This window comes from Lutjanus erythropterus, chromosome 4 (assembly GCF_056507025.1).
Source record: "Lutjanus erythropterus isolate fLutEry1 chromosome 4, fLutEry1.hap2, whole genome shotgun sequence".
NCBI classification, from domain to species: Eukaryota; Metazoa; Chordata; class Actinopteri; order Lutjaniformes; family Lutjanidae; genus Lutjanus; species Lutjanus erythropterus.
This window is the reverse complement of record NC_139320.1, coordinates 36,015,093-36,122,630: the sequence shown is the minus strand read 5'-3', so window position 1 is coordinate 36,122,630 and position 107,538 is coordinate 36,015,093. Positions and strand designations below refer to the sequence as shown.

General features: G+C 39.0%; 3 protein-coding genes across 4 annotated transcripts; 2 read left to right on the top strand and 1 right to left on the bottom strand.

Annotated features, from left to right (window-relative positions):
- The first annotated feature begins 22,796 nt into the window (after positions 1-22,796).
- On the top strand, positions 22,797-28,303 carry LOC146328807 (extracellular calcium-sensing receptor-like). Its single transcript, XM_084716506.1, has 10 exons — positions 22,797-23,406; positions 23,600-23,903; positions 24,554-24,640; positions 24,753-24,860; positions 24,978-25,148; positions 25,238-25,711; positions 25,816-26,046; positions 26,148-26,271; positions 27,272-27,744; positions 27,827-28,303. Exons 1-10 carry the CDS (start codon positions 23,060-23,062, stop codon positions 28,265-28,267), a joined length of 2,760 nt encoding a protein of 919 aa, XP_084572632.1. The 5' UTR covers positions 22,797-23,059; the 3' UTR covers positions 28,268-28,303.
- Positions 28,304-44,504: 16,201 nt separating this feature from the next.
- On the top strand, positions 44,505-47,204 carry LOC146328806 (uncharacterized). Its single transcript, XM_084716685.1, has 4 exons — positions 44,505-44,508; positions 45,222-45,386; positions 45,494-45,600; positions 47,076-47,204. Exons 1-4 carry the CDS (start codon positions 44,505-44,507, stop codon positions 47,100-47,102), a joined length of 303 nt encoding a protein of 100 aa, XP_084572811.1. The 3' UTR covers positions 47,103-47,204.
- A 13,383-nt stretch (positions 47,205-60,587) lies between these two features.
- Positions 60,588-105,941, bottom strand: LOC146328805 (neprilysin-like). 2 transcript variants are annotated; one of them, XM_084717821.1, is made up of 23 exons: positions 105,457-105,941; positions 99,190-99,366; positions 96,947-96,982; positions 94,489-94,650; positions 78,217-78,297; positions 77,706-77,801; positions 77,481-77,599; positions 77,316-77,384; positions 75,326-75,460; positions 74,641-74,742; positions 74,402-74,538; positions 74,140-74,233; positions 71,216-71,344; positions 67,124-67,222; positions 66,954-67,031; positions 66,630-66,733; positions 66,206-66,264; positions 65,925-66,044; positions 64,292-64,425; positions 63,817-63,882; positions 62,848-62,943; positions 61,682-61,758; positions 60,588-61,502 (listed from the first exon to the last, which is right to left on the bottom strand). In XM_084717821.1, exons 1-23 carry the CDS (start codon positions 105,497-105,499, stop codon positions 61,403-61,405), a joined length of 2,313 nt encoding a protein of 770 aa, XP_084573947.1. In that variant the 5' UTR covers positions 105,500-105,941; the 3' UTR covers positions 60,588-61,402. The 2 variants fall into 2 exon arrangements, with proteins under 2 accessions (XP_084573947.1, XP_084573948.1); XM_084717822.1 differs by lacking the exon at positions 105,457-105,941 and adding an exon at positions 100,422-100,594.
- Positions 105,942-107,538: the final 1,597 nt, after the last annotated feature.

The window sequence follows — 107,538 nt, the reverse complement described above, 5'->3', positions numbered from 1 at the left end:
GTGAATATTAGATAGATAGATAGATAGATAGATAGATAGATAGATAGATAGATAGATAGATAGATAGATAGATAGATAGATAGATAGATAGATAGATAGATAGATAGATAGATAGATAGATAGATCATTTTCATTTAATGCTGTACTTGGATAAGGGAATTAAAAACAACAGTGATGAGACATCTTAAATATAATCATGTAAGCTGACTTGTCTGTCATTTTCTCATTTTCTTCTTTTTTTCCAAATAAATCTGCACTGGTAAGACTGTAAAATTTAACTGCGTACATCATAGAAATTGCAATGTAAAAGTATGAAAAAATATAGTTTGTCTCTTTAACACGTTATTTTCTATCAATTTATCCCACATATTGCATCATTTTCAGATAATGCTGTACTTGGATAAGGGAATTAAAGTTACACTTTTGACAACTTATCAAAATAAACAATTCAACACACATGATTAAGCAAGTCATTGGACCATGTGATATTTAATTTGGTGTTATTGTTATTTTTCAGTCAAAGGGATGTTTATTAGTCAGCTGATAAGCCTCTTAATCCCTCTTTAATTAAAAAGAACTTCTTGTTTTTGTGTTTGTTGAAATGACCATGATTTGCACCTCAGGCTCTTCCCACTCACAAACATAACAAACAAACCTACAAACTCCCTTTAGAGTTCAGAGTGTCTCCAGCCTGCCTCCACACCTCCCCTCTAAGCCTATGCTGGAAACTTCCTTTCATTACTGTTGCATCATGATCCTCCTGAGTACGGTGCCCTTGTGCCCAAACTCTGAAACTTCTTGACCATGATGTTCCCTTTTGAACTCAACAAACTTCAAGAAAGAAAGAAAAAAGGGAGAAAAGAAGTACTTAACATTTCTATGCTTTGGTTTTGAAAATTTGAAAAAGGCGGACAGCCAAAAGTTGTGAAATGAAGAAATGTATGATATAGTATATAAGACATATCGTTGTCCTTTCAACTGATGTCTAGAATTAATTGAATATCATTTTCCCCATCAGACGTTTCTTTGTGTTCAGTTCAGCTTTGAGTACAATAATAAAGCATGTTGGTGCAAATATACAGACAAGTACCCCATAACTGGAGGATAGAATAGCAAAAAAAGCTTTGTTGAAATTATCAGGTAACTTTCTAACCAAAAGGAAAGCACAAAACATAACACAACAAGGACTATGTATCCTAACAGCCCAGAACACATATAGACAGTTCAAGGGGACACTCAAGAACAATCTTCTTTTTATAGAGTTTCATATTTTTAAAAGTTAGTGTGTAAGATTTCCAGGAATCTATTCTTAGAACATGGCAGAAATGGAATAGAATATTTATAAGTATATTTTAACTGGTGTGCAATCACCTGATAATAAGAAATACTGTCTTTTCATTTGTATCTACAGAGGGCGTAGGTCCTCCTCCACGGAGGCAGCCATGTTGCACCGCAGTGTCTCAAAAGTAGCCCAGAACAGACAGACCAAACATGGGCTCTAGACAGGGCCTTTCAGTTTTTTAGAAGTTTTGCAGCCACTGTAGGTTCTCCTACATGCTTGGAAGAAGACGGTGAGGCAAGGTGTTTGCAATGTGAAATCTCACAACCTAGACACTACTAACTGCTACACACTGGTCCTTTAAAAGACAAGAGATTGTTGCTTGTCAGTCATAGTATGCAAATTACAATTTGTATGAGAGTGAGGGCCAGAAAAACAGAGTCTCTGCTGTGCAGGACCAAACAACTTCATCACATCACTGCCTGGAAGTGTTGCTTTAAAGGCCATTAACAATACTATTGTTTTGTCCGAGAACAAAGATGCAGAGGTCAAAGGTGATGCAGAACACTGTGCATCACAGTATGTTGGAGCACTCAGAGGGCCGGCCGATGAAGGTCAGAGAACACAGGAAACACAGAGTCAAGGAGAAGAGCAGCAGGAAGCTCAGCTCAGAGTTGTTGGCCTTCACCAAGGGAGTGACTTTATTGATCAGGAATAGAGAGGAAAATAAGGAATGAAATAAAGGAGAGAACTCTCACGAAAATCTGATGGTGTTTTGTGCTGTCTGTTCTTTGCATCAATCAAAGTTTGCACTGACTAACATACTCTTTATTACACACAGCAACAGTCAAGGCCCTAAATGGACATTTAAAATAATGTGACTGCAAATATAATCATGGAAACTGACTTGTTTTTCATTTTCTCGTTTCCTTCTTTTTTTCCAAATAAATCTGCACTGGAAAGACAGTAAGATTGAACTGTGTACATCACAGAAATTGCAATGTAAAAGTATGAAAAAATATAGTTGTGTTTTCACACAATGATCATCTTTATTAGTGTTTAATTATTTTGTCACTTTAACACATTATTTTCTATCAATTTATCCCACATATTGCATCATTTTCAGAGATATCTGTACTTGGATAAGGGAATTAAAGTTACACTTTTGACAACTTATCAAAATAAACAATTCAACACACCTGATTAAGCAAGTCATTGGACCGTGTGATATTTAATTTGGTGTTATTATTATTTTTCAGTCAAAGGGATGTTTATTAGTCAGCCGATGCACCCCCTAGGCCCTCTTTAATTAAAAAGAAAGTCTTGTTTGTGTGTTTGTCGAGATGACCCTGCCTTGCACCTCAGGCTCTTCCCATTCACAAACACTTTAACTAACTAACAAACTCCCTCCAGAGTTCATAGTGTCTCCAGCCTGCCTGCACACCTTTTCTCTGAACTTACACAGGAAACTTACTTTCATCACTGTTGCATCATGATTCCCTGAAGATATCTACTAGAAAAGTTGAGGCCTATGTCAAGACTGCCCAAACTCTGATACTTCTATTTGACCATGAAGTTGATTTTTGAACTTGACAAACTTAAAAAAAACGGAAAGAAAGAAAGAAAGAAAGTAGGGAGAATAGACCTTACCTGAAGAACTGATACTCATTTGTGCAATCTGTTCTTTACATCATAAAATGGGTTTAAAGGTGGCGCTGAATAAAAAATATTACATAAACAACGGGTTTAAGACGGTAAACTTTTATTTGAAATAATGCAACCACAAATATTAACATGATAGTATCATGATTGGGTATGAAAGAGGCATCCTTGAAAGGCTCAGTCATTCACAAGCATGGATAGGGCAGGTTCATCGCTTTGCATAGTCCAACAGTTTAGAGATTTCATCATCTACACCCCATAAGATCATCAAAAGATTCAAAGAATCCCAGGAAATGTCTCCACGTAAGGGGTGAGGCCAAAAACCAACAGTGAATGCTTGTGACCTTTGACCCCAGAGGCAGCACTGCATAAAAAACCCACATGTTTATTGGAAGAGTAGTATTACATGGGCTTGGAAACACTTTGGAAAACTGTTGTCAGTAAACAGTTTATTGCTGCAACTACAAATGCAATATACACTTGTTTTCAACTATGCAGTTCACATATGCATCCCGACACAGCATGGCTGCCTCACATAACCTGCGCCCATTTGGAGCGATGGTTGCAGACATCCTCAAGAAATAACACTATAGTGTTAGTGTTATTTCTTGCCTAAGATTCTACCATGCAAAGTGAAAGCCATATACTGTATCAACATCAACCAGTAATGCCACTGACTCCTCTGGGGCCCTGAGCTCATCTGAGATGGACCGATGCAAAGTGGAAAAATGCGTTGTTGTCTGATGAGTCCACATGCCAAATTGTTTTTGGAAATCATGGACTTTAGGCTACAGAGGAAAAGGACCACCCAGACTGTTACCAGTGCAAAGTTCAAAAGCTGTCTGTGATGGTATGGCAGTGTATTACAACCAATGACATGCGGAACTTGCAGGCCTCATTGATGCTGAAAGGTACATATAGGCCTCAGGTTGTCCAAGGACATCCCTGTTTATGTCAGTAAGATAATGCCAAGACACATTCTGCGGTGTTACAACAACATGGCTTAGTAGTAAAAGAGTTTGTGTCTGGCCTTCCTGCAGTCCAGACCTGTCTCCCATTGAAAATGAGTGGTGCATTATGAAGTGCAAAGTACGACAGCAGAGACTGTTGAGTACCTGAGGTTGTATATCAAGCAAGAATGGGAAGGAAACTCACTTTCCAACGTAAGTACTTAGTGTCCTCAGTTCCCAAATACTGAACATTGTTAAAAGAAAGGGTAATCTAACACACTGGTGCTCCTGTCCTAATGTTGGTACATGTTGCAGGCATCAGATTCACTATGACTGTATATTTACAAAAAACAATAAAGTTAATCAGTTTGAACATGAAATATCTTGTCTTTGTACTGTATTTAATAGGTCGAAAAGTATTTGCAAATCATTGCATTATGTTTTTGTCTTTTTTTTTTCATTTTTATATTTTAATACAGCGTTTAACTCTTTTGGAACTGGTGTAACTGAAGCTTTAAATATGATTAAAATATGTTTATTTGTTTACACAGTGGTCATCCCCATTAATGTTGAATGACTTTAACTTTTAACCCTATTTTACCTTCTACATTACATCATTTTAGGAAGTTCTGTATTCAGATAAGTTCCACTTTTGACAAGTGATCAAAATAAACAATTCAACACATCTGGTTAATTAAGTCATTGGACCATGTGATATTTAATTTGGTGTTATTGTCATGTTTCATCCAAAGGGATGTTTAATAATCAGCTGATATGCCTCTAAGGCACACTTTAATTAAAAAGAAATTGTTTGTGTGTTTTTCGAGATGACCATGACTTGCCCCTCAGGCTCTTCCCACTCACAAACAAACTAACAAACTCCCTCCAGAGTTCAGAGTGTCTCAGCCTGCCTCCACACCTCTGCTCCCAACTTCAGCTGGAAACTTCCCTTCATTACTGTTGCATCATGATTCCCCTGAATACTTTGCCCTGGAGCCCAAACTTTGACACTTGTGTTTGACTTTTATGTTGACTGAACTCAACAAACTTTTAAAGTAAATTAATGAAAGAAATAAATATTTAAATCTCAAGTTTCTATGCTTTTGCTTTTTAAATTCTACAGTGTAATTTCTCAAAGAAAAGAGATTTTTATTTATCTATGTATTTATTTATTTATTTATTTATTTATTTTGCATTTTGAAGCACAAAAAGTGTGTAAAACAGGGATGGCTAGGCAGGAATATTTAAAAAGCACAATTTATCAGGCCTGCCCAGGTTCTGGGATAACGTTGATCCAGTCTGCACAGAATATCAGCATGCTGAAGGTGATCAGTTTAGCTAAATTGAAATGATCAGATATTTTTCTAGTCAAAAAAACCAAGGAATTCCATGTATCCTGTCACAGTCCAGAACCATGAATGTGATCCCACAGCACACTCTAGTGTTATCTTATCTTTACAGTGTTTTAGATTTTTGACAGAAAAGGCAGGGTGGATTGTCAGCTAAAGTTTGTAAATTTCGGTGTATGTGAGTCTCTGCTGTGCAGGCCCAAACCACTTCATCACATTACTCAGAAGTGTTGCATTAAAGGCCATTAACACAACTATAATTTCCCAGAAATAGAACAGATACAGAGGACACAAATTAGGCTAAATGTCATAGGCTAAGATTTACCAATATAAATAAATAGATAGATAGATAGATAGATAGATAGATAGATAGATAGATAGGTAGATAGATAGATAGATAGATAGATAGATAGATAGATAGATAGATAGATAGATAGATAGATAGATAGATAGATAGATAGATAGATAGATAGATAGATATTTGTTTGTTTAAACAATGATCATCCTTCTTAGTGATAAATGATTTTGGTTAATTTATTTTTCTACCTACATATTGCATCATTTTCAGATAATGCTGTACTTGGATAAGGGAATTAAAGTTACGCTTTTGACAACTTATCAAAATAAACAATTCAACACACCTGATTTAGCAAGTCATTGGACCATGTGATATTTAATTTGGTGTTATTGTTATTTTTCATCTAAAGGGATGTTTATTAGTCAGCTGATGTTCCTCTTAAGCCCCCTTTAATTAAAAAAGAAATTGTTGTTTGTGTGTTTTGTAGAGATGACTGTTAGTTTATGAAACACTTCACAGCTCTGCAGAGGAAAGGTCTTTCGGGAGCTGATTTAGTCGGAACACATGTGGTAAAGAGCAGGTGCCTCAGGCTTGACCATGGCTTACAGCTCAAACCCTTCCCACTCACAAACAAAATACACTCTAACAAACTAACAAACTCCCTGTAGAGTTCAGAGTGTCTCTAGCCTGCCTCCATACCTCCCCTCTCAGCCTACACTGGAAACTTCCTCTCATGACTGTTGCATCATGACTCCCTTGAGATCTCTACTGAAGAACTTATTGCCTTTCTAACTCAACAAACTTCAACAACTAATTAAAGAAAGACATAGAATTAAAGTTTCTATGTTTCTGTCAAATTGTCAAGACTCATAATGTGATGTGCTGAATTTTAGTCAGAACACATGCAGCTAGAAGTCAAATTATGTCAATTCCAAAAACAGACCATACAGTTTAGGTTTGACAATAACACTACAATTAATAACAAATGAAAATGTTATGAAACAGTGTGTCCCAATACCCATACTCCCATTCTATTTAGTATGCCACTTACAGATTTAGTAAGCCCAAATACATAGTATGTCGAATGCCGAAAATACCAGGATATCCTGTTGCGTTTTGCAGTATGCAGGCCAGCATGCTTTTTTGTGCTATTTTGACCCACAATCCATTGTGATGGGTGTATGAGCAAGAGGGTCAAAGTTTAAGGCACCATGTTATGAGGAAGTAGTGTGTCCCAATTGTATGCATACTGCATGCAACAGTATATACATTGTAATGGCAGCTGCAGTACGTACTAAAGGTAAAAAGAAAAAGTATCTGATTTGGAATGCAAGTATATTTTAAAATAAGTGATCAAAATAAGAGACCATTTTAAAAATGAATAACATTTTATCGCATTTGAAGCACAAAAAGTGTGAAAGATGAATGAATATGTATAAAAAGCATGTGGGTCAGCACAACGGCTGAGTGGTTAGCACTGTCAGCCTCACATCAAGAAGTTCAAATTCAAAAAGGAAGAAAGGACGCAACCCTGTGGCCTAAGTATCTGTATGTTCTCCCTATACTGTGTCCTGCTTTCCATGTAACAGTGCATTAGAATGTTAATGATGATCTATGTGACATGGCCAGAAGTATGCAGTAACCTAAATATTACACCTGTATATTGTATGACTGGTGAACACGTTGTTCCCAAAACCACGGGCACTAATATGTGGCAGCAAAAGGCCACTCTTCTGGGAAGACTGTCCACAAGATTTCTAAACTTGACCGCAGCATTAGTGAGGTCAGAGACTGGCACTGGGTGACGTGGCCTGACATGTGGTCATCCCAGAGTTGTTTGATGGAATTGAGGTCAGGGCTCTGTGTAGGTTTTTCATACCCACCTCTAATGGACCTGTTTTTATGTAGGATAAAACATGCTGAAAGAGGAAAGGGCCTTCACCAAACTTCTGCCACAAAGTTCAAAGTACATTATTGTGTAAAACTGTGATTCCCAACCCCAACCAGGAGTACCACCTTGAGTGGTAACACAGCCATTGCCAAGAGGAAAGATTACTTAGTTTGTTTTTTTTTTAAAAAAACAAGAAATAAATTGTATTTAGATAAAACTGTTTGTGCTTGGGTGGTAAATCAACACAGGTAGTCAGGTAGTATGTTTATTATCACAGTAGCCATGAACCAGTTAAAAGAGGCCAACTGCTCAGGACATACATGAGTCAGTTGTAACACCTTACCATAACATGTTGAGATTGAAAGCAAACTATCTCTCAAGCAAGCAGCAAAGTCAAAACAGACAGCTAACAGCAATGGATAAAAAGTTATAGTGCAGTTTCTGCAAGCCATAGGGTATAGGGGTATGAGTGCAAACTTGCACAAACCCACTGGAAAAAAGAACAAAATGTTAACTTTGTAACATTTTTGTCATAATAGTCATAATGTTCCATGTCATAATTAAAATTGAGGGGACACACATGGACACACAATCACAGTCTTTGCTTTGGAAACCGGGCATAGCCATATCATGGACAATGTTGCCATCTCCTGGAAATATTGTGCAGTTGCTGACAAGCTGTAATAAGGGACAAGATGATGATGTTACCCCTAATGTTGATGCTTGATGGTTATAATAATGATAATAATAATAATAATAATAATAATAATAATAATAATAATAATAATAAGCATGGCCACAAAATTCAAGGTGTAATGCCATTATTTAGAACCAGTGTTTGGTTTGTCTGTTCTGGGCTGCTGTAGACAGGCAGTACAATATGGACCTGCACCCTCTCTAGATATAAACAGTTCATTCTGAGATAATAACAACAAGATTCTTATTATCAGACGGTTTTCCACCGGTGAAAATATACTTATAATATAGTATTATATTAAATGTCTGCCATATTCTGCCAATAATTCCTGTAAATTTTACACACTGAACCTTTAACTGGAATCAGTAAAGAGAAGGTAAATGTAGGCTAATGTGATGATAACTAGTTAAAACCACTAAGAGGCCTTGCTGCTCCATTCTGAACCACTTGGGCCAAGAAAGTAAACTAAGCACAATGCATCATGGGAACAAAGTGCTGCTGAAGATTAATTGTTGAGATTTCTACAGACCAAGTGCAATGTAAGAATGCGTTTAATGCAAACTACCAGCTGTTATGCAGGGCCTATACTGGCTCTAGGTAGGGCTTTTCACGTTTTTGTGAAACAGAGTTTGGTTTGTCCATTCTGGGCCACTGTGGAAACAGGGTGCTGCACTGTATTGAATTCTAGAGTTACACATAGAGAACAATGCATTTTGTCACTGTCACTCACCTGGGTTGCATTTATGACAGTATAAGGCAACAACAATGTGCTGATTCTTACTTTTATATGACAGCAATCTTCCACTTCAACCATATTCTGACAATAAATCACTGAAATTGTTGCACACTGGTCCTCTGAACTGTGATCAAAAGGGCTCTTTATTACAGGTGTAAATGGTTTTAAACCTTGTTGTGACCTTGATGTGAACCCTGGTGTTCAGACAGTTCATTTGCTATAGTGTTAATGACTGCTCTTCTTAAAACTATTTTAGACTGAATGTTTTGTTCAATAAAATGCTGAAATAAAGGTTACCAGAGGACACGTTCTGCACTCTGCACAGCCTTTCAGCTGAGTTTAAAATGTTCTGACATTGCTTCTGAAATCAAAGGATGACATTATGGGACCTACAGAAATAAAGAAAGAATCTGATGTGAAGTACTACCACTAACTCTCAGAGGGAGTGAAAACTTAAAAAGCACACAGAGCTTTGTTTGTCAAAGACCAGCAGAACCATAAGGACTTTTGTAAGGTCATCTTTTGTGATGAGTCTTTTCACTTTAACCAGAACCACCTGGCTGTCTGATGATTACATGGGCGCATGGAGAGGCCCACAAGCTGGACAGTCCAAATATGACATTTGGCAGAGGATTTCTCATGACACACACCTTCATCTGTCTGAAGCTGTACGAATTTAACAACATATGATCAAGGTGCTTGTAGGGGAAAAGGTGTCCAGACCAAGTTTCCCAACTCTGGTGACCAGGTGCCACAGCAGAACAATTATGTGTGTCATACAGTAATTACATCAGAAGTATGGATGGGGTAACATTCAGACTCTGTTTGATCAATCCAGATGGACTATAAACCCCACTGAAATGTAATGTCATCTAACGGACATTAGAATTATAATTCAATCAACGAAGCTACAAGACATTTTACCTCTTTGGCCAGAAATGTAAGACAGTCAGCCAGAAGGGCCTGCTCTCCAAACTATGGTTGGAGAGCAGGCCAAGGTACATTAAAGCTGTAATAAAAGGTCTGGGCTTTTTTGCCCAAAATATAATGTTGTTAAGCCTTATACTATGTTCCTTTCTTTAAAAAAAAGGTTGTGTTATTATTACAATTATGACACACATTACACATTGTACATAACATGTTTTGTTGGTTAGGTTTACTTGGCCTACACTCACCATAGATGAGTATGGTATTTTAAAGCTAAATGATATGATCACACTGTAAAAAAAAAAAAAAAAAAAAAAAAAAGGTTTCTGTTTTAACTTAAAAATGTAAATGTCTGAGCGGCCTTAAAAACTGAAATTGACTGAATTTGAAAAGAAAGGTTGAGGTAATTTGTTGTGATTCGGGAGAAATGAACTTTTGTAGTCAAATAAACTTGATATGAATTCAGTTGTTGAATTAGTTGAAGTTAGAATTCAGTTGAATTAAGTTGGGCTGACAACTCCTCTGTTACACTGACAAATACTAGGAATTTGATTTTGTTTTACATCCAACTCACCATTATTTGATGTGTTGTAATTATTTGGGTGCTTGAAAATTACCTGGTTGCAGCTGTTTGCAGCTCACTTTTCACATCAAGTCATTTTTGAAATACACATTTATTGGGATGTTTCTAAAACTCAAATATTCAACTTTTTCTAAATAAAATAAAACTAAAAATGTATTTTTATTTTTTATAAAGGGAAAGCCTTTGTGTTTTCCTTAAGCAGCTTTTAACAGTATGGGGAGTCATAGTATGTAAAGACAAGAAGCATCTTTTACAGTAAAACTATTCATTGCACTCAGAGTTTAAAGGATGGCACATTAGAATTATATTTTATTCTCTCTAATATCAAACTAATTAGTGTAGTTGTTACTGAATAATGATTCTGCTGTAGTCTTGTTAATTAATGTGAGCAGCTTGTTTTGAAAGAGGCAAGATCACTTTCCATTAAAACTCAAAATTAATTAATTTCCAGAACAACACCTGCTGAGCGTCTGTTTCACAGCCTCAGGCCAGATGTCATCATTCTTGTCAGAAACACTTGCTTGTCTTTGCTTGCCCAGTCGGCCCATTGTTCCCCACTCAGCCCCGTGGGTAAAACGTAAACTGGCAGGTTTAGGATGATGCCAATGACAACACCTCCCTTCAAGAGAGTACACAATAACAAGTTTTCCCAAGTGTGTGCTGCATGTCAGTGCATGTTGTTCTTCATGACTGATTAAAATTGAAACAACACTCTGTGCTCACAGGTTATTCCTGAGTTCACAAGTTCACAAACAAGTCACCCCACCCCACCTCCAAACACACACACGTGCACACACACTCATGCTTAATTCCTTTCCATATGGTGCATGTCCCAAACATTTAATAAAGTCTTTTATTGTTTTATCTATATATATATATATTAAAAGGACAGGACTAAATTATAATGTGATCAGCAATTATGCTCTAAATAATAATAATGATTTTACATTTTATATGTATAGTGCTTTTAAAGGTACTCAAAGACAATACATGGCAGAAAGAAAAAAAGATAAAAAAAAAAAAAAAAACTCTGTAAAGACAATGCCAGCATAAAAACAGCAACAAACAATTAGAAACAGTAGAGGGAGGGGTATGAGAAATAATGAAATTAAAATTATAAAAAAAATAATAAGAGATCCTAAATATTTAAACTACCTGCCAGGTTAGCCATGGATGTCCGCTTTTACCATTGGGCTTTATGAACAGATATGTTTCTACATTACATATCTCAAGCGGGGCCCGACTAATACCAGATTTTTTTAGGTAGATGCAATACCAATATTAGGGTGTAAAAAAATCCGATAATGATTTATACAGAATATAATACACAGAGAGTGAAATATATACATACATAAACACATTTTTTGCAATGATCTCCCAAAGATTGCACTGAATGCTGGATATTTTAGTTTAACAATAAACTTTATTGTCCAAAATTATACCAGGACATTGAAACAGTGCACTTTCACCAGTATTAGTACTTAGTCATTATAAATAACTATAAATTAAAAAAAAAACCTAAGTAGAGTAGAATATATGTTTATATTAAACCTGAATTAAGAAAAGGGAACAAATATACAGAATACACAATGCTGCCTTTAAAGCTAATAAATACAATCAATCTGCTTTATGTTCTGTTAAAAAAGAACATACTGATACAGCTGTGATAGAGCAATATACCCACAGGTGGGACAGGAGACTTTATTTGGGTCACCAAAAAATAAAAGACTGCAGAGGAAATTCTGCAAATTTAAAATTTATATCTGCAATACACCTTTTATAAAGCACTTAAAATGTGTATATAGTTTTCCTGATGAGAGGAAAAATTAAATAAATTCTGCCTAAATGTCCTTATTTTGTCTCATAAAACAATAAGATGGCTTGTTAACTCAGCCTAATTTCTCATTTATAAAATATTTAACATGTATATTTCTGTAATAACATAGTCAAGATAATATAAAGTAATACAGAAATGGCAGTAAAAATTGTCAGGAACATTCAATTGCACAAATTAACTCTTGCCAAGGTTAATTAATAAGGCCTTTCGTAAACTGGGTCATGATGGTTTGTCATTTTAAAAAAGTGGGTCTCCAGAAAAAAAAGGGTTGGGAAACACTGTGAAAAAGAATTTCCTTTATGACTGAAGCACAACGATCTCTGTGAGGTATCCTAAAGCTATTTGCCTGTCATTTGTGGCAGTAGAGAGACAGACAGGTTATATGAGCAGGGAAACCAGGATTGCTGCATACAACATGGTATGCGTGTTAAGCAGTGGGCCACCAGAACTCCACTTTTATGGCAATTTTGTAGGACAAAATATTGGTGCTGTTAAAAGAAATTCCGAAAAGATTTCATTTGAGAACAATCAAATGTAGTTTGTCACACTCTGACCATCAAATTCACTGTCGGATGATGTAGAGCCATGAAGTGGACAAGATGTGATGAAATAAAAATTCTTCTGGGTGAGAACTGGAGATGACCCCTGGAACACCCAACCAGTAAAAAATGAACAAAGAGTCCAGACAAATATAGAGATGCACTCAACAGACCCATAGAACCAATCATCCTCCTGGAAGAGTAAGCTCAAATGGCTTGTGGAGGATCAATACTTCAAAGTCAATTTGCAGGTCTCTGGTTAGATCAACAGTATTCTTCAGTAGAAAGAACACAAGCTGTAATTGTAGAGGCCCTGTCCAACATAAGATGTTAGAAAGTTAAGACTAACCTGAATGAACAGGACAATCCCTCCAAAACTCCAAACTACCAATTCTAAAATCAAAGTCACTGGTGGCTAGAGGTGTGTTCAAATCCAACAGAACCCAGTTCACTTTACACCAATATGTATATTAACGGTGTAATTTTTCATTTCAACTACTGTGAACTGCTAAGGCATAATCCTATGGTCTCCTTCCATGGACGTGCCTGGAATAGCAGGTCTCTGAACTGGATGCCTGAACCACCACAACTGAGCAGCAGATCCCCTCTGGATATATGAGCTTGGCAGACTTATCCATGATCCATAATTTTGGCAATTTATATCCATAATTTCAGTGCTTGGGTCATTACCCAATAAATCAAGTGTTTTGACTTCAGGCTCAGCCCGTCATCTCTGTATCATGACTGTCTGATTCAGCACACTCATTATTAGGGACCCACCCGAATACAAGTAGATTATTTGGGACTGTACAAATAATGTGATGAAAATTAATATTTCTTCTACCTGAAGATGCTCCTTATTATTTTGAGGGAAATAAGTTTGTATCTACCATCAGTGTTGAGTGACCTGCAGGTGCCTTGTAGTTCTGGCTAAATCCACTCCCATGTGGTGATTTCCACATTTGCTTCATGGCTTATTGTCATCTACCTCTCAGTGAGGTGTGTGCAACCTTCTTGATGTTTATGACAATTTTTGTCACAGCTGCACCTCAAAATGTTATAAAACTTTGAGGCGTGTTCAGCACAGTAGGACAGAGAAGCTGAGTGGACTATATGTTATAAGATTTACTGAGAATGGTCTCACAAAGAAGCAGATTGTCGAGAACTTTGCAATGCACAAGGTTCACAGAATGCTATTCAGACGGGTGACTAGAACCACTGCATTGCCTACCAACGCATCATTATGCTATGCTATAGCTATGCAGTGCAGCACTCTTTGCCGTAATATGTGTGCACTAAAAGAGCAGCGTTCATTGAACACGCTCAAATTTTTGGTGACCAGTGAACTTGCAACTAATAAAAGTGAATGCAAGTTTTGTTCACTCGTGGGAGAGATAATGGTGCCCACATCATCAGCTGATTAAAAAAAGTGTAATCGCAGCAGAGAGACAGTGATATAAATCAATGAAGTGTATGAACTGGACTGCAGGATGGAGTCTGTTAACAGTCAGAAACAGACAAATAGATTCACATCATACACTCATCTCCAAACATCTGTACCTATGGAAGATCATTTCTGCCAATATGATGAAAAAACAAAGATCTAGTAAGTCATTATAATGAGTCCAAATGTCTCAAAATAAATATTTATTTATTATAAAATATTTCAAAATATTGACTGTATATCTCAAAATAAGGAGAAGCATTGTCAAAATGACTTACATACTAAGCAATTTTTTTGAGATATTTAATCAGAATTTTAAGATATTAAGTCATTATTTTTGGAAGGTTTCTTATTATTCAGAGATATTGACTCTTAACTATGTAGTAACTTTTAATATAGGGGAGAAAAGGGACAATTGTAACATTTTTTTTTTTAATTTAACTCACAAACAGCTTGAAATAAAGTAGTCATTGTTTGGTATGAGAAACATGTATATAGGCACTAATTAATAATACCAGTGACAGAGTGTTAACATTGCCAGTCACTGAGGGCTACTTTTATAAAGATTGGGAGCCATTGAACACTGGAAAAAAAATTATTAACCATATTGAGTCTCAGATAAAAGCTCAGCTCAGAATAATCACATTACTGCTGTAGTATATATTAAGTTACTTAAGTAGCTTAAGCTATTTTTCTAATGTCTCAATTATTTGAATTGACTTAAAAGTAATTTTACATTTACAAAGAAAATAAATACAAAATATTAATTTAATGCACCATTTAGTATAACATCATTATGTAGACTCAGATGTCCCTAGTAAGAGGAAGTTCTATTTGAAATTAAATTTAAAAAACAAAAACGCAACATAAGAAATTAAGGTTAACTAGTTCATTTTTGGGGACTGTGAATTCAAACTATGAACATGAACAAGTGTAATTAATTAATTAATTTAATTTAATATTTTATGAAGTGAACTATGAGCTAGCTCTTTTGAAGTTTTAACTTAAACACACTGTGTGTTTGTGTCTGCAGCTACTGTGAAGTTTATATCATTCAGACATCTCAGTGTTTGCTTTTTTGGTGATGTTTCATTCTGCTGTTAAAGTGGCAATTATTTATTTCTATTGCCAAATATTCCTTGCGCATTTCAGCAACGTCCATAGCTCTTTTAATTTAGGCCTATTGTTGTTCATACGTCTTAAACAGAGTTTGGTCTTTCTTCATGGTTAATGGTAGTGAAGCTATGTGAGGATAACTGATGTAATTAATAATCACTGGCATGCACAGGCTGCAAAATCTGTTTCTACAGATTGAATGTATTGTCAGTTTGGACATCAGGGCTTGGTGGTGTCGTTCCACTAGTTGTGTTGGATTGTCATTAAATGTAAAGACACACACACACACACACACACACACACACACACACACACACACGTGTGGTAGGTCTGCAACATTACATCAACTTGAGAACAAGCTGAGTCACTGACGATCTCCAGTTTGCCACTTGACCTAAATGGAAGCAGTAATCAGCCTGGTTGGTTTTGAAAGCCATTCGTTCTAAGGAATTATTCTGTTCCATGACCTCACAGATGATATCACAGGTAAGATATTGTTGGCTAGTGAGCTTGTTTTGTGACCTCATAGTTGATGTCACGTATTGCTGCTACTGCAGACCTGTGGGGGAGCATCCCATCGACGTGAGAATGAGTTGAGTTGCTGATGAGCTCCAGAGTTTCCCACTCTGACTTAAATGTGAGCGTGCAAGAAGAAGCCTTGGGGAAGCTGGTTGGTTGGTTAGTTGACTCAGTAGCAGTAGTTGTGCTATGCCTCCTGTACCATTGATTATTTTACATTTTGCACGGTTGGAAAGAACTACGACAAAACTGATAAGACATCTACTGCTCAAAAAAATTAAGGGAACACTTTGCGGTGTGTATGGCCCCCACATGCCTGTATGCATTCCTGACAATGGCTGGACATGCTCCTGATGAGATGGCAGATGGTGTCCTGAGGGATCTCCTCCCAGACATGGATCGGGGCATCAGTGAGCTCCTGAACAGTGTGATACACTGACACATAAAGTCCGAGACAATCTCAAATAGACTGAGGTCTGGAGAGCGTTAGGGCCAGTCAATGACATCAATGCTTTCATCATCCAGGTACACACTCTGACTGGTACCACCTCATGCTATCAGTAACGGTAAGGGCACTAGCAAAATGCACAACTGAGAAAAATCAGTCAGGAAGGATAAGGAGAGAGAAATGGTCTGGGGCACCATCTGCTGAAACATTCCCTTTTTGGGGGTTGTCTTGCCTTTGCTTCTCCTGTCCACCCGTTGTCGCTTTTATTTGCACTAAAGCAGGTGAAGCTGATTCACAATCACTTTCCCTTTATGACATAACAGATCGATATCCCAGAAGTTTAACTGATTTTGTGTCATGCTGTGAAGATTAAGTATTCCCTTCATTTTTATGAGCAGTGAAACAAACGGTTGTATGCAATCTAAATGTCTAATATATTTTCACTCTTTAAACAAATTTAGCTGACCATATGCAAACTGATGACATCATAATGGGGTCACATGACAAGCTAATAGTGTACAGTATATGACACTATTTGTGAGGTCATGGAACAGAATAATTCCATCATCAGAACCTTTGATTAGCCTATGAGGAGCTGGAGACACACTGGCTCCCTTAGGTGGGATGCTGCCGATCCACAAACAGACACACACACACACACACACACACACACACACACAAAAAAAAAAAAAAAAAAAAACATTCCACCATGAAAAATAGTTCAATTTTTAATATTTATTCAGTCTCCAACTGATATCTCATTATAAAACATTTGTAAAAAGATGACGAAGTTAAACTAATCTTGTAAAAAAAAAAGATAAAAAAAGAAAACAATGCAGGGCAGATAGTCAGTCTTACTTTATAATAATGGAGACTTGGGATGCCCTAACACATCAATAAATGCAAACACAGCATCATTGAAATAATTCCATTCTAATAAAGAATATTTTTACATCTTTACTATAAATAGTTTCTATTTCTAATGCAAACAGAAAACATCTTTTTTTCCAGTTTCTTACTGTAATGTCCCCCAGTTAAAGGGGTTGGTGACGGCTCAGTTCATAAAACTTAGTTTATTTAAAAATAAAATAAAAAGACAGACAGATGAAAAGCACATTATGAGAATGTGGAAATGTATTTCATGAATTGGAAATTATTATTAGGTTAGAAAAGGGATAAAGTTCCTCCTGTGCCTTCCAACTCTGCATTCTTTCCGGAGGATCCGTCAGGAATGTTTAGGAGTTCCTCAAAGTGTTCCTTCCACTGCCCAACAATATCCTCAGTCCGGGTGAGCAGTTCTCCTCTCCTGAAGGAATCAGCCAGCTATGCCCTGCCTCCCCTTCCTCAACTACTGATGATTTGCTAGAATCTTGCTCAGGGCAACTCAAAGTCCTCTCCATGGCCTGTACCTGGACTCCTCCCATACCAAAGTTTTTGCGACCACAACATATTGTTTGGTGCAGCTTTCTCTGAAATATTTGGGGGGAATACAAACCAAATGTTCTAAGCAAGAAGCCAACAGGTATTACTGGAAGACTGTCATTATCCAACATACACATGCTGACCGGGAGCTTGTTGTCCTCAAGGAAAAATTAATCTGCTTATGGCTATTAAAACGACAAAGGCAACACAAGAAGATGTGCTCTGTCCGTTGTTTATATGCAGAGAGATATCTCAATAGGGAATATAGCTGTATTATGAGGCCAATGTGTCCTATCACACAATTTAATTTACCTTCCCAAAATATGCAAAACCCTTCCTTCCAAATTATGGTAATGAATACAGTTTCCTCATCTCATTCTCGAGAAGAGACGGGGTTTATACAAAGTCTGGGAAGTTTATAAAATGCTTACTTCTAAGCATTGCTTTCAAGGTTAGGAATATGCTCGAATTTGAATATATTTTAATATATTCACAGAAAACACTTGATTTTCAACATAATCTGGGATCTATTTTAGAAAGCAGGTATAAGAAATTCTGATCCTAACTCAGAGCTCTGAGTTAATGGACCCTGAGAAAAAACAAGATGAAGAGAAGAAAAAAGTTTTTAGCTCCAGAACAGCAGATCAAAATTAATTCAGTAAACCCTGAGTATGTTCCCTTGGAGGGGGAGCGAGTATGTGAAGTGCTGACCAATATAAAAAACTTTACTGATGATGTTCTGTGGTTTAAACTCTACAGATTAAAATATCTGTCACTGCAAAGGCCAAACAGACAGAAGCTGGTCTCCTCCACAAAACCCATTAATGAAAGTCATGATGAAGAATCCAGATGCTGCCTCTCCTCTTCATCTCCTCAGTGTGTGTCAGTGTGAAGTTTGCTGTCTGCTGTGGTCTGAAACATCCTCACTGTTGTAAATTGTCAGAGTGAAACATGTAAATGATCCTGCTGCCTTAATACAAAAACATGAATATCACGCACCATTTCATCATTATATAGACTGAGCTGAATAAAGGTGTGGATTTTTATCCTCAGAGGACAATATTTTATTAAAGAAATAAACTATTATTAACAATAAAACTAAATAAATAAATAAATGCATAAAAATAAGAACCTTTTCCTAAAATACTGCTGGTTCTGTGCTGTTGGAATTTTGAATCTGAAGCCTGCGGTACACCTCAGAAGCTTCAATGAACTTTTCTTTTGAAGCTTTTAGTGCATTTTGGCCTTAATGTTAAATTGAGCAGGTCACTACGATCATCTGTGCCTGATGGACTTGGGTTTGTCATGTTATTAGTTCAGCATTTTTTTTATACCAAATAAAGTGCCTGTAGGGGATTCCTTTGAGGTACATTTAATAAAAAATTTAAAAAATTATGATTAACTACAGACAGTCAGGCAATTGATCGTGATTAAATATTTTAATCGATTGACAGCACAAATGTATATATACATATAGACTTGATTGTAAACTCACAATTTTATCCAGTAATAATGTGTTTGGTTAAAACAGGAGCAAATTCAAATATTGTCACTGAAATGTTGTTAAAGCACATTTGGACTGAACACAGCCTGTTAAAAAAGAAACTCACTCTCAAACTATCTTCTGCAGCTGCACCACAAACCTGCTGCCTCAGAAATGTTAAAATATCAACTCCAGTTCCAAATGAATTATGTTCCATCAGTGTGACCAATCACATCACGAGAGACAGGTAATAGTAACTGATCCAACAAAAGTGCCCCCTTAGGGGGGCACCAAAAATAACAGGGGCTTCCCAAGGCTTTGTCTGCTCTGAGGTGGGCAAAATTATTACATTTGCGTGTTAACTAAAATCATAATTTATGCAAAAGAGTGTATGGCTTCAGTCAAAAATAGTAAGCTACTTAACACACTACACCTCCGTGGTCTATCAAGCTTTGTGATAATGAATCATGATTATTCTTTTGGTAAGCATGAGTGTGTATAAGCCTGTACTCTGTTGGGTTGTCAAAAGAAAAAATGTTATATTAGAAAAGAGACATTTAACCAAAGGGAAAGGTTCTAAGACTATAAAGAATTTAATGTACAGTAAATCTTTAGAATTAATCTTTTATTCTTTTAGTGTAAGTGTGCAGGCTGGAGGGGCTCAGCTTTTTGTAGATACAAGTAGGGAGGGCGCCAAGGAAAAAAGGTTGGGAGCCACTGCTTTAGATAGTCGTGAGTAAGAAACTTACGTCCTCTGCAAATTAATGTACTTCAATACACGCTTTGACATGGGGGGAATGAATGAAGAAATGAAACAGCGTGTCTGGATCTATAAGAGGGAGGAGACAGAGAGAAACTCAGGGTTTGCTGAAGAAAACCTGCCAGTTAGCAGGTTATGTTCACAGAGTCCGTTTCCATGGCAACATACCTCTCTCTCTGGAGCTGAAAACCCAGAGTTTCACTCATCTCAGGGTTAACAAAGTCAGAGTTTTCACTATACCCACAGTACACAATCACTCATATAAACCACAACCAAAAAACAAAACAAAAAATATTTCAAATGTAACAACATCATATTTATCATTCGTAGCTATTCCTCTATTGATCCCTTACTATGGGAATTAGTTATTGTTGTGAGTATAAAAGAATTTACAATTGCATTTATAGTAACGATTTGGACAGTTTTGGTTTAAGAACCTTTAAAGTGCTTGAATTTTACTCTTAGACGGTGCTTGGACCCTGAAGAGAGATCTGGAGATATTTCATCACAATAATAGTTTTTTAGAGGAAAATTAATAAAGATATCACAGGCATTTTGTGATCTATCCTGCTTGAGCACCTGTAGTGTAACATCCTATACTTTGTGCAAGAGGGCAATCACTTTCAAACTTTCTGTAGTTTCTACTTTACACAATGATCTCTACATGAAGAGCCATACAGATCAGATGTTTGTACAGGTGAACCTGCTCGGCCTGTCTTTCCCTGGGCATCAGTGTTGAAATGAAAAGCGCAACATGCACAGTGGTTTCCTAGTTACAAAAACTCATGACAGCTTTCAGTGTCTTTTCACATCGCTGCAGATCTGATAACGTCATTTTTGGCACGTGTAACATCTTGTCGGGACCACTAAAGCAAGCATAAATCAGGCTTCAGATTCCATGTGCTCAGACACAAGTGTGAACATGTTTCAGACTCAAAACACTGCCACTGATGCAATCTCTGTGTTTGGGACATTTTGGAAGGGCTTCTTTTTCATCAGGCAGAATATACTTAAGAGAGAGAGTTTTGACATTGGGTTCTGGCGAAAGAATATATGCATCACATATTTTCCGACAACAATGAAACTGAGCAGTATAAGCAGACTTGACAAGAATAAACCCTTTTATATTTCATTATGCAAAAAGGAATGAAATCACCCTAACTTTTCTTTCTTCAGTTCACTGTATTTGTCTGAACTGTCAATATTTCATTTCTTCTTCCTTCTTGCTCTTCTCTGCCTGTCTCACTGTCTGTCTGCATGTCTCAAGATAAACTATTTATTTATGATTATACAAACGGGATGTATAACCAGTTAATTTAGATCTCTATAACTAAATAACCTATGCTTTAACTCAGCATACTCACTATACCTCTCTGTTTGTATCTGTATTTCTGTCTTTTGCCATCTGCACATTCAAGGGCTTAATAGAATATAGGGAAACATCCAATACTCAGGGGCTTTAATTATCCTGAATCACAATTCCCCATGGACAACTGGGATACAATTGCAATCTCTTATTGTTCACTTCTAATCAGCTTGTTTTCAGAAACAATAAGGTTGACCACTTTCCCCCTGAGAGCATAATATACTTTGAGTCTAAGATCTTGTTAAAGGCTTAAAAGAAAAGGAGACAAGTGTATCACAATACTGAGCGATCTGTCTTAGGGCACCTCTGTCCTTCTGCTTCTGAGCGTCACACAGGGACATATTAAGTGAATAACAAACCATACATGACCCGAGGCAGCACAACATACAGCATGTAAAAGTTTCTTTGCTGTACAATCTGTGATGCTTTGTTTTGTGGCCTGTGGGCATTTTCATCATAATGATAAGCACAACATCCTAATGACTCATTAATGGCACCATATCTATCCTGTTTAACCTGTTTAAGAATAAGACAGAGCAGAATAATGACAGACAGTTTGTATTTCAACATTAAATAAAAACTTTAAGACTGGGTTACACCAGCAAAGATTGATTTAATCTAAAATTAGTTCTAATTAGAGTTTAGAAAACCAGGTTGAAATGAATAAATAGTTTTAAATTAAACAGAACTCTGTTGCACAATTAAAAACTAATCTCGGTTTAGTAAATCAAGTTTAAATGATGTTTAGTGATTTTAGTTTAATCAAAATGAATACATTTTAAAAAGAATTTCCAGTGTTATTGAGACCTAGTAAGAATAAAAGAGGGGAAAAATGTGAACTCTTGTCTGCTCTGTATTTTTGAACAAAACCAAATGTGCCATTGTTCAGTAGCTACCTAAAAGGTTAACAAAATGTTCCACTGTTTTCTAGCTGGCTAAGACCCAGTCTAAGACAAATTTAAGGTGAAATTACTATGATTTTGAAGCAAATTACTTACTCTGTAGGTCAGGTAACACTACAATATATAATATACTCACAGTATATTAAAAACTGCTTACTTTCTGTAATGAACCTTATGTACCCTTATGTCTGTTTTCCTCTCCCATAGGAGTTCACTGTGTATAAGTTTTGTGTGTGTGAGAGAGTGTATTTTTGTGTGTCAGTGTGTTTGACAGGTATGTAACTTAGTTTAGCAGCCCCTTGTGACACAGGTCTCCAGCCTGCCTCTTCACATCACTGAAGGATGAGTTAGGCCTAGTCAGGCATGACATTGTGACATGACACAGCTCATGTCTTTCTCCATTATGGCCAAGTGCTGCTTCTCTTACCTTGTTATTGTTGTTACTGTGAAACTGGGGGCTCTTTTTCCATTGACCACAAGCCCAGGGGAAGTGAATTAAATCTGACAGTTGTGATATGAGGCATGGAGTATATATAGGCTTCACGACAGCATCTCCTACTTGACACTAAAGACTGTATAGCTCGTCTGTACAGTGTTACAGCAATGAAGATGCAGCACTTGGAAGGTGTTTGCTGAACTTGTATTAGAAATAGAGCTTTCTGATGCTGTTTTATTTATTTGTTTGAGCTACAGCTTATTTTCCAGTGCTGACTTTATTGGATGTTTTTGTAGATACTGTTTTTGTTTGAATGGGGTCATAATGTGCTATTTTCTGTGCACTAGCTCTGGCAAATTGATTGGTGCTTTGCCAGCTTATAGGGTGCTTGTTTGGATAATTATTCACTGTTTTTATGGGCTATCCAGACATCTATGACTTGAGCTGGTATTGTGTGCACAAACATTTGATACAAAGCCAAGGCATGAGAGAAAAGATGAATCATTTTTGGATCAGATCAGAGCAGAGTATTCTACAGAGAAGGAGGAAGCTTGTGTTTTTGAGTCTCCTATGGTGTGCGATTTTTCTTCCCTCCCATCAAGACCAGAGCCAACAATGCAAAATAATCCCAGGTTCTATGCCCCTGCCTGTGCTGGAGAAAAAGGGGGACATCATCTTAGGGGGACTCTTCTCCCTTCATGACATGGTGGTGGAGCCCAGTTTGTTCTTCACCTCCACACCTCCTCCCACACAGTGCACCAGGTAAGCCATTTTTAGCAAGTCCTCAAACTGCTGCAGCTGCAAACTTGTTATTAAGCAACTGTAATCTCTGCTTACATGACCAAATGAGGCACAAATCTTGCTTCTCCAGTTATATGCGTAAGTGTTAAAATAAAGTTCTTTTTTGCAAAGCGTCACATTTACATTTCAATGTTTACTTTACGTCTTATTCCAGATTTAACTTTCGGACATTTCGTTGGATGCAAACTATGATCTTTGCCATCGAGGAGATCAACAGAGATGGCAAACTCCTTCCCAACATCACACTTGGATATAAGATCTATGATTCATGCAGCACACCCCATCAGGCTCTGAGGGCTGTCATGGAGTTAATGAGGAGTGAGAGGGATTCATTGGCTGAAGGAGAGATACTGAGCGAAGGCGCCTGTCAAGGGAGCGTACCAGCAGTGATAGGAGACGGAGGCTCTACTCAGTCTCTCGTAGTGGCCCGTTTCCTGGGAGTTTTCCATGTGCCACAGGTAATTTAGTCATTGCTATTCAACTACTGTGTACCAGTAATGGGCTGTAAATGTAGGTGTGTGTGCATTGCTTTTAGCAACAATATTTTTCTTGTTACTACCACTGAGGTGGGTCAAAGTTGTCTAAAATTCAACATATGTTGGCTTTGATATTTGAGTATTGTGAATTAAAGGCATTTTCATGTAGATGCCCTGTTATTGTTGATAATAAATGTAGTCTGCAAACTATTTCAGTTTGGATCTCTTGTCTCTGGGTAGCCATAGTGCCTGGTAGATGAGTATATTTGTAAGCTAACACTATGTTTTTGCCAACAACGTAATAGCTACAAGTAAAGGTGGTGATGCACAGGTGCAATATGGGTGTGGGCGTCAGAAACTCTACCATGCATCCTGGTGTATGTAGGTACTCCTGGTGTGGCCCTGCAGGCAGGAGAACTCAGCTTTCATGATCATTATAGCACACATCAAGGGATGTATTGTTTCAATTGACCACATTTACCATCAACAGTGACTGGATATTCACATGAATGTGCCAAATCTTCCTTTCATGTCTAATCAACTGATTTAAGAATCTTTTAATGTTGGACATTGGAAAATGTTTCTTCGAGTAGTTCATTATTAAATTACCACTTGTGTTCTCCTCCATTCAGGTTAGTTATTTCTCCAGCTGTGCCTGTTTAAGTGACAAAAACGAGTTTCCTGCCTTTTTAAGGACCATGCCCAGTGACTTTTTTCAGGTTTGAGGCAGCCGACACAGTTATGTTACTGACAATTTGATGTATCTATGAAATACAAACGATTCTGAAATGATCTAAATGACTGTCTCTTTCTTTCTCTTACTTTCTCTAGGTAGATGCATTAGTGCAACTTGTCAAGCATTTTGGCTGGACTTGGGTGGGTGTCATTGCTGGGGATGATGCCTATGGCCGTGGTGGGGCAAACATCTTTGCCGATGAGGTGGGTCCGCACACAAATTAATAAAAATTTAATCAGAATAAATTGTCATTTTGTAATTTTCAATACATATCTTATTGGACATGAAGTTGTCACGTATCTCCCCTGTTGCTCTCTTAGGTTAGGAAGTTAGGTGCTTGTGTTGCCCTCCATGAGATCATACCTAAGAACCGAGCACAGACTGCCATTTCATCGATCATTTCCAAGATCCACTCCTCCGGGGCTCGTGTGATTCTAGTGTTTGCTGTGGAACAAGATGCTGTCGCATTGTTTGATGAAGTACTCAGGCAAGTTTGGCATCTTTAATTTTTTAATTATACAAGTTTACTCAGTTTGAATTTCTCATGTGTTTGTCATCCACATGTCTTGAATTTAGAGAGGGGCTCACTGGGATACAGTGGCTGGCCAGTGAGGCTTGGAGCACAGCTGCTGTCCTTTCCACCCCCAAAAAGTATCACCACATCCTGCAGGGTTCGATGGGATTTGCCATTCGGCGAGCACACATCCCTGGATTGCAAGACTTTCTGCTTCGCTTGCATCCCTTGAGCCCAGATGCCCTTGAAGATCCTTTCCTGGTACCCTTCTGGGAAGAGGTGTTTCAGTGTAGCCTATCTGCACAGGCTGAAGGTCAGGAACGTAATGTTGTGGGTAAGCCTCCATGCTCTGGAGCAGAAGAGCTGGGAAGTGTGAAGAATATCTATTCAGATGTGTCACAGCTAAGGATTTCCTACAATGTCTACAAGGCCGTATATGCAATTGCCCATGCACTCAAGGCTCTGAGAAGTTGCGTGAAAGGAAAAGGGCCATTTCCTCAGCAGGCCTGTCCAGACACAGACAATATACAGCCATGGCAGGTACCATACCAGATTAATAAAAGATAAAGTGATACAACAACATTTTTTTTTAGAGATTTTGGTGATATTACAAGATGATGATGTGCACTTTTTTTTCCGTATAGCTACTTCATTACATAACACAGGTAGAATATGTGAACTCATTTGGTGATGAAATCAAGTTTGATGAGAATGGTGACCCTGCAGCCATGTATGACCTGGTCACCTGGCAACTGACACCAGATGGAGAAATAAAGTTTGTCACTATTGGCAAATTTGATGAGACAACCACAGTTGGAAAGCAAAAACTCCATATACAGGAACAGAACATTGTGTGGAATGGCAACCAAACCACAGTAGGGATCTCAATTGAATAAAACAACTGGATTGCAAAATAATATTTTTATTATGTAACTGTGTTTTGGCAAATACAGTGTGTGTTTCCTCGTTTGCTCAGGTTCCCTTGTCAGTATGCAGCAGCATTTGTCCCTCAGGTACCCGGAAGGCAATCAGACCTCACTTCCCTATCTGCTGCCATGATTGTGTGGTTTGTACAGCTGGGGAGATTAGCAATCAGACTGGTGAGGAAAGGCTAACTGCCCACAATGTTTAAAAGTCTGACTTACAGTTGCAACAGTAAAGTTCTGCAAGTGAGAGCCATGTAGGTCCCACTGTTTACCTATGGTGATTTCAAGCAATAAAAATCAGTGTCTTTGGTGTTGGAGGTAATGTTTTTGGCAACACATATGTGAAAAATAATTGAATTTATGTATGCAACCTAGTCAGTTGTCCCTACTGACTGTTGCATTTAACCTGAAAAAATATGGTGCTCATCTCCAACAGTGAGAGATGGGGAGGTGTAGGATAAATGTCAGTCTCAATGCTACAATGTGAATTGCATGTTCCAATTACTGATGACAACATAAAGTATCTACAAGACAAAGATCAGTATTTTTTCTGTTATTTTTAGATTTTAGAATTACTGGCGCTCCCAGGTGCTATAGTGAAATATAAAGTGGGCGCTCTAGGGTGCTGTGAAGTTTAGAGAATTTTTAACGTAAGGATGAAATGTTAATTAACGTACCTGGCAAGTCACAAAACTATTGACACTGCATATATCAGTAAAATGCTCACTGACATATTTCTTTTGTTTCTGTCAAAATAGGCAATCTTGCAATACTATCCAGATGGGGTGACAACAACATTATTCTAAAGTCAGCAGTGACATGAAACATGATTTTTGATTTAACCAAAATGAAAATCTTTCCTGAACCTTGACCCAAATGCTTTTGTTCCATAATCCTAACCCAAATCAGGATATTTCCTTACCTTAACCAAAGTGTTTGTGTTGAAGGAGTCCGGATGCAAATCCTGGACTGTGGTGTTTAATCTGAGTACTTTATTCACCCAATATCCACCCCAACCAGGTGGACTCCAGTGCATTAAAACCAAAGAAATGTAGTCACTGCAGCATAATTAACATAATGAAAATAATTTAGCCATATACAAATGTAATTTTTAGGAGGTAGGGTTTGATAAAGCTACAGTATAGCAGCTAAATACTTCTCCTCTTTCCTTTAGATGCCATAGAGTGTGTGCGCTGCCTGCCAGAGTTCTGGTCCAATGCTGAGAGGACAGCCTGTATCCCCAAACAGGTGGAGTTCCTCTCCTTTAGTGACACTATGGGCATCACTTTGATGGCTATTTCCCTCATTGGCTCCTTCTGTACCTGTGTCGTGGTCTTCATATTCTCCTATCACAGGACGACCCCCATTGTCAGAGCCAACAACTCTGAGCTGAGCTTCCTGCTGCTCTTCTCCTTGACTCTGTGTTTCCTGTGTTCACTGACCTTCATCGGCCGGCCCTCTGAGTGGTCCTGTATGCTGCGACACACAGCATTTGGCATCACCTTTGTCCTCTGTATCTCATGTATTCTGGGGAAAACTATAGTGGTGCTGATGGCTTTCAAAGCTACACTGCCAGGCAGTAGTGTCATGAAATTGTTTGGGCCTGTGCAGCAAAAGGCAATCATTTCCTTTTGTACACTCATCCAGGTAAGGACTTTTTTATGTGCTTTGAATAGATACGGGTGCATTTATTCCAAGGTTTGATGAAGAAATATTTCTTTCTATGCAGGTAATCATCTGTACAGTATGGTTGGTTGTTGCGCCCCCAACTCCACGCCAACTGATGCCACGCGAGAGTGCCATTGTCATTCTCTTGTGTGACGAAGGTTCACCTGTAGCATTCGCTCTCGTCCTTGGCTACATTGGCCTGCTGGCCTGCCTCTGCCTCCTCCTGGCCTTCCTGGCAAGGAAACTTCCAGACAACTTCAACGAGGCCAGACTCATCACCTTCAGCATGCTCATTTTTTGTGCAGTGTGGGTTGCCTTTGTTCCTGCTTACATCAGCTCTCCAGGGAAGTACTCCACAGTCACAGAAGTTTTCGCCATCTTGGCATCCAGTTATGGACTGCTGGGCTGCATCTTTGGACCAAAGTGCTACATAATCCTTCTAAGGCCAGCAAAGAACACGAAGAAACACATGATGTCCAAAGTTGTCACAGACAAATTTTAGAAGATCATCTTTATGTACATTTTATGAAGTTATTTTTTTGTCTTTTATTTTCCAGATAAATACAATATATCCAAAATGTGTCACTCTATGAAGAAAAAATGTAAATAAGTGGTGGCAGAGATGAAGTTGTTAAGCCTCCTGTACTTGAATATGAACATTTCCATTTCACCACCAGATGGTAGTAGTGTGCTATCAATGCTACCTTCTTTTTTCTGTATGCCATTTTCACTCATATTCTACAGTAAATTCTTACATTTGGTGTACTTCAGTGGTTTCAGTTTATGCATTTATTTGGTGGTGAACACTCTTAGAAATAAAAATGCTAGCTAGAACCATAACCCTATAGGAGAACCCCTGTCCGTTCCTGGTAGAACCATTTATAGGTACCATTTACAGGTTCTACTCAGAGACCTATTACTCAAAACCTTTCCACCTTCTATGGGTCCTGCTGAAAACCTTTTAATATCCCAGTGGTTTTATCTAGGACGCACTGAGGAGGTTATGCCAAGATTTTTTTTTATTCTACGGGTTTTATGCAGAATCAACCCCGGGGGACTTACTCAGAACCCTTTGATATTGCAAGAGTTTTATCTAGAACACACTCAGGTGATTCTACTGAGAACCTTTTTATTTTCCAATGGTTTACAGGGGTTACCAAGAACCCTTTTATATTATGTTACAAAAAACCTTTGACAAACCCTTGATGAAAGAGTTCTTCAGGGCTTTCCACCATCCTTGACAATCTCTTCCTTCTAAAAAGCATACTTATGATTAAAATGATTCTCAGTGGAACATTTAGTCTCACAAAGAACTCCTTTGGAACCCTTATTTCTAAGAGCGTAGAAATAGCCATAGGCAGTATAATCATAGAAAGAATATTAAAAAAAAAACAGTGCACCATCAAAAGAGGTGTTCTAATAATATGAATCTCATGTTTCACTCCCATGTTCAGGACTTTTAGGGGAAAAAATCATGGTCAGTCAGTCAACAGTTTACAGGAAACATGAATCAAACAAATGGTTTCGTCTTTCCAGCAAGACTCCTTGGACGTTCTCAGAGGGAACTGTGAAGGACAGCTTGTTGCTAGATCTGAATGGGATTTGGCAGCAGTGTCCACGCTTTGACCTGAGATAGAATGATGAGGCCCAGAGTTTCTGAGGTATGCTCTGTGGAAATCCCAGCTGTCATTGGTTAATTAAATTCCCATACTCCAGAGGCCCGTACATATAAACATCACGCCTGGCTGTTCCGTACAATAACAAACAAAAACGTCAGACATTTTTTTTCTGTTCTCCACAGCTGCTCTCGGGCTAACATTGATTATCCACCGCTGATTGATCTGTTGTTCCTCCCAGGGCAGAGGAATAAATTGGAAGATGGAGAAACATAGGGTCTCTGACGTCCATCATGGACAGACGGGAGGAAAAGGTGTCAGGAGGGGCAGATGGACAGCAGTGCTTTATTGACATTGTATAACTCGATTTACATTTATTCTACTCTTCTTACCATTTACATTTCAACTTGTCTGTCCTCTCTCATGACAAAGATTACCATAAGACAGTGGACAGATTTCTCTTCATACTGCACAGCCCCTCTTGTTTCATTTCAAAGATTGATCCTTCAGATGGTAGCACCAGTTGCTGATTGAATTAAAGAGAACAGATCATCTCCACTGGAGGATTAAATAATTTGAATGAGAAAACTCTTCAATAAAATGAAGAGGCCATCCAATTGCAGGCACGCAGACGTGAAAAAGGAGTGTGTCATGACTGTGAAAAATATATTAAAAAAGCAAGTGACTGTAGAGAATAACTCTAGAATTCATAGAAATCCATTCCTAGAAACATTGAAAAAGGCTAAGTTGAGATGTGATGTTCGCTGACAGTGTAAAAGTAAACACAGGAGGGGATCTCAAATATGTAAATGTAATAAGGGCATGACTTCTATTCATGTACAGCTATTTACACAATCTTGTCAGCACTGAGCATGCACAAACACTGACCAGATGTTTTCCTTTCATGAAAAAAAGACAGAGACACATGAGGGTTTACCTCACTGAAGAAAGAGGTTAAAGAAGAAAAGGACGGCAGATAACACTGATAATTATAACAATAACTCCACACCAAAACTATAACGACAGTGGCAAGCGATTTGGCTGGGATCACTTTTAGAGCAATTGATGAATGATAGAAAAAAAATTATCAATCAAAATGAATCTGAATTTAATAAGTTTTTAAGAAGAAATATGCAAGTCCCTATTGTTCAAAGATGAGTACTACAGTCCAAATAGTAAATTTGAGTCATACTTAGTATATTAAAGAGGTTGAATCCTTTTTTAAAACATGATCAATGGTTGAAGCAAGTTCCCTCCTCCCCAGGCTTGAAGCTCAGGCTAGATTGTCTGCTTGCTGCACACAAAGCCTAAAAAACAGGAGCACAAGACAAGTGCAACATTATATTTTGACTTGGACAAGCAACTATGAGTCCTATGTAATAAGTTGACCAGCTGTTTATAACTATCAGTTGTCTGTCGATGTAAAGCTACGCCTGCTTATCCTAAAAACAAAAGTGAACTGCTCTGAAAATACACATTGCAGAGTCTGAATTCAGTGACTGCCTGCCTTATTGCCTGACAGAATCAATTTATCAATTAATTCAACCGTTATAAACATCAACTCCTTCTAAAAGATTACTGATGATTTCTTACAACTCATGAACAAACACTAACTAATTCAGTGAATATTTTGAATAAATTTTAACTCTAATAAATGTGAAACAGGCAAGCAAAAGTGGACGTTCCAGCTCAGAACAGAAATTTCAAAGAAGAATATGCTGGTTGTAGTGTTGCTGCTGTAGACGCTGGTATTTCAACTTAGCATGGTTCCTTAATCTCTTATCTTATCTATCTATCTATCTATCTATCTATCTATCTATCTATCTATCTATCTATCTATCTATCTATCTATATGATTTAGTACAGTAAATATGCGACATATTTCACCTTTAAATTTGCTTAAAACTTATTAAATGCTTAGGCTGCCAATTGCACATAGAAAAAGAGACATTCTGCCAAATGGTCTTTGGCTCTGATTTATTTGGTTGTCATGACCTGATGTCCTCTTTCATGGCCGAATGCAGTCTAATTGATGTTGGCTCATTTGAAAGTTTTAATAAAATTTGTCTTCGGAGGATGAAAAGTTTTGCAACATACTGTTGGATTCTCCTAACACCTCTCATCTTTGAAGAATTTATTGTTTACTTCTTGTTTCTCTGAGCAAAATACAGCAATAACAGGTCATCAATATCCATTTTCCTAAGCTGCCGACACAGCTGGGGTGTGCAGGGCATGCTTGGTGCCACTGTTTACAGAACATTATCATCATCAGTGTGGATGCTCACATTGTTATTGTTATAGTTATCGGTTGTTTGTTATTGGTGTGGACAGGCCTTAATACAAAATATAGTGCCAAGAATATGAAGTTGTGATATGATATCCTGGGGTGAAAGGAAGTGTTAGCAGTGATTGGGCTTGAGATTTAGGGATGGATAAAATAACACAATGAAATGCAGCAGCTGTGCAGAAAATATTAACTTGGTGCAGCTTATAATGTTTTGCTTATTCTGACAGTATCAAAACTGTTGCTTCAACTTAATAGTCAGTTTTGAGGAAGTATTTTGTCGAGCTGTTAAGCAGATATTCTGTTAAGTGCCGTTTAGTCGGAGTTGTTAACAATCCACTTGTGATTTCTACTTAACAGTTATGCTACTTGACACATTTTTTGCAAGTTTTCAAGGCAACTACCTGGCAGAGATCTGATATCTCTTATATGGATTGCTGATACATCAGTCATAAAAAAATGGTATACAGCAAGCAGAAAGTTAAGAAAAATATAGGTAAACAGATGAGAAAAACATTCACAACTAGACGCTCAAGCAAAATACAAATAACCAGATATTTGTGCAAAAAACACCACAAACTATCTAAAAAATGACCATGAAGTTGAATCAATAGCTCATTAAAAGCCATTTATCGGAGCTGTAGGGCTATTACATTTCATGAGGTACAGAATTTCTGTTATCGTCTCCACCTTCTGTAAACACACCGGTATTACTGATCACAGCATTAGAGGAGATGATGTAGCATGATAGATGTAGGATTTAAAGGAGTAAGGTCAGTGTGCATACCATGTGACTCTGCATAATGATTATGTAAGTTGATTGGATGATACATGCCTTGCAAAGATTGATGCCATGACCTGAATTCTCTTTTCATGATGATGATGTCCCTTTCACCACAATCCACTGGCTGGCTGTAATTTTTCCTTCTTGAAACCAGCTCTTTTCAGGCAGCTTTTTCTCCAACTTTCTTTCACCTATTATGTTAGTGAGAGCCAGTGTCACAGAAGAGATGGGCACCATAGACACTGCAGTCGAAACTAATGGTCTCTGCAATAATAGCAGCATTCACTGGGGCCCATGTGGTTGCCTACATTATATAGGCCAGTGATTGATCTGAAGGTCTCAAAAATCCCCAGAAATTGAAGTGGCAGTAGTGATGATGGCTTTTTTTGATATGTATGAGTCACTTTGCTGATCTAATTAGGCAGTAGATCCATGTTAGGGTGTTCTAAAATGGGAAGACGGATAAAAAATGTGTTGACAGAATGCAATCGAGAGAAAGCAATACAGTTTCTCACACTGAATAATGTGTGAGAGGGAACAATTTTCACAACACAAACACTCGCATATCTGCTGTCTGATGAGTGAATGTTTATGGTGGACTGTCAGGGTGGTACCACACTAACTCATGAGCTGATAATATGATGAGATGTTTATTTCTATTTATGCAGACATAAGCAGCTATTTTGCCACAGTGCATTCAGTAAGATTTAATAGCTTAGCTTCTGTTGTTGTTGTTGCTCTATGTGTCATGATAGACACGTTGATAATTAAGCTAATTCTGTTTTCAATCTAATTTAAAGGAGAAATCTGTAATACACTGCCTGGCCAAAATAAAGTCACAACCTGGATTTAACTCAGCAAAAAGGTAAGAGCTTTCCACTGGAGTGATTGATATGTTTCAACTGGCAACAAGTTTTTTAACCCTAACTGATGCAGTGTGTAGCTTTTCATTTTGTAAACAACCATGTCAGAGGACATATCCTGTGGTTGTGGAAAAGATGTTACTCACTTTCAGAATAGTCAAATTATTGACCTGCATCAAGCAAAGAAAAGAACTAAGATTGATGAAACTACAAAAATTGGGTTAAGAACTGTCTAATGCATTATTTAAACCTGGAAGGATAATGATGAATCATCATCTTTGAGGAAGAAATATGGTCTGAAACACATCTTGAATGATCGTGATCAGAGATCACTTAAACATTTTGTGAAATTAAATTGTAAAAAAAAAATAACGAACGAACTAACGAAATATTAGAGCGTGTGACTTTTTTTTGGCCAGGCAGTTTTTATTTACTATAATAAATCATGCAATGACCATGGTATGTCACCAGAGATTTCCATACTGCTTCATACCTATTTCTGTTTGCCCATTTTAATTCATTAGAGTTCAGATGTGACTGTTTATGAATAGTAAGAAATCATTAATGAGTTTTTAGAAGGAGTATATGTTTATAATGGTTATATTGAGAAATATGTTAATGGAGTCTGGCAGCAAGAAGGCAGTCACTGAACTGAAACTCAAAGAGTGTGTATTTTCTGAGCAGTGGGCTCCTGTTTTCAGGATAACGGGCTTAGCTTTACACTGACAAACAAGTGACAGTTATAAACAGCTGATCAATTTACAGTTTTACAATTGTTCTCATTTCTTATTGTCAAATTACAATGTTGAGCTTGTCTTGCACTCCTACAGTGTTCCTGCAGCCTGCCTGAGCTTCCTCGAATCTCAGTTAGAGTGGGCAGGGGGAAGCAACTCACTTCAACCATGGACTATATATGAAATAGGCTTTCTACCTATTTAATATACCAGGTATGGCTCCAACTCACTATTTGGACTGCAGTACTCATTTTTGGTTGTGCACTCTCTTTAAATTTCCTCACCTGTTCACCATGAGGTGTTGGTACTTCCTGCTATCTGGTGTCATCAGGTGTTTTCTCAGTCCTCAGAAGAAGAATAAAACACTTTAGGACAAAGATACAGAACAGAAAGCCATCACCTGAGGCCAAGATGGCAAAAGTACTACCCAAGAAAGCTAATGTATGTGGGCACATAGGCCACCCAGACGGTACAGAGGATCAGCATTCTGAAGTTTCCTTGCTAGGAAGGCCAGGAGGAGGCTGAGACAAGCCAGCAGGCCAGTGTAGCCCGGAGCCAGTGAGAATTCCACCACAGAATCCACAGCACATTCAAGATTGATCGTGGGTCCCCAGTTGTCCATGACGTCTCTTTTGTAGGCTGAGGTGGAGCCAGGGTCAGCCACAGCACACAGATCAGCCCCCAGGAAAATAAGGTTGGGTCAGGGAATGGAGGGGGAGATATGTTTAAAATATAAAGAAAATGAAAAATTAAGCAGACATCATGAACAGAAAAAAAAAAACAGTAGGACCTTGAACAAAACATTGAATCTGTATTTGTTTAACTGAACCTGTCCTCATATGGAGTGGAGTTTGAGAAAAATAGAATGTCACAGATAAATCCCTATGGTAATGATGAATAACATCAAAACTGCTGAACATAGAATCACCTCTGCTGGAGTCCATATGGAGATGCAGAACACACATAATGCATCAGGTTCTCCCCCAGCAGCATGGAACGAAAGGCCACCACAACCACGGCGTGGCTCAGCAGGCAGGACACAAACAAAACAAATCTGATTCCCAAGAGCGTATCAGCATGCAGGACCACGTAACTGGCTGTCCAGTGAATGACACAAAAGAAGCACAACTTGAGCAGCAGCAGGAGCATGAAGCTCACCTCTGAGTCATTGGCTCACACCGTAAAGCAGAGGAGGGATTTTGAAGTAAGGAGACAGAAGGATAAATTACAGCATAGTGTTGGATATGGTCTGTTTTAATTTAGTTAATAGATCAGGAAACTGCAATATCATTCCACCATTATTCTCTTCACATGATGAAACTACAATGTAATACTCTCCAAAATGTGATCCAGGATGGTGCTACGCTTTACCAAAGGTATATGTCGGTAGTAAAGGAAAGAGGTAAATGTGGCGGTTGTAAGTAATGCCCCAAGAGCAGAGATGATGGAGAGAATGATTCCTATGGTGTTATTTGAAGAAAGGAAATCCACTCGGTGGGGCATGCAGACTGAGTGGTTCAGTGTTGTGCATGAATGTGCTCATATATTTAGTGAATTTTGAGTGTCATTCACTCTTGAGAGATGAAGGCACTCATGTCATCAGCTGATTGTTTAAAGGAAACTGTGATCACAGCACAGAGAAAGAAAGCATAAGAATATGGACAGAAATGTTGATGTTATGTATTAACATTGGCAGATCATGCAGCATGAAGTGTATGAACTACACTGCAGACTGGAGTCTCCGTTACAGTGATAAACAGTCAGATAGATCCATATTATATTCATTTCTCTCCTTGTCTTCCTCTTTATGTCCTTGCAGTTCTCACACATCATGGTGCATTCAATTAAACTTTGAAAGTCAGAATTTCGAGTTCCCTGTTCTAAATTTCAACAGAATGTTGGTGTTCAATTTTGCTGTCTGCTGCTGTGTAAAACACTCTCAAATTGTTGTAACTTATTGTTAATAACTATTGACATAGGTAATCTTGGCCATTTACATGAATAAAAAATCATGAAAAAATGCACCAAGTAAGAATGTCATTACATACTCCAGCATCCCTGGTTGGAGGTTCTATTTCAAACTGCATATTGAAAAAAAGGGAAGACACGAATATGAATTAGTTCATTTCTGGGACTGTGAACTATGAAAGTAAACTGGTTAATTTCCTCCCTGTGAGCTGAACTTTGAGCTAATATATAGTAATATATTAATATATAACATAAATTCTCTGTTCTGTCAGGAAAAAAACACCTCAGACTCCATACAGTAAATGAGCCTGGGTCAATGATGGGTTTTCCAATCAACTGCTTACATGCAGTAGAGGAAAAGTTATTGTTCAGAAATTAATTGGTCGAAACACTCTGTTTTGTACCTGTTTTGTTGATAATTTCTCCCTCAGCACAAGGCAGACAAAGCAGCACACAGGTCTCCCTTTCTGCACAGCTTTTCTGATACTGTGAGGACAAGGACTGCTGCGCAGAGACACAGGCACTTAGGATCAGGTAATATAGTAATATTATAGTAATATTTCATCATAAACTGAGAATTCAGAAGCAAAGACACTCACACTGGGTTTGTGAGTGAGTAACAGAGGCTTACGATTAAAAAAAAACAAAAGCCAAAATACATCCCTTATTTTTGCTGCCTCCTCCCCAAACCACTCTGTCTATGTTCATGTGAAACTGACCCCTGTGAGGACACAAACTGGCCAACAATGACATACTCCATTGTTCCCTGAGCTGATACAAACCAGTTGATGATATTGTACTGCATCAAAGTTAATCCATTCCTTCAAAGGTTCTGTAAAGTTCATTTCACTCAGGTATTTGGCTATCTAAGAGAAACTGAAAAGATAACATTTGTGGCATCTAAAGATTGCAGAATTTTATTTACTTACACAGGCTGCAACCTCTGGACATCAAAACACTGGCCTTGCAGGAAGGGAAATTTTCAATGTTCACACACCAGCATATCTTGTACATATGCACACAGCCTTGTAGACATAATTGATCATTTTTTTTTAAACACATCTGTGCGCACACACCCTCCAATACCTAGAAGTGACTCTTCAAGAGAACAGATAAGCATATTTAAAATTTAAAGACAAGGGTATTGTAAATGAAATGAGAAATTGAAACATTATATGAATGAGGATTCAATTAATAGAAAAATTGCTGTTTTTTTTAATCAGTTTTGTTCACAGCTTGAACACAATGTCCCTTGCAGGCCATCAGTAAAAGGGAATCCAACAGTGTTTCCCAGAGTTCCTTCATGGAAGTGTCAAGTTCGGGTGAACTCAGGCTGGGATTTACGTGAGCCAGAAAGACTCCCAGTTCAGGGATAGTCCAGGGAAGTCCATGCTTTCAAAGAATAAATCTTATGGTCCCAGCCAGTGAATGTTCTGGGTGTCTGAGACAGTACAATACATAACCCAAGCCTGATAGCAAGCTACTGCTTACCTGTTACGTTCTGGTGGACCACTTCTTCATACAGAGCCTGACAAAAAGACGAGAAGCAGAGGTGTATCATGTGCCTGACAGGGTGCATTCAGTCTTTATAATCTGTATGCCAGAATAATGTAAAATTGAAAGATCAAAGTTTTAGTAATTGAATTACCTTTGTTTCCTGATCGATAAGAAATGTTACCGCAACTCTGAAGTGGAGTTCTGGATGGCTTCAACAATCCTTTGCATTGTAATCTTTGGATAGTTCTTGGAATGTAAAAGAGAGATATTAAGAATCAAAAAGACAGCTGCAGACACAAAGACAAAATGGAATGGAGATAATGAGAAAGAAAAAGAGTGGGTGTTGTGACACTTTTAAAATGAGGCATGACACTAACTTTGTAATCACTTCACGGTAGGCAATGTACACCTCATTTCCTGAGTGTGTTCATTAGCATCTGAATCCCAAATTTGCCCAAGTCATCATCTGCAGACACCAGCTCCACTCAAGTCCACCCCATCAGGCACAGCAGCTCAGCCATGGCTCACACTTGTGCAGCATCACTGGGCAGTGTACGAAAGAACAGCAGGTACTTCCTCCACTCAAACAAACAAAGGAGGCAGAGTGGCTCACCTATGAGAGCAGTTATTTATTTTACTGATAGACAAGGAGACAGAAAGACAGGGATCACACCAGCCACTATGCAATTCAACAAATCGACACATTGACTCATGAGTGCTCAGTAATTACTACATTATTACATAGATACTCATGAAAATGGGAAGTTATAATGGATGGGACTGTGGTGGCCTAACACTTGGGCCATGCTGCCTGCTTGTACTAAAGTCCAAAGAGTTTCAAAGAGAAAAAAAGACCTGTAACCAGGAAGCAGTGTGATTATTTCCCCTTTGTTCAGAGAGAGGGAGGTAGGGTGAGAGGAAGAGAAAAAAGCCCAAGAAAAAGAGGGAGCATTGGAAAAATACTCCCTTGTACCCAGTTTGTTCATGTCTGCGACATATTCAACAGACACAGATGCTGAAACTGTAGTGACAGGTATCATGTAGCTGATGTGATGTCGATATGAGTGTCAACAGGTCATTTTCACTGATTATTTCTACAGAGAACTGCACACATCACACAGAAAAAAAAGATGAGATGCTGTGTGTCTCTAGATGAAGCCTGGCTGCAGCCATCTGTGCGTGTGAGCTGCGCTGCTGCAGGCGCCGAAATAAAACAGGTTCTACCACACACTGACACCGCTCAAGCAGCCAGTGTGGCCCGGCCATAAAGGCTAGAGAAGCTTGTGATCAGGAGGTTGTCAGTTCAACCCCTGGATCAGCAGGATAAATGTGGCTGGGGAACCTGAAAAAACATTGTTGTTGCCTCCCTCTTATCTTACCTTACCTTATCTTATCAGGGTGTTACTGTAGAGGACAGGCTTCTTTTAGAAGACACTGTGTGTGTGTGTGTGTGTGTGTGTGTGCGTGTGTGTGTGTGTGTGTGTGTGTGTGTGTGTGTGTGTGAGAGAGAGAGAGAGAGAGAGAGAGAGAGAGAGAGAGAGCATGCACAGTTTTGATGCTAATGCAGTGACAAAATCTCTCCACAGACATATTCACACATAGCAAAATACTGAAAACAGCTTCTGTGGTAGCTCACACCACAGTAAGTGGCTCCAGGACCACATTTTGCCTTGATGACACACACACACAGATTCAAAACAATTATGAGAACTCAGATATGAAAACAATACCAGCCCCGCTTTCATGACTGGTAAAAATGAGTGACAGTGAGTATGAAAAACAGAAATATAGTTGAGTTATATATAAGTAATCCCAGAGAGAAACTTTAGCCTCTGCATTTGACCTGTCTTAATTATGTAGGAGCAGTGAGCAGCTACTGCGCAGTGCCTTAGAATCAGCTCAGATTTTTGAGGCCAGTGTTCGTGTCAAAGGGATTGCGGGAATTTCTCTAATACCTAACATTCATGGCTTTGATTTTGGAAAAAAACAGGAGTAGCCAGAGGAAACAAACCTGAACGTAGAGAGAACTTGCAAACTGAACACAGATGGCTGAACCTAGTAGGGTGGGAACCCATGAACTAACCCAAGAGATATATCTTCCTGTAATACGGTATTAGAAGTACTTAGCAACAAAACTAACAAACACATGAATCATTATGGTGGCAACACATCAATCATCATCACCATGGGTGTATCAAACACCTCAAGGGTGTGTGCATCACCAGCAAGGGCAGCTATCAGAAGGGACTGACATACTACTAAGTTTGGGTTAACAGTCTTGTTAGTAAGAGCAGAACAGTCAACCTACTGAGTTAAGAGACTAATTACAAAATAAAAGCAAGTCAAACATGCAATGCAATCTTATATTCTTTGTACTTTTGTGACATATTTATGTAGTGTATTGTTTCATATTGTATTGTAATGTGTTGTATTACTTATTCAAGCACTGCAGTCAACATCAGGCATTCATATGTTATAACCTACCCAGGGACTACAGATGACAATTAGCTTCTTAGCTAACTCCAGCACATTTATATGGAAGTGTAAACTGCAATATTGATGAACATGCATTGTCACTGTTAAATAGATATGTGTCTCGTCGCACCCAGGTGAGTCCTGTCCTAGAGAATATAGTGTGAAATTATAACTAAATGTGAATTAAATTTCTAGACTTAGTTGATGCACTTTAAAAAAAAAAAAAAAAAACATCCTTTTCAGTTTTCCTTTTCAGTTTTGATTAGCTTTAGGCATAAAAGCTATTTGGTTTTATTTTTGCATCATAACTGCTTTAACCAACCAAAACTACTTGGTTATATTTAGGCAACATAACTAATTGGTTAGGTTTAGACAACAAAACAATTTGCTTAGGTTTAGGCAACATAATTATTTGGTTAGGTTTGGGCAACAAAACTATTTGTTTATGTTTTGGCAATATAACTAATTGGTTAGGTTTAGACAACAAAACTATTTGCTTAGGTTTAGGCAACATAATTATTTGGTTAGGTTTAGACAGCAAAACTACTTTTTCAGGTTTAGGCAACGTAACTACTTGGTTGAGATTAGGCAACCAAAAGTACTAGGTTATTAAAACTACTCTGTTAATCAACAAAACTACTTGGTCAAGTTTAGGAAAAGGTCATAGTTTGCCTCTGCCATGAGGACGTTGCAATTTACACATTAGGTACAAACTGCATTGTTGGCATTGTTATACACACCCAGGTGCAAATAGCATTGGCCATAAATAGATTTTAAGAAAACAATTGACTGTGGGCATAGGTCTACATTCAGAGTTTGTTAAACAAACTTCCTGTGCAGTTGCAAAAGCCATGGCTGATAAGAGAATAGTGCTCCCTGCTAGGCAGGTATCAGCTGCCAGATAGCCAAGAGTGAAGTTGGGTAGGAGGTCTGGGTTTTTGGTATTCCTCCACTGCAAAGATCATAGCCTGAAGCTAGTGATAAGCTTCCTGGTTAAAACTTGAGCAGGTGAGACCCAAGAAAATAATAGCAGGGAAGAAGAACATCAGAAATCAACACACATATGATGACAGAAATCATTAAACATACCCCTAGTTCAACTAAAAATGTTAAGGAACAGAGAATCAATTTAATTTCAAAATGTTACATCAACACCAACATCAAAATGGCATCAACCTTTTCACTCTGAAATTCCAACTCAAGCTGCGGTGCCTTCACATAAACAGGGAACAGGCCCCTGAGCACTACATCTCATGCCTGATAAACAATACCTGGAACAGACTTTACCATCAGCTGGCAGGGCTCCAATCCATAACCCCCCTGGATCTTCCCAGCAATGTGGCGGAGGAGCAAAGCACAGATATGCATCACTTGGAAGATAGAAGCTCAGCCAGGGAAATCCAAATGAGGGACAAAGTATAAACAGCATTGATTAGTTCACACAAGTTATTGCACGTAAATGCAGCCTAAAATAAGTAAGCAAGGCCCAAAAAAACGCAACATTCTGCAGAGAGAATTTGTAACTTCTGTATCAAATTCTCTTTTCGCTTTTGTTGATGAAACACAGGGCAATCTAACAGTTGTACATGTGTTATTTTTATTTTCTGCTCAAAACACAAAGCCATTTCTCAACTCAGTAACAGGGATGGATACGCACTTTGAGCAACAGTGGTTGTGTGTTCTCTCTCGCTACAGCAAAGGAAGGAAAAGGAAGACGATGCATTTGATACACAGAAATCATTGCCACATGGGAGGAAAATCAGATTGTGGCTTAGCAGGAGAAGAAAATTAGTTTGTTATTGAATGTAGAGGATAGAGGCTACAGTAATTTGGAGTTAACACAGTAATAGAGCAAAACCCAGGTGTGTTTATTCAAATCGCCAGGGAGAGACCTTATTTCAAAATAGATGTTGCAGTTGTAATTTTATTATCTTAATGTGAGACACTGCGTGTGTTATGAGCAACAGCCTTTCCCTCATCTGCAAAAGCACCTGAACAAATTTAGGATCTTTAATGGTCATCAACAGCCACACTCTTCAGTGATAGCAGGGGTTGGGTAATTCCATGTAATCAGTTTGACCCCATATCTCTCAAATCTCACAGTACTAATGATGGGCTATATATGTAGGCATGTGAGTGTGCTTGTGTAGATGTACAAATAGATTAGAGAGGCCTATTAAAGATGAAAGGGGTTAGAAGGAGAAAGAGAGAGCTGTCATTTTCAGGAGCAGACCCTGTCAGTGACAAGTGTTCATCCAATTACACCATGAGTGTCCTTTCCTTTCCCTACTCTCTTCCCTTCCTCTCATGCATCCTGTGCTCTTCACTTTCTAGACCACCTGATCTCTCTCTTCCTCTGCTCCTCTCCTTCAGCCTTTGTGAGTCCTTGAATAGTCTCCAGTAATTACTGTTCCTTTCCTCTTTTCTACTCTCTTCTCTTCCCGTCTGCCCTCTTCCTGGCCTTTAAAGGAGTAGTTTGACATTTTGGGAGCTATGCTTATTCAGTCTCCTGCTGAGACTTAGATGAGAATGTTGATAACACCACTCCCATATCTCATATCATTCAACGACTGTCTTTACATGCTCATGAAAATCCTAGTTTTGAGTTTAATCCTTTTTTTGATCACACTTGGAATATGAACATGAAAAATCTGTCTATTCATATCCCTGTTTACATAACATTATCCAGGTTTCTGAGCGTCTGCCCGCAGATGTGCCACTATGTTCTGGGCTAACAAAGAACGTTCAAAGGTCTATACATGTCACACTATCCTGGTTATTGGATATCCTATCCTATTGGAGTGTTCTAGGTTACTGGTTCTCAACTTGGGGGTCGGGACTGCCAAGGGGTTGGCGAAATAATTTCTGGGGGTCATCAGATGGTTGTGGGGAAAAAAATAAAATAAAATACTGTGGCCCTCAGTGCTTAAAATGATAAACCAGCACAGAAATGAGAATTACCAACATAAACCACCATGTCCTGAACAGACAAAACACTAACAAAAACTCAATCTAGCACTAGGCGTAATGGGAAATAAGGCCATGTTTTAGGCTAGGGAATGGGTTTTACATTACATTCCCCTGAATCAGTGACAGATTTCGCTTTAGAATACATTTTGTGTGTTTGTGAGAGTCAGAGCAGTGGTCTTCACATTTCAGTCTCCTGGGCAGACAGGAGTGGGGGTTGCAATCACCAACCTGATTACTCTGGGGGGGACATGACTTGAAAAGGTTGAGAACCACTGTATTATTGTAGTATATCCAGGTTTCTCGGAACTGGGGAAAAGGTCTTATTCGGGTTTTTGAAACCAGAGGGCCATACTGCAAAGGAAGCTCAACACAGGTAAGCTTTCTTAGCATGAGCTGGCTTGACAAAACCTAAAACCCCAGTCAAAGATAACGGGTATCACAACGTTGGATATCAACTTTATTTGTTAACCTAAGCTTTCTTCTTCAGGCCCTATGCGTACTCACATAAAAAGGGGCATTTGGTGTGCGTTTTGACTCTTCTTTCACACAAAGTAAAGTGATCGCGAGCCACTTCAGTGAAAGTGATGAAGTTATTATAGTGGAGAGCTGTAAAATTTTTAAAAATATATTGTATCAAAAACAACACTGTGGGTGCAAATAAGGCAAGAGAAGAACGCTGTCCAAAAATTATTAATTGACTGAAAGCGATCTTAATGCTGCCATTTTTCTCTAAATGACAGCTGCACTTAAAACCATTAGACTTGAGACTGCATATTAAAACATGATACTGCTAGTCTGACAATGTCCCACAATAAAGGGTAAATAGAAATCACTTTGGTTTTTGTCTAAATCAAAGTTAAATGAATGTGACTGAATATTATCCATGATTACTAATGTACACTACCAGTCCAAAGTTTTAGAACACCCCAATTTTTCCAGGTTTTTTATTGAAAATTATGCAGTTTAATGTCTTATTGTACTCTGAAATGAAAGCATAGAACAAATAAACAATTGAACTTAAAAATATAAATCATGGAATCAATTTATAAACCAAAATGTATTCTAAACTTTTGACTCATCAAAGTAGCCACCTTTGGCAGATATAACATACTCCAAAAACTCAAATACCTAGGAGAGAAGTGCACATGTAAACACAGTCAATATGAAGCTGCAGCTCACTTAGCTTATTTTCGCATGAATACTGAAAACAGGGAAACATTCACTAATTAATATATTATATATGCAGTTACTGCCCTGGTTGCTAGGCAACCCGCACAGGAAGTTGTAGCTCCCAGACAAGAAATAGTCATGCATGTAACCCCTTGATTTATTTACACTCAAACATTTTTGTATACATTATACAAACAAGATAAAACATGTCAATGTAGAGGTGTTGGTAGGCTGACCTCCACGTCATTATACTAAGCCAAGCTAAGTGGCTGCTGCCTGTAGCTACATATGTATCCTACAGACATGAGAATAGCATCAATCCAGAGACGATAATAACTAGTGGATGGAGTCACTGTTTTGTCACCCATAGGAATTTAAATGGGTGAGTTATGTAAAAATTTAGCCCATACACTTGTCATGACAGAATTTAGCTATAGAGACAAAAAACGTTGGCTGTATCAGGCTGTAAAATGTTTATTTCTCCTCTAAATGAGGGCATTTTTATATGGGAGTCTATGGAGCTTGACTTGCTTTTGGAGCCAGCCTCAAGTGGCCATTCAAGGAACTGCAACTTTTGGCATTTCCGCGTTGACTTCATGTTTTAGCACCGTTCTTATGTAGCCCACTTGGCCATAAAGCAAATCAAATGTCAAACATTTCCTCTAAAGCTTGTGTATGATTTAATTTAAGTACCCAGCTATTAGACAAGACCTTGCTCAAAAACAGACAGGTCAAAATTCACATAAGACCCTTCAGCTATGCTCTCATAAAGCTGAATTTTGATTAGATGCTGTTCACTAAATTGAATTTTATTTGTTTTCCTACAGCTCTGATATCGACCCATATTGACCTAACTGAAGAAGACCCAGCATACTCTCTAGAGACAAAGTTGCCAGCCCCAGCTGCAGCAGCTCTTCCAGGGGAATACAGGAAGAGGATCCCAAGGCCTTGCACAGCTGGGACCAGGTCCACAGAGAAAAGGATGTGACGGGAATGGCATCACGTCCAAACGATGAGAGAAAGAGTTAGGTTTCTGGCAGTAACATATTGCTTTTTGTGAATTTTGAGGAGAGAAGTAGAACTGTCTGAGGTTAGATAAGACATATGAAGGACTCAGGATGAATTTAATTCCAAGTCCACAAGATTTGTTCCACCCTGCCCTGCCGGATTCTAATGTCAACTCATCACAGCATGGAGCCTGGCGTTGCACCCATCACAACAAGAAGATTAGAGCACAGAGAGGTGCCATGTCCAAGAGAGGTAAGAAGCCCACATTCCATCCTGAAGATTGAGGCACAAGTTTAATTCAATAAATCTTTCCACATCCTCCCAACAATTTGTTATTGTTTCTATATTTGTCTCTCTAGATGTGGGTCCAACAGCTTCGTCCCACAAACTCTTCTCTGTTCTGCTGATCGTGGGATGGATTGCTGCCTGCACAGCAGTTGTGTACTTTGTCTTCATTTTTGCTTGGGTACTTGATTCCATCTCTAAAGTATAGGATATGCTCATACATGTGTCAGTATATGAACAATACAGCAGGTGTCTATCACATATAAAGATGAGTTTGTGTATGCTGAAATGTATTATTAATGTACTTTTAGCCATGCTACCGGCATGGCTCTGTGGATTACAATGTTGGTCTGCCAGTCGGTCTAACACTTTGATTCAGACTGAATATCTCAACTATTGGATGGATTGCCTTGAAACTTTGTATAGACATATATGAGTACCTCTGTGTGTAATTCTATCAATTTTGGTGATCCCCTGACTTTTCCTGTAGCATCATTACAAGGTTGACATTTGTTTGTACTTGTTGTATTTCCTGGCAACTGCATGGATTTGCAAATTTGTCATTCTAGCAGCCATTCAACTTTGGCAATCCCTTAATTTTTATGTAGCATCATTTTCAAGATCGTGTCTAGAAGGGTGAGGAGTGATCATTTTAACCCAAACCATGAATTTTCCTAACCCTAATCAGGTGAACATCACTGTTCCTAAGTATAGTCTCACAGAGCTGCCAATATGGCAGCAGACTTTTAGTCTAAACAAAAAGTACTGTGCATAAATGCATCATTGAAAAGATTTAGGGCTTTAATGCTTATTTTAAAAGCTCATTCAACCTGTTCTCATCCCAACTCACCACATACCATGATTTGTCAGCCTCCTGGGCTTTAGCAGCTGTATCTGATGTGGCCGGAAAGCCATTTTTTACACATGCAATGCAAATGAAACTCTTATTGTTTGCGTTACTTTAGGATAAGACCATGTTTGGGGTTACTGTAAGACCGTTACATTACATATGTCACGTAATGTCACTTGTGCAACTCGCAAAATCAAAGTCACATGGCAAAAGTCATACAACATTTAATTACCTGCAAATTCTAGCATATTAGTTTTACATGCAACACATATCCCTGTCTCCTTGATAAAAGTCCTGTGTTCGTTGGATCCATCCATCCATCCACCCCACTTCCTCAGTCTGTGGATCCCTTTTTATACTACGTCAACAGCCCAGAGCATCTCATACAGCCAAGGATGGATTTACATCGAAGCCACTTGCGAAACCTGTCGCATCACTTTCAGCTGCTAACGGGTAGCGTGCATGTCTGTGTGAGTTGAAGAGGGGCAGGGACAAATTGTCTGTGACTAGCTGGGAATGAGACTGAGCTGGCTCATTACATACAGGTTTCTACATTGGTGAAAAAAGCTCCAAAATGTGAGCACAAAGTGCCTCCAGTACCAGTTTTATTTCATAAGGCTGCATGTACAGTGCGTGCACTCCACTTCAATCCTTCATTCAGTGGTTGGTAGTCAGTGTAAAGCACAAAAAAAGTAAAGAAAAGCTAGTCAATACGGCTCATTTTTCAAAACTTACCAGACAGATTGCAGCCCCAGCCAGTGTGTTTGTTCGACTAATGTAGTTTGATTTCTTTCTTTCTTTGGCAGAAAAGAGGTGTGCGAGGGAGAAATTGAATTCAACACAGAAATTAACTTCTCCTTCCAGAGGACACAGTGAAGAAAAGATCAACATTATGCTCTGATATTAACTTTCTATTAGATACATGCTGTCAGCTATTTTTAGACATGTGGAAATGCTGGTATGAAAGTGAGCAATGGATCTCTGTCATGGTCCAGTGGTAATGATGTTTAGCTCTGAGGAAAGTTTCCTTTGACATGAAAAATTGTCTGTCCTGTTATGAATTAATCAAATAAACATATTTCTGCATTTTGTACTCTGATTTTTGTAATACATCATGAAATCTATGCAGTTAATCATAACTCTTTTAGGCATCATGGATTGAAATCCAAGACCATCAAATCGACGTTCTGATGAGCTTTTTCTGTGAACACTGTCAGATGTATTACATTTTTGTGTATTCAGGCTGCTGCACTTTACTCAGCAGAGCATTTCAGAGCCAAAGAAGAAAAAAACAACAGTGTTTTGTAACTAAGAGGTAATAAAGTGAGGAATGGATAGCTTAGTGTATGTGTGTTTGCGTATGTGTGTCCTCTGTGTATTCATGTCACACTATTGGGCATCACAAATATTGGGTGTTAGGACTGGCAATGTCGTTGCCATGGCTACTACACGTCTATCTTTTATTTTGAGTTGTCCTGCAGTCTCATAGGATGGGAAGACAAAAACAATGGAAAGAAAATTGGGTGGGGAGCTGCACTTTCTTAAACACTTTTAATTGTTATGTGCAGCGATGGCCCGGGGGGGGGATTTGCTCATAATTTGTTTTATTAAATGTGGGCACTTGATGAACTTGGTTTTGGCACATGACTCTACTCAAGATTAAAGCTAAAAAAACTGAGCACAACCTCAAAGATTTCAGTCAGTATTTAACAACTAATGTTTTGCCTGACATGTCAGCTCATAACTTGCCATTACAGCTGAGCCTCCAAATCTGTAATAGTAGCACTGTCAGCTTTAAAGAGCATTTTGAAGTCTGCATTTAATAACAGGGAATTAGATTGTCTGGTTGTTAGTGCAGGTTGTGCCATATCCACTTTCCAGTAAGCAGGAGGTGTAAGCCTTATAAGCCTGCACAGGCCAAAGTAAGCCTGTGTCATGTTGAACATGTGCACCAGATGCAAACATCAGTTCAACAGGGTAATGAGGTTGAGATGGAAACTTTCTATACCACAGCAATGCATCGGGGTTAGCAGAAACATATGTGATGCAGCAAACGCTTACACACACGTGTTCATGCAGGAAAACATGGTAACAGAAATCACTCTCACTCCTACATATGCACGTACAGGTTTGTATTGAACACACACGGTAGGCTTGTCAGCAGTGTCAGGTTGTTTGTAACTGGTAGAATAATTGTGTGTTTACTTCAGTAACAGCAAAACAGGACCTCTCACTGCCACACTCACCCCCTCCCAACCCTCGCAGCCTGCCTCAGTTTGGCATTTCTGTCCTCAAATAGATCATTATGCAGGTACACCACATGCTGCTGTGTAATAAGATGTCTTCCAGGTGTGGTGCATTAACTCTGTGTGTTTACTATTTACACTTCATGTTTATTGCTGTGCTGCCTGCATGGTGGAATGCACTCGTATAGTTAAAATATGGAAAATACGTGATTGTGACCCAAAGGTGACAGATGTTCCATCCTAAGATGAGGCTGTCTGGGTGTAACAAAATGTTTAAACAACGACAAATAGTACTGATAAGAATGCATTTAATTTATGCATAATTACATTGTTAAATAACTGTAATATTGAAAATGTAACAAAATAATAAAATATGTGCTATAATATTGTTTTTTTTTTCATATTGTAATAAGAATGAATGAATGAATGAATACTTCATGACTCATCCCCCGTAAACCCATTATCATCAAACAGCACAATACAGCATCACTCTAGCAAAGACATAAACATGAACATTATTCCAACCTCTCTCAAATATCGCTCTGAAGGATTTCCCACAATCCAAACGCACAAGCACAGCCCCATGACCACAAAGCATATGATAAAAATCTGAAATTTGACAAAAACAAAAAACTCTGCATCCATTAGTTCCAAGCACTGCACTGTAAAAAATCAAACAGGAATAGAATCAGCTAATCTTCTCTCTCATAAGCACAAGCAATTTTGAGAACACTTTAGAACTTCCAAACATCTGGCTTTACGTCTTTCTAAAGAAACATAACCAGCATATTATTCCAGCATGTGTTGTCTGAGAGTTAAAACTCTCACAAGCCCCTTATTTTTTATAGTTTGAAGAAAACATGCATGAGGAAAATTTGCTGTTTGTCTCTAATACATTTTAGGATAAGCTATGATTGTTTCTTTTCACAATAATGAAAGCACTGTGAACCCTGATGAAGGTTAGTATTGAATTCAGCTCCTAACCCCTTACACTTGAAATGTAATTATTTCTCTCGTAGCAGTTTCATATATTGTTTTTGTACCAATCCTGGAAAAAGTATCTCCAACAGAAGCAGCTGACTCATCATACTGAGAAAATGAAAAGAAATCTAATTTGTTAGTAATGTTCACAGTTAGACTGAAGATTTGTTGGTTTATCTTTATGTCTTAAGTTTACTGAACATGTTTTCTCAAGTACAACTGAATTATTATTATTATTATTATTATTATTATTATTATTATTATTATTATTATTATTATTATTATGTTTATTTGACAAAAAAAAAGTTAATGTATTGCAGATCATTTAAAAATTACCTTAATTTGTTGAAATTTCACTTAATATTTTAAGGCAGCCCAGACACAAACTTTTTATGTTTAAGTGAATAGTTTATTTTTGCAGTGTGTACCTTTGACAAAGTTAATAATTTGGACCAATAGTTCATAGTTCAAATAAAATTCTCTTATGATACTTTTGTCCTCCGGTACCATGCTTTAAAAAGAAACTCAGAAAATACAAAAACATTATCAAAAAGCTGTTCAATTATCATCTCGATTCTGAATACTTATCAAATCTAAATTAGGATCAGGAACTCTTTCCTTTTCCTTTTTTCCTTCCATGATTTGTCTGAAATCATGATATAAAAGATGGTACAGAATAAAATCAATTTCATTCTCCATCTCATTTATTTCACAAAATTCACAGATTCTTTCACCTTCAGCTACAACTTCCTATCTTCTTAACCCTAGAACACTAACGTCGGGTGATTTTCACCCACACGATTAGAGTCACATGATTTTCATTATGATGCTGCGGTCTGAGTTGCATGGGTTCTTGGGTAGCTTCAGCCTGCTCACTGACGTCATAAAAGGTAGGCATGTTTCCCTGCTCCCATCCACGGTTTATTCAGCAGGCACTTGTTTGGGTGATTTTCACCCAACGTTAGTGATTGAGAGTAAAATATTTTTTGGGTGGATTTTACCCGACATTAGTGTTTGTGTATAAAATCAGATGATAACAACATTCAGGTCTGCCATATTTTTGCCCCATATCACACACAGCTGTCCTGTCACAGTCCTGTCACAGACTTGGTGACTTTGGCATGCCAACAAGTAAGTAAGTAGCTAATGTTCACTTACATTAGCAGTCGTTAGCTAGGCACCTGCACCGACTGTATGTAAGGCACAAGGTAAGTTGACGTGGTCCTGGAATTTGTGTGTAACCCTTATTTAGTGTAATGGTTATGAATAAATATTACTTTATGGTAATTTCAAATGAAATTCATATGTTCAAAAATAATTCATAGTCAGCTGCTCATTTTTCCCCACTCAAAAAATGCATTTTTTTGATCATCTCTTCCACAGTTGTCAGTGATGCAGGGAGACTGTGCCTTCACCAGACAAGGCTCACATGTCCCAGGAATGGATTAACAGAAGAGCAAGTTCCCAGTTCCATTATATTTTTTTTGAGGAATTTTTTGTTAACGAGACCCTAATTTTTCGCTAATTTTTGAGCCTTTTTATAGGGTCCCCCCATGATACCTTTTTTTTGGTTTGTGAGATGTTGTATTATGGAAAATAGAAGAAAAGTGCTTCAATTTGCCATGTATTGTTGTACTTTAATGTATTTTGGTGAGAAATATTTTTTATTGGGTATATTATTTCGGGTAAAATATACCCGTCGTTAGTGATAGTGTTTCTAATTTTAACGTTAGTGTTCTAGGGTTAACTGTGTTAAGACGTATATGTGGTACACTCTTCTGGTACATCAAATATTCCTGATGCTCATTCACCCCCAAAAGACGACCATTTCAGGGGGCCACAGGATCAGAATGACTTTTCATTCATTATTTCTGTGTCCTTCGTTGTTGTTTTTTTATTGCTGCCCTGGCATTTGGTCCTTGTGCCCCTAAAATGATGAAATTACAGGCCTGTTTCACACACTTTGTACATTGTTAAGTAAGACTTGCTTCAATAATAATGTGTTGTCAAGGTAACAGAGGTTACCTAGCAAGCAATTATGAAGTAATCCAGCTTGTTCTAATGAAAAACATTTCAACTAAAATCAGTAATCATCATTACTTTCTAACCAGCTTGCCACATTAAAAGTATCGTGGCTATGTTCAGTTTGTAGACATGACCTTTGAACATCCAGGCCTAATGCAGGTCAGGTGTTAACAGCAAAGCTAGGTCTCATTCAGTTCTATACTTGTTATTTTGCAACCACAAATAGGGCCCTGCATGTGAATCCGATGCTCTTCCTTGACTCACAGGAAATTCTCACGTTGGTTATAACAGTAGCTTTAGGCCAAATCCAACTGTGCTTTTAAAGAAAAATCAATAAAAGCTTAAAATAAATTCAGATACCAAAAGCCACAATCGGAGTAATGTGATTTTGTTGTGTAACTACCAGTGTGCTACATTTTGATGTCAGGATCAAGAAATTAAAGTGCAAAGGGCTTTCTTCAGATGATTAAAACACTGGAGAAATACTGCATTTTTGAACATCTGTCTATTTATGCTTCTATGATATAATTTTAGTCAACTGTATCAGTGCAGTTGTGTAACAGTGCAAGAAACTACAACTACTGCGCTTATGGATTATTTGGCAGGATCGTTAAAATGGAAAGCAAAAGGGATCATGTAATCTAGAGGATCCCCACTGAGTACCGCATGTCAAAGAAGTGGCATTTCCCATTGTGACAGAAAGTGTGTTACATCAGCTGAACCAATTAAGTGCTGTGACCTTCATGCCAGTCCCGAACTTGAGGCAGTTAATTAGAATTGCATAGTCAACATTGCACTTAGATGTAAAAGTAATGAAACTGATCTTTCACCTGTCGGCTGCTGAGAGAGGATCAATGGTTGCTTTACTGGCAGCAGCCTCTGTAACTGCACAACACCCATGATCAAGAGGATTTCCAGATAAATGTTGTTTTGATTGATCAAAGTAAATGGGTAGTTTGAAACAACTTCTTATAATCATTAACTGTAATTACTGCAATTTAAGTTAATGCCGCTACTTGTAGGGGTGTGGTTGAGCTAGACTGCATGTATAGCTTTTTCCACATTGCGTAATTAGACAATAAAATGATGTTAGTGAGCTGTCAGTACCGGTGCATAAGTCTTAAAGTGTGTTAGGCTTTGTTAGGCTAGGGTTAAAAATGCAGCTTAACCTGTGAAGAAGAAATGAGAACCAATGCAGGTATCAACATGGTTTATAGTTGCTATTTGAAAAAAACAAAGTAATCTGTAATCCGTTTAAAAAAAAAATGGGACCTCATATTTAACTTTTGTATTAAGTCAATCACCTCAGGCTCATCTTAACAGCACAGATATGTTCAACAACCACAGGATGTCACTGTTTTACATTAATTACAGAGTGAGCACACACTGTATACCTTTGTGAAGGCTCATGCAGGAGATATAAAGTGTATATTCTCATAAAGATCTAGTATAACTTCCAGTTTCTAGATTAATATGAATGGAAATCATTTTGAAAGGGTTCATCATTAATCATCACTGTAGTTTTATATTTTGGATAGGGGTTTGGTCCTTGAATGTTCACGGATCATTTTCAGCATTTATGATGTAGATGTTGATTGCTTATGGCTCACTGTGTAGCCTCTGGTAATATCAACATTTTTAATATAGTGTATGTACTGTAAATCTGAGTTACACCACTAGGTGTTCAGTTTGTCACATGTTTCAAATACACAAAACCTTGTCACGTGTCAAATTAGACACATTAAAAGGATAGTTTAGATTTTTTTGATGTAGGGTTTTGTGAGGTACTTCAGTCTACAGTTGATGGCGGTCAGCACACCCCGACTTAGGAGAAGCAGAGAGGGGTACCAGCAAGGAAGCTAAGCAATGAACCGCTATGGACAGGGTCAGCAACAGAAGGTATTTTAGCCCCTTAAAAAAAGGTCCACCATCCTCCACTGTAGGTCATACACAGACTGTCCTTCCTCAAATAATCTGATCCATCCTTTTTTAAAGGTCTACTGTTTTCTTTTGCTGCCTGTGTGCTCAGAGAGTAAAAACTGTGTTTGAAAAATGTGTTTTTAAATGGAAGGAATCATTTAATTTATGTATTAAATCACAAATACCAATAACAAATGTGCATAGGATAGAACAACTCTCTATTATACCAATGTCTGAAAGTGTATTGGTGAAGCTGTGGCAATTCAAACTTTTTAAAGACAATTCTGCCTCTTTAAAATCAGAACAGGAGGTTATCAGTGGCCTTTAACAATGAGAGCTCAGTGAGAGTGCACTTCACAATAAGAGCTCCTTTCAAATCAAGTGTGCAACAGCACGTTGCCCACTCTAATTGCCTACCTGAAACTCTTTCTCACTTATGATCCTAATACACGATGTGCACGTGTATTTGCGTGCGTGCACGTGTGCTTTTACGCACATGTTCTTTGCAGGTGTGCATATGGTGAGTGTGCACACATTTGTGTGGTGCTCCCCTTTCATACACCTCCGTCACCACACACTGCCCCAAGAACTGCTGCACACACACTGACAGGCATTCCAGAGGCCGCATGCCCGTCCCCCCCACACACACACATACCACCGGACCCACTGTTAGGGTCGCCCAAAGGGCGCATGAAGGAAAGTTGAGTCGTTTTATGACTGGAGGGCAACGCGGGGGAGCAGAACTTTGCATTGAGAGAAAAAACAAAAGAAGGTCCAGCATGGGCGACTTTCTGAAAACTGCTTTGGAGGTGCAGCGGTGTTAATTTTGTTTTTTTCACTGACAGATATATTTTCATTCTGGTCATGCTTGTCACTGTCATTAACCATAAAAGCTCCAAAGCCCCCATGCCCCATGTTACTTGAGGATAAAACCTCACCCATCTAAGTGTAAAAAAGTGCAAAACAGCAGGAACATGCTGAGGTGCTGTAATGTTAGCTGTGATGTTAGCAAGCATAGCTGCTAATGACAGGGAGGGTGAGAGCACGAGGAAAGTGGGTGGTGTGAACCAGTTATCTGCCAGAGTGCTACCAGCCAGCAAGAGTGAAAGGGGAAGCCAGGCAGTAAATAAGCAATTGAAACTGATATTCAACTGAAAACAATACCTGAATGAAGGGTGGGAATGCATTCAATCACACAGGCTTATTTTTATACTTTTACTGTACATGAAATAAAGTATAAAGAATAAGTGACCAAATGAATTTTTGGAAAAGTTGTAAGAAAGGCAGCTTGTAGTTGTAGAAACCAAAAAGTCACTACTGACAGGCATTTTATAGGTCCCATTGGACAGAATTATTTCAACAAAAATTCTAATTAGGAACAAATAATTTTCTAAAAATATGATACACTTAATGATATCCCACTGTATATATGTGAAATAAATTTATAAGTATGTTTTTATTTACTGGCTTAATTTACTGTCTAAAAAACAGATGAAGCTAAGCTAAAATTATTAAAATAAAGATAAAACTTCTGATCACAATTGTTGTTAATATGATGAATTTAATGTCATTTCATCATATATAAGCTGAAATAATTTCATGGGTAAGATTTTTTACTGTCTAAAATAATGCTCTACAAAATGGTTAAATTGCCCTATGATGATGCTAAGATGACTTTGCGTATTTATGAAATAATCTAATGGCCCAAAACATTTGTGCTGTTGCAACGTCACACAGATGGGCACGTCTAATTTGATATTTTTACTATGAAGTGACACCTCAGCCATTTGGTAAAGGCCTGTATTTTGTGTGGTCTGTTAAATTAAAAAAATAGTGATTGTGGTGACTGACGGGAAAAAAATGCAAAGAAAAAATGTATCCATGTCTTTTTTTTTTAAGGATGAGGACATTATAGTGTTAAAGCAAAACTGTCAGACTCTGCCACACTGGTGACATTTTCTGGAATGCAGAGAAAAACCTCAAAATGTTGCTGATCTTCTCCACCAATCAGAGGTTGCGTATTCACATGAGAGTTGTTCAGTTCAAACAATGTGGCGTAAACCACTAATAGGTTGAAATGTGTATATATTGTGGTACACAAAAAACAAATAAAATGAAGGTCAAGAACTTCCCAGCTTCACGCTTGTGTATTTGTACAAATGTGTATTAGCCCTGGCCCCTCTTGCACTCCCCCATTCCTCAAGATATTTTTGACACTTGGCTCCAGAGTTCAGCCATATTTCTGATGCTCCTACTTGGCACATCCTGGCCTACACATCCTGTGTGTTATAATTCTCTTTGGCCCTCTCTTTTAGCTCTGAACTTCTTGAAGTTTCTGCCTTGCTGCCTGTGTATCCCGGACTGTTTGCCTCTCCAATTTCAGCCTGGGCACAAGCCATCCCCATGCCAGGAAATGTGCTTGCTGGTTCACTGCAGCATGGGGTCTATTTACCAGTAGGCAGCTTGGGAGCAGCCATAAAGATATTGCACATTCATTTATTTGCATCGTGACTTCGCACATTAGCCCCAGTGCTTATAGGTCCAATTAGTGGGAAAGGAGTTTGGGCTAATGCTCTGTTTAAATTAACTTATTGTTTTTTTCCCCATCTCTGTGGAAATTACAAAATTAAACTAAGCTCCATAACACTGATACTCCCCTCAAGTCAATAATACTGTAAGTATTGAGTGAAACAGAACGTAGAATCATGTCTATAGTTGAACTTTCTTTAAAGCCTCTAGAAATATGTCTTTAAATAGTAATAATGCAAATATGATATCAAAGTTTAGTTTCTTATTAAGCATCCAAGAGCTGTGCGTGAATAAATTTTCATAACTACTAGAAAATGTATTTCAAAAAACAGCGCACTTTGCTGTATTTCTCAAGACTGTGTGGGCGTGGCTGATCGTGTTTTGATTGACATCTCACACAGAAGTCACAACATGGAAACTAAGTAGCAGTAGTCGAACAGTAGCACAAGTATTTTAGTCAGCTTAAAAACCTTAAAAATGTCACTATCTATGTCACTTTAAGTGTATGCTATATTTACAACATTTTCAACACTTTACTTTTAGCCTTTTCCAAAGTGAAACTGAAGCCATGGCCTATGCTTTCTTCAAAGCCACCACTTGGACTAAAGCAGCATTTTAACTTCTCAGAACACAAGAGTTGTTGCACTATTGCTGCCCCAGTTGGTTAGTTTATTTGTGTTATTTTTGACTTCAGTGTTTAACGCATTGAATCTAAACTAATGTTAAATACTTGCTGTGGATTGAGGCAGCGGTAAACCAGCAGCTCCTGTATCCTGTGAGGTGAAATGAGACTCAAAGGAGGCTTGGTGCTTGTGAAGAGAAAAACGCGTTCGCATCCCAGCTTGTCATACACCAACGAAATGTCTCCACCCCTCGGCATCTCATACTGAGGCAGAAGGTACCCATTGGCTGTAGTACCTGACATGTTCAGAAATTTATAACGCATTAATAATGTTGTGAAAGGGTCACGGTTTGGTTAGGTTTAGGCACCGAAACTACATGGTTAGGTTTAAGATAAAACCATTGTTTGCGGTAACCATGGTTGTGAAGTCACATGACAATAGTCATGTGTCACTGAAGTAACTCAACACCAAAATCACATGACGTACATAATTCACTCGTCCAAGCGCTCCATGCTCGCAACATGGAAGTCATGTGATGCACATAATGTTATATACCTTACAACTTTTAATAATGTTTTGTTTCACGTGGAACACAAATCCTGGTCTCCTGGGTGAAAGTGCACTTTTTTGATCCGTTCACCCACCTCACCTCTTCAATGTGTGGACTTTCTCCTTGTTTAATACTACATCAACAGCCTGTGGTGTCTTACAGACACAGACAGGTTTACATTGAAGTCACTTGAAAAGGCTGCTGCGGGTAATGTCCATATCTGTACGAGTCTCAGAGAGGTGTCGGTATCTGACAAGTTAGGAGTGTGTGCTTCAGTTCTCCATCAGAAAAGCCTGTCTGACAGCAAAGTAAGGCTGTGAAAATATCCTAAATATAGGGTGCACAACTAATTTTGATTTCTGCTTGATGGTGCATGACAACCTAGGAACTGACTTTTGAATTGAATTTGAATTTAATTTAAGACTAACTTGCAGTACTTTTTAGATTCTTACAATTATGTACATGAGACCCTAAATTACAAGGTTAAAAGGCTACTGTTGATTGGAGTTTCCAGACACTTTGAAAGCACTGCAGGCTGCACTCTTGGTAAGTTGCACTGAAACAGCTGCAGAATTTCAGCTTTTTCATGTACAACATATTTTTTTTTTTTTTTGTTTAACAGTATTTCTGTATGCAAGTCTCTGAAGTCCAGAAGAAAACCATTAAGTTAACTCAGCGGGACCAAGATATTCTGTACACTCACATTCTCATGCAGTGCACAATTTATGTCCAACATTAAAAAACACTCATAATTTTGAGGCTCTGCTAAAAATAGCCACCAATGCTTGAGATCAAACACTACTTTGTATCAGATTTAAGAGCTTACATTTCTATAGAGGCCTGATTCAGACGCTGAAACAACACATGCACACACACAAACCTTGGAGGACTACTCGCCTGCAGGCTCAGCATGTTATTTAAAGATTTATTTTGAAAGAAAAAAAATGCTCCTCAAGATGATTATCCGTCATTATTATAAAGTATCTAAATACAGGCAACTGAGGTATATCTGTCTTTCTACAGGTGGAGTGTGACAGAGAGAGAGAGGCAGAAAGAAAGAATGCCTGAGGGAGTGAGCGCCAGTGACAGAGAGACGGAAAGCTCGCACAAAGAAATGATGAGAACAAAACATGGGGAAACAACGATGCATAAAGGCTGGACACGGAGGATGTTGTACACAGAAGAAGTGGTCTACATGATCATGGAACATCATTCATTGCACTAATTTATATATAAAAGGCAAAGGCAAAAATGTCCACAATTAACAACCTTGTATCACAGCCTCATTTACATTTTAACATAGAAAATAAAAACAATACAAAACAATGAATCCTAAACTGGAGTCCGCTGACTTGATTCAATCTTCCACATTCATAAAAATGCATGCACTTTTTGAAAAGGTCATTAGGCTCCGGCGAAGTCGGCAGCTTAAAAAAGATAAACATTCCTTTTCAAAAGCCAAATTATTGTCTGTCAATTGAATTTAATTTCAACGTGTAAAAGAATCTTTAAATAAAGATGGGTAATATTTCACACTGTGTGATAAAATCAAGATCAAACTGAGAGATGGCTAACTTTTCTTAAAGGAATAGGTCAAGATTTTTTCAAGTTAGTTGAGAATATTGATACTACTCTCATATAAGTCTGTTAAATATAAAGCTACAGCCAGGAGATGGTTATCCTTGCTTAGCATAAGGGACAGAGCAAACAGCACAATTAAAGCTTGGAAATTAAAGTGGAAATAGACAATTTTCAACCCTTTGAGGCGTGATACGTCAAATAATTGCCACAAAGTTCTAATTTTGGGGGTAATTCAAGTGTTTATTGGACCTTTAAAAAATCTATATAATTTAGACTGTTATTTTGTTTGTATACATATGTAAATGTTATTTTTACATTAACGTTTACAGTAAGTTTATTAAAATTAGCAAAGATTTTCCTAACAAAAAATGTGCCAGTTACCACACGAAGGCAGCCATGTTGGATTTTGCACTCACAGGCCAGCTGCTGCCTGCCACCTGACTCATGATCCACTAAAGGTCAGAAGACATGTCTCAGATTTCATACAACAGCTTTTTCATGGTAAATGTTGATCATATTGATGGTGTAGAGGTCTCAGACACTCATGTATCATGTATGATACAAATAGCGTTACTTTTCATTATGAGATAAAATGTTGGTTGTACAATGTATTGGCTATAGAAATAATGACACCATCCGCTTTTAGACTGGTTCCCTATAAGCCTCGCTTTCACCATCTGCCACTGGGTGTGATTTTTTTTCTGGGAAAATGATGTCTCTGTTATAGACTACATAAAACACTCCCAGTGCTTTCTAAATAATTACACTCCACATCAGCCCCAACAGCAACCGTTGCTGTAGTTACTTGTTTGTGCAAATTTATAGGCAAACGTAACTCAAATTATATTATTATTATGCGACGCACATCATTATAATGCCTTATGCCTATTCCCAAATACAATATAACATTGTGACAATTTCAATGTAGCTTTCCAGTGAACAAGCTTCTTTTTTCTCTGTTATTTCAAAAGTATTGTTGATTTTTTTTTTTTTTTTCTTACAGAATTAAACTGATTCAGAGCAAACAGAAAGCAATCTGGTGTTGTGTCCATGTAGTAGTATTTTTCATAGCAGGGTTCCACAGTTGAGGAGTAAATTATGTTTAGGCATGGCAGAGTAAGGCATTGTAACACAGCACCAGTTGTCTTTGCCACAGTGGCCCAACAATAACACCACACGGAAACACTGTAGGGGGCTACAGTTGTGTGTTTCCAGATTATTTTATATTTTGCTTGCTTAATCCATTGAAAAATGGAAGGGTAAAGACTCCAAGTCTTTAAGTCTTGTCACCACCATTAGGTTGCCAGGCAGCTGGCAGAGATTCCAGAAAGTCATTGCTTCCATCCAAGAAACAGTCCAGCACATAACACCCCATAAAACCTCATGCTGTTGTTATTAAACTTTAGTTTTTTAACTTATGAGAGGTAATGTGGGAATTGATGAGCTTTAGACATGCTTGAAGGCATTTTTTTTACCTTTGGAGACTGCCAGCATAGTTGTTTCTAGTATTTATGCTAAGCTAAGCTAAGCTAAGTGGCTGCTGGCTGTAGCTTACATACATGAGAGTGGTATTGATCTTCTCATCTAACTCTCCGCAATATGCAAATAAGCATGTAAATGTTTTCATTTAATGTTGCATTTTCTTATCCTTTGTTCTCTTTTGAAAACTCATAAATGCCCTTACACAGAGCAGCACAACAGATCATGTAAGGCATACCAGTTTGCTTGACAAACAGTAGGCAGTGATCGAAATGGAAAACACATAGAGACGCACATCCATACAGAAACACGCAGGAGGCTCAGTATAAAAAGGGTCTGGTATCAGTCGATTGTCAGTTCAATGATTTATGACCAGCTGTCATCTTAAAGGCGAAAACTTCATTTTGGTTTATTCGGCATACTGCTAATGAACAGCAACTGCCTGCCAACTGCAGTTAAGTCATTAACATTAAATATAGAACAGTATTGTGTAATATGTGATTACGGTTAAATATTTACTGGTTTATTCAACAAAATAAATTCTGCTTTTCTGTAATAATTTACCTAATCTAGTCCTACATATGAACAAAGAGTACATTACGAGTACATAGTAGAGTGTATCAGCATGTAGATGAAGGCTGGAGCCAGCTGAGGTTTTATGAGAAGCATACAGCTCAATCCCACATACAGTACAGTGGTTCAGCCCTGTTACATGTATATAAGTGTGAGTGGGTGTGTGGTGTATTCATATGCCAGTGGGTTTGAGCATGTTTGTCTGTCTGCCCCTCTCTTGCAAACTACTTGTATTGTATTTTGACTGAAACGCAATCACGCTCACATACATATTGGCGGACTCTCAAATGACGAATAAAACAAGATGAAAACAGAGAGAAGGAAAATAAAAACACAAGTGATTGTATCCAGTGAGTAGCAGAATAATCAGGCTGATTGAATGAACTACAGTATTAGAGTCAGACAGTGCTCCGTCTGTCCGTGAGGGTACAGTCTGCTGCTTTCCTCAGAGGAAGTGCACACTGCAGTGTCAGTCCACCTGCCCTGGTCCGTCCAGCAAAGAGCTAAGGGGAGCGTCCACTTCCCTGTAGCCCCCCACAAGTGCTCCAATAGTCAGAGGGGAGAGGAACTGTAGGCAGACAGGGACGACCCATGTCAGAACAGTCCCCATCCGAGAGGTCTGTGGATCACCACACACGGCAGGTGTTGTCAGGGACCATGTAGCTGCTCTTGTTGCAGCTGAATGCTTTGGCAAATTCTGGGAAGTTTTGAAGGGAGCCCAGTACCCTGAAACACATACAGAGAAGATTTATGGTCGGGGTTAAAGTTGCTGTATTAGAAGGTTACTTGAAATTGAAATTTACACAGCGTGTCATCTTGTCAACGGTTTAAAATGTCTTTAGCTACTACTGTAATTTGTTTCCTACCCTGTGCCTGAAGCATGTGGCTGATTGATGTGAATTTACCTGAATTTCCCTGGACTGTGTACATCTACTTTGATGGAATTAACAGCCTGCTCTGGTCGGTGTGTTCCACACCACACCTGAAAAAGACAGAAATTGGGATACACTGCATCAGACCAGTGCATCCATCCAATGAATCATCTAATTGTCCACCATTCATTCATCCATCCATCCGTGTTGTAGTCAAGACCAAGTCATGAGACACAAAACCAGTGTATTGAGACTGAGACAGAACCAAGACTTTCAGTGGCTGAGACCAAGTCGAGACCAAGACCAAGTCAGGGTGAGACTGAGTCAAGTGCTGATACATCTCTAGCTGTCTTACCCAAATGAAGGAGTGGTACCACAGCATGTAGCATTTATGTAGCAGCTGACATGAGCCAACACTGATGTAACGTAACCACATATACTTTAGCTGCATAGCTTTATGTGGCCTGTCTTGTCATTATTTATCACAAGCAAAAACATGACTTTGCTAGCTAGCTTTGCAAGCATCAAATACACTGAGTCTAGCTCTGCTGATAAAAGACTGACGTGGTACCAGCAGTCTCAGTAATTTACATACTTGTTTACACACACTTGTTTGCAGTTAAACTGTAGTTTAAGTAGCCATGTCTTCGTTTCTTGTCTCCCACATTCACTTTTTGGAGTGCATGTTAAGGGTGTTGCAGAAGAGTGACAGCCATGAGGAGTGACAGCCCGTAATGCTTACAAAAATTTCAAAGAAGAAATGAGTCAAGCTATTGGTGGCATTTGAAGCAGGATGTTTTATATCCAGTCACAGTAATGGTGTTAACAAATAAATCTGACAATGCACAAGCAATTTTGTGATATCCCCGCAGGTCATGACCAGTCATCAAATAAAATCCCATGTCTATTTTATCTGAGGATTAGAGAAGACTGAGTAAAAATGCAGTCGATTCCAAGACAAGACAGAGACCTTCAAAAAGTGGTCAAGACCAGTCTTGAGACCAAGACTGATAAGTACTATAGCACTAGCTCAACCCAACCAGTCTTCAATCCATCCTTCCATCCAAGAGATTACGACTTACTGCATCAAACCAAAAATATTGTTTATCATATCACCGAATCCTGCAATCAGTTTCTAGTTATTCACCCATCTATCCCTCCATTCACCCAGTCCATCCATGCATCCATCCATCAACTACCTGAGCAAAGTTTAGGAAGAAGAGTTGATCATGGGAGAGGTCAATGCCAGGCAGTGGTGGCTCCTCTCCGTGCTCCTTCACATAGTTCCTATAGGCCTGCAGGATTAATAGAAGACAAGTTTTGACCGCTGGCTGAATGACCTAATCGTTACCAATTATAAAACCCTTGCCAAAAACCATTCCATGTTATACCTCTGCTAATTCAATGCAAATGCATCAGTTATTGTAGTAAATGTGCTTTATGTGTCCCATAATACAATTTTTGACTTCTTACTATTCCATGATAAACCAGGGAAATAAGCAATAAACAAGCTTGTTAAATTTCAAATAAATAGTTATTTTGAAGTCTGTACCAAAATGTCTTATTTCTGATGATACTGCCTGTAAACTCGTTCCACAATATCCGACTGGGTAGAAAGTCTGAGACAATGGAAGATTGGACTGGTAGATGTTGGACTGGTTATTGCAGCAAATTGAAAGTTGCTGCACCAACTATAATTTCAGCTATTAAATTAGCATTTAAGTGCTTGTCACTCTAAAAAATACTGTCACATTTCCTGTGAAGCAAGAAATTTTAATTACAGCATACAAGCATTTGTTCTGATTTCTTGTTATTCATCCAGGAATAACAAAAGCACACTTGGCTTCATAACTGCAATAAAAATTAACATTGCCAATGTAAATAAATACAAAAAACGTATTGTATGACGTCATGGCTGGTCTAAAACAATTTTACGGCAATCAAATATCTAAATATCTTCGTCTCCGTTCGAAACTGCCACAAGCAGCAGCAACATCATGTTGTGTTTACAATAGCTAATGAGCAAGTCAGTGACCTGGCAAGATGACACATCTATTAATGTTAGCAAGCAGACGACAATAACAAACCACACACTGAACGCAATCCTCTGTCATCTTTAAACCAGGGCTGTTAAACCGAGTGTCCTCCTTTGTTTTCAGGCTCATTACCTGATATGCCTGCCGTATCCCTCCATTGTCAGCAATGTTCTCCCCGAGGGTGTTGTTACCATTTAACTAGAGAGGGGACATAAGGAGAGAAAACACAAAGATTGGCAGGGAGAAAGGACAGAGGGAGATAGTTATTTCTCCTCTGTATTTCGGAAAATCAGAGATATCACTCTTTGGGATATAAGAAATCATCTTCCCGGGGGATAAAAGAAACATTGTTCAAAGCAATAGGACAGACGAGGGGAGACAATAAGAGGGAGAGGGACTGATATGTCAACACAAAATATTAAAGACACCTGAAGCAGGGAACAGATGAGCCTGCAAAACTGGTGGAAAGATGGAAATGGATAGGCTGCCAAATGTAACAGGAAGGCATACAAATGAGACAAAAAGCAAAGCTTGGAATAACATTGAAAATGTTATTCTATTAAAAAAGGAGAGAGGAAGGAGAGAGATTAGATCTAACAGGACATACATGAAGTCCATTGGCTAGGTCCCAGGAGAAGTTGCCATACTGATTGACGATGCACTTTGACAGCTCAAGGAACCTCTGAGTGGAGTCTGGTGTCCACCAGTCCTTCAGGTCACCATCCTTATCATAGTTTCGACCTAAAACAAAAGGCAAAATACATGACAGGATGACTGGTTGGATCTGATCAACAAGAGAAAAAAAGTCAGCTGAGAAGTCCAACTCCAGTGGACTGTTTCCAACTGACACATTTGAAAAGCATAACCCTGTAAAACAGCCTTAAATATGCTACTTAATGGCTGCAGACATGATATACCATTAATGCTAAAAGACTCAGGCTAAAGTTAGCTTATATACCAGCGAACATATGTTGGGCAGTGAAGTATGGCACATATATACAATAGATTACAGAAATACACGTTGGAAAAGGAGACGCGGGAGTTAGATTAAGTGCAGCAGACCCTGGGATGTCACCCAGCTGGACCAGCTGGATGGCAATTGCCCCAGGAAGAGCTAAAATAATCCAGCATCACACACACATCACAGCTCCCTTGTGCATCCTGCATCCATTTGGAGGTGGTTGCCTACATTATTTGAAATTAATTGTGCAATGCAAACCCATGATTAAAAAGCAAAGCCCAGAGAGAGGTGTGTCGTGGTTGGCCCACTTTGATTCTGCACCAGCCCACATCCCCCCACATAACAAATCCTAACGTAACCTTCAGTGGGACTAAGCCACAAGTTTTCAAATGCAGGGGTGTCTAACATAAGTTTGGCTGGAGGTAATGTTTCTGCAGGTTGTAAGCAAGTATTAGTTAGCCACACATATTAATGTTCGCAGCTTACCTTAGAACAGATAAAGACCTTGCTGGGCATGCTAACATGTGCAGCTTAACATTAGAGCAGGTCAAAACATCAGTCAGTTGGGCATGCTAACATTCGCAGCTTATGTTAGAGTAGATAAAGACGTTAGTTAGCCGGACATGCTAATGTTCACAGTTTATGTTAGAGCAGATGAAGTTAGGTAGCCCAACATGCTAACATTTGCAGCTTACATTAGATCAGACAAAGATGTTAGTTAGCTGGACTTTCACAGCTTATGTTGAAGCGCATAAAGACAAATTTGATTCTATTCCTCACACATGTGCTATTTCGTTCAATGTTTTTGAAAGACTACAAAAAAGACAGCACCATCTGAACTTGTGAGCATCACTCGTCTTAGAGCCCCATGCACACTACTTCAGCTTGTAAGCTTGACAGGCTTGTGGTGCCTCGTTACAGTTGCTAATCTATGATTGAACAGTTGCTGTTTGGTGGAGGGGCTTAGCCACGGGTCAGTTATACTGTATATTTCCATTCCATTTCCTTCATTGCCATTGTTTTTCTGGGTAGTTTGCAGTTGTGGGTATCAGCATAAAAGAATCCTGACATCTTTGAGATTGAATATAATAAATTCACATAATCCAATGAAAAATGAGTGCAGTGAAAAATGATCTGAGGCAGTACACAGAAATTACATTTCTTTTTTTTCTGAAGTGGTGCCAGTTACAGAAAGAGAAATATTTTCATCCAAACACCAATATAATCTGCCCAAGCTGCCTTTGGGAGGAACAGAGAGCAACAGAGTGGAAAATCATACCATTGTCATCAAAGCCATGTGTGATCTCGTGACCGATTACCATGCCGATGCCACCATAGTTGAGAGATTTAGCCTGGCCTTTGCTGAAGAAAGGTGGCTGGAGGATACCTGCAGGGAACACTGAAACCAGGGACAAACAGAAACACTCATAAATTGTTTTGTCTTTACAAAATACAGACTGTTGAATAATAATTCTAATAATTATAAAAATAATTATATAGATTTATGTTGTCATGTGATGTTATAAATGAATGTGTTTGCATGTGCATTCGTGAAAATACCTATTTGGTTTTTGCTGGATGAGTAGAAGGCATTGACAACAGCAGCTCCAGTTACCCACCTGGAGAAGAAGTAGGGTAGAATTAAAGAATGGTACAGTAAAAGAGGACCATAGTGCAGCACAATTCAAATTCAACGAAAGGTATTAAAATAAACTTGTGGTTAATAACAGTAGGCTAATATTAGCATTCCTGTTGTGCTTAGTGGAAGGCTGAACTGTATCTGTAAGTAGGAGTTTGTGTGGGAGAATCTGAATGCACTGTGCTAAATGTAAGATGGTGTGTCACACCAAAGCACCAGAAGTGAGTAAATCATTTATTATTACTGACATAAATACTTAAGAATTGACATTTTAAGTTAATACACCTCTGGAGTAACCCTGTTTGCTAAGCAGTGATTTAATTCTGACCCCACAGGGAATCTTACTCCTCTTTGTTGACTTTGACTCGGAGTTTCCGCAGGCGTTTCTTCTGCACATACTCCAGGTTCTGTAGGATGTTTTCGAAGTACTCCTCTGCACTGTAGGCCAGCTAACACCGACCAACAGCCAGAGAAACAGGGGGATTAGCCGTGATGAGAGCTATCAACACTCGGTCATATATTCTCCAGAAAAACTCATAAAAGCCAAGAATTCAGAGAGATGTTTTCATAGAACTGATATGCAGCTTCAATGAACCCACTCTGTATTCTGTTACACTAATTCAGCGAGAGAAGAAAAACATTCCCAATCACATCTTTTCAGACACTCACATCTTTGTACTCAATGTTAAGGTATTCATCATCCATGATGTTGTCAGAATAGCCAATCCGTTCCCGAATAGCTCGAGCCTATAGACAAGTAGAGGAGAAAATTTAACAAACAACTTTATAATATCCTAAATAACAACACAATACAATACACAGTTTATTAAAAGCAATACCTTCTCCTCAGCTGCTTTTTTGGTCTCTGCATCCATCCAAGTCAGGTCATCAAGGTTACTAATGAACACTTCCCGAATGTCTTTAATCATCTCCTCCATCTGATACCCACACACACACACACACACACACACACACACACACACACACACACACATAAGAGATACAAATATGTCACTGAAATATAACAATAAAATCTATATCATGAACAAAACTCAACACTAAGACTGGGTTGCACAAACAAAGATTAATTTAATCAGAGATCAGTTTAGTCTAATCAGTTTAGCCAAAATCAAGCTGAACCAAATTAATTAAAATTAAGCAGAGCTCTTTGCCACAATTAAAAACTAATCTTAGTTTAGTAAATTAAAACAGAAATTAAATATAGTTTAATCAATATGCCCAAATTAAAATAAATAAATAAATATATAAAGAATAAAATGAGTGCTGGCAGGACCTATAAAGTATAAAAGAGGGGCAAAAATGTTAACTTTCAGCTGCTCTGTATTCCTTAACAAAATGTTACACTGTTTGTTAGCTAGCTAAAAAGTTAAGAAAACTTTACATTGTTTCCCTAGCTAGCAAAAATGTTACTCATGATGGCTCTGCAGGAAAGGTCTCATTTATCCTCCTTTGACTTGTTTGCTGAATAATCTGTTGGTGTGAAACAAAAAATCAGGTTAAAAAATGAATCCTTGTTAATGTAACCCAGCCTAGCTGTCAGTCAGGACAAATTGTCTATCGTGTGGGAGTTCTTCTCCTAAGGTCTGCAGAGAGGATCTAGCGGAAAGCACACACACAGGCACACACAAAAACCGTGCAATATATTGTGCAATACAGTCATAAAAACACACTCTGAATGAGGCCTTATCATTACATAGTCACATATCAATGTAGAAGCACTCAGGGTTACACTCCCTCCATGTAGGAGTCAGATGACCTCGGGTAATATTACTGGTGCTATTTGTGTAATTAATGTCACACATGGAACAATAACAAAAAGATCATCAATTATTTTTATGTATGAGTAAAAGGAAGTGAGGCAATGGTAGTCCACATTACATCATGTTTATGGACTAAAAGTGACAATTAGAATTATGGCATGTAAAAAAAATGAGGACACTTCTGCTTCTTTAAAAAAGGACTAATTGTTGTCTCAAAATTCTCTACAGTAGATGCCTGCAGTACTGGCTTGAAATTTTGTAGATGCATTATTGATAATGCTGCCGATTTACATTCTGCATCTTATAACCTTTAAATATTTATATTTACTTATAGATGCGTTCAGCAGTTTTGGGTTAATTTTTGCGTTACTGAAATAATCCTGAGTCTTACAACTCTAAATTATAGATGAGGTACTTGAGCTTAATGTTTTGCTATCATCACCCTTATTAAGCAAATAAATGTGTGTAACTACACAAATACTTCTATGTCAGCATGCTTATCCTCTCATAACACATTGGCACAAATGAAGTGGTGTTAAGATAATGAGATTTTCTATTTTTGCATGCAAATTCACAGCCTGTGGTGTGAGCTTGTCGTTTCCATAATGTATTTACAAGAATGTGCCTGCACAGAGAGGGAGACAGACTGACTGACGCCAACACGATGGCATAATCCTGTGCAAACCATGTATGTATGGACCATGGTTATCAGACAGTAAAGAGCCAAATTTTATCCAAAAAAAGCAAAACCAGATTTGGAATCATTCAAGTAGCTGAACCGATAAAAGAATTAAAGCAAAGTAGGAAGGGGAAAAGTTAAGAACTGCAGTGACAGCGAAGGTCACCCTTCCAGATCCCTCTAACCACAGTTATGCTCTGAGACCACAGCGAGCTGACAGAGGCATTCCAGTGTCTCATCATATCAGCAGACCCCTCGCTAACACGATGCCTGACTACTCGGACAACACGCCGTGGTTCACCACAAGCCACCAGGGACCACTACTGATGAGTCTTTTCCAAAAACCTTTTAGCATGTAGCATGTGTGTGTGCAAGTGAGTCTGTACTGGATACGTGTAAAGACATCTGTGATTGTATGCATGTCAGTTTGCATGTGTAATATAATTTACAAAGGTCAAATGCAGGGTTTGTATACAATGGTAAGCCTACGAAATATGTATCAAGAGAGTTTGTTTAGAAATATAATGGTTTTCAATTATGTGCACTTTCCCACTGCAATTAAATTTGATTTAATTCACTCTGTCTCCAAATAATAAACAAGCACAAGTCATGCATACAAAATCCTCTAGTAAACGTAGAGCATTAGTATCAGCATAATATACTCAAAGAATCAAAGATTACAATACTCATTATGCAGAAAAAATGTATTTCATTAGTCTATAAGGAATATTTCATAGCTTTCCTAAGTCCCGCTTCTTTTGTAACCTCAGTCAACTATCTGCTTTCCTGTGTCCTGTATTAACAAAAACTAAGTATGCTGAAAAGGAAACCAAACGTTGAGGTTGGCTAAAAGATGTTGCTGGGGGACCTGAAAGCAACATATCGTCACAACATAAGTTAATAAAATATAAATAGCACAGATAAACCTAAATGAGGCATTGCCACTTAGCCTTGCCTCCAATTTCTTTCACTGTATTGCAGCAAAAAGTACCCCTGCATACTAAAAAGCATTTTACCCATAAGCCACCATTATTAAAGAGACATCTGTCACTATCTATGATGAGTTTTGGATCCATGGAGGTTTAATATTTAAACAGGCGCAACCTTTGTATGCTGTATCTAGTTCAATATGATAGATCTATGCTAACTAGCTAGCTAATCTTCCTCAATTGTTAGCTGTACTTGATCTAATCTTGGCAAAATACTAGCCTACTAGCTAGCTAATCACATCAATCATCAGCTAGCTAGTTAATGAGCATTTTGTTAACATTAGCTAACATAAGATGTGACTATATGTGGCCTTTACTGGTCACCCAGCAATATTTTTCTTGTCAACATAGAAAAGGCTTGCACATAATACAGGAAAGAAGAAAGTTGACAGAGGTCCATCGAGTATAAAGCTTGCTCAACTGGAGCATAAAGCAAAAAGGGGGTGTCACTTAGGACAGGTCAGCTAGTCATTGGTCTAATTTGATAAACTTAATTTACAGTTGTGTAGTTTAATCTATTGGAAAACATCATATTGTAAGATGCTGCATATTTGCATGTCCAATCTTTAGGAGTAACTAAATAAATTTAGTTCAGTAGACCAGTGCCATAAATGGAAGTGCACAAGTAGAGTATAAGTACCTCTAAAATCTACTAAAGTACAGTACTTGTGCTAATGTACTTACAGTAGTTACATTCCACTGATAATCATATATGAAATGTATCCCTGTGGCTGAGAGAAGGTTGGCATGTTAAGAGTGCAGTATGTGTGGCAGCTGCAGGTTAACACAAGATACTTGCAAACATATGCCATATGTATGGTCATGTATTCGGGGAAAGGGGTGTTGATATGTTGATATATCAAACAAGCACACAGACACACGCATGTTCTAAAGTGGGCAAAGATCCAGAAGATGACAGAGATTTACGGTCTGTGAGACACTCACCATTATGACAGATGTATGCATTCACACACGCAATCTGACTCACATACACACAGTCATGTGCCAGAGCATGCTCGTACACACATGCCCAGAGTTGAGATTTACAGTGTGGGTGGTGTGGGCATGATAACAAGGACACCTTGTTCAGCTGCTTTCAATGAGTACGCGCAAAAAAATATAGTGCTGTGGTAGAGACGTTTAACTCGAAGGTGACAAAAACACAAGTGAGAGAACACAGGTGAGAGACAAAAGCACACTAGGATGGGATGTGTCTGAAACACATTTTCATACTGTATGAATGAGTAACTGAACACATCGGCACTGTTGTTGTGAAAACACATGCTGTGAAGATTCATTTTTATGATTCAGTACCACATCCAAGTGTCAACAAACAAGAAAACGTAACATTTAATTATGTATTACACAGTATGTGATCTGTTTAATAAGGAATTCCTCTTGATGATTTCTGTAATAGCTTTTAATGCGGCACTAAATCCAATCTAATCTAATAATATAAAGAACAATCCAACCCCTACTGACCAGTTCTTTGCTCTTTTCGGAGAAGGCCTCCTGCACATACAGTCGTCCCACAGCATTGTCCATGTTGTTGTTGACGTAAAGTGCACACTGTCGCCACACTGCTGCCTCTGACGTTGTACCAGACAGAGCCTGCAGGGAGAGTAACGAGGCACCGATCAATTAGAGATGCAGGATAAACCACTCAGCACATTGGGTAAAGAGGCTCAGGGCGATTCTTTATTTGCACCTCCATTATGCATTACCATTACACTTAGGACTGTAAGAAATAGGACAGAGGGGAAATGAGGGCTAGGATTAGAAAGAGTAATAAACGTGGAGGAGGAACATGAATGGGGCTGAGTGTGGACATCTAGTGTTTATTAGAGCCCAACTGATAACCTCATATTGGCGTATGTGTCGGCAAGAAACTGCAGAACACAATAATTTGGATGAAGTCTTATAAGTCACCAAGGCATCTACATTTTAGCAATGTTAGCAGCTGTAGGGATGGCATTCCATTAGTCCACCACCTTGGTCCAGACTAAAAATAAAAATATCTTAACTATTGGATGGATTGCCATGGAATTTTTTGCACACATTCAAGGTCCTCAGAAGATTAATTGTACTGATTTTGGTGATAACTTTACTTTTTATCTAGTGCCACAATGAAATTGACAGTTTTTGAATGAAATTTCTTGACAACCTATGAATGAACTGCCACAAAATTTGATACTTTAATGCTTTAATGCTCCACCTGGAATTATGCATAATAACTCTGGCGATCCATTTACTTTTGATCTGGCACCACCAGCAGGTCAAACTTTGACTTTGCCCATTATTTTATTTCTTGACAAAATACCTGATAAACTAGATATTCCCATGAGCAACAGCTGAACTTTGGATTTAGTGCTAATTAGAATGATTTAATTATTTATTTTTGTTAATTATTTTATCAGCCTTTTATGCCTTCGTTTTCATAGGACAGGAAAGGGGAAGAGAAAGTGGGAGTAAAGGTCCGCAGGCTGGAGTCTAACCCAAGGCTGCTTCAGAGGACTCAGCCTCAGTACATGTGGTGCACACTTTACCAAAGGAGCTAACAGGATGCCCCATTAGAATATTTTAACATGGCAAGATGTTACATTTAGGGTGCTTTCACACCCAAAAGTCCGCACCAAGGTTCTTTTTTTTTTTGAGACTTTGTTTACATTTGGTGCAGTTAGTTTAGTTATGTTTGTGGAGGTGGGTGTGGTTGGCAGTCAGCTGCAGGAGAGAGAGAGGCTCATGAGAATCCTTTTTGATGAGTTAATTGGCACAACTGCTGCTGGTTTTCCTGATTGCACTCTCCCGTTTCCAGAAGACTTCTGCTCACCCAAAGAAGAGGAACTGTGCCTGAGATTTCAGTTAAAACAGAGCGGACTGGTGCACGTGTGCTGCAGGAGCCGGGCAGCCGCAGGCACATGTCATGTGTTGGTGATTTATGTTACTGTGTTCTGGGCAGAAGTCTCCAAAATAAAAGTACTATATATTGTCTGAGCTGGATCTGTGTGTCTTTGCTGGGGAAGTGGGGGTAGCGAGCTGCTACAATGTTATACCTCCATCCTGTTGTCATCACTGATATGGGATGCATCTCCCTATATTTGACAGTGATTGATTTATAAATGGGCGTGTGTCTGATGTCAGAGTGTTTACAATTTGGCAGGTTGCCTGACTTCCCCTTTATGGACAGACATGAATGAACAGAATCACATCGTCCACCGTGATATTATTATTGTGGAACTACTATCACTACAATAACCAAAGTGACACAATAACTGTAAGTGTTGTTTCAAAGGTGTCTATGTCCATTTGACTCTTTATAATGTCATTAGACTAGATGTAAATGATAAAATCTGGTGTCCTCCTGTCTCCATTGGTTCATTTTGTTTTTGTGCATTGTTTTTCCTTCTTCCAGGTCTAATGATATACTATCATGATTGGTCCGAAAGTCTGAACCATCCAAAAAGTGTTTCCACACTAGAAACAAACCTAACCATGGTTCATTCTAATCCAGACTGAGACCACCTCTTTTTGCCAGATGAAAGACTGGCTTTTTGGTCTGGGGGAGGTTTCACGCTTGTAATTTTAGTCCCTGATCAAACTGAATAGTCTGGACCAAACAAGGAGGCGTGAAAACACCCTTAGATGGTGACCATTGTAGACATTATACCTGCTAAACCTTAGCAAGTTAGCATTGTGACCATGGTGCTGTGCTAAGGTTAGTATTTAGCTCAAAGCATTGCAGTGCCTATGTACAGCCTCACATGGCTGTAGATTCTTAAGCTGCATTTCCACTCAGAGTAACCAGAACTTTTAGACCCAGGGACTGCTTTTCAAGGAACTAATAGGATCCTCCAGCCTGTTGTTGTCTGCATTTCTACTGTGGTCAAAAGATTGTTCTGCTTATGTGTGCAAGACTGGCTGCTTTGACATGTAATTTTTTCTCATGATAATACAACAAATGACTCTATATAAAGTGATGGACAGGCATCATTATTTGCACGCTGAATCCTGCCAGATTTAATTCAGAGAATGCTCAATAAGGCCTGGACTGGCTGAAATAAATTGCTGCAGTACTCAACCAATCAGAGAGCTGCAAGTCCTATTCTCAAAGTTCCTGAATTTTGGAAAGACCCTGAAAACGCATAGAGTTCTGCCAAAGGTTCCTAGTCCTTCAGCAATATTCCTGCAGTGGAAACCTAGCTTCAGTGTCGCAAAATCCTCAACCAACACATTTCGTGGTTCCTTGACTCCTGTTTGTTAAAAAAACAAATATTGTCCCGTACATCATTGTGTCTTGAAACATGCAAATATTCAGTATTTGTATCCACCTCAAACATTCAGTGTTAGTTGGCTCTTGTGTTTATCTACAGACAGATTGAGTTTCAAGGTATAGCAGTGCATGGTACCTTGCGGAAGGCTTTCCTGGTGTCCCTGTAGGCTCTGCTCAGGCCCACCACCATGTTCATAGCAAACCGCCACACCATGTAGTTCTGCAAATCCCTATGAGGAGAGGAAGGAAGTTCAGAGAAACGCTCTTGCTCACACAAAGCTACGATATATCAGTAATGGGTGAGCAGCTGTTTTCATTGCACGCACTGTGCTCCCGCCCCCACAAACGCACAAACAGGCTATTATACACAAACACACTACAGACTCATACACACAAACCTCTTGGTGTATCTGGCCAAGACAAGGTTGAGTCTTCTGTAATAGTTGGGGGAGTAGTTTATGACCTTCTCAGTGTCAGGAACACTGATATTGACTGTATCCAGTATCTTAGCGGTGAAGTAACTCCAGTCAAATACCTTCAGGACAGGTCCAAAAGCAAAGAAAGAAAGAACATGAGAAAGACGAAGGGTGAAGAAAAAGAAACAACAAATTCTGACAGATAAAAAGTGTATTTTTACCCTCGATTCAACCTCAAGGGTGAAGTTGGCGTTCAAATCACCCAGTTCCATCTTGTTGTAAAGCAACACTGGGTTGTTACGGTCCTCTGGAGTATCAGTAGCCTTGGAGAGTGTGAGACATAGAAGTTGAAAATCAAGAATGCTGTCACAACATAAACCTCCTGTTTCCTGACACATGCATACAATTTGCAGTGCAGGTCCAGCAGCAACAAACATATTTGGCATCCCAGGAGGCTTCAGGTCTGTAAATGTCAAAGCTCGAGCGGTGACGGCCTTGTAAAAGCCAGCAGCCGGGTGGAGGGGAAGTGAAGCATGGCAGTGAGTAGAGCAAGAGCAGCACAGAATGACAAACGTGGACTGTGGAAACCTGTTGATGTCTGAGAAAAGTTGTTGTGTAGGGATCAGCCTGGTTAACGGCTTGTTTTACACGGCAGCTGCTCCTGGCTGGAGCCACAAACTCACACAGAGGAGAGGTGGTTTGAGCTACAAATGGAGGAGTGGAAGGTCATACTGTCAAAAGTCGTTTGCTCACAAAATCCTCCTGTTGTGTGAAGTTGAGATAGGAGATAAGGCATGCATTGCAGCTGGAATACACGGTCTCTGTACTTTGCTCTTGTACAGTTTCACAAAGAACAAAAGATCTGCTATCTTGGCCTCTGCTGGGAAAATGTGAATGCAGGCTTACGTTGGCGATGTCTCTCTCCAGGTCCATAACTCGTGTCACTTCCTCTCTGATGCGAGTTTCATTGATGGCCAGTCCCCGGTCAGTGCGGATTAGCTTAGCCAGGTCGATCATGAACTGCTCGTAGGCCCGACATGCCTGTCAAACACACAATCATCCATGATATTTAGATCTTAACTTTACTTTCAAGCATACTTGCCGACATTACGACTTCAAAAATAGGGAGTATTTTGAAACCAAAACAAAGCTTCTGAGGGTTTGCCCTCATAGATTTTGTTTCCTCCCTTAGATTGACTTTTAAACAGTGAAAATAACAAAATAATCAGTACACATTTTTTGGCAAACACATGCTGACACTTATTAAGGGAAAGCCAGACCAGCAAAAGATCTTGCAAGAGTTTTAACCTAAGCCATGATCTTTCTGTAACCCCAACACAAGTACACATCTTACAAGAGGTTCGCAAATCAATAATTCCTCACTCACTCACTGAGGACACAGAGGAGGACAAGGTGTGAGCATGAATGTGTTAAGGTGAGTGAGATATAGCCATACAATATCTCACTCACCTCACAGGTGAGAGCAGCTCTCTTCCATGTCAGGAAATGACATTTGGTGTAGCTGTATTGTTGGCAAGGTGGACACAGTCGAGTTCTAGAGTCATAGGGCTCAGATGGGTTTTACAGTAACAGAAATATGTCATAAATCAGGAGAAATTTGTGATAACTGTGACCTCGAGAGGAAACCAGGAGAGGGCAATGAGAAATGGAAATTGGCAGGGTCGACACATTTTCTTTAAAAGCATAGATTTTCAAAGTTAGCTAATATTAGCAAAAGGCTAACTAACTAGCCAGCCTTTTGCAAACATTTGTTTATGTTAGCAAACTAGGTAGCTAATCTACAACAATTTCTTACCCAGTAAGTGAGCTTATCTAACTACAGCATTATCTAACTACATATATTACTATATGTTGTTCTTACAGGAAAGGAGCTTGTTGACTGTGGTACCACATTTGCTCATAACATTTTCATGACCCCTGAGCAAATAAACTGAGGGGGACTTCAAAGCTTTGTCAGCAGTCTCAGAATTTGAAAACCCCTGCTTTAAAGGACCAGTGTGCAGGATTTAGTGGCATTTGGCGGTGAGTTTGCAGACTGCAAGCACCTCATCTCACCCTCCCCTTCCAAGAGTAAGAAGAGTAGAACTTATAGTGGCCACGAAAACAAAAGGGCATATCCAAAGCCAGTGTTTCATTTGTCCATGCTGGGCCATTGTACAAATATGGTGGTGCAACATGGCAGTGCCCATCAAAGGCAACCCAGTTCCTCTGTATATATGACACTCATGAAAAGATATTTAATGGAGTATTATATTCCATTTCTGCCATATTCTGTGAATAAATCCCCATAAATCTTACACACTGGACACAGGAAGGTAAGAAGGTCACTGGTTTCAATTTAACCAATGACCAAAAACTGGAGGTGAGAGCGTGCACTTATGCACAGACATATACACACACACTCAGCCCCAAGCTAAGTGTGGTTGAGTGCTGCTTTCTGCATATCAATCAAGAGTCCATGGTAAACTCTAAAGTAAAACCAGAGCAGAGGATGTCTGCTCTAGTCACACACACACATCTGGTCTGGATTGAGACACAACAAAATCTGTTCTGGTTTGCTTCTTTCATTTTAATCATCACTTGCTGCCTCAGAGTGCATTTTTATTTCTCGTATACACACATGCTTGCAAATGCAGGTAAGCATGCAAACCAAACACAAAGTTAATTAAGGTACTGATGTTTCAACCGATGCCCTCATCATTTGTTGGGCATCATGTTTCCTGGAACAAACTCCAGGGGACATGGAACCCAGACTCAGTGGCACTGGCCCAAATGAACACATGGAGCTGTTTTCATCGTGCATCGGTTGAAAGCCTTAATTATATTACAAGTGTGTGTGGATCTGTATGTGTGTAAATGTGAACAAGAAGCCTACCTCTGCGTAGGGCCCGGTGCAAGCGTAGTAATCTCTGGACAAGAGGCCAAGGTTTGTCTGTTGGTCAAACTGCCAAAGAAATCACATTTGAAGAAATTGGTCTGTGGTTAATTTTCAATAAGAGAAAAAGAGACGAGGGCTTTCTGACAACAACTGCACACCTACATGAATGATGTGTGAGTTGGAGTCCCTGTCATCGGTGCCAACAAAAAAGTTGACCAACAGCTGAGTTCCATATTTCTCATTCAGCTTGGCAATGACATCCTCCAACCTCCATGTTTTGCCTGCAGAACGAAGAAGGACAGGAAAGTGAGATAGAAAGAATTTCCTGTGTGTGACATCTGCTGTGTGTGACAGTGGAAAGGAATAGTTTTGTGCAAAATACTTTACCATAATTGGTCTCCCAGTTGTCTACAGCTATGGGCCACTCAAACACGTCAGGCAGCATGTTGAGCAAAGGATCGCCTCCTCTGAGCTCAATTAAGCCTTAAACGGAGCGTGGATACAAACAAGCAAAAGTCTGTTTTTAATAGTGGATTTATTTTATACTGAATAAAAACTCAAAACCTTGTTATTATTCATATATTGTACTTCTTAACCAGCATAATTAATCTATGCAAATTTGGCTGCATTTGAGGAGTTTATTGATGTGGCTTCTAAGCCAAAATGCTTTGAAGAAAGTTTTTTTTTTTTTTTTTTTTTGTTTTGCAACACATAATGCCGTAAAGCTGTAAGACCTTCTTACTTTTAAAACTAATAATTAATAAGAATTGTTTTTGCAGATTTCTAATAACTTTGACAATGTAATAAACACATAACCCTTGATGACAGTACGGAAAATGTTCACTTTAGTACAAAAGAAGATACAAAAAGTGTTGACATCTGATGTCTGCTGACGCACTCTCATTGGTACAGGACTTGTAGAGGGTCTTAGCCTTGGTGAGAGCGGCGGCTTCCCCCTCCACTGTTTTTTCAAGGACACCTACAAATAGAGCAGAGAAACAGAACAAGCATGAAGGTAAGAAACAGAGACAGCAAGATAAAGAGGATAAAGGAATGCGTGTGGACCGGGGGAAGAGGAAAGAGAGAGGGGTGTAAATAACCTCAGGTACAATGTAGAGGTTTTTCATCTTTGTGGATTCAAAATAGAATCCAGCTGTCGTCCAGATGCATTTAATCACATTAATTAAGGCATGTCGTCTGTCCCTGTCAGACAGCGCCAACAAAAATAAAGTGATGACTTCAAGCTACCGCAGTACATAGCAACCAGTGACAATACAGACAATATGACAATTACTCATAGAAGGAAAAACAGAAAACATGTCATGGACACACACTGTAATAAACTGCTGTAAAAAAAAATGCTGCCACATTCTATCAGTAATGTACTATTATTCTAAACACAGGAAAATATAAATATAAGACACATTTACAGCATATCTCTGCAATTTACTGTTGTTTTTCATGAATATGAAGAAACAACAGCAAAATTGTCTAAATAAAATATACTACCAGTGTGACTCACTCTAGTATTACAAAGTAGACCCTATATTCTTCTATACAATATATACATTACTATACATTTTCTAATAAAAAAAACTGAAGGTAGCTACATTACAGTAGTGTAACTGTAGAAATAATGGTATAATAATGGAAACCCAGCTGCCACTTTTTAATGTAATTTCACAGGGGAATGTGTTACATTGCATGCCACAGTATTGTGTGTTTCTTGCTGTGCTCTCCTGTGACCAGGTGTTGCACCTCTCCTCCATGCGGCCACAGTCAGTGATTGCCGTCAGTCAGGCCAGGCCAATGAGGCCTGGTGTTTAAAAGCAGGCAGAGAGCAGCAAGACAGGGCAGGTGGGCCATTTGGCAGATGTCAGTCTGTGTGTTGTAGTCCATAGTCAGTGGGACATCAGGCTATACTGTGTGTGGCTAGTATAATGCTAGCGAGAGGCTAGTGTAATGCCGGCATGGGGATAGCTGCTACCATAATACTAGCGTGGGCCAGGCTTGGCCAATTTATTCCCTTCTCGGAGGGAGGATACTTTTGTGTTGGTCTACTTTGTGTTTTACATACTCTGAGCCACCATTGTGGAATCTAACACAGTACAAGGGGGAAAACTGTCATGCACAAACAAGCGCTATAAAACTGATGGAAAACAGATGTAATTGTATTTTTTCTTAGTATGTACAGTAACTAGAGTACATGAAGAACCTTTTCACATGACAGATGCTGCAGTTTGTATACAGGCCATTAATTAAAGGTCATATTGTGTTCAGAGGACAAATAAAGCTTTAATTTTGGTTTTCCTTTACTGAAAAGACTTCAGTTTTCACTGTTCTGGCAATTCTTCAGCATCATATTAAGTCCACTTGCCAACTTTGAAAAGATCAAACATTATATGATCAAATGCATAACAATAGCTAGTACACCAGTACACAAACACAAAATGTTCCCTGGTCCTGTGCTTGGCTCAGCTTTGCTTTGAATGATTGAATAAATAATCAAACACGAACTTTTTATTAGTTGAAGTGCAATTAATCATTTCATTTGGGTGATTAAAATTATTTTGGTCCTTTGTTGTAGAGGTCAACCCTGTCATGTGAACCACAAATTAGTGGCACCATGCAATGCATATTTTAATCTCTGGTTGCTATGAATTGGACTCTTAGGATGGCAACAGTAAGCAAGGTGAAGCCAGTGACCTCGGAGCAGCAAAAAAGGTGGAAAGAAATCAACGAGCAGTAAAGCTGAAGGTGTGGCTGTAAAGGGCCATTTGGAAACAAGAGCGAACGCCATTGCTTGTTTTATTGCTTGCGTTCATTGCCTCTTCAACACCTGTTGTGGGCATATGGACGCCAGTTAGCTCAGCCTCGGGCTGGATAGCGTTTCCAGGTAGACAGCTAATCAAAATGAGTGATAAGTGTTTGGGCGTAAACTTACTCAGCTGAGGGGGAGGAGAACGGGACCAGCAGTACACTTTTTCTGTGCTGCCTTAAGGCACAGAGTTGCATATTGTAGCTTTAAAGTGTAACCATTCCCTCAGGATCTGTTGTCGCTTTCCAGTAGCATTGAACACGAGAACGAGCATTCAGATCATCAAGGTTCAGCCTGCCGCCCACATGGTAAATTTGGTGTTTTTCTACAAAAACACCGTGGTGAATAGAAGTGTTTTGTTGTGATAGCGTTCTTGCCCTCTGTCCTATGAAACAAGAAAACCTCACACCTACTCAACAGGCGTCTCAAACTTTACCTCAGCTTCAGCTTAAACCATCTGATGATTTGTCAGAAAAACCAAACATAAGAAAGAACTTAACTGTGTCTTCACTGCTGCACTATATAACTACAACCTCGTGAACCTGACTCTCACATCACATCAGTTTACAGCAGTTCTAGTATGTTGGGGCTCCTGTGTGCTACGGGGATCTTCTTAAAGAAAACTTGTGTTTTTCCTGTCAGAGACTGGGAGCTCAAATCCTGACTCAGTGACTACAGCAAGTTAGTTCCAGCTGTGATGATTTACATCCCACGGTTGTCTAAGTGTGGAGAGATTTGGGAGGGTTTTGCAGAGATCCCTCAAAATCCACCTGGTCATGGTTCCATAGCTCAGCACTACTCAGTTAAACTGAAAACCATTAAGTATTTTTTTTAAAAGAGCATAACCATATATTTTTTTTAGACAAAACTACAATATTTTCCATTTTTGGCCCCGGAGAATGAGTGTTGTGTCATTTTACCTGGTTTTGCATTCAGCCTTTTTTTACTCTTAGAAATAAGGTTCCAAAAAAGATCTTCTCAGAACCATTTGCTTGTGAAGAACCCTTTTTTTTTTGAAGAAAGGGGTCATCAAGGTTCCTTATAAGACTAGGAGTTCCTTTAAGAACCCTTTTCATCCAAATAACTCTCTCTGGACCATGCAAGGATCTCAACAATCCTTGAAGAACCGTTTGTTCTTTGTAGCATAATCTAAAAGGGTTCCAAGATAAAACCCTTGGAATATAAAAGAGTTCTCAGTAGCACCCTTTAGGTGGGTTTTAGATAGATAAAACACACTGGGTGGGTTCTTGTTTAGTGTAATTCGATGGTGGAAAGATTCTGGATAGAGCCCCAGGGCTAGGGGTGGAACCATTACACCATAGGTTCTCTGAAGATCCTTTCAAGGCAGGGTTTGGGTGAAACCTGTCACAGATGGTTCTAGGTCCAATCCTTTGAGTTCCACATAGAACTCTATGATAGGGCTCAAAATAAAACCTTTATTAATAGTTCTACCAGGAACCACAAAGTGTTCTCCTATTGGGATAAGCAAAGAACCCTTTAAGGTTCTAGTTACCATCTTTATTTCTAAGAGTGTATGTACCATTTACTTTTCCAGAAGTGTGTGGGTTGTTATGTAGAGTGCGTAGGATTCATGATGTGTCTATTTGTTCTATAAAGACTGAATCATGAATAATGGATGATGTAAATCTCTTTAAAGTCAAAGCGCATGTGATAAACTTCCTGTTGCCTTCGTGCAAAATGTGCGTAAATGGTTGACCTCATGATTGTTTTCGCTATTGTTTATGGTAATTTCAAAGATAAGGCATAAATAGGCTGTTGAAATTGTATGAAAGCAGGCAGAAGCATTTATGAAAGTCGCAAGCAAAAATGTTTGTCATTATATCCATGTACATTTAAATTTATATCACACATTATTGCATTTGGATGTATATGGAAGATGTGCAGTGAATTCATTTATATGTTTATTTCAACCATTTTAGAATTATGCATTTGGATGGGCTATTATATGGCACGCATGTACCCACAAAAAAGGTTCATGAAGTTGTCAGATGAGGGAAATGAATTGGGAGCGCTAACATTACTTTTCATCCAAAGTCTGTAGTAGCATTCTAATTCCTCCATTCATCAGGTTTTTGAAGTTTGAAAATGCAATTAATTATTAGCATCACCTATCTTAGCATCTCAGAATCTGTCTCTTTTGTGCACTCACAAAGCTGCCACTCGTAATCCACCAATTTATTGTGTATTAGCGACTGTGTCAATTGCTCAGCCTCCCTTGTTCTTCAAAGAATACAAAAACTTGGATTAAGATTAAGTTTGCATATGGCTTTTAGCTGCACAGAGAGGTCTAACCCAACCTGCCCATAACTATTAATTGTGCCACTTACAAAAAACATGCTCTGTAAAATTTAAATGATTTTTATCCAGATGCGAGAAGAGCACAAGTTCATATCAATTAAACTACATTTTTAAAAAAAATTAATCCAACTAAGAATGGGAATCAGCCTACTTTCATATTTTAGAAAAGCCAATACCACTCTCATATCTGTACGTTTAATCCAGCAGCTAGTTATCTTAGATTAGCACAAAGACTGGAACCAGCTAGTCTGGATCTGTCCAAACATAACAAAATCCACCTGCCAGCATTTCTGCTTATTGATGCATTGCATCTTGTTTGTTATAGGTCTGAGTGTAAAATCAACAATTTGCCATTTTAGTGGGCGCTATATGCTGGAGTATTTCTTGGCTGGGACTGGACCAGCACCCAAAACCCTATAAAATGGCAAAATGCCGCACAGTGGTACACAGCACAGTATAACTGGAATTGCTAGTTTCCAACTGATGCATTTTCAAATGTTATGTGAGTTGCAAATGCACTTGTGCCCATCTGTGCACCTATGAGCATGCTGGTCTTCAAATAAAGTGTGGTCAAGTGCATTGCGGGCACATTGCCATCTTGAGCAGTAGAAAGCAACATTGACCAACAAAACCTGGTCTGAATGGCACAGCGTTTTCCTGCTATTTAAAAAGAGTATTATTCAGAGAGTAAGATGCACCTACATAGGTGGGTTTACAACATGCTTACACCTATGTGCTTGTTATACACACAGCAGTGCAAATCAGAGCATTTGCTTATATGCAGTCAAATGGAGCTGTTGATGGGACGAGGGATGGGAGACAGTGGAGGCAGGACCACATACCTGTCCCTCAGTGAAGACGAATGCTGCCATAGCTTCGCTTATGCAGCCAGGCTGTAACAGACGTCTGTAATCTCCTGTCAGATGATTTGGAGACTAAGCTGTCTATGAACTCCCCATTGCTCTGGAAGTCACTATTGTGTTGCCTTTCAATGGGTCAGTCCAGCATCTCTGAGTTTGTGCACAAACTGATATATTTCCTTAGGAGAAAACTGTTCACTGTTCAAACCTGGCTTTTAAAGGGAAATAGAGATGATTTCATGTTACACCCAAAACACACATGATTAATTAAGAGAAATATAAATATCTTTGCGCCTTTTCCAGATTATGCACCCTAAATGCACTTGCACCATATACTTCAGACCATGCACTATAGATTCCTCAAATATGGCCCAACATGTTACTTAGAGAGGTCTTAGACCATTAATTTTCTCTTTTGGCCAGAAAATGAATTAACAAAAATAATTTAACTTTTAATAGAATTATCCATTTAAAGAAAACCCTCTAAACATGGTTTCAGTATGGCTTGACACTCATAAAACTATCTCTTATGAACGTTGCATGGACATACACCAACATAGTACACATCTCTATGCAACTCTGGGATCAATACAGGAAAGAGGATGGATCTTAAATTACACAGCCAACTGACAGGAAACTCTCCCCCGAGTCCAACTAGACATCACTCATGTCACCATGAGTTGGGATCAAAAGATAAAGATGAAGAAAATTAGATTTTTTTTTTTTTTTCAATGTAATTTTCGGGACTTAGTGACAGACGAATCAGCATAAAGACAGTTAGATAAAGCACTTAGCATATTTAAGACAGGGTTTATCCCTTTCTTTAATCTCCAATTTCATTTAATGCCACACCACATCATCGTGTCTTCACAACACCTGTTTTGTTATCGCATAATTTATGAAAAATTCATTCTACCTTCATTCAACTTAGCAGTCCATAAATATCCTAAATCTAATTCATTATTTTCATTCGTTGTTGTTTACTGCTTTGAGTCATTTCTTTCCCGTATTTCTACTTGTTTCAATCCTTGCATGACTGGGTTTTACTTCAGCCTCTTTGTACCCTTTCATTTTTCTAATCCTCCCTTTTGCTCATTACCATGTGTGCACTATTTATGTGCTCATTTAATCTTAATGAAGTCCTGAGATAGGGACCCTTCACAGGGCGCTTCCTGCAAAAGGGCACAGATCATGTGTGTGTGATTGGATTACTGACTGCCTGGTGCTAATGTTTAACCACAGCAAAGGCTTACCCTCTTGCACACACTCTCTCTGTCTCTCTCCCCCCATGTGTGTGCGTGTTTGGATTTATTTGAGAATGGATTTTGTGCCACCTGATGTTTGTTTGAGACATCACGTCAATTTGAGCCAAACCACTCAGCGTGATACAGAATCTGAATTTTGAGTTTCTCCTCTCTGGATTGCCATTTTATCCTTGACTGACTCTCGTTGCACTAGGCATTTAACTTGCAGTGTTTTCAGTAAGAGTTTTGCTTCCAATTTATCATTATGACGCATTTCTTTATGGTACAGAATATTACACACAGAAGCAGTAAATGAAGATGAAACCGAAATGAGTTGACACTTTGAGAGTCTCAATCAGCCACAATAGTACTGTTTACTGTTCTGTATGTGTTATGAAAATATAAAAGACTATTTTCTTCTGCAGTTATTGTTTTAAATTTTTGCAGTGCAATAAACCCATTGCGAGGAGACACGTTTGACAATTAGAATAACTTCAAAATGTCATGCCAACCAGTACATCAGCCCATTAGAAACTCCCTTAACTGCCTTAATGAGACTGTCAATAGATTCGTTGTGGTACTTAAGGATTATAATATTGAGTTCTGTCAGATTTTTGTTTGCAATACAGGTGGTGGTTTATATTTAGTTTAAGTTTCAGATCATTGGATGTGTGATGGTGTTTGAGATACAGCACATATTTTGGAGTAGCAAACTGAGAGAAACTATTTCAGGTGTCCATGGCTGGACAAGTAAAAAGTTGTGTTTATTCTCTGCATATATAATGTTTGGGAACTGACCATTGGAGCACTCTCAAACCTTGGATGGGCATCAAAGTCTCCTGGTTAAAAGATAATAAAAAAAATGAAATAAATAAAAGTGTAGTTCTTTGATATAAAGTAAAAAAAAGTCTGTCTCCACAAAAATATAAACAAGTTCCAAGGTCCATTTAGATACAAAACATCCAAACACCGCATTTAAAATTCTAATGCTGGCACCACTAATGGCAACCAGAAGTTAGGGTAAAGTGGTTCACTTTAAAGGACCAGTCTGCCCCCCGAGATGGCCTTTTTGCATTTTGTTTGTTTGTTTGTTTATGTTAAAGTGGCAACCACCATAGATTCTTCTGTGACCTTTTTCTACACACATGTACATGTACACGCCAGCACATCAGCCCAGTGCAGCAGGGATCTGCATCTCCATTACAACAGGGCTATGCACGTAAATGTATGTCTTTTAAGTGAAGATGCTGTAAAACAGTGAAAAAAACGTGTTTCATTTCTGATAAATTCTTCCCAATAAAACTACCTTGTTATTCAAATGTTTCTGTTTGGGTTTATTTATTGTTATTTCTGGGTTTTCTTCAGCAGCAACTTAATACGACTCCAGTACGACTCAAAGCAAACTGGAAACAATAAAATAAAGCAGATACCGCAAAGTACAAACACTAACAAAGGAGAGAAACTAAACTTCAAACCACAGAGATTCAGTTCGAAGCTACAAAAGTAAGTGGACAGAAACATCTTTCTCTCTGGGATCCTGTTGCAGAGTTGAGTCTCGCAACACACACTTGTTCGAGGGGGAGAAGGGGGGTCACCAAAGGTTTGGCCGTGATCGGAGTGAGGTCACCGCAACCCACCTGGAGTCGGGTGCGCTTTGGCCCTCTCCAGAGAGGATCCATCTTGAGCATGACTTGGCACAGTTCAGCATGTTAAAAGTGGTAACGGAAAAGCCCCACTACATGCTTGGAAAGGGAGGAGTGAGAGTATGGGTGTCCCTCTGGAGGAAATCTTCAACCTCACTGCTATGTGCCACTAAATCCCCCCCACTGTTTTTTTTTAAATGGGGAGTCAATTTCTGATGAATTTGGCCACAATGGCATGAAGTTCTGAATTTGCTACAGTTTGCATCCGCACATCTGACTGGCTTCTTGTCCATTGCAATGGCAGCTTAGGCCCATGGGTATCTTAGAGCCATCTGCCATACCAAATGCCCAGAAAACAACATGATTTCTCAGATATAACATGGTCATAACATAATCCTATAGTTTCATTAAATGATATATGAGACTCCTGTGTGTCTCTGTTGAGAAAAACTGAGGATAATATTTAAGAATATTAAGAAATTGTACTGTGGTTTACAAGTAAGGAGTAACACCTCCAGACCCAGTGGCTTATCCCACTTCACAACTACAGCATGAGCTAAAATCATTACCTTGTAGCCCTTTAATAGCAACCAACCCTGAGAAGAGTCTTAGTTGACCAAATTTTCATTAGTCTGGTCATTGCAAAAAAAACAAACAAAAAATAAACATAAAACGAACAAAATCCATTCAGGAGCTGTGCCGTGTCAGTAGGGCCAGGACAAAGTATCAGGAGATGGTTCCAAGTTAGATCCTATCTCGGATCAAGGAATTCACTGGCTATAGGTTGCATTATGCACTTAACTGCACCAGGTGAGCACTGGTGTTTGTTTACACTGCTAGTGCAGAAGTTTTGTACCATCAAGAGTAAAAAGTTTTCAGGTCTGGGCAAGGAAACCCAGCAGGCAATGTTGCTGGGGTGCATTACACCAGAACCAGAGCCAGGTGAGCAAACTAATGAACAAACTCAGCAGCCTTCTAGTGAACACAGCTGGACCAGTACTGAACACCAACAGAGGCCAGTTTGATGACAGAGAATACAGTACCAAGGTGATTTACCTCAGCACCAACCAGGACTCTGACTCCAGGGATGACAAAGACTTGAGTATTTGTTTTAGTTATGTATTTCTGTGTTTTGAACAAGACGTTATACTGTGTTAAAAAACATTAACAAAATATTTAGTTTGGTTGCTAGTTGTTCTGACACATTCACATTCATTTCCATTAGCATTTGACAGGTATCTCACTTCCAGTCTCTTGTAAAATGTATATTTCAAGGCGCATTATCAGGGTTTTGTATTTCTCTGTAATGTAGTACAGTCTTAACAATGTTACTTATAATAATCTTTCCGAGCCCTGGACCTCAGACATAAAGACACTAAAAAAAACAGATTTAAATAATCACATGAATATGATAAACATGCCTTGTCAGCTGAAGAAACTCTTCAATCGGGGGCAGCAATATCAGTGAGTTAACTGAAAACAGATATTCTGCTCAACAGTATCCTGCAGTTAGCATATAAGCCAAAAACCACTGATTTTGATGAGCTCCACTAGTCCTGCCATTGCGTCAAATTTTGGACATATCTGTCATTTACTCAGTACCATGCTGTCAGTCAAAGTCCTTTAGCAAGGCCTTTGGCAAGTATTAGAGTATATAAAGGTCTGTCATGTGCCCAGTACAGTGTTGGCTGTGAGACGGCTAAAAGGGCAGATTATTACCTTGGTGGAGGTCTAAACTCTTTCCTGTTATTCATAAGCATCCTAGCTGAGAAAAACATATTCAGTTCGGGATTTTTATTAAGTATATTTTTGTTGGCCAAGAATTACTGCATTAATATTCATATTATTTTACTTGGCCACAAATCTAGGGACTGCTTTCTTTATTTGATATGTTTATGAGACATACAGTGTTTGTGGTGTTGAGCAATGGTTCTGACTGGAATTTTGATATCAGAGAGGTCAGGTAAAAAATACATTTATCTCATTGTAGTCAGCACTGTTTGACATAAGCTCTGTTTCAATTATTGTTATCACAGCGAAAACACAGACATTCAGTCTCTTAGGCACTGTATGTCATAGACTGTTAGCAGTACGCCTGACAAACATCTCATATCTGAACACTCCTCTGACGTCACAGACATGCTTTGCCACTCAGGGTGATGAAAATTCGACAAGAAACATAAGCTGGCTCGTGTGTTGCATGCCTCCGGCTAGAATGATCTCTGTGCAATAAGATTTAGACCTGGAGTCATGCGAGAAGAAGCACCTCCTGTAATACAGAAGAGCAGTTCACTCATGCTCATAAAAAGTCACACGCACGTACTCATGCACAGATGGACGTACGCACACTGGGGTTTAGCTTGGAGATGACTACCACATGCTGTTTCACATTTCCTGGCTTATCCTCAAAGCTCTTCCTCACTACACCTCAACCCCCCCCCCCCCCCCCCCCCTCACGGTTGGTGTGTGTCTCACCTATCTTTTCTTGTGTATCACTCTCCTTTTGTCTTTCATTTCACCTCACCTCAGCCCAAGCCCGGACTGTGGTGTGAGCACCCTACTGAAACTGAAGGAATTATTATTTCAGTCAGTAAGTGTGTCACTGGCAAACTCTTCATCACAGGTTAGCTAGTAATGTTACTGAGTAAATGACATGTGCTGATTGCGTCTGTAGTTAAAAGTCAGAAGAGAGTCTTAGTAATCGTGGTACTGAGGTTTTTACCGTGAAAAAATATGCTTAAAGGTTATTTAAATTAAATTAAATTAAATTAAATTAAATGGCCAAGGCGGGACACCAAATTTTCGCCATGAAACTTCAGTGTACTTTGTCCAGTCTGCTCTGTATTTCATGTTTAATAAGAGCTCTGCCCTGAAAACATCTGCATGACAACTACCGGCAACAGGAACTATACCTCGTGTGACAATAATCACTTGATTTGCATGAACTTTTCATTGTGTGATTCACACTTTACTACTGGAACATAACATATGATTTGTAGGTGTTCCCTAGCACCACATGTGGACATAGAGACACTGAACTCATTTGTGCAGTGTCCAAAACACGTTAAGATTCAGAGCCATGTCAGCATCCAGCCACAGCTGCCTCATGCCCCAGTGAATGTGGGGGTGCGAGGGCCTGATCATCGCTGGTTACAGCCTTAATTTTTTTCTTTTTCCTTTCTTTCATCCTCCTCCGCCTGTTTTACTGCTCCCCTTCCTCTTCCTGTCACAAACTAGTTAGTAATTAAAACGCTCACGGTCAATTGGGCAAATTATTGCACAGTATGCCACACCTGAGTGTGGGGAGGTGGATAGAACACTCACACAATCGTGTACACACACGTGCACACACAAAGCTGCGGTCACAATCAGAGTGCAGATCCTCATTATGAATCATTTATGGCCTTTTACAGCAGCAGAGAATAATTCCAGGCATTTACAAGCAACCACAAATCTACGCAGCTATACACGCGCATATACATGCACGCAGCTTTTTTTATTGCTGTCACACAGCTTAGAGCACCGCGGTGTCCAGGTGTTTCCAGACCCCTGAAGCTGTTGACAGGAAAAGGATCTGTCCATCAGCAGGCGGTGGTATCCAAGCAGGCGGCGGCAGCCAGCCCCGGGATCAGAGGTTGCATGTTTGGTGTAACCTCCAGAGTAGAGGTCGCAACTGTGTTGAGGCCTCACGCTGCTGGGGCCTACATCTCAACATGCATGAGTTGTCAAGAAAAAATGAAACTCAGAAAGCTAGTAGGTCTTAGTCGCTACTGTAAATCATCAAGAAAAAGAAGCTTGCACACATGCCTCTGTTTGGAATATCTAGTACAATCTTAAGTACACAGCTTTCTCTTTTTATTCCTCTCCCGAACACACACAAAGTAAACCTGAACATGTGTGTGTACAGTATAGTCGGAGACATTCCAGCTCTGACTGGTAAGCCAGACACCCTGAAGGAATGAGCACAACACTGACGGTTGGTGGGGATTTAAGCTGTTGAATGATAGGACCAGTTCTGTTGGTGCTCCATTCCTTTCTGCGGTAAATGCAACATTTACAGCAAATAAGTCAATGATCCCGAAACATCAACTTTTGCACTTTGCCCAGTATTTCATCATCGATTGCAGTGTTTCTTTTATTATTTTTTTTTTCTTCACTCTTTTCAGACAGGCAGCAAATATCACCCTAAGACCTCTGATAGACCTGCTCAATCACAGTAAAAAATACAACAAAGTGTGAAATGACGCCACGCATTCACACAGAGACATGCTAAGTACGTAAATGCACATAGAGTAACAAAATGCCTAAAATGAGTCCCTGTTGAGCAGTGTTTATTTTCCTTTTTCCCTCCTGTGTGTGATTTTTATGGGTGTTAAGACTGCTGAGAAGAAGAGAGGAGAAGAGAGCAGAACAGAACAGATGGGCTATAAGTTGTTGCAAAGCAATTTACAAAGCAACCAAAGATTAATATGCCTAATTTTTCTGACAAACTACATCTGCTTTTCCCTAAAATTCTATATCAACATATCCTGTTTGTTAGAAATCGAATTAGAAACATTGCTTCTGAAATCAAACAGAATCTCATTTCAAGCAAATAATTGCAGAGGAATAAGACCCAGAATTTCAATAACTCACTTTTGTAATTATGCTGCACTGAGCGAATGAAGAAGCACTTTTATAAATACAAGTACCCTCGAAAGACAAGGTATAGAAATGAATGCTGGCTACATTACAAGCAATCTCTATACCATAATGAATGTTATATTGATCTGAAAAAGGTGTTTATCAAGAAGTGAAAGAAAAGTTAGGACAGTGAGAGTACATGAAGTTTCAATGCATACTGTGCAGCATTTTCTTAGACTTATAGACTCATATAATCATAATCCCTCTAAATCATCACTTATGACCCACTAGACTTGTGTGGTTTTGTTTTGTCTGCAGAGACTCTGCCCTCTGCCTTGATTTTCTTATTTTCTCATATTTTGCTGTGTTGTGCTGTTTGGCAGTGGTGTGTAGCGTCCAACCAATACAGCTCACAGGTTTTGAGGTTGGGACTCTATAAAAATGTAGCAACCAATGGCTACATGGCTGTCTTTGTCTATTACCTCTGCTCTCTGTCTGTGAGAGCTGCAGAAAGAGTTTTACACACAAGCAGAGCAAACAGAGGACCGCTTAGGCTGTATTTACACAAAGGCAGAGCGGACTGAGGATCACTTTGGCTGTATTCACACAAAATCCGGCGATAGTGTGGAAGTGTGGGCACGTTTATTTATGCTTTAGAAAATGCTGGTGTGAAACAATCAGAAAATAATGTTTTATTTCTCTGATTCATTGCTTTGTTCTCACCCTTTTTATTATCTCTATAGGTTATTTCCCATCCCTTTAAAGACAGAACACAAAAAGGAAAGAAAAGAAAAATGTACAGTTTTGTTGCTTTAAGACAGATAATAGATTTCCTATGGATTCAAACAATAATGTGTCATGAGTATTTATTGTGAAGGACTAGATATCATGCATATTAATTATAGACAAGTCTTTCCATTTCCACCCATGTTCAGGTTTATCTTCATGAAGAATAATCTGCATGTCATCAGTAGACAACACAAGGGCAGATAGCAAAAGAAAGCAGAAAAAAAAAAAAAAAAGAACAGTTCCCCAAGACACGAGACCGCGTGTTTTTCCATCGAGATTGGTCAGATAAAGTGCTTGAGGCTGGTGCAAATTATCTGAGTCCACGAGACAGGCTGCACTTTAAACCCTGGTTTTCCTTTCTCACTAAGGATCAATCTCTCTCACCCCTCTGAATCACTCTGTTTCTCCTGCAGCCAATCTGCACTGTCTTCATTATAGTGGAAGGGACTGGCATATAAATTGTAAATTTACGGTGGATGAGGAGTTTCGGTTGTCCATGGAAAGTTTGTGCCCCTTGAAGATTTAGCACCCAGGACCCCGACTGGCCTTCTCGCAGACAACCTGCAGTGAAGTATGTACCCTCACACACACACATACACACACAAATCCACAAGCGCTCGCACATACGCAGTGTAACTTGACCGTCTGTATCAACCATGCAACACAGACACTAACAACACTCTAACACTCGCTAAAAGCTGGCAAAACACCTGAGACACACAAAGTTGCTATTAAGATTTTTCTCACTACCATGTGTTGACATCTTCAGAGAGCAGCCTAAAAGCAACGTCCACACATGCACACCGCACACACACTGATAATGCCAGCTCTGTTGACAAACTCTCAGCTCACATGGTAGTACTGAAGCCAAACTCCCATGGCATCTGTGATATCTATAGAGCTGCGGTCCCTGAAGGACAGTCCTCTTTAGCTCATATTCTCGAGCAACTGAATCAAGCTGTTCTCGGTCCTCTGACAGAGCAAGTGGACTGAAAAAGACTTACTGCTCGAGGTTGCTTTACAACTCTGAAATCATGGATTAAATACAGTGTTGTGAGACTGAAGCCCATTTTACAGTGGACAAAAGAAAAAAACACTAACACTCACTAATATTTGGCTTTTGCCTTTCATGGGAAAGGGTATAATTAGCTTTCACTCCCATGCCAAATGACTCCGTAGTAGTCATGGGTATTTATTAGCTCCAGCTCCAACCGGCAGTGATCGAAACATTTTACCTGGACACATGCTAATTTTTTTCTCTTTTCTGGCGGACGTAATGAAGACTTGTCACTTCCGTTGGCGACTGCGACTCTTTTTTTCCTCCTTTTCCATACAAGTGTGTTGCTTGGCTTGACTTGGTTTGACTCAGTGTGTCAGCCCAGCATGGTGGAGTTTGTACCTGCTTGAACATGTGTATTTGTAACGCACTTGTCAGAGGCGGATTTAGGGGACAGCCACTTAGGTTCAAGCCTAAGTCTTCTATGTTTTGAAAATAATATTGTACACATAATTTCTGTCAGTCTCTCTCTGACTGCACCAGCATGCCATTCTCTGTGTGTGTGTGTGTGTGTGTGTGTGTGTGTGTGTGTGTGTGTGTGTGTGTGTGTGTGTGTGTGTGTGTCAAAGTACAGTACTGGAGTCTAACAAAGAGGCAGCACTATGGCATGTAGCCTACGAAGCCTGCCCTAAAAAAAAAGTGTTTCATCCATACTCAATTGTGCTTGTCATCGAGTATGGACACCTGCAAATTTTTCTAAAAAGCCACTGGCACCACCATCCACAGAAAGCGGTATATCAGCAGCATCCGCCAGTGAATTGAAGACAGTTTATATTTTAGGTGAATTTGCAGGTGTAAAAAATAGGCTAGCAGCAGTGAGTTAGTGAGGTGACTATAATAAGGTTTTATAGCTGGCTAGCGAATGTTAGCTGATTTGACTGTGTTTGATAAGACAAGATAAATCTTTAACAGCAACAGCAATGAAAATGAAATACAGCAGAGGTACAGAATAGGAATCCAAACAAGCCAGTATAAGAATAAAAAGAAAAAATGAAAAAGATTAGTGAAACATAGTCATGCATATTAAATATGTATAGCCTATAATATAAATATACACATATGTAACTCCTGGTACAAATATACATAATTCATAACTCTATGCCTGCCTCATTTCAGTAGAGGTGCAAAACATTTTGGTGGGCAGTGAAGCAAAAAGAAAAATGTTATTTTGGTGTGCATGGCGGCAAAGAAAATGTTTTTTCGGTACACATGAAAGCAAAAAAAAATTTTTGGTCACAGTCTCTGGGCTTAACCCCAGATCTCTTCAAATCCTACATCTGCCCCTGGCACTTGTCTTGAGTAAAGCGCCTGTAAAACGGCAGATAAACATTTTAATTCCTATCAATTCTTCACCATAAAAGTCCCCCATCACTTTGTTATTTCAAAGCTTTTATTATGAAGTAGTAAAATAAGGAAATGTTGGCTTTTCATCGGCTGTAACTTAAGCAGCTGAGAGCAACAGATGCCTGAAAGTACAAACAGCGTTCCAGAGAAACTAAAACCACAGAGATTCAGTTAGAATCCATTAAAGTACTGAGAGCTGAACACACAGACACTTTTAAAAATGCTCTCCTGTCCTTCTTCTACACAGACATGGGGTCAAGGGTCAATCTCCTATTTTCAGCTGGTTTAAACGCATTGACAAAAACCTGCATGTACACATTAACTTTGGTGTTAAAACAGTAGAAGAATAACCTGCACCACGTCTCCATGTCTTTCACAAATAACGCCCCCCCGCCTGTCCCTGTTGTGGTTTTGCTGTATGCAGATATTTCTTTATTTGTGTGGGTGTGTTTGTGTGGGTGCAGGTGCCTGACCTTTGAGAATGACCTCCAGTTCGTCTCGTAAGATGTCAAAGGTGCTGTATCTAGAGCTGGTCTCGGGGATGATGTTCTTTTTCAGCCAGCCTCCACAGGCATACTGGTAGAAGTTGTCGCAAGGGTCCACAGTGGCATCCATGTTCTCAATGAGGCGAGACGCTGCACGGATGAAGAGGTAACAAAGCTCTGAGAACTGGAGCAGATGCTTACTAAAGAAACTATAAATACAATGCAGGGTCTCAGAGTATGATTTGAAATCAACAAACAGAAATTATATCAAAAGTCTTCTAGTATAACATTATGAATGTGAATTTCCCTCTAGTCAGATCTATGAACAACTGTACAGCTTGTTTAACAAGTGTATGAAGGTCAGAGATGCCTACCATTTCAATAGTTTGACATTTTGGGAACTGTGGTTAATCACTTTCTTCCTGAGGGCTGAATGATAAGATCAATACCACTCACATATGTGACTGGTCATTACAAAGCTACAGTCAGCAGCTTATCTTAGCATAAACACAGGAAATGTGGAAACGGCTAACAGTCTGTGTCTGAAAAAAAAACAACTTGCCAACACCTCTACAGCTCACTAAGATTACTTTTCATATCGTTAAAATACACCACATGTCAGTTCACTTACACAGGTGCAGTCTGGCCTCATTTTTAGGTTGTTAGATAAACAGTGGTGACTCCAGAAAGTCACTGCACATGACCAAGAAATAGTCCAGCGTATAACCCCTGTAAAGCCACAATCTGTTGGTTTCACACTTAGATTTTTATATGTATCAAACAAACTAGATATAATATGGTTTAGTTAATTATTTAGCTTAATTTAGCTAGCTGTTAGCCTGTTTCCAGTCTTTGTGCTAAGCTAGGATAACCAGTTGCTGGCTGAAGCGTTGTTGTGAATGGACAGATATGGCCACAGATCACAGACTGTATGAAATACGTGAACGTAGCCTGCGGATCTGAAAAGTGAAGTCAATGCAGAAGTGCCTTAAACCTGCATTCTGTCTAATGCCAAGAAGAGAATCGACTGGTTGCAAAAGGAAGTCTGTTTGTATTGATAAGTGGTAATAACCCTACTTCTCATTTGATTTATTACCTAAACGTTTTTCCCAATTGTTTTGAGTTTATGATCTCAGTCACTACTTTTACTAGTCTACTAGTCTTCTTCAGTACAGCATGATGTCACCCAAAAGTGTCTTTAAAAAACCCAGAGAAGTAGGCTGTTCATTTTTTTCCAGTAAGTAGGGCCTGGATTTCGTTCTAAGCTTGTTTGTCATTCGCCAAAATTATATCACTGTTAACACGAATGGATAAACCTCGCTAACCAAGTTAGCCAGACAGTGTTAATTCATAACTTAGTGTTTGCTGTGCTCACAATAGCATAACCGTTGACTGTCCACCCCTTGCTCCTCCTCAGCTTCACCCTCTCATCCAAATATGATCACTTCTGACTTCAAAAACACAGGATGTGCCTAAGCGCCAAACACGAGGCTTCAAAACTGTAATCACAAACCAATGGGTGACATCACATTAGCTACATCCACTTCTTTTATGCAGTCTATGGAGTGGAATTGATATTCTCACCCGAATGTTTCATGCTCAGGGAATAGCCCGCTGTACCCCAAAAACTGTTCATTAAAATATCAGTCTGTGCAAAATGTATAAAAGTATAATGACAGTAATTGGGTCCAGTTCTGCACCAGTACCGGAAATGTGTTAACTTTTTTTTGAGCTGCAATTAAATTACATGAGGCAGTGGAGAGATCTCTTGAGACAAGGCTGTCTGTCAATGTGACTGAATTGGGACATTGGTTCCCAAAAAATACATCGGAAATGAATTGGCGTCTGTTGCTGGAAACTGGAGGTAGAGTTATAAATCTTTAATTTACTATGACCGTGTTTTCCTGAAAAATAAACTGTTCTCCTATGAGCACAGAAAATAAAGTGATAGTGTATAATGTTACATTTAAATGGCTGGAAACAGGGGGTCCTATTTGCATAAAAACTTAGTAAAATAAATGTTAGGACACTGGTCTGTATCATTTACATGTTCACTGGCAAGAAAGCTGCAGTCATGTGGTCAAGGAGCACTTACAGTTAAACTTATAAAAGCTTTTTTGCTTGAGCTGTAGATACACGTTCATAGTCATTACCACTTTCTCACCTTCTTTTGTACAGTTGTTCAGAGGTGATCAGAGAACAATAACCCTTTGCAGCATGTTTCTGCTGATCAAGACTCGTTCTGTTTGTTTCTGTTTGATCGCTGTTTTGACTTAGAGGCAACATATTCACTGTTGAAGAGGCCATTTTCTGTAAGTATGTCTGAAATCCCTGGGCTTCGGCGACAGTCTCAATTTTCCCATTCTGTCTGCCTCTGTGAGAAATCAAAGCCTCTAGAATGAGACAATAAAGAGAACGCACAAACAAAGAAACACACAATGCTTACCTGACTGCGTGCAGTCGGCCGTGGTGCAGATTTCATCTACAGGAAAATGCAAAACAAATCATCACTCAATGGGATTTTTGCAGTCATCAGTCATTATGTCGAGTGCTCATTCTCTCCTTTCTCTTCCCCCTTTTTCTTCATTTCTTTTCATCTCTATCTCGCCCTTCACACATATAGCCCTAAAGTGCTTATAAGTGTTGTTTCCACTCTGTCAGGAATAATTTAGGTGCAAAACTGTTAATCAAACTCAGTCTGTCGTAAACTGACACACACATACACCATACACACACACACTCAACTGTCATATGACCTCAAATACACTGTTTCATGTGTAATGTGAGAGTGTATATAGCGTTCAGACAGGTGAGTGCACAAACAGGTACAAACAACTGACAAGGCAGTTTACACATTTACCAGTCACAAGACTGCAAAAGATAATATTAGCTCAACACAGAGATGCAAATATGCCAACACAACTACTTTTGTAGATTTAACTCATCATATTCATACAGCAGCTATTTTCAGTCAGGGTGGGAGGCATATAAACACAGGGAATCTGACAAATTATCATTTCAAAGCTCTCTGATTGATTAAAAATAAAAAAAAAACACATTATTATTATTGAGATATAGGACATTATTTCAAGGTAGAACATTTTATTTGATAAACTATTGTCTACTGTGAGACAACAGTTAACATTAACATTCAATCAATTCCTAGCTAACATTACTGACATCATTGCTGCCACACACTGCTGAAGTTATTGTAGCACTCCTTTGTGTTGGATGTAATAAATTGTTATGCAGAAATATGTGTTCCAGTGAGCATAATGTCACGTATTGTTACTGACTGAACCAGAACTTCTCTGGCGTCAGGTGAAGAGACAAGAAGACTAATATTACATTGCAAGCTTGATTATGGCAATGTTTTACTTACAAATCTAAATAAATGTACACTGATATTTCAGAATTAATTCATGTCTTACCTATTATACAACACTATCAAAGGGTAACATTAACTAGAAAGTGGCAGAATGCTAACGTGAGCTACGGTAGCTAATGGATTATCAAATACGTTTTACCTTGAAATATGACCCATGTAGCTCTGGATTTTCACTATCCATTGTCTTTTAGGTTGCTGATCGATCAGTGGTCATGAGGTGGTGAAATGATAATGATTTTTCAGATTCTATATGACTTGAAACCTGGAACACAGCAGTGTGACATTTGAGCTTTGCACTTGGAGTGTGACAACAGAGAAAAATGGCCACCGTGTGAATATGATGAATTAAACTGGCTTTTTAATCAGGATCCATTCTAGACCTTCTGAACCTCACAGTTGTTACATTTGTCAATAATTGATCCATAGATCTATGTTAATGTATTACTAGTGGATAGCTTTTCTAGTGCCACCATCGTCCTTGGACTTATTAGTGATTAATAAAACTCCCCATCACGTTACATAACAAAGACTTTATGTTACTCTATGTACCAGTTTAATACATTTGATATCCAATTCAAAAAAGCAAGCACAGCAATAGTTGGGACATTAATGATTAAAAAACCCATGTGTTGCTCATATTGTGACATTGATCTTAAGCGGGTTCGATTGCTTCCCCATGGTGAGGAAAAGGAGGTAGGGGTGTCTGTTCGATTTCACTGTGAATTTCTCATGTCTCATAATGTGAATTGATGACACTCACAGCAAGAGATATGTTACATAATTCTTCATAATTTACACAATAGTCTGAAATGTGAAATGGCACACTGCTTTCAGGTACACACAGTGTTGTATAAAAAATGCCGTAGAACACAAGAGAAACTCTAAAGAGGACCTTTGCACACTGCATTCTTCTTTCTGGCTCAGTGGTTGTACTTTGGCACTCTGCTTTAAAAGCACACAGCTCGAGTGTCTTCTATTCACCTGAACAAAATGCACTTCTTCAGCACGCTCCTTCATGCTTACCATTAACCGTGAACTCAGCTGGAAGCGATGGTCAGTGCATGTGCGTGGTTTAAAGGAGGCAAGCCTCTGAAAGGTTCACTTAATCTTGTGGTGGGGAGAAAAACAAAAGAATCTCCTGCGCACTGAATGGCTCCCAAAAATAGTTTTTAATTACATGACTCACTTTCTTTGATCAGTCTGGTTTTTGTCAGAGCCTGACGAAGATCTAAAGAGATGTTTTTCCAGGAGCCACTCAGATTTGTAGATATTTTTCTCTCTGTCTTGTCTTCAGCACTCACCAGTCTTTTGTGTGGCGAAGAGGATGATGAGGGCAACAATGACGATGAATAGCAAGGAGACAATGGTAATGAGGCCAATTTCCAATGAGGTCCAGCGGGGCTTCTTAGCCGACTTGGGGGGGTTGGTCTCTGTCATTCTCAGGTCTCCTTCTTCAGCTGCCGGCTGTATCAACTCACCTGAGGAGATAAAAAGTAGAGCAAAAAACGATTAGCTGACTGACAGAAAATTAATTAGCAACAAGAGAGATGATCAATTAATCATCAGTTATCCAGCAAACATGCGAAGCATTGGATAGTTACAGCTTCTAAAATGTGAAAATGTTATTTTAATTAGACAAAACAAGCAATTTGAAAATGTTACCCTGTCATTACTATTTTCTGACAGTAATCAATTAAAGGGACAGTTCACCATAAAATCAAAATTACAAATTTTCCCTCCTTTTTAAAGTAAAAGTAAAGTAGTTCCTACACAAGAAGGTCTGTGGATTACCTTGAGTAACCTTGCCATGATTTCTGGAATGAGACATTGCTGTTGAGTTTTTTCATTGCATTTTTTTGGTACTTTGAGCATCACAAGCAGAGTGCCATTTAGCTCCATTATATTCAAGAGAAGGCAGGCATCCCTACAGTCAATATCTCCAAAACTCAGCAACTCATACCAAAGCTATCTCGATGGATAAATAGCACTATAGGCCAGAGGCAAAATATGCTTTTTTGATTTTGGGATTAACTGTCTCTTTAATCGATTAATTAAAAAAATAAATGGATAGATTAGAGGATATCAGAAAAATAATCATTGGTTGCAGCCCTCGGCAGGAATAGGGGACTTAGAAGTTGGTGTAATTAGAATATGAACTAAAAATGAACTGAATAACCTGTAGAATCCAAACAAAATTGTGCATTTGACATTTGCTTACAAACATGTCTTGAATTTCATCACGTCAGCATCATTTAAAAGCTAAAATGGTAAACACTCGCTGGTTGCAGTTTCTCAGATGTGAGGAATCTGGCACTTCGGTCAGTTTCAATCGAAATATATCCATTCTCACATCAATAAAGCAAACATTCTGTTAAGTCTCCAGATTTTTCAGGCACAAGCCAAAGAAAGAAAACACAAAGAGTGGAAGGGAGATAAAAGACACATGGCAGTGATAAGAAAACCAATGAAAGAGTATTTTTTTTTTTTTATAACCAGTCTTGGAGTAAAAGGTGAGAACAATGGAAGTTCTTACCCTCTGGTGGCAGTACACTCCAGACAAAAACAAAAGAAAAAGAAAGTAACACACTTCTGAAGAACGGAAAACAAGAGAGACCTTTCCTTTGCTCCTCACTATACTGTGTTGTTTCCCTCTCTGGGGCCAAGTGAGAACTTTACAAAGTTCATGTAACAAGCAGTTTAGTCTATCTCTGAAGGCAATTAATCCTTAATCCCTTACCGATACCGCACACACACACACGTGCAATCACGGCACACACACACATTCGTCCACAGCCATGCTCTCACACACACTTTTACAAGCTGGTGTCATGAAGCGCCTGTGCAGATGGGTGGGTCTCTCTGCAGGCAGCTCGAGCAAAGGACAAAGTCTCTTGCAGCTTCCTTTGAACAAGTAAAAACACACAGCATTACAACTGTACACACACATCCACATCATGCATCACCCTTGCTCATAACCACAATCCTGCAGAATGTCAAAGCCCCTATCATTCTTCTTCATGACTAAACAATAGCTCAGTGTACAGTAAACTCCCCTGGATGCAGTCATTATCCAGCCTGGTAATTGGCCATTACTGTACACACCAACCACAGCTCCCAACAAGCTGCTCTTCCAACTCCGCAGCAACACTACAGCAAGCATGACTTCCCTACAAGTCAGAAGATTTACTACAGGAGAGTAGTAATGGATACCTTTCCATTGGCATTGTTTGTTTTTAAAGGATGTGATTCTGCAGCAAAAAATAAAGGCAAATACGGGAGGAAAATTAGTGAAGGCGTAACAAGAGGAGATGAGACAGTCGGATGACACGAGTTGATATGTTAATCAGGACTTCCTGTCAACCTCCTCTCTCTCTGGCTGCAGGAGGGGGCAGAACAGAAACTTTTTTTTCCTCTGTGAATAAACACATCATCGTGACAGCAGTCCCACAGCTCTAATAAAACCATTGTGCACGTCAGTGTTGGAGAGGCTGTACGTTACATTAATTCCCTCTAATCGTGGCACGTTGCATGCCAAGAAATTAAACACCGGTGAGATTTATTTAAAAGGAAAAGGGACATAAAGAAGAAGTGAAGGAATGTGCAAAAAGAGTGAGGGGTGAAGGAAAGCCGTAAAAAAGGAGTGGGACATTGAAAGGTCCTAAATCATGTTTAGGTGACTCCCTCTCAGTGTACTGAGCTATGTTAGGTATGAATCTTAACAGCCACTTACTGTATGTTCCTCTCATGCATTATCACTCATATTGCTTATTGATGTGTTTCTTTACATGACTCAGAAGGAACTGTACATGTTTAAAGGGATGATTGGGATTTTGTTGAGGGGGGGATGTATGAGGTACTTATATGTGTATTACCTTCAGTAGATGGTGGTCGACATGCCCCCAGTTTCCACCATATGCCTCTTTTGATGGGAAATTAAATTTTTCAAAAGCCACCAGACTCCTTTAGCAAAAACAGTCATTTTACCTTAAAGAACACAGGACTTGCTGGTTAAATTGCTGTTTTGCCAAAGAAGTGTGGTTTCTTTGGAAAAAGCTTATTTGGCTTATATAGCAGTGGCTTCCTGTTGGAAAAGGCTGTCTGGCAGCAAAGTAAAGGGGATAAAATATTCTAAATATAGCATACAATTAAACTGATATTATTTTTTTAGGTGGAACCTTTTTTAAGTAGCTAAAATTATCCATACACTGTGTATGGATAATACCTTTTGTTGCTGACCCTGTCCTCAGCAGTACAAACTGGGGGCCTGCCAACCGCCATCTACCTGAGCCAGATTTAGTCAATTTGGGGCTTAAGGCAAAACACAGGCATGAGGCCATCTACATCCTTTTTTCCCCCGTTTTTCAATCCTGCAGTGTACAGAGGATGGATGAACTAGTATCAAAGCCTAAGACAAGAAACTCCTTTGTAGTCTGGTGGTGCAACAGTGAATACTTCTGTATCTCTTGCCAGATAGCAGAAGGGTGAATAGTCTGCGGCCTTTTTCCAGTACCACTGGGGTAGCTTGACTTCATTTTTCATTTTTCTATACCATGCCAGTTTGTTCACTCAAGTTGGCTACTGTCTTCCTGAATCATTTCCACTAATCCAAGTCCAAATTAGTGAGGAGGCCCTGAGACAATCATGAATTCAGCATTCTGATGCCATTTTAGCATATAGGTTTTTAGAAATACATAATTAATTTGTGAAAAGTTAAAAAAAAGAACTCTTGCCTGAAGTTAAGTACCCCCCACCATCTACTGTACATAATACACTGACTATGGATAAGTACCTCATACAACCCCACTTGAGTAAATCCAACCTGTCCCTTTAACATCAAGTAATTCTTATTTGCTTATCAACATTGCTTCAGGTTTGTTTAAGGAACCTGTTGGTGTTGTTTGCTTTGTATGGATTTCAGACATAATATCCGTGTCAGGTAATGTGAGCTATCATTTCTGCTGCTGATGTTACCACCCATGTTGCAGGACGCCGTCAATGTTTTCACTTTTCATAATGTGGCTCTGATGTTTTTCCTGAGTGCTTTTGTGGAAGGTATGTGCTGCCGTGTCTGCATTTTTAAGATAAGGAGCACCAGAAGTCAAAATTCACCCGTTCTCCCCTTTTTCTTCGCTTTCTCTCTGTCTGTCATGATATATCTAAAACATAAAAAGTTTCCATGTCTTGCGAGACCTCACAAACCCCTTCAAAATTAAACCCATCATTCACCGAGACACCTGAAAACACCCATGTGTCTGCACACACACACACACACAAGTCAACACGATCTTACTTGCACAAAGTCACTTTTTTACAGCCTACATCAATGAGAGCCATGAACATGTCATGTACTGTACCTAATTGAGTTGTACAGGAATGTGGCCTACTTTAACTTAAAATAACACCTTCTCTGGGATGTGATCTCCAGCACTGGGGCTATAGCTGCACACTGAAGACTAAAATCACTTTAAAATCATTTTTGAGGGAGGAAACTTGATGCCCAAAGGTGCTGTGATCTAGCTGAAATGAAGTCCACCTCTTAAATTGCTTTTCTAATGGTTTTTCTGATAGCAGTATGAATGGAATAGGAAAATAACTGTTAAAGGAATATAACAACTGAAAATATGGGAGAGCAGGGACAAAAGCATTGGGGGAGTGGTTGTAACACAGGCCTCATGGAAATCAGGAACATTTTAAGTTAAGTTTACTAGAGGTACACCTTGTCATTGAGTCAAGGTGAAAATCAGCCCAATCTGATCTGATCTGTAGAAAAACTGATTTTTCAATCTAACATGTTTTTAGGTACTGCTTATTTGGTGAAGATTGTACATCATCTGTTGAACCTTTCCATGGGCTAAGTGTCCTAGCCTGACTTGCTAACCAGGGTTGACGAAGACAGTGGAGGGATGAAAGCAACATAGCGTTACTTTTGTCCCCCTATTACTGAAGAAATATTTCTTTGCTTATTATATTTGCAGGAAGTGCAAAAGCACAGCAGTGGTCTCACCAGTCCAGACGTGTGCACTAGAGCTTGTCAGGCTGTTTGGACAGTCATGGACAGTCTGTAAGAGGTGATTTCGCACTGAGGAGAATTTGACACATTGGACTGATTTCATACCATTTGTGATATTTGACATGACAAATTAATTAGAGAGTAGGAGTATAAGGAAATATCAATACACTTGAGTATCACAATATTATGTTTCATGATACTATATCAAGTCTCAAAACGCGCAGTATTGTGATACATGCAAAAATTCATAGTATTGGTTCATTTTGTGTTGCGTTTAAATGTTTAAAGATAGCAGCATTTTTATCTATCCTCACTGTTCTGACTGCATAAAAAGTTTACTTGTAACTCAGATTTTATGCACATGGTGGGATGTTCTTTGTACTATGTTTTCCTAAAATTAGACTGAAGTAATTGCAAAATAACACCTTGCTTACAGTAGACAATATATTAAATCACAACCCCTGTGTTGTGATCATTTCCTCGGAGGACTAATTGAAGCATTATTGAGTATTATATGCCACAAATATTCAATACTTACTTTTTATGATCAATATATTAAACCATTACATTTTTCCCACCATACTTGACAACCTTGACACCTCAAAAATGCAGAGGATTCCAAAGCCAAAACAGGAGATTTACATGGATTTGTGCACAGGTCAGTCTTGCCCTGCCCAATATGGCAGCAATGTTGATGTAATACAACAAGCCAAAGCGCATAGAGTATAATATGTCTATGCATACAGACACAGACAGACATGAGCAGCTCAAAACAACCTTTGGTGTAGCAGTATTGCTATCCAGGTGGAAACAATAGAATTTTAGAGATAAAGGGCTTATAAATGCTGTATAGTGCCAGAAATTTGTCATAAATTGGGAGAAATGCAGGAGAATTGTGACCCTGAGAAGAAACCAGGAGAGGGCAAAGGAAAACTGGAGCCTCTTGGGAAAATTGTCCCACACCTGTGTCCCAAGAGAGAGGGGAAAAAGTACCCATGCGCAAAAACAATTTCCACTCTGATTGTGTCTGACAATTTGTATTTGACAAGACAATTTGTTGTATGTGTGCAATGTGCACAAGAAAACGTGGTTACTCTTAATAAATCCATGCATCCCTGTGCAAAGAGGGAAATAAAAAAAAAAAAGTTATACTTTGGTCCCTCCTTTCCCCTATCACCGGTGCCCATGCAGCTGGAATACAGGAGGCCAAAATCTAAAGTAAGCTTATAAATGGTATATGTGACAGTAGATTAAAGTGTTTTCTGATATGACCAAATACAACTAGGTGTTAAAACTCCAGTGATATAAATATTCAGCTGCAGCACAACTGAGCAGGACGCAGTTAGACGCGTGCCAGCTCCTCATCTCCTGTTGCACGTCGGGAATTCCAAGGGGGTGGCATGATCAACTGGTGCACGCTGCCCCGTGTCACCAAACCGGGGCGCGCGCATGCAAAAATAATGCACACACACACACACACACACACACAGTCAGAGACAGAGACGCACGCAGATGGCACCGCGTTATAAGACGCGCTCGGGGTGCGTGAGCGACTTACCAGATGTGTCGGGAAATTTTCGGTCGATGATATATATGGGCATCACATCCACTGATCAAACATCCATCAAATCCACAAAGGGAGCGCGAAGTGCTGATCGATCTGTCACAGATTATCTATTAGCTTCACCCCTGGATTTCAAAAAGCCACAGACCGATCCCGCCTCTCTTCTTCTCCTTCTCCTTCTTCTTCTTCTTCCTTTGGCTTTCTATTCTAGGAGTGCACATTCACACAAACACGCGCGCACACTCACGCACTACAACTACCTACTACACTGTACCAAATCTACCCACAGAGGATCGCTGAATTCAAATGAGCCATCAGACTCTTGCGCGGCGCAATTGGTCAAGTGTGTGATCCACAGGGGGGAGATCCCATATTTATACAGCCTGTGACATGTAGTGAGGCAGTGAAACAGCCTTCTGAAGTTCCCTGTCCGCCGAGTCGTTGCCTCCTCCGTCAGGGCGGCGTTTAGAAGTGACCCTGTCAGCGGCACTTGCTGTCAGTGGAGCCTCAACAGCTCCAGCCGGAGTGCAGGCTCAGGTGAGTGTTATGAAGTGATGTGTAGTATATGCCAGTGCACTTACTCACAGAGCTGTCAGCAGCTTTTAATCCAAATCACTCTGTGGTTAGAACATACATACAGCTTTTTAGTTAAATTACTGCATACAGCAATTTACATTTTGAATAATAAATGGCTTGTTTCTCAAACAAAACTGTAGAATATTACCAGTTTCTTAAATGTCATCACTGGTGGAGTCAGCAGGGAGCAGGGGGCACTTTGTGCCCCCATGTTTGAAAAAAAAAAATCCACCAAAGTGCCCTCTTGGACGCCCCATGGTATATAAAACACAATAAAGTGCCCTCTGGGTGTCCTTCCAGAGGAAAAAATATAATGCAGTACCATACATGCTGACCTATATGCTATAAAATTAGTCGAGCTTTACGTGCTTCTAAGTTTTTAAGTTTTTATTACTGAGCTATGTTGTACTTTAAATCACACAAAAAAACAAATTTAAACCATTTTCTGCAGGCTGCCCCACTCCCCAACACACACACACACACACACACACACACACACACAGCTGGTGCCTTTTATTTATTTATTTATTTATTTATGTTATTTTATTTGCCCTTGCCCCTCAGACAGTTTGTCACTGAATGTCATGGTGTTTATGGCCCACACAATGCACAATAGATTTTTGGGGCTGAGTCCCCTGAAGATCCCCGTAACCCTCTTTTGGAAACCACACTTACTGTATAACATAGAAAAAAAAAAAAATGACTGAAGCAGGTCACTTCTGATAGTGCAGCATACAGTCATTCCAACACTATGAAGCAACATCAGTGTGTTTCAATAGACTGTTGAGTTCATGAAATGAGCCACTAGCCAAGCATGCACCAGCATTAAAGCTGGGGTAAACAGTTTATTTTTGGCATTATTGGGCAAATGTTCCCGAATAAAATTTAAGCTTTATCTAATTTTTGGGACTGCCCTGATTTAAGATTCCCCAGTCAACTGCTAGTTGTAATTTAACTTTTTAAAATATCTTAAAATTTAAATATCTGTTTTGGGGGCATGAAGTGCGCCACCTGTTAAATGCTAACATACAAGTGGTAACGACTCTGAATGTGTCAGAGCAACCCGCAAGGAAACTATTTATTATAATAATTATTTATTTATTTTATTATTATTTATTTATTTAAGACACAGGAAAACATATTTTCCAACCTCACAAAAACTCAAGTATTTATTAACACTTGTTAACTTGCTAACTTACAAACTTGCCTGAACCCACCATGTCTTCATCATCCCAGGGGTCAGAGTCCTGGTCAGTGGTGCAGTAATGTTACATCACCTTGGCACTGTATTCCCAGTCATCAAACTGGCCTTTGTCAACCTTGGAAACTGTCTCCTTGTCTGATAGGACTGTCAACTGAGCTACATAGCTAATAGCAGCTGCAACGCAGTTAGCGGCAGTGCATCAGTGACTTAAGTCTTACAAGACAAAAGGTCCATGTTGCAACATTTCTTCGGTCCTAACAGCAAGACTCATCCCTCTTGTTTTCAGCAACTACTGA

Coding starts and splice junctions, on each gene's coding strand:
- LOC146328807 (XM_084716506.1), top strand. CDS start 23,060: ATGGGCTATCCAGACATCTATGACTTGAGCTGGTATTGTGTGCACAAA. Junction 24,641..24,752: donor TGCCCAGTGACTTTTTTCAG/GTTTGAGGCAGC, acceptor TACTTTCTCTAG/GTAGATGCATTAGTGCAACT. Junction 26,272..27,271: donor GGAGATTAGCAATCAGACTG/GTGAGGAAAGGC, acceptor TCTTTCCTTTAG/ATGCCATAGAGTGTGTGCGC.
- LOC146328806 (XM_084716685.1), top strand. Junction 45,387..45,493: donor AGGTGCCATGTCCAAGAGAG/GTAAGAAGCCCA, acceptor TTGTCTCTCTAG/ATGTGGGTCCAACAGCTTCG. Junction 45,601..47,075: donor TTGTCTTCATTTTTGCTTGG/GTACTTGATTCC, acceptor TTTCTTTGGCAG/AAAAGAGGTGTGCGAGGGAG.
- LOC146328805 (XM_084717821.1), bottom strand. CDS start 105,499: ATGCCCATATATATCATCGACCGAAAATTTCCCGACACATCTG. Junction 77,802..78,216: donor CAAGTCCTGTACCAATGAGA/GTGCGTCAGCAG, acceptor GCTCCGTTTAAG/GCTTAATTGAGCTCAGAGGA. Junction 75,461..77,315: donor GCACCGGGCCCTACGCAGAG/GTAGGCTTCTTG, acceptor TGTGTTTGACAG/GCATGTCGGGCCTACGAGCA.